The sequence below is a fragment of the Colletotrichum acutatum genome (assembly GCF_030867785.1).
Source record: "Colletotrichum acutatum strain CBS 112980 chromosome Unknown BDZ83scaffold_128, whole genome shotgun sequence".
Classification (NCBI taxonomy): domain Eukaryota; kingdom Fungi; phylum Ascomycota; class Sordariomycetes; order Glomerellales; family Glomerellaceae; genus Colletotrichum; species Colletotrichum acutatum.
Window position 1 is genome coordinate 1 of NW_026849122.1, and position 112,390 is coordinate 112,390.

General features: G+C 51.8%; 38 protein-coding genes and 1 non-coding gene across 39 annotated transcripts; 17 read left to right on the plus strand and 22 right to left on the minus strand.

The window, feature by feature from the left end:
* Positions 1-52: 52 nt before the first annotated feature.
* On the plus strand, positions 53-895 carry BDZ83DRAFT_588583 (uncharacterized protein; the record flags this gene model as incomplete). Its single annotated transcript, XM_060506149.1, has 1 exon — positions 53-895. A coding segment is annotated over one exon (843 nt), but the record flags the coding sequence as incomplete, so codon positions are not given.
* A 405-nt stretch (positions 896-1,300) lies between these two features.
* On the minus strand, positions 1,301-2,945 carry BDZ83DRAFT_588576 (major facilitator superfamily transporter; the record flags this gene model as incomplete). The annotated part of the gene is made up of 3 exons (XM_060506148.1): positions 1,301-1,585; positions 1,643-2,350; positions 2,406-2,945. The coding sequence occupies 3 exons, from the start codon at positions 2,943-2,945 to the stop codon at positions 1,301-1,303; spliced, it is 1,533 nt and encodes a 510-aa protein (XP_060360054.1).
* Positions 2,946-4,130: 1,185 nt separating this feature from the next.
* BDZ83DRAFT_588528 (extracellular dihydrogeodin oxidase/laccase) lies at positions 4,131-6,108 on the minus strand (the record flags this gene model as incomplete). Its single annotated transcript, XM_060506144.1, has 4 exons — positions 4,131-4,304; positions 4,373-5,275; positions 5,340-5,635; positions 5,703-6,108. The coding sequence occupies 4 exons, from the start codon at positions 6,106-6,108 to the stop codon at positions 4,131-4,133; spliced, it is 1,779 nt and encodes a 592-aa protein (XP_060360055.1).
* A 1,182-nt stretch (positions 6,109-7,290) lies between these two features.
* On the plus strand, positions 7,291-7,880 carry BDZ83DRAFT_543749 (uncharacterized protein; the record flags this gene model as incomplete). Its single annotated transcript, XM_060503427.1, has 2 exons — positions 7,291-7,420; positions 7,492-7,880. Coding segments are annotated over 2 exons (519 nt in total), but the record flags the coding sequence as incomplete, so codon positions are not given.
* A 452-nt stretch (positions 7,881-8,332) lies between these two features.
* Positions 8,333-12,287, minus strand: BDZ83DRAFT_636306 (calcium-translocating P-type ATPase). The gene is made up of 5 exons (XM_060509248.1): positions 11,206-12,287; positions 10,725-11,155; positions 9,531-10,673; positions 9,220-9,435; positions 8,333-9,165 (listed from the first exon to the last, which is right to left on the minus strand). The coding sequence occupies exons 1-5, from the start codon at positions 12,269-12,271 to the stop codon at positions 8,575-8,577; spliced, it is 3,447 nt and encodes a 1,148-aa protein (XP_060360057.1). The 5' UTR covers positions 12,272-12,287; the 3' UTR covers positions 8,333-8,574.
* A 4,099-nt stretch (positions 12,288-16,386) lies between these two features.
* BDZ83DRAFT_734417 (heterokaryon incompatibility protein-domain-containing protein) lies at positions 16,387-19,928 on the plus strand. The gene is made up of 4 exons (XM_060512943.1): positions 16,387-16,535; positions 16,589-16,728; positions 16,796-17,309; positions 17,995-19,928. Exons 1-4 carry the CDS (start codon positions 16,484-16,486, stop codon positions 19,893-19,895), a joined length of 2,607 nt encoding a protein of 868 aa, XP_060360058.1. The 5' UTR covers positions 16,387-16,483; the 3' UTR covers positions 19,896-19,928.
* BDZ83DRAFT_636314 (uncharacterized protein) lies at positions 19,929-21,403 on the minus strand. The gene has a single exon (XM_060509249.1). The coding sequence runs from the start codon at positions 21,264-21,266 to the stop codon at positions 20,016-20,018; it is 1,251 nt and encodes a 416-aa protein (XP_060360059.1). The 5' UTR covers positions 21,267-21,403; the 3' UTR covers positions 19,929-20,015.
* A 198-nt stretch (positions 21,404-21,601) lies between these two features.
* BDZ83DRAFT_t268 lies at positions 21,602-21,683 on the minus strand. Its single transcript has one exon. It is a non-coding gene; the product is annotated as a tRNA-OTHER (tRNA).
* A 365-nt stretch (positions 21,684-22,048) lies between these two features.
* BDZ83DRAFT_588590 (amino acid permease) lies at positions 22,049-23,864 on the minus strand (the record flags this gene model as incomplete). The annotated part of the gene is made up of 3 exons (XM_060506150.1): positions 22,049-22,691; positions 22,748-23,598; positions 23,673-23,864. The coding sequence occupies 3 exons, from the start codon at positions 23,862-23,864 to the stop codon at positions 22,049-22,051; spliced, it is 1,686 nt and encodes a 561-aa protein (XP_060360060.1).
* A 3,255-nt stretch (positions 23,865-27,119) lies between these two features.
* BDZ83DRAFT_756463 (uncharacterized protein) lies at positions 27,120-29,434 on the minus strand (the record flags this gene model as incomplete). Its single annotated transcript, XM_060514751.1, has 3 exons — positions 27,120-29,025; positions 29,147-29,290; positions 29,352-29,434. 3 exons carry the CDS (start codon positions 29,432-29,434, stop codon positions 27,120-27,122), a joined length of 2,133 nt encoding a protein of 710 aa, XP_060360061.1.
* Positions 29,435-34,219: 4,785 nt separating this feature from the next.
* BDZ83DRAFT_62496 (uncharacterized protein) lies at positions 34,220-34,677 on the plus strand. Its single transcript, XM_060508475.1, has one exon. It carries the CDS (start codon positions 34,260-34,262, stop codon positions 34,542-34,544), a length of 285 nt encoding a protein of 94 aa, XP_060360062.1. The 5' UTR covers positions 34,220-34,259; the 3' UTR covers positions 34,545-34,677.
* A 15-nt stretch (positions 34,678-34,692) lies between these two features.
* On the plus strand, positions 34,693-36,440 carry BDZ83DRAFT_723171 (major facilitator superfamily transporter; the record flags this gene model as incomplete). Its single annotated transcript, XM_060512529.1, has 3 exons — positions 34,693-34,950; positions 35,034-35,258; positions 35,322-36,440. 3 exons carry the CDS (start codon positions 34,693-34,695, stop codon positions 36,438-36,440), a joined length of 1,602 nt encoding a protein of 533 aa, XP_060360063.1.
* A 232-nt stretch (positions 36,441-36,672) lies between these two features.
* On the minus strand, positions 36,673-38,720 carry BDZ83DRAFT_756465 (artemis protein; the record flags this gene model as incomplete). Its single annotated transcript, XM_060514752.1, has 2 exons — positions 36,673-38,564; positions 38,675-38,720. 2 exons carry the CDS (start codon positions 38,718-38,720, stop codon positions 36,673-36,675), a joined length of 1,938 nt encoding a protein of 645 aa, XP_060360064.1.
* A 579-nt stretch (positions 38,721-39,299) lies between these two features.
* BDZ83DRAFT_744277 (major facilitator superfamily transporter) lies at positions 39,300-40,916 on the plus strand (the record flags this gene model as incomplete). The annotated part of the gene is made up of 2 exons (XM_060513155.1): positions 39,300-39,499; positions 39,556-40,916. Exons 1-2 carry the CDS (start codon positions 39,376-39,378, stop codon positions 40,914-40,916), a joined length of 1,485 nt encoding a protein of 494 aa, XP_060360065.1. The 5' UTR covers positions 39,300-39,375.
* Positions 40,917-42,596: 1,680 nt separating this feature from the next.
* Positions 42,597-44,614, plus strand: BDZ83DRAFT_756467 (uncharacterized protein; the record flags this gene model as incomplete). Its single annotated transcript, XM_060514753.1, has 5 exons — positions 42,597-42,899; positions 42,960-43,262; positions 43,323-43,956; positions 44,020-44,381; positions 44,579-44,614. 5 exons carry the CDS (start codon positions 42,597-42,599, stop codon positions 44,612-44,614), a joined length of 1,638 nt encoding a protein of 545 aa, XP_060360066.1.
* Positions 44,615-46,459: 1,845 nt separating this feature from the next.
* On the plus strand, positions 46,460-46,988 carry BDZ83DRAFT_756468 (uncharacterized protein; the record flags this gene model as incomplete). Its single annotated transcript, XM_060514754.1, has 2 exons — positions 46,460-46,675; positions 46,875-46,988. 2 exons carry the CDS (start codon positions 46,460-46,462, stop codon positions 46,986-46,988), a joined length of 330 nt encoding a protein of 109 aa, XP_060360067.1.
* Positions 46,989-47,978: 990 nt separating this feature from the next.
* On the minus strand, positions 47,979-49,574 carry BDZ83DRAFT_723174 (cryptococcal mannosyltransferase 1-domain-containing protein; the record flags this gene model as incomplete). The annotated part of the gene is made up of 1 exon (XM_060512530.1): positions 47,979-49,574. One exon carries the CDS (start codon positions 49,572-49,574, stop codon positions 47,979-47,981), a length of 1,596 nt encoding a protein of 531 aa, XP_060360068.1.
* Positions 49,575-51,423: 1,849 nt separating this feature from the next.
* On the plus strand, positions 51,424-51,924 carry BDZ83DRAFT_636347 (uncharacterized protein). The gene has a single exon (XM_060509250.1). It carries the CDS (start codon positions 51,499-51,501, stop codon positions 51,724-51,726), a length of 228 nt encoding a protein of 75 aa, XP_060360069.1. The 5' UTR covers positions 51,424-51,498; the 3' UTR covers positions 51,727-51,924.
* A 175-nt stretch (positions 51,925-52,099) lies between these two features.
* On the minus strand, positions 52,100-52,590 carry BDZ83DRAFT_636348 (uncharacterized protein). The gene has a single exon (XM_060509251.1). It carries the CDS (start codon positions 52,542-52,544, stop codon positions 52,326-52,328), a length of 219 nt encoding a protein of 72 aa, XP_060360070.1. The 5' UTR covers positions 52,545-52,590; the 3' UTR covers positions 52,100-52,325.
* Positions 52,591-56,400: 3,810 nt separating this feature from the next.
* BDZ83DRAFT_588592 (uncharacterized protein) lies at positions 56,401-57,131 on the minus strand (the record flags this gene model as incomplete). Its single annotated transcript, XM_060506151.1, has 3 exons — positions 56,401-56,616; positions 56,689-56,841; positions 56,901-57,131. 3 exons carry the CDS (start codon positions 57,129-57,131, stop codon positions 56,401-56,403), a joined length of 600 nt encoding a protein of 199 aa, XP_060360071.1.
* A 1,314-nt stretch (positions 57,132-58,445) lies between these two features.
* BDZ83DRAFT_62946 (uncharacterized protein) lies at positions 58,446-59,530 on the plus strand. Its single transcript, XM_060508757.1, has 3 exons — positions 58,446-59,150; positions 59,223-59,270; positions 59,336-59,530. Exons 1-3 carry the CDS (start codon positions 58,635-58,637, stop codon positions 59,384-59,386), a joined length of 615 nt encoding a protein of 204 aa, XP_060360072.1. The 5' UTR covers positions 58,446-58,634; the 3' UTR covers positions 59,387-59,530.
* Positions 59,531-59,660: 130 nt separating this feature from the next.
* Positions 59,661-61,596, minus strand: BDZ83DRAFT_588594 (protein kinase; the record flags this gene model as incomplete). Its single annotated transcript, XM_060506152.1, has 3 exons — positions 59,661-60,214; positions 60,273-60,672; positions 60,754-61,596. The coding sequence occupies 3 exons, from the start codon at positions 61,594-61,596 to the stop codon at positions 59,661-59,663; spliced, it is 1,797 nt and encodes a 598-aa protein (XP_060360073.1).
* Positions 61,597-63,880: 2,284 nt separating this feature from the next.
* Positions 63,881-65,916, minus strand: BDZ83DRAFT_636416 (uncharacterized protein). The gene has a single exon (XM_060509252.1). The coding sequence runs from the start codon at positions 65,679-65,681 to the stop codon at positions 64,221-64,223; it is 1,461 nt and encodes a 486-aa protein (XP_060360074.1). The 5' UTR covers positions 65,682-65,916; the 3' UTR covers positions 63,881-64,220.
* A 3,270-nt stretch (positions 65,917-69,186) lies between these two features.
* Positions 69,187-71,216, plus strand: BDZ83DRAFT_636419 (L-ascorbate oxidase). The gene is made up of 3 exons (XM_060509253.1): positions 69,187-70,563; positions 70,623-70,898; positions 70,954-71,216. Exons 1-3 carry the CDS (start codon positions 69,217-69,219, stop codon positions 71,143-71,145), a joined length of 1,815 nt encoding a protein of 604 aa, XP_060360075.1. The 5' UTR covers positions 69,187-69,216; the 3' UTR covers positions 71,146-71,216.
* A 144-nt stretch (positions 71,217-71,360) lies between these two features.
* On the plus strand, positions 71,361-73,337 carry BDZ83DRAFT_636421 (cytochrome P-450). Its single transcript, XM_060509254.1, has 4 exons — positions 71,361-71,572; positions 71,628-72,737; positions 72,806-72,981; positions 73,032-73,337. Exons 1-4 carry the CDS (start codon positions 71,498-71,500, stop codon positions 73,186-73,188), a joined length of 1,518 nt encoding a protein of 505 aa, XP_060360076.1. The 5' UTR covers positions 71,361-71,497; the 3' UTR covers positions 73,189-73,337.
* A 58-nt stretch (positions 73,338-73,395) lies between these two features.
* On the minus strand, positions 73,396-75,132 carry BDZ83DRAFT_756475 (major facilitator superfamily domain-containing protein; the record flags this gene model as incomplete). Its single annotated transcript, XM_060514755.1, has 4 exons — positions 73,396-74,382; positions 74,446-74,629; positions 74,689-74,772; positions 74,843-75,132. 4 exons carry the CDS (start codon positions 75,130-75,132, stop codon positions 73,396-73,398), a joined length of 1,545 nt encoding a protein of 514 aa, XP_060360077.1.
* Positions 75,133-76,365: 1,233 nt separating this feature from the next.
* Positions 76,366-78,058, minus strand: BDZ83DRAFT_756476 (ASST-domain-containing protein; the record flags this gene model as incomplete). Its single annotated transcript, XM_060514756.1, has 3 exons — positions 76,366-77,312; positions 77,371-77,436; positions 77,500-78,058. 3 exons carry the CDS (start codon positions 78,056-78,058, stop codon positions 76,366-76,368), a joined length of 1,572 nt encoding a protein of 523 aa, XP_060360078.1.
* Positions 78,059-78,852: 794 nt separating this feature from the next.
* On the minus strand, positions 78,853-79,172 carry BDZ83DRAFT_756477 (uncharacterized protein; the record flags this gene model as incomplete). Its single annotated transcript, XM_060514757.1, has 2 exons — positions 78,853-78,960; positions 79,026-79,172. 2 exons carry the CDS (start codon positions 79,170-79,172, stop codon positions 78,853-78,855), a joined length of 255 nt encoding a protein of 84 aa, XP_060360079.1.
* A 903-nt stretch (positions 79,173-80,075) lies between these two features.
* BDZ83DRAFT_756478 (GPI mannosyltransferase) lies at positions 80,076-85,999 on the minus strand (the record flags this gene model as incomplete). Its single annotated transcript, XM_060514758.1, has 2 exons — positions 80,076-85,440; positions 85,533-85,999. The coding sequence occupies 2 exons, from the start codon at positions 85,997-85,999 to the stop codon at positions 80,076-80,078; spliced, it is 5,832 nt and encodes a 1,943-aa protein (XP_060360080.1).
* A 3,637-nt stretch (positions 86,000-89,636) lies between these two features.
* BDZ83DRAFT_723184 (C4-dicarboxylate transporter/malic acid transporter) lies at positions 89,637-91,070 on the plus strand (the record flags this gene model as incomplete). Its single annotated transcript, XM_060512531.1, has 3 exons — positions 89,637-89,661; positions 89,719-89,896; positions 89,981-91,070. 3 exons carry the CDS (start codon positions 89,637-89,639, stop codon positions 91,068-91,070), a joined length of 1,293 nt encoding a protein of 430 aa, XP_060360081.1.
* A 545-nt stretch (positions 91,071-91,615) lies between these two features.
* Positions 91,616-92,239, plus strand: BDZ83DRAFT_796203 (uncharacterized protein; the record flags this gene model as incomplete). Its single annotated transcript, XM_060515860.1, has 1 exon — positions 91,616-92,239. The coding sequence occupies one exon, from the start codon at positions 91,616-91,618 to the stop codon at positions 92,237-92,239; it is 624 nt and encodes a 207-aa protein (XP_060360082.1).
* Positions 92,240-93,630: 1,391 nt separating this feature from the next.
* Positions 93,631-95,197, minus strand: BDZ83DRAFT_588564 (mannosyltransferase; the record flags this gene model as incomplete). Its single annotated transcript, XM_060506147.1, has 2 exons — positions 93,631-94,054; positions 94,308-95,197. 2 exons carry the CDS (start codon positions 95,195-95,197, stop codon positions 93,631-93,633), a joined length of 1,314 nt encoding a protein of 437 aa, XP_060360083.1.
* Positions 95,198-99,342: 4,145 nt separating this feature from the next.
* BDZ83DRAFT_63452 (uncharacterized protein) lies at positions 99,343-100,224 on the minus strand. Its single transcript, XM_060509108.1, has one exon. The coding sequence runs from the start codon at positions 100,078-100,080 to the stop codon at positions 99,604-99,606; it is 477 nt and encodes a 158-aa protein (XP_060360084.1). The 5' UTR covers positions 100,081-100,224; the 3' UTR covers positions 99,343-99,603.
* An 858-nt stretch (positions 100,225-101,082) lies between these two features.
* BDZ83DRAFT_63459 (uncharacterized protein) lies at positions 101,083-101,495 on the minus strand. The gene has a single exon (XM_060509110.1). It carries the CDS (start codon positions 101,394-101,396, stop codon positions 101,157-101,159), a length of 240 nt encoding a protein of 79 aa, XP_060360085.1. The 5' UTR covers positions 101,397-101,495; the 3' UTR covers positions 101,083-101,156.
* Positions 101,496-102,407: 912 nt separating this feature from the next.
* BDZ83DRAFT_63484 (uncharacterized protein) lies at positions 102,408-103,371 on the plus strand. The gene is made up of 2 exons (XM_060509130.1): positions 102,408-102,462; positions 102,808-103,371. The coding sequence occupies exons 1-2, from the start codon at positions 102,445-102,447 to the stop codon at positions 103,120-103,122; spliced, it is 333 nt and encodes a 110-aa protein (XP_060360086.1). The 5' UTR covers positions 102,408-102,444; the 3' UTR covers positions 103,123-103,371.
* A 1,257-nt stretch (positions 103,372-104,628) lies between these two features.
* On the plus strand, positions 104,629-106,299 carry BDZ83DRAFT_588531 (uncharacterized protein; the record flags this gene model as incomplete). Its single annotated transcript, XM_060506145.1, has 1 exon — positions 104,629-106,299. One exon carries the CDS (start codon positions 104,629-104,631, stop codon positions 106,297-106,299), a length of 1,671 nt encoding a protein of 556 aa, XP_060360087.1.
* A 1,069-nt stretch (positions 106,300-107,368) lies between these two features.
* On the plus strand, positions 107,369-107,880 carry BDZ83DRAFT_63496 (uncharacterized protein). Its single transcript, XM_060509136.1, has one exon. The coding sequence runs from the start codon at positions 107,463-107,465 to the stop codon at positions 107,841-107,843; it is 381 nt and encodes a 126-aa protein (XP_060360088.1). The 5' UTR covers positions 107,369-107,462; the 3' UTR covers positions 107,844-107,880.
* Positions 107,881-107,949: 69 nt separating this feature from the next.
* BDZ83DRAFT_588520 (DHH family protein) lies at positions 107,950-109,360 on the minus strand (the record flags this gene model as incomplete). Its single annotated transcript, XM_060506143.1, has 2 exons — positions 107,950-109,093; positions 109,185-109,360. The coding sequence occupies 2 exons, from the start codon at positions 109,358-109,360 to the stop codon at positions 107,950-107,952; spliced, it is 1,320 nt and encodes a 439-aa protein (XP_060360089.1).
* A 991-nt stretch (positions 109,361-110,351) lies between these two features.
* BDZ83DRAFT_588533 (concanavalin A-like lectin/glucanase domain-containing protein) lies at positions 110,352-110,902 on the minus strand (the record flags this gene model as incomplete). The annotated part of the gene is made up of 2 exons (XM_060506146.1): positions 110,352-110,784; positions 110,841-110,902. 2 exons carry the CDS (start codon positions 110,900-110,902, stop codon positions 110,352-110,354), a joined length of 495 nt encoding a protein of 164 aa, XP_060360090.1.
* Between the last annotated feature and the right edge of the window lie 1,488 nt (positions 110,903-112,390).

The window sequence follows — 112,390 nt, forward strand, 5'->3', positions numbered from 1 at the left end:
TCTTTACCAGCGACTTCCCATTGGCGACAGAATCTGCTAACATAAGGGGTAGATATGGGGCGGAAACTTGATATTTGGCGGCGACAAAACAGACGAGATACTCGCGGCGATTCGAAACTTTACTGAGAATTATCAAGACCCAAAGGCAGCCATCATTGCAACTTCGGAGTTAACTGTATTGAACAGCGTCAATATCTGGATCTTCTTTCTGTTCTACGACGGACCACAGCCCCCATCTGGAGTATTTGACGAATTCTTGAACATCAAATCTTCGCTTAACACTTGTAAGACGAGGTCCTACACCGACTTGCTCAAAGCGAACAACGCCTTCGTCTTGAAAGGTAGTGTTTACACTATCGCTACGGAAACGACACCTCTTCCACCAGCTGCAGTAGGCGCAAAAGTGATGCGATCTTACTACGACCATTGGTACAAAACGTCAGCTGTAAAGTCAGGAATAGCCGGGATTATTGCCTCGATGGCTTTTCAACCCATACCAAAGTCACTAGCCCGGATCAGCCGAGAGAAAGGAGGCGATCTGCTGGATCTCGACGACGAGTTCGACAGAATCATCTTCGAGTTTGATTACTCCTATTTGTTCCGACTAGATGACGCTGCGGTTGATGATACAATGGTCAAATTATATACTGGTATGAAATCTCTTGTTGATGGATTTGTCCAAGATGGCACTCTTCCAGACGCATACAGGCCCCTGTTTATGAACGATGGATACTTTCGGCAGGACTACTGGGGAAGGTTGAAGTCAGAGAAGAGAGAGTTGGCGGGAAGAGTGCGGGCTTCGGTTGATCCGGAGGCCTTGTTCCAGAACAGAACCGGAGGGTTCAAACTCTTAGTCCAAACCATCCAGATTCCAAGTATGCAGACCGGAGTTTAGCCCGCGTACTTGAGTGACTAGCAAAGCTAGTCACTCAAATTGCGTATTGTTAAGCTGAACTTATGTACTCAAACCTATTTTTTGACAAGTGAATCATTGACACCTCATCGGGCGGGCTTCTCTTACGTCTTGACGTCTACTAGAATGGCAACATAAAGTATAGATAGACCAAGTGACCCTTCAAGAAGACGTTGGGTAGGCTAGGAAGTTACGTAAGAGCTCGTCGTCTTACGCCGAAATTTTTCTCTTGTGTGAAGCTCTTGCCTAAAGCAAATGTACATGTGGAAAACTGCTTGATGACCGAAGGTTTTGTTGCAAACTCTGCATGTTAATTTCCAAATGCAGTCATGGCCCCAGAGCCTCGTGCCATCGACTCAACCAGCCATTGTCAGGATAACGATAGCCTTAAAGGGTGTATCTAAACTCCTTGTTCATACGATCAGTTATATCGCTAAATTCGACATCCTTCAAGTGGCTGAGCTCTCCTGCCCGAACAAGGCCATCCCGTCGCTTGTTTTCCCAGAGATAATAATTCCTTAACATCAACGTGAACACCATCGCCAACCCACAGGTTACGATGATTGCTGTTTTGGCTGGGAGGTATCCGGGCGCAGACTCTGCCGTGAATGTCAAGGGCCCGATGATGTTCCCAACACAGAAACAGATGAGCAAAGTAGCGTTCATGGTGACCTAGGTTTACACGCATTAGGTCTGGACTAGAAAGGCTGTCGAAAGCGTCCCACGTACCTTCTTGGTGTGACCAGCATAGTTGGCGCCAACCAGAGAATACAACAAAGGCAAAGTTGCCCCAATGCAATTCGTCATATAGTTTCCAATCAGTTTGCCAGCTTTATTGTCCTCTGGGAGGAAAGCCATCAGCGCAGCTCCGATAACACCGGGTATCAGAAGGCAAATGATGTTGATAGCTCTTTGATTGAATCTCCCTGCCACGTTGGTAGCCGCCAGAATCGAGACGATACTGACTGCACCTGAAGGGATAGATAGAAGTGCAGTCTCCTGGGATGTGTACCCAAAGCCCTTGATGATGGTGGCCTGAAACGAGGAGACAGCTCCATTGGGCACATTTGAAGCGATGGTGATGAGCGCCAAAAGATAGGTCTGTGGGTCTGTGAAACACTCGATTGCTTGCTCGCGCTTGAATCGCTTGTTTTCGACGCCAGTTTGGTTGCTTCTTAATCGCTCGATAGCCCAGATCTTTTCCTCACGGGAGAGGAAGCGTGCGCTCATCGGATTATCCGGAAGAACTAGAATTACCGTGAGACCGATGGCAATGGTGATCAAGCCGCAGATGAGAAACATGATTTGCCATGAGGTAAAGCCGGAGCTGTGGTAGTGTTGAAAACCGAAAGAAATGAGGGAGCCGACGATGGTGCCGCCACCAGTGCCAAGATACCAGATACCCATCCTAGGAGGCTGTTCTTGACGTTTGTACCACTGTGGACAAAACATTAGGAAGATTCAAGGACGTGAAAATGAGACGAAGACTAACCATTGTCGTAATGACGATAAGTGAGGGAGCAACAGCACTCTCAAAAACGCCTAGAAGGACTCTCGTCACAACTAGCCCGGCCCAGTTGTGGCAGGCTGATGTGGTTGCTAACACCGTACCCCACATGCAAACCATGATCCCAATGTATTTTGCCGTTGGGAATCTCTGCATGCCCCAAGCGTGAGGGAACTCGAATGCTAGATAGCTCACGTAGAATATCATGGCCAATTGGGAGTACTGGTCGCCAGTGATATTGGTATCGCTCTGCAGTCCCATGACGTTCGCGTAGTTGATCAAGGTCTTGTCAAGATACTGAAGAATGTAACACGCAAACATGAGAGGAACGATTCGCCAGTCAATCTTGCGCTTCAAGAGACGCTCATCCTCCGCTGTCATGGGTGTGATGTCCCCACCGTCTCGAAGAAATTCCAGCGCAGCATCAGCGTTCTTGATGTCCTTGACCTCTCCGACTAATACTTCGGATTGACCACCACCAAAGCTTGGGGCCTTTTCGACATCGATCTTTCCGTCGGAGCTCATGGTGATGGCGTGAGGAGACTCGACTGAAACTTCAGGCCGTAATCATAGGTGGGACGAGTGACTCTGCCATCGTTATATGGGACTGCATGTCGGAGCCCCTCTACTGATATCACGGCTGTCTATGACGCACCTATATTTGATGGGTGTAAGGATCGCGTGGAGATATTAAGCATGTTGGAGAACATCCCCATTCTCTCCATCGATAAGTATGTGGCGATCGTCAGACCGTTGCTATTCAGGCGAATCAAATGCTGCGTTGCGCCGAGAACCATGCCATTGCAGGAAGGTGACTGGGGTCTTGGTTGGGCCCGGTAGTCGTTATCTCTCAGTCCGGAAAAGAAGAACCCGAAGATATTATCTTATTCCCGATCGCGGTGCGGCACAACACGTCTGGATGCCGATACAGCTATCCCACCATTATCTTGTTCGGCTGATAGCTCAGCACTGCAGTTGAGGGGTTGCGGAGAATGGTCGCTGTCGGCACTGAAAACCTAAAGCAGGAAGTGTTGTAGGAGCTTGCCGATGGCGGAACAACACAGTTGCTTGTGTGATGTGTCAAGCTTACTCGAGTCAATACTAGGAAAAGGCGACCAAGTCATGTTATCAGATAAGTCTTGGCGCCGAGTTGTTCTGCATGATGGTGATATCTTGAGATATGTTATCAGGCTGCAGGTGTAAGCATCAGAAGAGGCGGCATCCCACTTCTTGCTGATAAATGCTCAGTTGGCTTCACTCGAAAGTGAGTTAGTAAGGTATTGTATTGGACACTTCCCCACGTTGGTCCATGACACTACATGTACTTTATATACATCCGTCACACGTGGATCTGCTGATGATATAGATGCCGGGCATGCCCACTTGGTAATTGTTGGAGTAATCGCTCGCAAATTAGCAATGAATCCCAGCAATTATACTGGTAGTGATGTCTGCCGTGCATGGGTGTACTCGTACGTAATGCAGGCATCGAATCTCAACCGAAGTATTGAGTGGGATTTGCTACATGAGAGTGTACTGAAATCCTCAAGCAGACCATAACAACCGATAGAGTTCAAGCCTAGTAGATAGGTGCTTAAGTGATAAGTTTCTATTACATCATGGAATATTATCTGCTCTCTCTGCCCGTTGTATTTCGGACCTCTTTGAGCCTTGAGCACGCCTAGTCATTCAATATTACTTGCCTTAAGCCTAGACACCGGAATCATATTGATTCAAGTCAGACTGGACCACGTAGTTCATCCAGTTTGTGCAGGTCTGGTTCAGCACATCCGTGTCATAGTTGATCTCCGACTCTCGCTCAACGATTTGCACGGCAAAACCCTCCGAGGTGTGCCACGCAATGTGGCAGTGCATCAGCCAAGCCTAAATCACACGGCAGTCAGTGATCTGAAGATCTGGAAGCAACTTAATGTGATCGAAGAGGTACTTACACCAGGGTTGTTCGTCTTGAATGCGATGACCAAATATCCGCTGCCTGGCATCATTGCTACGTCTCTTCTGGGAGCGTTTACCAAGGTAAGACGATCAGTCTGAGTGCTGTCAAAGTTACCGTAACCAGAGTCCAGAACCCAGAAGTCGTGGCCATGAAGATGCATGGGATGGTCCTGAGCAAAAGGCGAGTGAATGACCATGTACACCCACTTGTCAGCATCAGGCAGGTGGATGACGTTTTGCTTGGTGAGCCAAGTCGAGTTCTTTTGCGAAATTTGCATAGCGGTGGGGTACTCCCATTGGGTATGCATGGAAGTCTTGTTCATCGTCCAGAGAAGGGCGTTGTCTGTAACTTCGACGGCAACCTTCTCATCTGCGCTGATGTAAGTGTCAGACGCATTGATGGCGAGGTAAGGCACAAGGTTGGAAGATGCCTCATCCAAGCATGAGTCAGTGTAACTGTAGGCCGATGTCGTGGGATCCAAGGTGGAAGAGCTGGAGTAACGAATGATGCCCTTGACATCGTCAACAGCATCAGACTCGGAGCAGGACTCTTGTGCAATGGATCGCAGCCAGAAGTCGCCGTCGGTCAAGTCCTTAGCCTCCACAATGATGTCGTAGCGCTGGCCCATACCGATGCTTAACTGGGTGGCGTTGTACGGGACGATGGGAACAAAATCTGTTGCGACAATCTCCATGGTGTGATTGTCGATCATGAAACGGAAGTGGTTATCTGCGGCGGCGTTGACGAGGCGAATGCGGTACCTAGTTCCAGGTTCGAAAATTGTTTCGAATCTAGAGCCCATGGTGTCATTGAAAGTGTTCGTACCGTTGATCAGACCGTTGACTGCTGTCGGGGGACCTCCCGTAGCAGCTTTGGTAACGAGTTCATCTGCCGTTTGCTGGGTAGAAAAGTCAATCAAAATTTCTTGAATCCTTGCCAAACAATCCAAGCATTCAACTCACGTGGTACCAGTCGTTGAGAAAGAGATGACCCAAGTCGACGTCGTAGTTTGCCGAAGCCGGTCCGTTGATAGTGATGCCACCAAAGACTCCATCCCAGGCTTGAACGTAGAAGTGAGAGTGATACCAACCGGTGCCGTACTCAACAGCTCGCCACTTGTAGGTGTAGGTGTCATTGGGGGCAATGGGGCACTGAGTGATACTAGGGACACCATCCATTTGATCGGTCCAGTTTTGTCTGATGCCATGGAAGTGAAGACCGGTACCGTTCGTCTGAAGCGAGTTGGTCAGGTGGACAACTGTCAAAAGTCATCGTAAGTTCCTCTAGTCAATAACAGGCTTGCGTCTCTGTAAGTAAGTACGTACCAACCGTGTCACCCCAGTCAGCAATAATGGTTGGGCCGGGGAATGATCCGTTGATGAGCTGCACTGGCATCTCATAGCCATCTGGAGCGGCGGTGCCATTCTCGACATTGAACCAATACTCTCTCACTACGCCTGTATCCGGGACTTCATCGTAGTAGTTTGTGGATAGGTCGAAGCCTTCAGTCCAGCAAGCTCTGTTCGAAGGACTGTTGACGCAGGCGGCACCGGAGCTAGGCAAACCAGACGAGCCAGATGGACTGGGCGAGCTTGGACTGGCAACAGCCTCGGCGACTTGTGAGGCGTTTGCAGCATCACCGGCGGTCTGCTGTCTGTTTGATGTACAAGCTGCTGTGGCACCAGTAATGACAGCTACTGCCCAAGTGGCGAGAAGTTTCCCGCAAACCATCGTGATAACAAATGAGAAAGAACGAAAGACTTTGAGTTCACAGCCGGAACAGTGAGAAATGAGTGTTGAAGTTAATAATTAGAGAAAAGAGTTGTTAGGAAAACACAACGAGATCTGCCCCGTCTGCTAGTCTCATATGTATGCTTTTGGGCTGAGTTGGTTGTTGATAAGTTGGGGCCAACCCTAAATATCTGATGTCTCCATCCCTCTCTTCGCAAGTCTTTGAACAGTTGATTCTCTCCCCCTTTCGTGATGCGGGATGTGGGCTTTGGTGAGCAGCAACAAAAGACGGATTTTGCCGTCGGTTCTGGCGTCATGCGGAGCAAGATGACTGTCGTCTTGTGGGTGCAAACAGAGTTTCTGCCTCGCAGAGACTAAGTTGTCCCACATAGTACGGTGATTCCGCACCAGGATAACCTCCTCAGCCCAGCAGGCCGCGATAGATTACACGTCGACTACACGTCAAACCTGCCGGTGAGGTGAGAAGAAAGCCTACATCAGTGGGGCTGTGAGGACGGGTTGGATGGGACTGTCTATTTCCAGAGTGGCCGTGGGCATTATGGTTGATTCACCGTTTAATGAGATGCGGGTGATGATGGATCTAGCCATTCACATTAAGCCGTGCAATAAGGCTGACCAGCACCCGCAACGTTGGAAGAATGACAGCCGCAACAGAACTTCAGATGGAGGATCCCGGCACGGCCCCATTTCTCCAGGGGTAAAAACATCAGAGCCTTCCTAGTCAGGAACAAACCCACAACTCTGACAACTCTGACTTGTTTATTTTGCTGTCTGTGCTTCCCGAGGGTGGGCTTCGATTGCGTTTACGAGCTCGGAACTGCCCCTCTTTGCCAAAAGAACCAACGACGATCACCGGGCAAGCGGCATCTCAAAATCGGCAATGTGGGGGGCAATGCTTAGCATCTCCTTGTGGGTTGGGCTTAAGTGATAAACTCCGCGGTCTTTAAGGATTAAATCAACTTAGAAAGCCTCTGTTGTGTGAAGCGACATCTATGTGCTCCGCGTCCTTCGTTTCTGGTATTCTGACTTAACCCGGCCGCATTCCTATCCTTCCAGCCTCCGATCTCACCAAAAGTCCCTACACTCAGTTCAGTCGTTACTGATTTTCTTATCAAAATGCATTTGTCCAAGGCTGGAGTTCTCGCACTTCTGCAGGCCAGTCTCGCCTGTGCCTCAGCCATCTCTCCCTCACGGAACGTCAATGTCAAGCGAAAGGCCGAGACAAACGCAACACTCTACGCTTATGGAACAAACTCATCTTCATGGCCTATTGCTTATGGATTGGATGACGGTATGAATTTCAGTCATCTGTGTAGATCAAGTTTTGGGGTAACAGAGAGCATTGCTAACTTCATCACACAGGATATCTGTACATCACTCAGACCCCTGACGACGCCAACGCCAACCTTGTCCCGATCACTTGGGATCTTCCATCCATCACGGGAGAGAATTGGAAGGTCAATGGCACGTTCGTCAACGGAACATCTGCTGGCTCTTTAACTATCACTGACAGTGATGATAATGCAATGGGTCTTACTCAAACACCTCAGGCAGTCACTGTTAACCAGACTACCTATGGATGGGCACTATTTGCGACGCAGCTGGTGTACAACAACAACTCCCAGCTGGAAGCGCAGTTCTGGGCGAAGCCTTCTGAATGGGAAGACACCTATCTTCTGTTCTGGAACTCAGACGACCTCGTTTCCACCGGAAGTTTCCCTGTTGTCGTTAAAGGGGTCGAAAATTCTTAGAATACACATCGTCTGCTGTTCGTTGTCTCAGGCTATCCACATTCGCTACAATGCGTCTTTCCTCAAGATGGCACGTTTAGGAACTTCCGGCGCAAGTTTAGGATGGACTTAATGAGCAGTGTTGTAAGAAACTGTAAATATCTTGAATGCTTTTGGGGAAAGGAGCCAGAACATTAATTTTCGTCCAGAAATCCATTGTCACAGAGTAGAGCTGAGTCCAGGAGCAGAGCCAGTAAGCAATTTATACATTGTTCAACGAGGATGCTGAAACCTTTGAGAGTTCTACTTAGCAATTGAGGACCATTTCATACGGAACTCTTCTTGGCAGCGAGTTGCTGTCATTGTCTAGACCTTTCTGCTATGGGTTACTCGAGGTCATGGCCCATAAACTCGATCCATTTGACATCGTGCACTCTTGAAAATAATACTTGAAGCTTTTACTATTTCTTTTTCTCCTTTCATAATTCCTGATATGTATGGTAGCGACAGTCTTTTCAGTCGTTCTACGTTCCCAAGCTTCAATGCGAAGCGAGTCTCCCATCGAGGATCAGACTCCATGGAAGGCACCATTAAAGATGCCACGAGAATGCCGCCCAAGCATGTCATGAAGATAAATACACGCCGCCTCGATAATAGCGGCCTTCCCACAACTTACTCTACCATGCCATGCCACTTTCCGCTTATAGGGCTTCCATCAAAGTTGCTGCCCCTTTTCCTCAGGTGGGGCGACAACAATTGTAGCGGGTACTTCCTCATCTGCTGCGGTAGTCTCTTTTCGCTTTCGCTTGAACAATCGGCCAATGGGAGCAAACATTCTCCCGAGAAACCTATACACAAGTACAAAAGGCTTCCCGACAAAAATAGCCACTCTTTCGAACCAGACATCGGGGAAGATACGGACTAGCACACCCCATGGCAGAGACATGAGGGCGATCACGACGGAGATTGCCCACTGGGTTCCGTTGAGACCACCCTCCTTAATCTCGAACACGCGACCGCCAATGAACACGATTCCAACTTGAAGACCGACCATCAGGAGGTTGATGAAGATGAAGAATTGGTTGCGGTGGACACCCTCGAGCACGTTGAACTTGTTATCGAGGCGTCGGTTGTTGAATTCATTGAAGATCTGCATCCAAACAAAGGTGTTGAAAATGACTGTATCGAGCTGCAGCATTTGATCCTCGCTGTTTCTGTCATAGTTGAGAATCTCAGGGCCGGCAAAGTAAAGAGTGAGTGTGATGATGAGTTGGAAAATGGCTTGTCCAATAATCATCTTCCACATCTAAAGTCGGCTGTCAGCTGTGTTTGCAAGAATCAGCAACACAGAAAGACTTACGTTGATCGTGATAAGTGGTGCATCCTTTCTTTGAGGAGGTCTGTCAAGAATCTTGTCGGTCGGAGGATCCGTTGCCAACGCAAGCGCAGCAAATGTGTCCATAATGAGGTTGACCCAAAGCAGTTGAACAGCTTTCAGCACCGGCTCCATATGAGGATCATACATAGCCGTGATAAACGCCAAGAGGACAGCAGTGATGTTGACGGTGATTTGGAACTACATCGTGAAGAGTCAGCAATCTGATAATGCAGATGTGAGTGATTGGGGGCGACAGCCAGGTGACTAGTCACCTCAAGTGAGTAGGAACTTACTTGGAGGAACTTTTGAACGGCATCGTTGACTGCGCGACCCCACTTGAGTGCAGTCACGATCGATGCGAAATTATCATCCATGAGAACAATTGCGGAAGCCTCCTTGGCCACTTCGGTGCCCGAGATGCCCATTGAAAAGCCAACATCTGCGGCCTTGAGGGCGGGGGCATCATTCGTACCATCACCTGTGACAGCGACCGTCTCTCCAAGCGCCTTTAATCTCGTGACGAGAATCCGCTTGTCTTCAGGAGACGAACGAGCCAATACCTGTAATTTGGGAAGAATGTTGTTCATGTCCTCATCGGAAAGTTTCCTGAAAGCTGGCCCTTCCATAATCACTCCCTGAGTGCCGGTGAAGATGCCGCACTCTGTGGCGATAGCTTGAGCGGTAACGATGTTATCGCCAGTGACCATACGGACTGTGACGCCAGCATGCTGCGCAAGCCTGACCGCCTCGGGAACACCTTCTCGAACGGGATCTTGGATTCCAACAATGCCGAGGAATACCAGGTCAGAAGGCGTCAGTAAAGACTCGAGCTTGACGTGCCCATCTTCTGAAGGCATGTTTGCCGGCGGCCACTGGGAGAAGTCCTTGTACACGATGCCAATGGTTCGAAGGGATCGTCGAGCGTATTCGTTGATGGTTGATTCGAGGGATTGTCGCTCGGTGACCGTCATGGGCTCTTCAGTCAAAGTCTCTAGATGAGTTTTGGATGAACAGTACCCAAGCATGATCTCAGAGGCACCCTTGACCAGCACACGATATCCCTTCGAGGTGTCGCGAAGTTTGATGACCGCGGCCATACACTTCCTTCCGGAATCAAAGGGAAGCATCTGCACGACTTGCTCATTCGAGCGGGCCTCAGCAAGCGACTGGAGACCAAGGTGATCCTTCGCCAACTGCAAGAGGGCTGTCTCGGTCTTAGATCCAATGAAGGTTGCCTGACCATCCTCTTGGCCCTCAAAGGCTGTGGAGTTCACAGCGACCGACTGAACGATAAGTTCCTTGGTTCTGGTAGGCAGGCCAGTGGCCCATGAAGTGACGTGTGGTGTCCCCGACGTCTTCTCGTCGTCGGACTGGGACAATGCAGTGAAGCTAGTGGTGGTGAAGGTGCCGGCCACGACCGTCATCTTGTTTGTTGTCTGTACCCTGTCAGCTGCTGCTCGGCTCATGTCAGGAAGAACGAATCATACCAGAGTGCCTGTCTTATCCGAGCAGATTGTTGTTGCGTTACCCATGGTCTCGCAAGATCGAAGTACGCGAACGAGGTTATTTTCTTTGAGCAGCTTCGTTGTCGCGAAGGCGAGGGCGAGGGTGACGGCCAGCGGCAAGCCTTCAGGTACTGCCACAGCAATGATAGCAATGGCAACGACAAGCAAGTCCATGAAGGTCGATGCCTTGTCGGCAGGCAGTCGGTCATCACCAGGAAGACTGGCAACGAATCTGAAAAGCAGGATGAAGAACATCAGAGCCGATGCACCTCCACCGAGCTTGGCGATGGCGATGGCAAGGCGTTCAAGCTTCTTTTGTAGAGGCGTAGCTTCGATATCGTACCGTACAGACATCATGATCTTGCCGAAGCTGCTGTGGACACCAACAGAGGTGCAAACGTAGGTTCCCATGCCTGCAATCTATCAGCTTATTAGTCTGAGGGATGGGGGATGAAGAATGTACCTTCAAGAACTTTGGATCCTGAGATGATGAAGGGGTCCAGGTCGTCATGGTTGTTGTGTTTCGAGTCCAGAAGCTTCATGACTTGGTCGCCAGCAGTCTTCTTGAGAACATCGGATTCACCAGTAGCGGAAGATTCGTCGCACTTGACTTCATGTCCTTCAATTAGGATTCCATCGGCAGGCACCATATCGCCAGGCTCCAGATGGAGCACCTCGCCTACAAGGATCTCGTTGACATTGATCATGACTGATTTCCCGGAACGAATGACCTTGACTTGACGGTCGTCCTTCTTGGTGTTCAGCCTGACAAATGCCTTCTCCTTCTGCCAATCGTTGTGGGATCCGACGAGGACAACTATGATGACCGCAGCGCAGATGGCGACGCCTTCGACCCAGTCGACAGAAGCCGGCGCTCCTGCAGGCCTTTCAACGCCGAGTGTCTCGTATAGTCCGAGGGCCAGAGAGATGACTCCGGCAACCGTCAAGAGAATAAGTACCGTTTCGTTGAACGCAATCCACATCAGCTTCCAGATCGACTTGGGCTTCTTTGGCGGCAGTACGTTGCGACCGTAAACACGGGTACGATCCACGAACGGTGCTCCGGAAGACGTTACATGCTTCTCTGTCGTTGGTGAAACCGGTTTGCTATCGTTGTGGTTGTCGACTGCTTCATTAAAGCTGATTCTTGATCTGACGCTTGCTTCGTCGACGCTGAGACCACTGCGTACGTCGGTTTGAACGCCACGTGCAATACCTCGGAGCCCGCCGAGCGCCCTGAACGCTGAAAGGGACTTGGGGTTCAGCAATTTGTTGAGTTGGCCAGGGGAAAATGCGAATGGGTTGTTGTCCACGTGAAAGTCGCGTTCCGTGCCTGGGTCAGGCCTCAAAGACGATTCAACATCTTCAAGGTCGAGGCTCGCACCAGCAGTACTGGGGGCAGCGGTGGTCCCGGACGGCGTGAGAAAGGGATTAGAACCGTCCGGGGCAATAGTGTCGGCATCGCTTGTGGCCCGCGAACGGGAGTCCGCATGTGGGGGGTTGGGGCTGAGAAACTTGTCAGCCATCATGAAGGGATGTCATGTACGGCCCGGTAGAAAAAGAGAAAGTGCTGTCGAGCTCGAAAGCAAGACGTGCCGAATAAGCGGCGCCCAGAGAATATGAATACTCTTCCAAGGGCAGCTTTCGCCGGGCTACCTCTTTCAAGCTTGCTCATCCAACCTCACCTTCATCATAGCTCTCCACTTTCCGAACAGAGCGGCAAAAGCAAAAGAACTCAAACCCCGGCCGGACCAGCACTGCCACACTCCAAGAGACATATTACTGAGGAACCGATATTCCTGATCCCATCTGATAAGCCCGAATTAGGTAGATTGGGGCCGGGAAATCGTCCTGACAAGCTTAAACAAGCAGGCATAGCACCGTGTGTGTGGAGAGATGACCCGCCGGAATGCGGCCCAGGTAAGCCTCAGAAACCAACGAACAGCACATGATGCAGGCTTGGCAGTTTAAGAGAGCATTCACAGGAGCTCTGGTTGATCATCAAGAGTAGCTAGAGGTGTGAAGCTTGCAGAAAACGGGAAGGAGGAGGCGAGAAAGGCAAAGACTAGCTTGTGGATTGGCAGAAATCTTAGTAGAGACAGGGTGAACGAGGGATTTTCAAGCAAAGAATAAGCGAGATGATGGTAGGATCAGACGAGTTTGCGAGAAGAGGGGAAGGTTTAGCCGTACATGACAGACAAGAGTCTAGATGGCACGGGTTTTGCTTCTGTTCCTCGCACGGGAGACAGGCCAAGAGTCAGGCAAAAAGAGGGGTTTCAAATCCTATTTGGTAACGGACAAACAAGTAAGTTCTCCCATTTATGTCGTCGGCGGCATGTCAGGAGCTTCGATGGAAGGTCAGGCGGAGCACGTGTGCGGTTGATACGACCTCGCCAAATCTTTCCCTGTCAACACCTCTCGTCACCTCTAGCGACATCCTGTTGGCAATCACCTGGGGCGGGGGCAACCCCACCCGATTAACAAGTGTTTCCAGCTTCCTTTTAGTTGCTCATCGGCGTTCGGGCGGAGTAAGCTCCAGTTCATCATCCTCAGGACCGTTTCCCGCGCGCGCTTTGACTCAGGGGCGGGATTATGTTGCAAAGCTGTTGAATCGTGTGGCACTTTATCTCTTGGCTAAAAGAGCTGTCGTTTCCAATGGAAAATCTTCCTTTTGTCAATAATTTATGACGCCATGTTATGGCCATTGTCAAGACAGAGTCATCGCATTGAAGGACGTTCTCTAACATGCACAGCCCAGCCAAGAGTCTCGAAGAGCCTCACAAAGTATGAGGTTGGCACGGAAATCTGATCTTCACGGAGTACGAGACCGGTCATGTCGAGCCGAAAGCCCCTCACCCGCTGATCACACCTAGTACTGCATCGCAACAGAAAGCCAAGAGTTTGCTGACTCCTTAGCCTCGCCATCTCGTTTTCGAATTTGAATCCAGTTCTCAGCATGCAAATATCGCCATTGAATTGATGCGACTCTGAGCTCGGAAGTCACTGTAGCCGATGCGAGCTGTCCAAGAAGTCCGATCGGCAATAATTACTGGCGCAAACCGGCAAGCGCTTACGCTGGTCACTGGCGGGAGGTCGCAATCGAGCATGCGGGGAAATTTCAGTCTACAGTTGACTCGCGTGCTCGCGTTCGCTTCGACATGCACATCAACTCTCACCGCCAATTCGCTCGGTGGTAGTCTACCGTAGACAACGTCAAAACCAACTGCAAAGTTGCCAATCCAGACTGCTGTACAGCGCGGAATCTTTGTCACTTCAATTGCAGCTCTCTGTCTCCACCTAGTATCATACGCTATTGCCCATCGCATGTAGAGATGACTTTAGAATCTCTTGAATGCAGGTGACCTTACCATCCATTTTGAAGTGTGCTTCCTCGGCCTTGAGCACAACTATCGATGGCAAGCATTCTCATTTTGAGCCTTAGCGTCATTCAGATATTAACAACACGAACTCGGAAGGCAGTCGAAGGTATGGTATTGGCAGCAGTATCAAAGACTGCTTTTTGTTGGAGACTTAGCTCTGCTCTCCAAGGGCTCAGAACCAGTTCAATCACCAATACAAGTCAATCAACGAGGTATAACAGTGACCAACAACTTCTGGGGCTCTGATATTCTTTCGTTATCTCGCCCATCGCTCGGTATAGTGAAAGGACAGGCAGGGCTGTTAGACGTGGCCTCGACAGCAGCTTTAGTTGGATTGCCTTTGTTTCAGGCGACTGCTGTCTGTATTCATGTTAGCATCTGATTGAACTGTTCACCTCGGCTGGACTCAGCAACGCACGACGAACAAGTTAAGACAGGGGTGATCACTAGAGAAACTTCTGATTGAACAATTTCCGAGAAACCCTCCTAAGCTCTCAGAGACACCTACCATTACAGTTGGTGATATAACTGTTCTTGGATTAAGTTGCAGTAAGGCTCTGAGAACAGACAACTGCAAGTGCCAACATGCTTCTACTCCAAGGAACGAATTCGGATTGAATGAATAGGGAATTATGAGCGTGAACACTTGTATTGATTATCTGGAAGTATCGAGCGATACGACTTGGAACACGTCACACGAGATAAGTGTTGGGCACTCATGTGGCCGTGGAGATGGAACTTTGAATTTAAGTAAGTCCATGTCAGCTGAACAACTCAAAAGTGAAGGATTGGCATCAATTCTTTGGTATAAGAAACTATGATTGAAAAGCTATCGGTCGGCTATTGGATTGAATATCAATATCTCACCTGCCTGACCTTAGACAACCTAAGTGTTGTACCTACAGCAGTCATCTTAGCTTAAGGTACCTACTTAATTACCTTACCTAATGCATATGTAGATGCGTTTTTTTTTTTGTGTTAGCGGGAGCAGCTGGTAACAGTAGCTTGAGCGTGTGGAGTTTTGCGTTCTGAAACTCAGAGAGAGTACGTTTGTCTCAAAGTGTGAATACTTTCCGCAAGACTGGATACCTCAACCGAGCTTCCCAACCCTCAAAAAGCGCCTTCCCTTGTCAGGCACTAATTTTGACTAAAATATTGCTGATAATGCCCCAAGTCGATTCAAATGTCTCATTCCGCGTAATCGGCAGCCCGCCAGCCCTTTCTTGAGAACGAGTTCCAACGCACAGTTAAGGGCTGACTCGACTAGACAAATTAGTTACTTATCTTTCTGTATAGGGCATAACGGATTAGGCACTGACGATATGAAACCTGCTCTTGTCTTATAGTTCCCTGATTAGACACTCATCGAGATTATGGAGAGACAGGTTAGTGGACTGGCTACAAGCTTCGAAGTTGGGACAAAACATTTCTTGGGCTATTGAAACAAGCGGGGAGTAGGGTAGCATTGATTTGACAGTATTTAGCTCGGTAAACAATGAATTAAGCACATTCCGCTTCCGTCAGAAATCGTGGTCAAGTCTCATTATTGTGGTGCTTGGTCTTCTTAAGGCATATCTCCTTCTCGAACCTCCTCAGTCTATTTAGTCTGGTTAGGCCACATGCACCTCGGTACTCCTTGAGGACTTTACTTTGTTCAAAAATACGATTTCGAAAGCTGGAGAGTGAAGAAAATAATGAGGTGATTAGGCTTTAGATGATACTTCACTTCGTTCTACCCACCAACGCTTCGTCGCAGGGGTCTAGCGCTCCTTCGCTGAAGAATGCGATTCGACCACTCGCACTCTATGTGTAACTCCACAGTTCAACCCCCGCGACCCGGGCCAGGCAACGGGCGACTAGGGTTTGAATCCGACAGCTCGGCCCAAGTTCTGCTGTAGGTAGTATTGTCCGGTAGACACTCAAGACACGGGGTCTAGACCATCAGGCTCTAACCAAATATTATGGCCATCTGCTCAGTCTTAAAGAAGCGACAGATGCTCCGTATGGCTCTTTGATCCTGACTCCTCTTTCTGGCCTCTCTTTCAAGTCCCGTCTCATCGAGATCAAAATCTCCCGCTGACGACAAGTTACTGGCTGGAATTTCATTCGATCGGGTCTTTCCCAGCCATGAACCCTCCCAGCAAACATGTCGCCCTCGTTTTCGGGACTAGTGGGATCTCCGGATGGGCCGTCACAAACAATCTGTTCAATTATCCCACACCGTCAACATTTTCTCGCGTTATTGGTCTGACAAACCGGCCGATGGACCTATCAGGAAGCCAGCTTCCTAAGAACGACCCTCGTTTGGAGATCTACTCTGGCATAAACTTGCGTAAGGATATTGAAACGGTCAAGGAGCAAATGAGAACCAAGATCCCCAACCTGCAGGACATTACGCATGTGTACTACTGTGGCAAGTACTGCAACCGTTCACGAGACATGGTATGAGGACTGAAATTGAGAAAGCCTACTCGAATGCGACAGCATATTCAGTTGACGTCATGGAGATTCGCAATATCAACGTCATCATGACCCAAACCGCTGTCAAGGCGGTTGATGAGGTCTGCACGAATCTCAAATTTCTGAGTCTTCAGACCGGCACAAATGTTAGTTATACGCCATCTGCTACTCTGCCGCATTCGTCGTGTGCCACTACTTATGATGCTCAAACAGAGCTATGGAGTGGCTGTCTTCCAACATCAGGACGAAATCGAGATACATCCGCCTCTGAAAGAGTCTCAACCGCGAATTCCATCTCCATACGGAGACGAGATCTTTTACTATGGGCAAGTAGATGCTATCAAAGAATTGCAGAAGGGCAAGAGTTGGAGATGGTGTGAAGTCCGTCCCGATGCAATCGTCGGCTTTGTTCCTGGCACGACCTCAATCATGACGTTTCTCGAGCCAACCGCTCTTTTCCTCGCGCTCTGGCGTTATGTTCATGGGCCCGGAGCCGAAATCAAGTTCATCGGTACAGCTACGAACTACACGCATACCAACACAGACTCATCGCAAGATACTATCGCAAAGTCTCATATTTATCTCTCGACTGTGAAGCCAGAAGAGTCAAACGGGGAAGCTTTCAATACTGCTGATAATGCGACTCCAGTGTCCTGGGTGGAGCGATGGCCCGTAATGGTCGATTATTTTGGGCTGCAGGGGACGCCTCCGGTTGAGGGAGCACAGAGTGAGCATCTATACCGCCGCCATTCCTCTTACTATATCTTGACATATTCTCCAGCAACGTTTCCTGTCGAAAAGTGGTGGAAAGAACACCAAGATGACTACAAGAGGATGTGTGTCGAGTATGGCTTGAAGCACCGCGATATACCAGCTGCGTCTTGGATCTTCACGATGGGGGTCGGCTTTTCTCTCTTACAGAGGAATCGGGCAATGTGCCTGGACAAGATCCGGTCTATAGGGTTCAAGGAGGAGTTAGGCATGACTGAAGGCTATCTCATTGCCTTTGATCGCATGGTTGCTGCTAACATTCTTCCCCCGCGGAAGTTGATATAGACTCTGTAGGTCTAAGACTGCCACCAACTGAAGACGTTCGCTTTCGATGGTACAGAACTAGATAATTGCTGGTGATTTAGCGGCCACGATAGCACAGTGCAACGCGGGATTCCCCAATGAAGCGCTTGGCGCACAAGTTGCACCAGGAGAGCTGAATGTAACCCTGCGTTGTGCACACACAGAGCTGCATAAACCCCAACCTCCTCTGTCATTCACTAAGAATAGAGCCCAAGTCATTCTATGTGCAGCGGGGTTTCCTAGTAAATCCCTCATGACTCAACTCCTCCTGGTCTAATTGCCACCTCCATAGAAGCATGTTGTCGCCTAGGAGCTCTCGACCATGCCTTTATGTCAAGATTGCTGTCAGGTTGATCTTGCCGATTTAGTTGATGAGGAAGACGAAGTTCAAGACGTTGTTCTTCATTCTTCAATAGTCGATCTCGAGAGAAATGTCTCCGCCTGCGATCTGTGTCGACTTTTTCATACATCTATCACTGAAAAGCTCCAGATCGAGGGAGTCAGTGTTGATCAAGAGGCTTGGAATGACCCGGACTCGCCGGTTATCTTGCGGGGCATTCAGTACACAGATGGAAACTACGAGTCTCATGGACTCTTTTGGCTTAAAGTCCGCTGCGATCGCCTGAGTCCAAGGGCGTACTGCTATTTTAGCTTCTATCCCAAAGACGAGAAGGCCCAGCTAGGTACCTCCATCCTAGGCAGACCCATCAAACCTCCCGCTAAGCAACTCAGTCTTGTGAAAGACTGGGTGCGCGAGTGTGACGACCAGCACCAGAGCTGCCATTCAGCCCCTACTTCTCTTCCCACACGAGTTGTAGATGTTGGTATCGCAGGAGTGAGAGAGCCTCAGCTTGTTGTTACAAGCGGAGAAGTAGGCCGATACATGACTTTGAGTCACTGTTGGGGTTTGCATCCTGTTATTCGTACCACCAGCGACACAATCGATGACCACATCAAGTCGTTGCCACTGTCCAGGTTACCTCCAACATTCAGAGACGCAGTCCTCATAACGAGGTCACTTGGCGTTCAGTATCTATGGATCGACTCCCTCTGCATTGTACAGGACTCCAAAGAGGACTGGGAACTCGAGAGCGTGAAAATGGGCACTATCTACGCCTCGTCATCTCTAACAATCGCCGCCTCAGCGTCCGCAGACTCGACAGGAGGTTGCTTCTTACCGCGTTCGACTTCAAATCACGTTCAAGTCAAGAGTACTCAGAAGAACAACAGCGAATTGGTGTCTATTCCCGTATTCTTGCGACCTAGACCGCGTGACTTCAGCCACCTGCCACAAAGCATCCTACATTCACGTGCGTGGGTCACGCAAGAGCGCCTGCTATCTGCGCGAATTGTCCACTACGACACGGATCAACTTCTGTGGGAATGCCGTGAATCTCGTTTGGCAGAAGATGGGGTTCCGACGGATGCATTCAATGTACAAAATTTAGTATGGGATGAACGCCTTCACCTCTCATACCCTTTTGCGCAAGGACGCCTATCCACATCAGAGTTCGTGTGGGACTGGTACGATATGGTGTCGGCGTATAGCAAAAGAGGCATCACCAAGTCTTACGATCGGCTGCCAGCGCTTTCCGGTCTTGCCAAAGTGATGGAGGAATGCACCGGGCAGCGATATCTCGCCGGGTTGTGGCGGAACCACCTGCATTTTGGGTTGCTTTGGAGGAGAGGCGAGAATTGGCTTGAAGCTCCGCCTAATGGCTTCCGCGCCCCAAGTTGGAGTTGGGCGTCTTTGGAAGGCGCTGTGATGATGCCCGAGATTGGAACCATTCTGCCCTCGGGAAATGAGATGGAGGCGGCGGTGAGAATTATTCAAGCAGAGACAACGCCACTCGGACTGGACCCGAGAGGTATGCTGAGATCGGGATATCTGCAACTGGAAGGAAAGCTCAGACGAGCTGATCTAAGAGAAGATCCAGAAGCCCCGGGTTATCAGAGGTTTTCGACCTCTCGGAAAGATTTAGCAATTGACTTTCTCAAGGAGGAGGGGATTATGGTCGGATTAGCAATGTTCGACAAGGAGTACTGCGGGACAAAGATTCCTCTCTACTACTTACAGGTATCAAGGAGAGTCAAAGAGCCAAGCCGTTGGTACGGGCTCCTGCTGGAGGCGACAAGCCAGCCGCAAGAGTTCCGTCGTGTTGGCTTTTGTCGCACGGAAGAATATCCACTTCGAGACTGGTTCGCCCATGTCGATGAAGAGATGATCACGATAGTCTGAGTATTTGTTTCAATCTCTATTATGCTTGGCCAGTCTTCAGACAGGACTGATTCCAAGATATTGCCTTACGTTTCTTGGACACTTGGCTTTGACGTGAATAACTTATGTCTTCAGTCAAAATCAGGTACCGTGGGTCCCGCTGGTCACAGCATAAATCATTGTGCCAAACTCGTCTAAGTCCTCCAGCCATGTATTCACCCTTGTACGTCTGTGAGTAACTTCAGTCTCGCTGAAATCTCCAGGCACAGGCCACAATTCGTCGATAGTTAGCCAACTATCTGGCCATTCTGCTTGCTGGAAGTCATATCTACCCCACCATTCGCGCCTCGTTCGAGCCTCCCACAAGGCCTTCGAGGCCGGCGCTAATAACCCGCGTAACTCGGTGGCAAGGTGAGTTGGGAGACCGTCATGTGTCAACAGGGCGCTATCAAAAAGACACATCGTGAACAGAGTTCTTCGTTTAGCTTCGCCGGCAATCCAGCACTCCCACCTGTGACGAGTCTCATCTCCTTCGGGAACGCATGCGAGTCCTTTCTTCGCCGCCGCACATGCGAGATCCTGGGTACTCATCATGGCCTCCCGTAGAAATGGGTAGTAAGCTTTCCCAAATTTGAAAAAGATAACCATGGCGTAAATAAGATGTGCTTGAAACGCTGCGAGAAGTGTCATTCCATCATGGGATGTGTGTTGGCTGTAAAGCTTCGCCATCTCAACCTTGAGTTCGTTGGCTACGGCCTCAGCGCCTGCCATCTCGGGCTCGTTGTAGCTTCGAATGATGGAAAGGCAATTTGACAAGGGTTGGCTTGATGGCAGAGTTATCTGGGACCAATGTACAAAAGGAGGAATCTTGCGGCCGCGGATGGAAGAATCTACGTAGGATTCCAGAATCCTTTGAATGAAAGCCGACATACTCGGCGAGTAATTCTTTGCCAATTGTCCCGATATTGGGACGAAGTTATTCAGCCATCGATTGGCAATGTCATCAGCGTTGACTGTGCAGACAAGGTTCATGTCCGAAAAGTCGAACACATCAGGCTTGAGGACGTCTGGTCGATCGGTCTCTGGGGCCAACAATTCGCTCGTCTCGACTGACGGAATCATCCGAAACGGCGAGAACACCGCGTTTGTTTCCACAGTCGCGGATATCGTGGTTGCTACGCGGTCCGTATCGACCTCGGCTTCAGCCTCTGTATGCAGACCGGCAGCACCCGGCGCGGATGAAGGGATCGTCCGAGCCTGTGGATAGAGACATGGGAGGCCCCGCTGGTGGCACCGGGAACATGTCACAGCTTTCCGGTCACATTTGGCTTTGGCGGTCGCGCATGGCTGGCATGCCTTTTGTCGTGTGGTCGAATACCTGGTGGGCCGCATTGCTAGGTGAGCACAGCTAAAGTAAATGATCGCGAGTGTCTGGAGACTACGAGCATCTTAGACCCGGTGGGATAAGCCGGTGTCGCAACGAGAGCCGCGCCTAGTGAGATGAGGTTGCACCTAGAACACGAAACTGCATGGACACATTGGAGAGTTGGAGACGAACGAACTTCCCCGCAAGTCCAAGCGAGGCGGGGAAGATGAACTTTACGTAATAGAGAGACTACGGTGTCAGTTTATGTACTAAATATTATGGGCCTTGGAATAGGCGCTGTAATGACACCGTAGATCGAAAACTGAGTAAGTACGGAGTAGAATAAGCAAAAATAGTGTTCGGCTCTGGGTATGATTTGAACACACGACCTGCAGGGCCGCGGTGAACGGCACCTGCCGCTCTCCCTGCTGAGCTACCAGAACGTCATGTTGGCAATGATGACCGTCAAACAACGAGCGAGCGACTTCATGTACTCAAATGGAAGGATGCAGCATGGTTTCAGGGATTGCGTTGGTTGCATTGGCTGTAATGGGGGCACAAGCTGGCCGGGATTGAGGTACTTGAATATGACTCAACAACTATGAGCAAGCACTGGCTCTCTGATGTAGCCTGGATCTCTGAGTTCAAGTTGCCAGGTTCAAGTGGATGAGCCTCATTAGACGTTGTGAAGTTGGAGAAAACTACTCAATAAAGGGCAGATGTTGAGGGATAGTGAATTGTCGCACATTTAACAGGATGTTATTGTCATTGAAACATCAAATAATTATCGTTATGCTACTAGCAACTTTTACCACATCTTTTCCCAGGTTCTCCTGACGAAAGACATCTCAGCCAGTCTCGCTCTCTCCACCTCCTCGATGCCACCCTCCTCCCAATGACGGCACTCGGCATCAACCTCGGCCTTTCCGCTGATGAGATCTGCCTCCTTGGGATGAACGAAGCGGGTCCTCTTCAGAACCTTCCAGATGAGAAAGGTGACGACACCAAAGATGAGACCAAAGTAGGAGGTGATGAAGCCTCTCACGCTGAAGGGGTAGAAGTTGTCGAAGCCGACAAAGATGAGAGCCAGGATACCCAAAAGCAGGGCCAGACCAGGGAAGTAAGGGGTCCAAGGAGACAGGTAGGGGAGCGTCTCGGGAGGGAAGTTCTGGGCCATGCGAGCGCGGTAGAAGCCCATGTAGGTGATGAGCATGAAGGTGTAGGTCATGATCAGGGCGGTGGTGGTCAAGTCGACGAACCAGAAGAAGACATCGACGGCGCCGTTTGACGAGACGAGGAAGGTGATGCAGGAGATGACGGTAACGACAAGGACGGAGTAGATGGGAACACCGGCCTTGGTGCACTTGAGGAGGAACTTGGGGGCCTGTCCGTCGCGGGCGAGACCATAGAGAGTGCGGGAAGTCGAATAGAGGTAAGCGTTACCGCAGGACCTTAGAAACTGTTAGCATGATTCAAGGGTGAAGCTCGACGCAGCAAAGGTACTTACCATCCAGAGAGGAGAATGAAGGCGTTAATGATATCGGGGAGAGCCTTGATGTGGAGGTTCTTAATGCCAACAACCCAAGGGGAAGCACCAGCACCGGGCTCGCCGCTCTCAATGGCGCCGAGCAAGCCAGGATCGCGGGAGCTGCAGATGATGCCGACGCACAGAACACCGACAACGTAGAAACCGACAAGGCGGTAGAAGATGAGCTTGGCGACGCGGGGGATGGTGCGGCGGGGGTTCTGGATCTCACCAGCGGCAAGGGCGATCATGTCGGGGCCGGCAATGGTGAAGGCGGCGTAGATGACAACCTTCCAGAATCCCAAGAACCTTCCTGTCGACCCGTCGGTGAAGTAGGCGTGGATGTAGTTGCCGTCGCCCCAGTTGCGGAATCCGTAGGCGTCGTTCATAGGGTTGCCGCCAGACATGGTGATGAGGGTGATGAGGCACAGACCGATCAGCAAGATGACCTTTGTCGAAGCCATGATGAACTCGGATTCTCCGTAGTATTTGACTGCAACCAAGTTTACTGCCACACAAGAAACCATGGCCACGGCAATCCAGGCAGCTGGGTTAATATCCGCGTTCCAGTATTGAATGACCGTTGCGACAGCGCTGTATTCCGTACACACCAACATGAGACCGGCGAAGAAGTAAGTCCATCCCATGGCGAAACCGAGAGCAGGGTCAACAAAGCGAGAGGCGAGTTCGAAGATGGTACCGCGAATGGGCAGGTAGGCGCACATTTCGGCGACAGACAGGTTTAGCGGCCAGATGAAGAGGAGACCCCAGAAAGTGTAACCGAGAACGAGGGATAGAGGGCCGGCCTTGGACAAAACACCACCAATACCGACCTATCAAACTATGTTAGAGTCTTTAGATAGTTGCGTTGCAAATCGCAACACCGTAAGGCTGTGAGAAGACCTACCCAGAGACCGGTACCAATGGAACCTCCGATAGCCATGAGCTGGACATGGCGAGGGCTGAGACCGCGCTGGGTCTCGCCATATTGTTGAGCAACCGCAGCATTGGTGCCAGACATGACAGTCCCGAGCTTGTTGCTGTTGGTGCTGTCGGCGCGGCTGAGACCGACAGTCTTTTCTTCCGTTCCGGAAGCCATGTTGGGCGGGTGACGGTGAGATCTGTTGTTTTCTTGATGATCCGACGTTCGACTGTCTAAAAACACAAGTCGTCCAAGTAGAGGTAATGGCTGGCTGAGGTCGGGTAGTACCACTCTCAGAGACGGCGAGCAGATCGAATGGGATGCGACTCAAACACAGCTCGACAACCTGGACGAGCGAGGAGGGCAATTACTCTATATAGACGAGTTCGTTGTGTGCCCCTGGCCCGACGCTACCTTGCGTCCGGCGGCCCCCCTTCCCCTCCATGGTTAGCTTGCCAACCTTCATCTGACGTCTCCCGGTTCCTGGGAGAGAAACAAGCCAATACGGAGCGTTACGGAGGTATTACCACTGAGTATGTGTGTAAGTATGCGACTTACTCGGGTCGTGATAGACAAGACCAACGGACGGGCCCAGGTGCCCCATCTAATAGGGAGCCCCGCAGAGATAAGCAAAGCGCGCCGGGGGATGGTTGGCAGCTGGCTGGGGCGATCAGAAGTGTGGGCGCGGGGGGAGGAGACTCGAGGAGAACCAGGAGGAGGAGGAATCCCTGCTTGGGGAGTAAGGAGGCAACGTCAGAGCGGACGATACCGACGATAACGGAGAGAAAGTCATCTCGCTGAGGAGCATCGTAACGCGTTTCCATGATCCATTCCCGATGAAGATGCCCCCCATTCCCACGTTTCGATTAGCCATCCAAGGGTTCCACTGGCGTAAACATCCGAATTCCGCGCCTGGTCGAAGCATTGCAGCAACGGGTCAACGGCAGGCCATGAGATGAGAATCACCTCAAGCATTGGGGTAAGATGAAATGTGAATCTGCTGCCGATGATAGCCACTGATCCGAAAGAGGAGTCTTGGTGGAACAGATGGTACTGGGTAGAACAAGGGGCCCAGAAAATCCCCGGCAGTCGTCGATTGGGCCGGCCCACGCATCAAGCATTTGCTGAGACTTTTCGCGCCTTTCGCTCCCTTCAGTTCTTCCCAGTTGGCGTCGAGCTGACGTGCTTCAGGTCCTGAGCTTGTCTTCAAGTCTCTCCAGAATCTAAGGCTTCAAGCCGCAAGCCGCAAGCCTTTGGCTTGTAGCTACTGAGCACGACCATATCCTAATATCTTGGCAATGGGTCGAGCGACATCCGACGTCGGATTCGGCCATGGAAACCAGGAAGAAGCCCCCCCATAATCCGATAGACGTCGAGTTGATGGTTGGCTGAAGCACCCAAAAGACCGAAAAGACCCTTGGAGAAGCGCGGGTGAGAGGCGAAAACTTGGGGCTTAGCTCCAATTACTGCCGACAAACGACCGCGTTCTGACAAGACTGATGGCTCTGCACTGCTTGTGTTTGCCGGCGGCCACGCCGAAAAGGTGTGTAGCTTCCTCGAGGAACGCGGCAGCAGAAGCCCTGAAGGCCTGCTTAGCTCCGGGTTGGCATGTCCATGTTCCGTACCTTTCCCATCAAACAAGGAGCATGGCGGGATGATTTGCGGTGCCATTGCAGGAGAAGATGCACAGAAAGCGGGTAGAACCCCGACAAAGAACCCAGCCCCGGGTCCAAGTCGCCCGACATGAACGCAGGTTCGCAGGCTCGCAAGCTACGCAGCGCGGTCTACCATCAACCCAATCACGGGCTGGCGGGAACGTTCGGGGCCTGACTCGCCGGCCTGCAGAGTGCAGACTGCAGGATTCGGAATGCCGTACCTAGTTTGTCTATAGGGCGCGCGCCTGTCTAGGTTTGGCTGGCCTCGGTCCTTGTTAATTGTCTTGGCCCTCTCAGGTCTCAACTCTACGCCGTACGGTCTGGGTATTCGTACCGGTGCTCCATCGCCAAAACGCAGCTTTCGAGACGAGACAGAGAGACCTGATAGTAATCATATGACAGTGGAGTGGCGTCAGGCACTAACGGGTCCCCGTCTGGTCGTCCGGGGAAATTCACTATCACCGCGCGAACCCTCCTTTTGAAAGTGTTTTATTACGTACATTTGGTCATATTAAATGGGTCGATGCGCCCCAAGATAGGATCCAGACCGAGAGGGGCGCCGACGCTTGACCGATCAAACTGGAACCAATTCGGCTTAAAGGAAGATAATGACAGACCGGTATGCCGTTTGCAAAATATATAATCGAGACCGGGAGGAATAAAACACGGGGAAGTGGCGCGCACGCGTGGGGTTTCTGAGATGCGGCGATGTGATGCCCTCCACTGTGTCAAGTGCATGCAGTGTGCTCACCGAAACGGGTACAAGTCTTCACCATTACAATATCAACATGAACAGTAGGTCATGGAGGAGCTTCGTTATATGCTTCTTCACTCTTCAAGGGCGCGCGTTTGACAACCCAACTGCCAGGGGATCTGATCGGATCGTTCAAAAACGCATTCCCGGCTGTAAGGTCAAGACAGCGGCCGGCGCAGAGCCAGGCCCGGTCCCAAACTCTCGGGGCGGCGCCATCTGAAAGTGAGACTAGTCATGAGAGCCTAAGAAAAGGACAAAGTGGTGGTGTGAGCCGGGAACACGTCCCGGTCCTCTCCAGCCTAAGAACCGGCTACGTCCCGGCCACCACTCTGCAACGCCCGCCCCGTTGATCAATATTCGCCATAATTATTCACGTCTCACACTCACAGTCTGCAAACCGAGACCGCAGATAGTATTGCATACAAAATCAAATGTGGTAAGATGAAAGAGCAAAAAAAAAAAGTATTGGGCCTTGATGGCGGATCCCGCCAAGGCCATGAAGATGCATGAAATCTCGCAAAGTTTCGTCTACCAATCGTTCCAGTCCTCAATCGCGGTCCGTACAGTCAGTCGTACTGGATATTGCCAGGTCTTCCTTCATTTCTCGATCTTAAACTCGTTCGTCATCTACGCGCGTAATATGTGCTTTCTAGCGTCACGTTGAAGGGGCGGCCTTTCCATTCTTTCTGTCTCAGTCTCACACACACACACAAACTCTCTCTCTCTCTCTCTCTCTCTCTCTCTCTCTCTCTCTCACTGAGAGAGTCTTCAGCTCCAGCATCCAGTCCTCCGTCGACAAGTCGCCCGATTGCAGGGTATCACGGTAAGAAAAACAGCAATCTAGACTTCCGCCGCGGTGACCGTGACTGTGATGGTCTCCTCACTCATTCCCTTGGAGGTCACAGTCTCAACGACGGTCTCCGGTTCCTCGTCATCCTTATTCTTTTCCTCCGCAATTTCTCTACCCGACGAGTCTACCTGTCGCCGGTCACCGCGCCGCCATTGCCCCTTCAACCAACGCCGTCAGCTCTTGCCACCGCTTTTACTGCCGTTAACCACCGTCTTTGGCGGTCCCGCCGTCGCGCGAGGAGTACGATCACCGCTGCTTCGGGTGCCATTTGTAGGGATATAGAAATCGTAGCGACTCGGGAAGAGAATGATGTTGGCCAGTCGCAGGAGTTCCGTCTCCGCTTCCGTCTTTGTTTTGTTCCTGATGCCCTCCTCGTCATCAATATCCATGGCATCTGCGTGCTTGGGCGGGATGACACCCGCTGGTTCGACATCATAGGGCGCCAATCCCATTGCGCGGAGGCCATCGACTCCGCCGTACTCCTCGACCTCCTTGGCACCGGGACGGTCCTGGTGTGAGGCTTCGCTTCCCAGTCCACCCAGCGTGTCAAAGTCCGGTCCCGGTTGGCCGGTCTGGAATGCCTTTCTCTGGCGAGCGAGGAACAGGGCATTTGTCTGTGTCAAGGGGCAGACGGGAGTGTACGTGAGCAGGGAAAGCTCGTTCGACTCGTTTTGCAACGACGGAGGGACGCCTAGTCTGGTGCCGCCCGTGATGATCGAGTAGGCCTGATCGCAATGCCAAATAACGTAGTCGCCGGCCTGTAGGCTAGGCATAGAAACCAAACTCCTGCGCAGATGCAAATGCGGGTGCCAGCGTTCCGTAAGACGCTGAGCATGACCCGGAACAGCTCCATGAATGATGGTGTTGGGCTCCAGATCAAGAGTCCAGTTGGACGCATCAAGATACGCAGCCCACTGATCCGCCTTGCCGCCATCTGGCTGCTCTGGCGGCCCACGCTTCGGCGAGAAGAAAGGCCGCAGAAGAAAGTACGCGGCCACCAGCTTGGGCGACGGCAACACGCGGACCATGCCCTGCTCGACCTCGGTGAGCGCGAGGATGCCCTGGAACATGCGAAAGATGCTGCAGGCACCCGCGCCGTTGTACAGATCCGTCGTGGCACCAACTCGGCCGGCCGGGTCCCAGGGATCGTAGGACTCCCAGTCGCCGCGGAAGACGGCCTCGTAGGTGCCGCCGCGGCCGTAGCCGTCCGGTTCCCAGCGTTCCAGGCTGCCGCTGTCGATTTGTGCAATGACGGTCGACGAAGCGGTGGTGCTGAGAGAGTCCGCAGCCGAGTTGCCGGTGGGCTGACCGACGGCGCCGAGCTTGTCATTGTGAATGCGAAGACGATCTGCGTAGCTTACGGGTGCGCGGGTGATGTGCACGTCGTCTGTCGATTCCCAAAAGGACATTGCAAACTTTTGCGCGCGCAGCATGTTGGGATGCGCGCGGGCACGTACTTGAACGGGCGTCCAGAAGAGATCAATACAAGTAGGATCGTGAAGCGCGGGGGGCTTGTATTCGCGGTTCTTGTCGAGATACTCGTGAGTTTCGTGCACCCATTTCTGGGCATCGTTGGGCGGCACGACGCCGCGTATGACGGCTACACCATACCGGCGTAGCCTGTGGGCAAAGGCCTCGACGCGGACAGGGTCATTGATGTCGGTAAAGTTGATGGACGGGATCAGCTCTGATCCACGGGTGGAAATATCTGCAATCTCGGTCCTCAAAGCGTCAATGAGACGGTGCCACGAAGCCTCAACGGCAGCCTCGTGGCCGGCAATGAGCCGTTTTTTGACACCGGCGAAGCGCGACGGTAACGGGATGGGTTCGGCCCCGTAAAAGGAGACGACGGGGGGCTCCATACTTTTGGGGAAGACCTTGCGGCTTGCAGCGGCTGCAGCAGCGGCGGCGCCGGCCACTGCGGCAGTGGGAGTCGAGGTGGACGAGCGCGTCGTCGCGGCGGAGGTTGCAGCTGTGATGGCCGCAGACGAAGGGGGCGAGGTGAGGAGAGTAGAGGTAGGGGAGGCGGAGGTGGCCCGGGACACGGCGGTGGAAGACGGCGGGGTCGTCTTAATAATTCTGGAAGAAGTCCTGCGTCTTCTTCCTCCTCCTCCTTGCCCTCCTCCTGATGGTTGTCCAGGTCCTCCTACTCCTAATATCCCTCCTCCTAATAACGGGATCCCTTCCCCGATGCTCCCACCGCTTCCGCTTCCGCTGCTGCTGCTTGACCCTGTACGTGTACCTGACCCAAGCCCCCTGCGAGTGGTAGTCGACTTCTTCCCCAACCGTGATTTGGGGGACTTGACAGACGAGGAGGGTGCAGCGGGAGCTGGTGTTGTGCTTCCTGAGCTCGTGTTACTACTGGTTGTCTCGGTCAGGATCGCTGTGTTGCCGGCATCTCCAACTCCCCCAACTGCTGCTCCTCCATCTCCTCCATCTCCATCTTCTCTTCCTCCTCTTCCTCCTCCTCCTTTTCCCCCCTCCTCATTTGCGGGGGGCGCTTCAGTGGGGCCAGCGGCCCAGCGGGCCAAGATCATCCGAGCTGCCGTCGCCCAGAGATCGAAAGGGGGGTAGTGTGGTGGGGGAGACTCAAGTAACTCTTATTACTCGAGACTCTCGATTCGAGAGCGGCGTGAGCAGTGTGTCTGGATGCACACACTCACACTGATACACGCCTATGCGCGAGTCCTGCAGCCGACTCCCGGGTCAAGCAAGGTATGTATTGATACCAAAGGTTTGCCAACTGCTCAGTACAAGTTCAGTCCTGCTCAACAGAAATCTTTCGCCAGCCAACAGATGCGATCTCCGATAGATGATCAATGTTGCGTATGGGCCGGTCTAGTTCCTGGGTAGAGCAGAAGAAAGGGACACGTCAAGTGCTCAAGTGGCTGTCAGACTGATGCGTTGTGTTGTTGAGATTCATGGAAAAGTGAGATCGAATATCGTATTCGGCTGGCCGAGGTAAGATTGAAACTGTCAGTTGACCCGATCGCTACCTCCAGAGCAAGGCCCTTCAAAGGACCGAACGAAACGCAATGCGTAAACCCGGTTCCCAATAGTCTTCTTTTTATATATTCCGAAATGTCTCGTGATGGCGCAAAACACACCACAATGTCGCAGGCTCTCAACGGCTGTTATTCCCAAGTGGTGGAAAACGGAGACAACTCCTGTCCTGCAGACGTATTGATCCAAAAACCCGGACAGACAGCGGGCGGCGGCGCAGGAACAGAGTAGGTTCTGGGCCTAGTGTCACTCGGGGGTTTTCTTGACAGCAGTTCCGAATCGAGTGAAGAATGACACCTCGTGACCGTCCCAAAGGGGGTTGGAAATAGTGGCGGACCAAGACGGCCGAAATGGTAAGAACCGGTAATTGACCTCTTGGTGTGCACCGTGGCCAAAAGAGGACAAAACAAAATATTGGCAAGAATTTTGGCGTGGCAGAAATTCAAAGACTTCACAGAGAAAGCCTTTCCAAATCAAAAGTAACTCGCACAACGTGTGTACTCTTGGGGCATCACGAAGACTTTATCATCAAGGGATTCAAGGCCACGGCCCGCACCACGACGCGGAATGTGTCCACAATTGCCATCTCAACCCTAGCGTCAGCATGGCCATAGGAACAACAGGATACAGAGCCGAGTAGCTGGTCCGGCCGTTCTGGGCTTGGCCTGGAGGGGGTAACCATCCATCTGCGACAAGATAGATTGCTTCAAAATCCTCACTTTGCATCAAGAACGCCTTCTTCCGGTTGAAAAGAGGATAGGACGGGAGGGGGCGCCACGGAGCTTACGGGCAGATCGAGCGCTCGTGGCCCCATCACGAACTCCGTCTGCGCTGCCCGCCGGGCCGCGAACCCGCGCAGCAGCGCCACGGCTAATATGCGGCATGCCCCTCTGAACGTGGGTTGGTCAGAGCCTGGAACGGCCTCCTCTCCAGAGTTCCCAGAGTCTCTCAGAGACTGAGAGTCTCCCCCGGCCAGAGAGGCCGCTTCTTCCTTGAGCGACATCCTTGTCATGGCCTACTGTTCTGTCCAATCAACCCCCGGTCTCATGAATGCGTGCCATGGACGGAATCGTACAAGCCTCCTGTACGACGGATACAGACAGTGGTAGGTCCCGTGAAGCCGCCCGCCCCCATGTTTGTGGGAAACCCTGGGCGAAGAGCCGTTGGGATTGGGGACTCGTTGGTCACTATGAACATGGGATTTCAGCGGAGGCAGACCAGTCGGCTTTGCCTCATTCTCCCTGGAGGCATTTCTTAGTATCATACGGACATCCCACTGGCTCAATCCCGGAATCTCTATCTCCCTCTCTTCGTCTCCATCGGTCTAATGTATCCGTATTGAAAATCAGTGTTCGGAACCAGAACACTGTCTGCGGCCTGCCACTCAGACCATGACCTTCGGGGCACATTGCGCCGCAGCTAAAAGGGTGACAAGACGTACAGAACTCAAACTGAGTCGCGCTCGACATGCGACTTCATGCCAAAGAAGAACCATCACGCTGCGGAATTGAGGACATGTGATGATGGACAGAAATTGAAAAAGTCACATGTTCAGAAGCCCTTAAGGTTTCTCCTGACGACTTCGCATTGATAATGGCCATGTACTATCGCCATGTTGTGCGCGTTTTCGGATGCGAATGTGACTGGCAGCTTTTACGTACTTCTGAGACGCGGACCCGAAGAGCTTCGTGAGGGCCGAAAGAATGGATGGCAAAGGGACAAGTCCGTTCCTAATGAACACTTACTCGCCTGTAAGTTTGCAACGTTGCTGCAGTTCGTTGGGCCGAACTGCTGACTGGCCAGACTGGGCGAAACCAGACGAAGGAGGTGACGACGCTAGAGAAGTAAATTGTCCATCTGGATTCTGAACTCGTTTGAGACGGATATCAGAAGGACGGACGGCGTGAACCCTCACTCCTCGAAGGTGAGCTAGGCATCAGAGCGTGGCAGCAGCGAAAGCGACGTGAACGCCCGCGACCGATGGCGATATAAGCCTCCAATGGCGTCTTTACTTGACACAGAGGGGCGGCCCAGACTGGACGGTCGGTAACTTGGTCGTGGGAGAATCGAACAATCGAGATTTGCCTTTTGGCTCCTGGTTTCATTGGCAGTGTTTCGTGCGCATCAACACACACCACCTGTTCGTTGCAGACAGTCCATCGGGATCAATCTCTACCACTCCAAGAAAGCAGTTCAACCAGTCAGTCCAAGGTATGTTGGGCCGTAGTCTATGGATGCGGACAACCTGGAAGCATCCCACGAAAAGACTCCGGTGGCCCAGCAGTGCAGCACCGATAACACCAAGCTGGCCGTTGGCCCCCAAATGTCGGGCAAACACAGAGGCTCCGTCTACCCCGATTCCCCGAGACCCCCCCCCCCCTCCGCGTCAACCATTATGATTGCGGGGGTATTACGAAGTATCCGTAGTGTGCTAACTAATAAGCAAGGCTTGCCAGGGCTTCTTCCAGCCGCCGACATTACAGGAAGGGTCTCCCGTTTGCCGTCTCACGTGGATTGGACTGCGGGACGGACTGACTGGGGCCAGAGCTTCACGCGCACTTCCCAATGACCCAAATATCCGTGAATTACTACGGATACTGCCTGCTTGGTCATCAGTAACCGAAGATTCTGCCCCGATCCACCGACCCGAATCGAGGCATACGACGAGCCCTTGATGCTTGAGTGACCTCGAATAGATGATCCCGAGGGGAGAAAAGTCCGCACACACGGCACACGCCGCCGTTGGATGGCACATTGCCCGCATTCTGCACGTCTTACAGACTGTCAGACAGGAGAGAATCCGGCAATACGACGAACCATGGACTACGACGAACGAAATGTCCTGAAACCCGATGGCCTTCCGATGCTCTCGGCCGCCGGGGGCTACCTTAGTTGGTTTAACGTTGCTTACCACGACTGCAACTGTCTGGCCAACCAGTCGCGTGCTCTCACGACTTGGGCTTCTCCTGTGAGCGAGTATGACTTGGAAAGTCGGAATAAGAATTCACTTAAGGATTCGAACGGGCGAGCGGTGCATATGAGACGTTGGTTCTCGGACTGGGTCCTATCATCAACCAGTTTGGATAAGGGGTCGCGAGAGGGTGTACTGGGTGTTATGTGTGTGTTTTTGTGTGTGCATGGAGTCTTCCAATGCAGCACTCCGTCTGATTTCTGCCATTGCAAGCAAACTCGTTCTTCCACATGCTTCTCTCGCAGCATCCTTCCTCTCACAAAGTCACAGGCTCACATCAACCACCAAACGTCTTTCTTTTTCTGCAGAACTGCAAGCAACCCACAACAGCTATTAAATCGGCGGCTCGGCCGAAACTCATATTGCTCCAAACGCCGCCCATTGGGACCGTTGCACGGATGGTGCCGACAGGTAGATCCCGAGCCCAGAGTTGAGCGGAAGGCTAATAAGCACCCAATCTCACAATCTCGTCTGGCGGCCAGCCCCTCCCGAGATTTGACTTGGAAGGTCCTCATCTCCATCACGATCAGACTTTCTGCCCAGCAAATAGCGTAGCACGCAGAACGACCCCTCCGCTGTCCAGTGCCCAACCCAAGCCCGCCAAACCTGTCAATAAACTTCCGCTTGAAACGGTTTTGGGCGAGTCGTCCGTGATAGCCCAGGGGTACCCGTCGACAAGGACTTGCCTATTGCCTTCTAAGCGACTAAGCCTCCTGAGCCTCTCCATAGACTGCCAAGATTGACGATTTAAACTTTAGGCACGAACCTTGATGCCATCAGTCAGACGGAGTTTGCAATTTGTTTGCTGCTCACACACGCACGCTCTGCTTCACCGCTTAGCTTCGTCTTCGTCTGTTCTTTCTTTTTTTTTTTTTTGGTGCAGTCAGGTAATGAATCCGTACCATAGTAGCCCTCCAACGTGTTTGCGATGAAGCGATGAAGGGAAACAAACAGGCTTGAACCCCGCCGACCCCGCGACTGGGAACGGGCCCAATCCATCAGTCCCAGACTCCCCCAGCCGTCCTTCTCTACACCATCTTCCGCCATTGTTGATACACCACTTGCGCCCGCCAGGGAAAAAATTGTGCGCCATCACGTCGTACCTTGCCTACATGTACTCACGGATACACCACTTTATCCACCCCTTGCTACCTCATGAGCAGCAAGCCTCGAGAGTCCAGGGGCCATGGCGCCGGGTTTCAGATGGCGGTTAGCACGCTCAAGAGAGCAGAAGAGGGAGAAGAATCAGCCTTACTCTACAAAGGGTACACAATCTACCTCGAGGTTTGCTGGTCTTGGCCCGTTGTAGCTTGTAATTAACTCGAATAAACTTTTTGTGATGCCTTCCCAAATCGTCAAAAGATTGTCGCAGTCGACGACCGAACATGCCGTACGCTTTTTCCTCCCAACTTTTTGGCTTCGGCACGCCTCTGCCAGTCCCTCGACTCTATCAAACCCAGGGCCCAACGTGGTCTTTTTTCTCCACGCACCACATGTCAACAGAAACTCTCGAGATTTCCATGTTCTTCATATTAAGGGACCTAGTCTCCCGTTCCCGTCAACCTTAGTTTGTCGTTGTCTCCATCGGGTTGTTCTGGCAGCACACCGGCCGTCGTTAATTTGACATTTTGGTCCAATTTCGCAATAATCGTGTCCGCTCACTATTACACGAGTATCTCTCTCTCTATCTCTCTTTCTCTCTCTCTGTCTTTGTCTCTCCTCATTCTCTCTCTGTTGTTTCCGCTACCTGTTTCCCCTCTTTCAAAGTCAAGATGAGCCGCGCCAGCAGTCGATCGTCAGACCGGCCGGCCTCGGCCGACCTCTCTGGCAGCATCTACCTCATCACCTCCGATGGCAAGACACTCAAGCTACCCATGCCGAGTAACTCGCCCTACGACCCGTTGAACTGGAGTTTGCCGAAGCGACTAGTCGCCATGGGAGTACTTATACTATACTCGATTGTTTCCATGCTGGAGACGCAAGCTGCCAGTTTAATGTATAAATCTCTCGCTGTCGAGTTCAACGGACAGGTATGATCTTCTACTACCATCAAGGGGTGATGCCTCAAACCCAGTCGGTCAGGTGCTAACAGAAAATCCAGCAAGCCGACAAGTTTCCACTCAATATTCTCGTTTCAACACCGAGCACAATATTTCTCGGTCTCGGGGCATTTCTCTGGATACCCCTGTCGGTAGCCATTGGGAGACGGCCAGTCTTTTTGCTAGCTTCTTGTTTTATGACAATCGCTACGGCCCTGGCTGCGAATGCCTCGGGTTTCTACCAGCTTCTCGGGGCTTTAAGTTTGCAGGGGTTCTCGGCCGGGTTGAGCCTGAGTGCGGTATGTGACGGCCCTTCTTCCTCCGTCCTCTTTCCCGGTGCTGGACTGACTTGTGTTCCGTAGTCCATCTTGATTGTCATTGACTTGACATTCATTGACGAGCGCCCGAATGCTCTAGGCATGTTCTGGAGTATCGGGTGCGGTGGTGGCCTCGTGTCCCTCCGCATCGTCCCGGCACTCGCGGCCCCGGGATGGAGAAGCTTCTATACCGCTTGGCTCGTCCCTTGTCTCGCCGTCTTCGTTTGCGCCTTCTTCTTCCTGCCCGAAACGTATTTCGTCCGCCCAGCCGTTGCCTTTGACGGCCACATCCTCGTCCAGGGTGGTTCGGAAAAGGTCAAGATGTACGACGACTGGGAAGAGCTGCCAGGCGGAAAAACCAGCGAGGTAATCCAGTCCGAGGCTGCACCCGAGACGGTCTGGCAAGGCATGGTAAGGCGATGGGGAGTACGCAAGAGCGGTGCAGGGTTCCGGGAGATGTGGACGTGCTATGTGCAGACGATGCTCTGCGCGTGCAATCCCCTCGTTTTCTGGGTCGCGATCCTCAACGCCCTTAACTTTGGCGCAATGATCTTCATTGGCGAAACGTACGCGGTGGTCATGTCCCAGCCGCCGTATAACCTTCCCGAGCGTGTCATCTCCATGGTCAACCCTGTCTCGGCGATCGGTTCCCTTCTTGCCTGGCCCGTGTCGACCATCCTTACTTCGCGTGTTGCCCGCCGTTTGACACTCCGCAACGGCGGAATCCGAGATGCGGAACATTATCTCATTGCCTTTCTTCCGGCCGTTCTGGCTGGTGCGGGCAGTATTTTCTTGTATGGCTTCACCGTGCACTACAAATGGAGCTTCATCTGGATCTTCGTCTCCTACCTCATCAACGCCTTCAGCGCGGCTGCGTACGGCATTGCCTCAACACTCTGGGTCACGGAAGCTTTCCCTCGCTGGGCGGCGCCAGCCATGGTCATCGTCGGCGGAGCGGGGTACATGTTGAGCTTTGCGACGAGCTACGCGGTTACACCATGGCTCAGGTCACAGGGCTACCTGGGTGCCAACTTCGAATTGGGTGCCATTCTCCTCGTCGTGGGCGGCGTTGCTGTGCCCCTCGCTTTCTGGGGAAAGAGTTTGCGGCAGTACATTGATGGCCGGTGGGGTGTTTCGGAGGCTGGAGCGTTGCGCCCACAATAGGAAAACGCGGCAAACAGAATGGAACGGAGTTTGCGTACACCCATGTATGGCCCAGTCAGTATCATGGGAAGTTATATTACAGCGGCGTTGAGATACTATTTCCTTGGTTCGCGTAGCTCGTAAATGAGCAAGGCCCGATCATCAATGATAATCATAGTCACTAAGACTGAGCATAGACCCAACCCTTGCATTGTGATGTCCTGCTATATAGCTCTTGAGACGTTGGCCAAGCTCAAGCCAGTCCAAGATCCTTATCTGGAGTAGTATGGTGATCAATAGTCGAGAGGAGACCTATTGGCGTCCACTCCCCGCCGAGAAGGTTTTGCTCCATTGCAAAATACGCATCTGCCCGAATGCGAGAAACACCGGCAGATGCTATAAACGAAATTGGCTCAGTGGGCTGGCTCGGAGTATCTGGAGTGTGCTGAGAGTTTCCACCCCGGTAGGAGAAGTCATATTGCTTCCGTGTGGGGAGCCGTGTCTCAACGGACTCGGGGTTGCTATCGAGCCCCAGCACAGGTGTCTCCTCTATTTCAACGGCGCAAGGATCGGATGCGATACTTTCGTGACTATGCGATGAGTGTAACGCCGTGGTGTGAGCCTCAGTTGCCGGCAACTGACTATTGCCAAGACCTTGTTGGGATAGCGGTTGCTGGAGGATTCTCAGACTCTCGGCGAGTTTCTCCATCTCCATGTCGTGGGCGAAGGTATCGCCAGAGCAGAATTCACCAAACAGGTATCGTATACTCGTGGTGTTTCTGAGCCAGTCGACAGGATTCACTGTGCAAGGCCACACATCCTTGGGGCGAAAGATTCGAATCAGGCCACAAAGCTCTTGATAAGACGAATGCCGGGAGTAGGGGAACGTGATCACTCTCGGCAGTTCCCCGCTTGGTCCGTCTATTGTTGGGTGCGTGTTTTGTGTGGACTGCTCCTCGAGGTGTTTCTTCCGACCAACTGCCTGAAAGGCGTCCATGATGGCCGTTTCATTCTTCTCTCCAAAAGATGCAATATCGAGATCCAAGGGAAGATTTCGCCCAGTTTTAGAACCCGTGTCGAGGAAGTCGGAAAGACGGACCTTTGCCTCTGGGGAAATATCCGCAGTTTCAATGAGCTTCGAGACCGCCGCAACGTCTTCCGTTGACAGAGGGTCGAGCTCGGCGTCACGTTGTAGATCATCTCCACCGCCGCCAACACCAACTTCAGCAATATCAGCACCACTCCTGAGATGCGCGACAACCGGCTGAATTGACACCACTTTTGAGCTTTTGACCGTGTTGCAGAAGTTTCCCCTCTCGCAGCTGTGAAGTCGAACATTCTCATCCCGGGTGAGGCACCCGGGGTGGGGTGTATTCCCACACACGTAGCCTGCCAGAGCAGGAGCTTCTGGACATAGGTGAATGGAAGAGCTGAAGCGATCGTTCGATGTCTTGCCGGTGAGCGACGAGAAGATGCGCATCTTGTAGTCGTCGACATGAATTCGGGACTTGAGAGCTTTGGCCAGAGCTATCCAGACTTGTTCGTATCCATAGGTCCATGCTTGGATGTGGAAGATGGTGTTGTCTGGGTACTGGGCTACTTTGCGTAGTAACTCCGCAATGCCTTCGGCCTTGGTCTGGAAGGGTATGTCCTTGGTGAAGGAGGTGTCAAGGTAGATCTTATCGAGCGTCTTCATGCCAGAGGTGTACTCAATAACGGCGGGATTCCTGGCAAGCGTATTCACGAACCATGGCTCGCTCCGGATGTCACCCGTGTAGAGTATGGCGCGATATGAATCCTCAATGAGGAACATAACAGCACCAGGGCAATGGTTTGCGTCGAATAGCGTGACCTGAATGTGACTGCCCGGCGCCAGCTCCAACGTGGTGGGGGTCTCCAGGGGTAACGGCTTGAGCAGATTCTTCAGATGCTTGTATGTCTGCGCGCGTGCCTCGAGGATGCCTTTGGCGTAATTGATACGACAAGGGTAACGCTCGAGACGGAGGAGCATCTCCCGAGTGGCTGCGGAGCAGTAGACGAAAGGAGACCGCAGGGAGTCAAGCCCAGCCAAGTGGTCACTGTGTATATGGCTCAGGAAGCATGCAAGAGGCGGACGACGGTCTGCATGTTTCCGAAAGAAGTCAACTGTGGAATTGTCAGAGATATACTGCAATGAAGATATGGCTGGTTGTTCGAGGTGAATTCTGTGAGGCAACAGGCGAATAGCTGTGTGCATGATTGGGCAGGAGACTTACTTCGTATGTCAGGGAACTCCGCGACGAGTCCGTTGAATGTTGACATGTTGCCGGTCCTTCATTATTCAAGCTGTGGAAACAACACGAACTGTAATCATGCGATGATATTGAGAAGTGAGGTTGAAGTCGCGTCAAGAGAAGAAGGTGAATGTACCCCAAGGGGGGAGAGCACACAATTCGGGAAGGAAGCTCCGATCCACTCCTGGACACTGCCAGCTGCTCACAGCCGAAGGAAGTGGAGCTTGTTGGATCGAGAGGTCCAATCGGAAGTAGTGGGTCGTCCCTCCGGCTCCGAACTCACAGATCCGGAGGGAGATCTCTGTACCGGTACCTTGGAGTCTCGGTCTCTTACTCGTTCGTAGGAATTGCTCAGACTAAAGGGCAGAATAGTCTGAAGCCACTCCAGTTGAAGTCATCATATCAATAGAAGGAACAAAATCATGCAGCCATAATTAGTGTGCGGGACTCAGTCTGGGTGCTCTTCGATGCAAGAAATGCATTTGGATGATGGGGCAAAGTCTCAACTCCGAAAGAGTGGGGCTCAACTCCGGAGGCCGTTCGTCATGGTCAAGTCTACAAGGCATCGACATCCATTGCAGCCGTATTTAGACCAGCTACCCGTTCCCTCAGTCTCAAGACCTTCATGATATCTTGTACTTATTCTGAAACTGCAGTTCTCTTTGGAAAGAGAAAAGTCAAAGATGGCCCCTCAAAGTGCAGAAGAACCCCTCAATGTCAATGACACGCAACCTCGCGAACCATTCACCATCTTCGATATATGCCAGAAAAGAATCATCATGTTTCTAGTCTCAGTTGCAGCCACTTGCAAGTCTAGCGACTTATTGGAGAATCCTTAGCTCCACTGCTAACCTGGACCGCAGTCTCAGGCTTCGCCTCAAACATCTACTTCCCAGCCCTACCCACCATCGCCGACGACCTCAACGTCTCAGTAGAGCTTGTCAACCTCACAGTAACCGCCTACCTCATATTCCAAGGTCTGGCACCCAGTGTATGGGGCCCAATCTCCGACGTCAAGGGCCGACGGGTCGCCTACTGCTGCACCTTTGTCGTATTCCTCGGCGCGTGCATCGGTCTAGCAGAAACCAGAAACTACGCAACTTTAATCGTCCTCAGATGTTTACAGAGCACTGGAAGCGCGAGCACCATTGCTATAGGCTCTGGAGTCATTAGCGATATAACGACGCGGCAAGAGAGGGGCGGGTACATGGGCGTCTTCCTGGCTGGCTTGCTGGTCCCAGTTGCCGTAGGGCCTGTCATCGGAGGTGCTTTGGCTGGATCTTTGGGATGGAGGAGCATCTTTTGGTTCCTTGCGATCTACTGCGCTGTATTTCTCGCATTGCTGTTACTTCTACTACCGGAAACTCTGAGGTCTGTCGTCGACAACGGTACTAGAACACCAAAGGGTTGTCTGGGAAAGTACCCCTTGATCATCTACCGACGAACCTCCCAGGTAGCATGGCGTGCTGGCACATCTGCTCCAAGAAAAGCATCTGCCAAGCATGTTGACATCACGGGACCCCTTCGGATCCTCTTCAACAAATGCGCCGCCCCTATTGTCTTGTTTCTCGCCGTCTACTACGCGGTATGGCAGATGAGCATCACAGCCATGTCAAGTCTTTTCAAATCACGCTACGGTCTATCAGAAACCCACATTGGCCTGACGTTCATCGCAAACGGTGTGGGCTCCATCATTGGCACGCTGGTCACGGGCAAGCTTCTTGACCTTAACTATCAGCGTGTCAAGGCAACGTATGAGGCGAGCAGCGACCAAGAAAGCAGCACCCTTACGAGCTCGGACATCAACGTGGGATTTCCAATCGAAAAAGCACGTCTTCGTCTCATACCAATCTTCGCGCTTCTCCAATGCGTCTCCATTGCAATCTTTGGCTGGACCATCAACTTCCCCCGCCAGGTACACATCGCAGTCCCCATCATCTCGACCTTCATCACGGGCTGGACCGCCGTTTCGACACAGTCTCTGGTCATGACGTACCTCATCGACGTCTTCCCCGACCGCAGCGCCGCAGCTAGCGCTAGCGTCAACCTCGCCAGGTGTCTTTTCGCCGCTAGCGGCACGAGCTTTGTGATGCCTATGGTGAGTGGGATCGGTGTGGGGTGGGCTTTCACCGTGTGTGTTGTGGCTCAGCTGGCTGCACTTCTTGGTGCTGGGGTGCAGTGGAAGTTTGCCGCGCGGTGGAGGGGGGAGATGAGCAAGACCTGATCAAGATCTTGAAGAAGACACGGCAATTATGTAGGGCCTGAGACAGTCAATGGTACGGGCTAAGGCTGACTAAAGCACCCCTGAGTTAGAATAGACGGAAGCGAATAATATTCAGCCCCGATCTTGATATAGCTTTTTGAAGACACTGTTTCGATCAGCTGTCTCACTCGGAAATGAAGAGTATGGAGGCTCACTGGAGGGACAACAGCATGTGTCGAGAAGTCTCACCAAGTCAAAGGACGCAGAAATCAGAATGAGTCGTAGGAGACGCTCCAGCACGAAGTCAACCGCCGGGTAGCAGGATGTCTTGGTGTTCTTAGCGAGAAGAAACGAATATCTTAGAGGCCTCTCCCAATTCGAAGGAGGGTTGAAAGAAAAAGGATAAGGAGAGACCAAAAGAGCACAGTATAAGATGGTAACCAGCATCATATTGATTGGTTTATTGTACTCACCGTTGATGCGTAGAAGACCTGGAGGATATGTCTTCAACTTGCTGCAAATTTTCTCAACTCTGGGCATTGCCATGATATATTATAACGACTCCTATTACTCGCGACTTTCCATATAGGAAAATTCGTTCAGAAGACGTTGAAACAGCAGCGTGGGAATGAGCAGACGTCGGCATAGATGACAATGTCGCCGCCGTCCAGCCTCTCCGCAACAGTATCGCGTCAGCGGCGTGGTCTCGAATGCACATCAACTGTCCTTCACTCTAAGACGTCTCTCATTATAAGCTTGACCTGTGGGATCCTGGAAATATGTAGGTTTCTTCAAGCTGCGATGTTGTGCGCGCAGGAGTGCAAAACTGCTGCATACCGTATTTTAAATGCAATTACAAATTTGTTGAATTATTTGTATAATCGTCTGGCATGGAAAACTTTGCAGCATGTTTGAAATCAACTCAATTTGGCCTTGAAGCACTGTGAAACACAGCTGGGCACCTCTCTGATAGATTGAAATCTTCGCCTTCGCCCATGGAGATATCAAAAGGTCGTGGACTCCATCAAGAAATTCAATCGCAACTCCACAAAGGTCGTGTCACAAGCCACGAGTGAGTGAAGTAGAAACAAGATTATAGTCGCAAAAAGCACGACAACCGGCTGCTAAGTGTATGACACGACTGACTCAAGATGGATGAGGAAGAAACAACCGGCATTAGTATTCAATAAATAGCCCATGACAGGTCGCTGAAGGGTTAGAACCTCCGAACCGCCGTGGGGCCGCGGAATCTGCGAAGATTGGAAAGCCACCCTCCGCTGTTTTCAGGTCCCTCATGACCAGGGTTCAAATCATGAGTCAAGTAGGCCGCGATGCTCATGGCGTCAAGGTTGTGTATCTTGCGTGGCTGCCGAGAGAGTTTCTGAGTTGTCGAACACGTCAGTCACAGTTGCCTTCCCTTCACGGCCTCAAGGGCCTGGTAGCTTTCAAATCGGGAGAAAATGTCGCCGACTTATGAAGCCATATTCGCCGAACCCAGCGAAACGCACATGAGATGCGTAAGCCACCCAGAGTTACAAATGAAATAGCCCGCATCCAAGGACCTCAGGGTCGCCAAGCAACCCGGACCTGGCCTACCAAGGTTGTGCCAGAGTCATAAGGGTACGTGCCTCCCCAGCATATGAGCCCAAGAGGATGCTCGCATTCCAAGATTCACATACCAAGCTCAGTATCTCTCTCACAATGATGCCGATTTCGGTTAACGTCACCGTCCAAAAGCCGCTCCCCGGGTTCAAGTCTGACACGACAAACACCAAGGCGGTCCAGCGGCGGTCCACACAGCAGCCGACAAATCGGCTCAGGTTCGACTTGAACTGCCGCTATTACGCGACTCGAGATGATGTTCCCCAGTGTTTAACATCCCTGTGGAGGTATCTGCTTCTCCCTAAGCACCAAAAGCAACTGGCAGGATGGGAGTTGCTGGGGAGAAAGCTGAGACGTGGGCAAAATATCGAAGACAAGACGCCGAAGATCGTGTTTTTGGAAGTGAGTCAACTGCTTCTCAGACACGTACGCCCATTTTCAGACATCACTGACATGAAATAGATGAGATTTGCTCATATTTGGCTGACCTACGACCAAATGGGCGTTGCAAGACGTGCGTTTCTGGATACTATGGAAGCCCTAAGAGACATCATGTCAGGGTTAGCGAGGGCGAATGCCGACGAGCGAGGTACCCTCGATTGGGGAAAAGTCTTTTCGTTTGCCTGTCATCCTCGCATTGCCGGTGAATGTAGGAGGCCGTGGGGCATTGAGCCGGCAGGTTACTACTGCCACCCTCTCGAACAGGGCGGGCCAAGTGGTAGTGCGCAGAAGGCAACCCAAGAGCTTCTCCTCAAGTACATGGAGGTATGTCTTAAAACCGACTGAGTCTTGACTATGTGTGGAATACTGAAAGAGCATGCTCAGGTGACAGACCCTGTTTGTGGAATGACCTTGGCGACGACCTCGAGTTCCGTCGCCCTTCGAGAGGCTCGTAGGCGAGTGGACCGGAGCGACGACAACACACAACCTCTCTGGAATGCCATTTTGTTTTCTTCGGTTCTCAGGTCCGACCCTCTTCAGCTCGATGTTGACTTGGCCGTCTTCACAACGAAGAAGGTCGTCAAGTGGTACGACGAGCTTCTTTCCTTGTGTAAGGTTGCTGTGCAATCTCAAGGCATCGAGAGTCGAGTGGACAAGGCGGTCACCCTTGCCAAACAACTACAAGTAGTGTCCGAACGGGAGACCGCCGCATCAGGAAGAGTATCGGTCACATCCGAGTCCGCGTCCGAGAAGACTCTCTGTGGCGAGAAAGATTGGGGTCTAGGCAAGGTGACTGTTATTGAAATCGAGGATGTCAAAGATTCGGCGAGGTACGAGAACGGAGAGGAGTTGGCTCAGCCCAAAAAGGCAAGATGGTGGAGAAGAGTGCTGGCGTCTTTCGTCACGAAAGTCCAGGTCTCGAATCGCCAACGGCAACAGGATGAGGCAAGCAAGCTTGTTCGCCGTTCGTTGGAGATCAGCCGCATAAGAACCGAGCTGAGCAAAAGTGTTGTTGAGTGTAAGCATCGTCCCAAATTCCACTTGAAAAGTCGAGGTAACTGACACCTATTGCAATCTACAGTTAGCGCCGAAGTCGAGCAACTCCGGCTTGCAGCCAGAGGGTTTATTTTGCAGCTGAAATTACAGACCAAATGGCGTCAGGTCCAGGCAGTGGCACAAAGACCCGGGGTGACCATGGCCGAGGTTAGCAAAGTGACGACTGTCAATATTGACCACTTGTCGTGTGAGCGACGGCGGACGCAGGCGATCCTCGAGAAAGTGAGCAAATTGAATCGGGCAGACGATGCCATGATGCAGGGAGCAAGAGAGATTTTGGGGCGTAGCAAGAGACTCAACAAGGAGCTCAAGAGCTTGCACAAGGACCTGAAGAAACACGCTTATCAATATGAACCCAGAGCAAGCTTGGGTCGGCGAGGGACACTTGTATGTTGCGGGTGAAAGCCAGAACGAGGGCTGCAGTTCGTGGAAAGGATTTGTGTACAGAGGTGAACCATCAAATTGAACTCCTCTTCCAAATTTTGGTTTGACTATTGATATCCAAGCGAGTATGTCACGTCTGCAAGTGCTGAGCATCGATTCATGAATGTGGCTTTCTGACTTCTGAATTGCTTCGGAAATAGTCGCTCGCGTGGGGACATGTCAATGTGGGCTTCTGAAGAAGCGCGTATGCGGGGCTCAACGTTCTGACAGCAGCAGGGCCAGCACGGACAGACCCTTGATGCAGACAGCGCCGCGGGGGAGGTATTGGGGCGCGCCGTTGAATGATCATCGCTGTGGCCACGATACCCTGCATCCCAGGGCGTTTTCTCTGTCTGCCATTCTGTGTACGAGGCGGCGTGCGTAGGCCATGAGGACAGGAAATGGCGAAGATACCGGCTTGGCCATTTGGCATCGCCACACCTTCCCATTTCGTTGAATGCCCTTGGTCATTTTTGTTTCCTTCATCCGATACCTCAACATCAGGGAGTGTCCTCCTGAGATGGAGAGCAAGCCATGTGAAGTGGGAATAGCGAGGCGAATGGGTACGAGAGCGGGCGTGGCGTTTGCTGTGGTCGGGGGACACGCTTGCGCTGCACGGTTCAGGCGGGCGTTGCCGCTGAAGAAGGATGAAGAGTCGATATTGAACAGAGTGACTGTGAACGGTGGTCGAGACCGTAGGCACGGTGGAGGGGAAGCTCGGCGAAGACATCCGTCATCCATCATTGGAAAAGAACAAGATGGGCCGTAAGCCATCTGATCCGTAGCCATGAATGAGCCCGGGGACGAGAAACCAGAGCGCTAGACTCCAGAGACCGGGGAGTTGGGCGCCAGACGTCGCGTGCCTGGGGTGGTTTCGGTCGGTCTAGAACTGGCGCGTTCTTCGCTTGTGTCCATCATGTGCTTGGTCTATCGGGACCGCCTAACGAGATTGCCGTGGCCGACATTTGTTCGAATCTTGATTGCGATGGCCACTGTGACGACTCGAGAACATGACTTTATCATGGGAAATGTAGGCAAAGAAGGTAAAAAGGCGTATCAGCGTACGCCAAACCCCACGCCGAGTCGACGGAGGCTGGAAGTGGGAGATAAGAAGGCAGGAAGGACTTTGACCGTGTTGGAAAGAAGGAGAAGAATCAGACGCAGCTGCCCATTCAGGCAATGGGAATCCCAACGCATCCAGATCTTGTGTCTTGTGCCTTACTTCCCTCACTCACTGGCTGTCCCCCTCTTTCCTGCCTCTAAGGTTCCTGCCTCTGTCTCCCGTCTGCCTCTCTCCTTCCCTCCATCTTGCCGTCGCAGGTGAACAAGGTGCTCCTTCCATTCCATCCCCCCGCAAATTCATCAGAAAAGAAGGCACGGCTTTACTCCATTCATTTGAAAGATAATTTAGTTAGCCGAACGAAAACAAACAACATGAAAATCAATTCCCTCCACATCGCCCACGATAATGTAATTTCCTAAACATGTGTTCCGACACCGCTCCTCCCGTGCAAAGGTGTGTGTGTGTGTGTGTGAAGACGTGTGTGTGTGCCCCTTGTGACCGTCCACCACCAGCACCACCGACCGCCAGCACTCAATCAGCCATATCCGCAGTCCTCCCCCCTCCCCTCCCCTCGCGCCGCAACACGAAACCACGTCACCTCCCATCTTCTCTTCTTCCACAACAACACCTCGCCGTTCCACCACTCTTCGTCGCAAACTTTCCATTTCCCATCTTCCTTTGGATTAACTCGATTCTGCAGCTTCAGAAAGCTCCGACGCGTCACTTTTCAATCATCTTCATCCACCCGTAAGTCTTCCAAAAACGACCAACTTGGGCCCGTTTTTCCCGCCCATCGCGCCGTCGCCACACGCCTTCAGGTTTCCCCTCCTTCTACCCATTCTTCATGTCTCTTTCTCACGAGCGCATTCACAACCACAACCTATTCTTTTCGTCGCATTGCATCTATCACGATCGCGTCAATCTCGTCGTTGTAAACCAATAACTAACATTTCATCGCGACACCAGACCAACCGTCAAAATGGCACGTGAAGGAACCCGCTCCCAGACCGGCAACTCCAAGCCGCGCCTCTTCCCAGTCGTCGACACCGCTCCTGTTCGCAAGCAGAACACCGCGACCACCACGACCGCGAAGAAGCCCAAGACCACTTCTACCGCTGCCAAGGCCGCGAAGCCTGTCGGCGTCACCAAGAAGAAGGCCACCACCGCCAAGAAGGGCCCTTCTGTCGCTACCAAGGTATGTTCATGATGCATTATACCTTACAGGTGCTGGAGGCGCGCAGCTCTCTCTCTTGTGTTCGTGTTCAGAAAATCCGGCCGACCAAGTCGCGCGTCCCACCAATACTTCTGCCCCAAGCCCATGATATAGACCCTCTTAATAACTCTTCTTGCCATTACTCAACAACTGAGCTTCATCACTAACACACCTTCCGCAGGCCAAGTCGGTAGCCAAGAAGGCAGAAACCAAGGTCGCCGCCGCCACCAAGGCAGGCAAGAAGGAGACCAAGCCCAAGACCACAAAGGCCAAGGCAACCCCCGCCGCCGCCTAAGTGTGTCTTGGCTACTTCTTCTTCGACGCATGCCTCGCGCATGAATGAGTCTCCCTCTCTCTCTTCAATCTTCAGTACGGGGCTTGCCAGTGTCATTTCTCCTCCAAAATACCACCTTGATTGTTGTTGAGCGAGCGGACTTTTTGGGCTTGCTATTTGTGACTTTGGGTTCTTGGGCGGGCGTCTTGTCTATCGGATTGCTGTCTGTCTATACGCGCCGCGTCCGCATGTTGTTTGGCGAGGCTAGCTTCTCGGTATTCCTCTCTTTAGTGTAACGTTTGGGTTTTGTTCGGACTGTGGGTTGGGAATGCAAATAGGTAGGTTACTTACTTGTTGGGCTTAGGTCTGGGTCCGGGTCTGGGTCTGGGCTCGTCTGGTTTGCTTGACGTTTTACTGTCTTGCAGCAAGGACCGAACAGGGGTCCAATTCAACAGTCAATCAGGGATAAAATCGATTCTCGTTTGTATCATCTTCTGTCCCATGTCTACGCTTGAAAAGCGTCTGTCATGTTCGAGCACGTTACTTACCTACCTCACAAGGTAGGACAAGAAAGGCATCTAGCATACTCACACACTCATCCAACATGAACTAGACTAACGCGGTAGGTCTTTCTTGCCAAGGATGATCGACGGCCAATGATCAAGGGGTAGTAGCAGCGGCAACTGAGAGGAATCGTTGATAGAAGTGCATTCAAAAGTATAAACGAAAGTGGTATCAAGGTGCACAAAGTGTGCCAGTACGTCTATGACACTTTTCCAAAAACCCCATTGCCCCTTTTCGCCCCCCCCCCCCTTCTTTTTGGGTGGCATACAGCCTTGGAACCCAACAACCTTCTCCGTATCGAACCATCGTCGTTATGCCCAATAGGTTGACCCATCCAATGCCGTCGAACAAAAGTAATGCTGATGCTCCATAGTTCAACCAACCACAAGCGCCGTGTTTCCCATTACACCAACCAGTACAAGCTCCGTCAAAAATCGAGAATCAGAATTAGATGGGGAAGTCCAACTGCTGCTCCGCCCATGGGATGTTGTAGTGGTTCTCCCAGTTGCGTCCGTTGCGCGGGCCCTCCTTGATGAGCTGCATCTCCCGGACCCCGCAAAACATGCCGTTGCGCCCCGTCCGCTCAACCATCTTCCACCCTTCCCGGCGTTGGTAAATTTCTTCCATGAAGCGTTGCCCTTCAACAACTCCTCTGTGAGGGTTCGGGGTCGGGAACCGTGAAAAGTAGGTGATGATCTCCTGCGGCAGGGCCATAAGCCGTTCCCAATGGCGGATGACACGTTCGAGGCGTTGTGTCCTCTTGCGATATGCCACGCGCACGTATGGGTTCACAAAGACGCCCATGTCTGGCTCTCCGGCCTTATCCGCAACACTCGTAACATCGGCAAGGAACAGACAGCATTCGCAGGCGTCAAAGTAGACCTCGGGCTCGTAGCGGAATCGGACTGGTGTCGTCGTGTTGTGAGGGTGATCTGGGTTAATGACGTGGTGCGCAACAGCTTGCCAGTCTTTGGTTGGCAGCTTCTTGTCCAAGTTCTGGATGTACTTGGCTTGCATGGCCACCATTCCACCCCAGCAGCTCTTGACGGGGACCGCATCTGTCTGCGAGAGCATGGCCTTGCGCGAGATTGCCTGGCCCTTGTTGGTGAAGTACGGAAAGATTGGGATGCCGTTGGAGTAACCTTCTGCATCGCGCTGCGCATAAAGGTCATACTCGAGGAAGGGGTTCCAGTCATAGTCCAAGGAACATGCCGAAAGATAGTGAGCTTTGCCGTCTTCGCCCGCATTCGTGTTGAACAGTAGATGAGCAGCGTCTACCGGCGCAAAGAGCGCGTCGTTAAGGAACAAGATCTTGTCATACTTGACAATCCCTGCATCCGTGTCGTACTGGTCCAACGGGTAGAGCGCGCGGTTGCGCATCTCGGACAGATACGCCAAGCGTTTCAACCTCTGTGTTCCATCAGGCATGGTGACATGCGGGAAGACGTTGTAGTCGACCTGTCCCTCGCTGACGATCTTGTGCTTGCATGGCACATTTTTCTTAAACTCCTCCAAAGCAGCAGTACCCAAGTCACCGCTGTCATTTTCGTAGATGCTAAGGAATGTGTTGTCCTCGCCAATCATGTGGATTAGGTCCAGTACATTCTTGGCCCATTCTCCCCCTGCAATCTTTCCCTCTGGATCAAACAAACTGACGGCAATGAATACCTTTTCGTTTTGCATGTTGGCGCAACCAGAAAGGCTGTCGGACACTAGACATCTTTTTCTCAAATCCTTGTAGTGCTTCGGATGGCGCGTGTACGACGGGAAGAATATCGGCGTTGTAACAATGATGAAGAGTATGAACATGAACGTATATCGGAGTAAGAGTCGCGGAAGGGATCGAGGTTGGCGGCGGAACTTTCTCAACAATGACTTTGGCCGTCCTTTGAGCCATGCAAGCAGTGTTCCTCGTTGCCTCCGGCGCGAAATCGAGGTCGAGCCGGGCAGCAATGGTTCCTTGTGTTCGTCGTCGAGGTCAAAATCCTCTACGGATGATGAAGATCGCTCTTCAGCGAAGGCAAATTCCCCTGATTTCGGCATTGCGGTACTTTTGTTCGTGCCAATGAAACGAGGCTCGGTTTAAGGGGTCGTGGTCGTATTCGTCGTCTTCGTCGTCTTCTTTATACAAATATGTGTCTATGAAGGTCCTGGAGGGTATCACCATGTAAGTCTACGCCAAAGTCGTGTGCCAAGACAAAGCTCACGATGATATTAATGGTTTAAAAAGGATTCCCGTTGGTCGTAACTGAAAGTAGATGTTACAACAGCTACACAGAAGCCAGGTGTCAAGTCCGGCCGTTGTCGAGTTTTGTTTGGAACATGCGCGGTCAGAGATTCCAAGATCGGACGACGATTGCAGGGCTTGGACTGAAGACGAGCTGACGTTGTCTGAGCAGGGGAACAGGTCCAACGGGTCTCCTTGGCAGAGGTGGGAGGGGGGAACTCGGTAGCAAGGCGAGGAAACGGAGGATTAAACTAAAGTAATAAGGTAGGCCAGGAGAAGAAAGAAGATGGGGGGGATAAGCATTACAAGAATGGTAGCGGCTACTTGACGAAGCACAGGAAGGGAAAGGCGTGGAGGCGTGGAGGCGTGTAGGTCTGGAACGACGGCGAGGAGGAACCAGGACGAAAAAGGCTTCGAGGAATGGGCTTAGAGTTTGGGATCGAGTTTGGGGGCAGACCAAACATCAGTCCGGCCCTGCCCCAACAGCAGCCACAATTCCATAGCGGACGACCCACGGTCCATGATCCACGACGGCCCACGGCCCACGGCGATGACGGCCACCGCTAGAGGTTGGCCGGGGGCACGACGCTTCCGAATTGGGAGCAGCATTGTGCAATTGAGGATGGTCCATGGTGTGGCTCATGGAGCCAGTGACAGGACCTGGTGGCCCATGGATGGATGGACCATGGGAGGGAGGGAGAGAGAGAGACGGGCAGGGACCTGAGATGCACAGTCTGGCCCATAATCTATCTGCTCCGTAGTCGTACAGAAGATTTGTGTGGAGTGCACTCTGTACGGATACAGTATCTATATTTGTACAGTCGTTGTGTAGAGGCGTCGAGGCGTAAAGTGCGGGTAGGGACTTCGTAGAGAGCGTACCTATCCTAGGCGTGAACATGGGGAGAGATGGCGAGGTATGCGCAGCCGCAGATGCTAGGGCAGAGGCGCAACATGGCGACAGCTTGACTCGGGGGCGGCAAGGGTTGGACGTGACCACACTTCACCGTTCCTGGTCAAAGGGTCGGTGCCATCGGCGGTACATAGACAAAGGGGGCGCGCCGCGCGCAATGGCTGCGTGGTTGCCAACTTGCTTGCTTGGTGCCCTGGTGAGTGGGTGCAGGGGAAGCAAGCGCAGGACGCATGTCGCAGGGCAGCGTGGGGACGCAAACCCTCTCGACGACCTCGAAACTATGTTTCTGTTCCGGCAATGCGACGCCATCCTGGTCTGAACCTCATACACTACCTACACAAGTGGTGGTGGTGGACTGCTGGTGGGGCCCACGGAGAGAGCAGCTTTGCAGCTTTGGTTTGCTTCATCCATTGTTTTCATGTAGAGGCATCGAGCCGAAGACGTGCGCCATTGGCCAGGAGGAGGCGGTGGTGGTGGTGAACCGTTGGGGTATGGCGAATTTGCCCTCGATCATTCACATTCAGGCATAGTAGGTAGGAGATGGCTTTCGGCCGACATTCGCAGGAAGACGGGAGGTGATGCCGCCGGGAGACTGACTCAATGGATGAAGATGGTCAAGTTGGGTGAGTGAGACATTGATCTCGGTTTCCAAGTGTTGCAGCTTTTAGGTTGAGGTTGGGGAATATCAAAATGAAAAAAAAAAAAAAAAAAAAAAAAAAAAAAAACGCCATATGAAAGAGGAAGAAGTTCCGCATCCAGTGTCGGAGGCCAGGGTAAGAACGTGCTCGATAGACGTCGAACAAGAAGGTCCGGCTGGGCAAGCGGCAGACATGGGTAGCTCCGGCACCTGCCAGCTGTGCCTCTCCTTGCTGACCTACCTTTACCTTGGGAAGGACCTTGGCATGCAGCTACCTTCCGGGATTGTGCTTGAGGTGAGCAATGGAAACAACCTAACCATGACATCAAGACATAATCAGATTGCAAGTACGGAGTACCTTATAGTGCAAACATCGCCTCGATTGTTTGATAAATATGTCGTTTGCGCTGCCAAACATTGAACGAGTCCATGGTGATCAGATTATTATGTACGTGGTCTCGGTGGTGCCAGTTGCTAATTGGAGAAAGACAAGGAGGCAAGGGGTAAGGAGTACCTTAGTGTAGCGGGCCCCGTCTCTCAAGCATCAAAGATCGCAAGCACCAAAGTGCAGGGCTGCTAACCAAGGAGTCAGTGAATGCCAAGGTCTAAATGGAAGGAGGTTTTGGAGCTCCCAGCCGTGACAGTCACTGTGACACTAGACTTGATGAGGATTAACGCGATGCTCCCCTGCTAATGATCAGAATCACCACTACCGGATGCACGGCCCATTTCTCATCTCGTTTCGGCCGGCCTTTTTTTTTTTCTTTTTCTTATTCACTTCTTTCCCAAATTCCCATCAGGCGGCAAGCAAGTGTGGCAGCTCGCAAGCGGACACAACAATAACAAGTCAGGCGTGCATGCGTGCCAGGTTCCTTCTGATTTTCCCCCTTCTTCCTTTCACGCTGGGTGCTTACCTAAGTCTAAAGGCACGAATACCTCTTTCCTTTCCCCGACTCCCCGAGGCAGGTCTTCGAGGTTAGGTTCTCATCCTTCCCGTTGATTCCTTCCGCGGCCCCTCTCTCAATGGAGCACCTCAACTCTTGGCAAGAGGTACCTGCCATTCCGCACGAGCTTCCATTGTTGACAACCTTCAAGTTGATGCATCACGGAATGCATGGAATGATGCAAATTGCAAATCGCACTCGGGAACAGTTGCTCTACTGTATGCGTCACCACACCTTCCCTCATCATCCCACACACACACACACACACACACACACACACACACACACAAGGCATCGTTCCACTGTTGACGGCACGCCGCACCACCCACCTTCCGTCCTGTTGTGATGCGCTGCCAAACTCCACGTTGCATCCCTGCCGTTGTACCGACCGGATCCGCACCACTGGGAATTTCCCCTATTGCTGACTTGCTGTCTATCATTTCTGCTGCGCGCCTAGAAATTTTTGCAACGGCCAAGTTGGTCAAGAAAAAAGGGTCAAATCTTAAGATTAAGTAAAGTTCGCTGCAATCTCTGCAGACTACCGAGTATCTTACGCCGTACGGCCCATGTCGCACTGCTCATCGGCCATGGAGGCACCAGGCAAGCAACAATCACCGGCCATTCAGTCCTTGGGTTCACCAATCATTACATCTGCCTCGGTACTTCCGTCCATGCAGCTTGCAGGCGTTGGTTGGCGACTTGGCGCACGCCATCAGCCACAATTCGTCGAGTCCCCTTACGCAATCCACTCGATAAGGTGCTTTAGTCAGCGGCCATCTCTCACTCAATCTCCGTTGCTCACTCACTTCCATGTCACTCACTCACTCACGCACTCACTCACTGTTCAGACGTTTATGAGCACAATGAACGAGGAGGATAACATTGAGTAGTAAAGTAGCAATGCCCACTCTCGATTCTGTACGGACACATCAAGTGCGGCTTCTCTGAGGTATGGAAATGCGTCTTTGGACCATCACGATCCTCACTGGTCGCAATTTTCCCCTTCGCAGGCCATCGTTCAATTCTCTCACGCGCCAGCTCCACCCTCATTTCGGCTCCGCGGCATCGTCAACAGGCCTGTGAGAGAGCGGGGCCGCGATTCGCGGCCTCCGATCGGCGTCTGTCAGCACCACGCTCAATTCCTCCCACATGGCCACGCCTCTTTACACCTCTTCATCTGGCTTAGTGCAGATAGATGCAAGACGTCCAAGAACCACGCTATCGTTTCCTCAACCCAACAGTTGAACTTTAGCTTCAGCTGGTCATGACACTGCATGAATGGCAGCCTAGAAATACGACTTGCTGAGGTAATAATAAGCATTCCTACTGAGCGTAGAGGTCTACGGACCGTTCCTCTTCTCTTTATGGCTCAAGATGCGGGATGTATGAGCTTCTGAAGATTGAAGTATCCGTACGGAGTACGCAATGCTCAGACGTCAATTAATTTTACTCCTTAGAACACTACGAATATGGGTACAAATAGGGTTTCTGGTTGCCTTGTTTGCACTGTTCCTGGATTTACCACTGCAACCCTTGCATTTCTTCCTCTATGATCCGAAGAGGATTGAAATCCCTGTAGACCGGATAGCCATTTTGAACCTTACCTTCCTATTGGTGATCCTTGCTCCATCGACACAACTCACGACGTGATTGCCTGCACTGTTTACCATGAACCAAATGGACTAGGTAAAGTCTCTAGTTTCATCATTATCAAGAGAAATGGATGACAAGCTCCTATATGACTGGTCAAGAGCCTCTACCTTGGCGCATGAAGTGTCACTTGTCAAGCCGGAGCCTCCTTCCGAAGCAGGCGTGTATAGAATGAGAGCCCAAGTTTCTTCATGCATAAACACGTATGAGAGAGTCCCTGTTTGGTCGCCTAGTTGCACTCAACTAATGGAGCCTCTATCCTGGAGGAGGGCGTCTCTGAAGGGACGCATGCCGGCACCTCCGCCATAGGCCGGTATCACACGAGTGATACCGCAATGCAAGCCGATGACTTGTAAATCAGATGTCTTCACTCATCGTCTTCACCTAAGGCTCTCAGGCGAGCCTAGCCAGCAAAATGGAACTGCCTCACCAAGACGGACACCATCGCATGTCGTCAGTGAAAGTGTACTCTTCTACTAATTCGTTCTTACTCAACTTATCCAGAATCTCTCCGTTGAACAATAATGAATTCACGAAATTTGAGACTCCTGCTAATACTGTGAAGCTTGAGTAGATACACCGCGTTGATACTCTGAATTGCATAACTGAACCCCCAGTGTGTATGTCGGCTCGCTACCTACTCCCACGCCCGTAAAGCCTTATACCCTCGAGCACATTGCCAAGACATGATGTCGAATTGCCGAGTCGCAACCATCGCGAAATTGATCTCGCTCGTGTTGACCTCGTATCTGACTGAGAACCCTTCTCCAATACCAGGACTCCATACTTCCAATATCTTCAAACAAGGCATACATGTAGCTGCACGACTTGCTGCAGCAAGTAGACAATCTGCCTCTAAAGAACTAACAGCCAGTCGCCCAAGCTGGCAGCTGAGGACTAGGCGCTCAAGCTTGCAAGAAGGTGATGCCTCGCTGAATGAGATCAAAAGATTGAAGTTGGAAAAGAGATCTCTCGCATCGATGACATGTGTAATCGCCGGTTCCTTAAGATGAAAGCTGGTGGAAACTGCAATCTGGAGCACACCTACTGTCCCATTTGCTTCCTCAGAGTCACCTTGGCTTTGTGCTTCGGATATCAATTTGGACCGAGACTGCAACATGGATAACTTCCGCAGAGAAGGAACTCGATCTGCAACCATGAAAGTGGCTTTGGCTCCGATTGCTTGTTGAAATATCTGCTTCTTTGCAAGCTGTTGTTCAAAGTCGAGTCGCTGAAGACACGGAAAGCTGTCGCAGAGATGAAGGAGTAAGAAAGACGAACAGCTCCAAGAGATTGTTGTGCTGATGGAAATTGCGGTGATACTAGGGACTACCTCAACAGGCCCTTGCCTGGTGATGACACTGTTGATGCTGGAGATTTCGAGGAATGGATCTGGAACGGCGGGTGATCGACGGTGGACACAACGACGGCGACCACACCTAGATACTCCCCTCCGATCGCCTGCGTTCAGCACTGTGATATCGCTTAGTTCAAGCGAGATACCATTTTTGGGTATTTCTTCGGTCCAAAGAGCAAGAATCGAGAGGAGTTTTTCCAAATTCTCAAAAAGTATCCTCTCTCTCCACTCTCGATAATTATATTTTGGCCTCCAGCCTCCCAAAGACATCGATGGCAAAGATGTTGTTCCATGCTCAATTGAAGAGAAATAGTCTTGATTAGAGATTTATGATGGCTTTGAATAGCCTCGCGAAGCCCTTGAAAGTTTGACGTTGAAGTCCAGGGCCGGATGGTCAACTTCTGCCAGAACAACGTTTCGAAAAGGCTCTGCCATTCTTTTGAGACACTTGCGTAGATGGCGACAGGGAGCCTTTTAGAAGTCAATACATCGACTAAAGCTTGCAGAATTGTGAGTCAGAGCTCTAGTGAAAGACTTGTCCAGCGAGGATTTCTTGTGCTTTCTGCTTGGATGGCGATGTGCTGCAAGGGTTTGGGAGATGGAAGCTGCATCATGAAAGCAGAAGAAGTCGGGAATCGAATGGCAAGTGATTCGGTCTGAGCTTTTTGTTTGGTGGTAACAAGATGCAAGCCAGAGTTCGTTCCGTTATTTTTGCCCTCACTGATTCCCTCAAGATAAAGGGGCCATTGCGCACCCGAAACCCAGTCATAGAAAACTTATTGAAGGTTCTCTTATTTCCCTTTTACTGCTTTGCTGGACTCTCCATAAAAGTGGCGTTTGGATGAAAATTACGAGAGCCAGAGATTTTACGTGCGGTAATCGTCAAACCCAAAGCCCCGAGAGTGCTAGGTGAATAACCCTTGGTATATACACCTGCTGTGGAACAAAGTGGCCCACAGTATCACCGACTTCTACTAGCCTTGGACCTCAGTGATAGATCACCGTATTTGCATCTACATTATTGAGCGCCTGTAATATTCCGGTTGAAAACTTCTACAGTGGTGGCCGCCTCTGCAGATGAAGTCGGGATTTACCCTACGCAAGTCCCTCGCCTCAACCCAGCCAGACTGAGTGACTGACCTCCTTAAACATACTCGAATGTGTCATGTCTTTGTGGCGAGTTGAAGTAGTTGTCCGACTTATCCGCCATGGCCTTCTCTCGCCGCGTCCCCAAGAACCAAGCAGCAATGGTGAGTAATGTGAGACCAACAGCAAGGACTGCGAATAGCCATATGTGCTTCGATACTATGGACTGACCTTCAACTGCCTCCCAGTTGAACATATCCATAGAAAATATGGCCTATGAATGTGTCTCGTTAGTACAGAGAAACTTGTGGAAAGAGGTTCCAGAAAATTGGAATAAATGACTTACTGCGACACTGGATAGAGGGAGGTATATCATGGTAAGAAGCGCGATCGTCCTCATCTGAGCGCTTTCAACCTTTGTTTGCACTGCAACGGCAGCATTTGCTTTTGACATTTTGGTGTTGGTCTTTGAGTCTTGTCTTGCAATATGGTTCCAAACCTGCCGGTGTTACTACCTTCGGCTCTCGGAGTAAAGTCGTGTGTCGGAAATCCACTTACCGTTTGCATTGCTAATGATGTGTTGCAAATCATCATCTGGCACTCATCAATCTTATCTTCATATTCTATCATGATGTCGTCCACCCTCCTCTTCATCTTCGTTCCCACTTTCGCTACCTCTATTGCTCTTGGTTCACTTTTGTAGATGTACTCAACTCCGCCGAGAGACTCGAATTCTGTCGTTATGATGTCAATCTCGTTCGAGAACTTTGCCAGTTGCCGTTTTGCCATACGAATTTGGTCCATCAAACCCTGGCTTTGAACACAGAGGGATAAATGCTGCTGTGCTTTTGCGCCGTCCGTATCTGCGTCTGGGCTCCAGGGGTGTGTTTCGAGCTTCTCTGATCGAAGTGTAAATTCGTCCAACAGATCTTCTACTGTCTCAACCAATCTTGCCCTCTCAAGCTCTTCAAATATCCCTGGCATCAAGAGTGGGTGAAAGGCTTGTTTGCCAGCTCTTCGTACTTTTGACTCAATGCTTCTCATCTGGTCATCGTTACAACCATACACCACAGCGAATGTGGTCCCAGTACTCGGTATGTAAGTGGCAGACATTGCTAGATCGTCTGGCAGACCTGAAGACATGCGCGCAGAAAAGGCTATAATACGTGTCAGCCTCTTCAGGTAGACAGTACCGAAAGAGAAACAAACACATCTTGAGATGACCTGACGTCGTATCATCTTCACGGGCAGAAGAGAAGCACGGGACCAGTCTTGCTATCGTTCGTTTCACATTTCGAGATACGTGGAACTCTCTAGTGATTCTTTTCCAGGTGTTCTCTGTAAACGGGAGGTATTGCACTCTACCGGGCGCTTCCGAGACCGGAGGAGCTCTGCTACACAGACTAATCGGAATCAGTATGATGTTCCATAGTAGCATTGCCTGCGTGCAACGTAGGAAAAAAACGTTTGGATGCCCAGTAGTTTCAGAACTTTTGACTCACATTACACATACTCCTGGCTTCAAGTCCTTCCAGTTAGGAGAGCTACCTTGTGACTGTTGGCACTTGTAATTAGCATTGCTGCGCGACTAGTAGGAAATGCTCTGAACTTACAGAGCTGAACCATCGCTCCCAGTCTTCTTTGGTATAAAGGGCTTGGCTGGTAGGCTATGAAGTGTCAGCCACTCTGAGAGCTTCAAGTAACAGATCGTCACAAACCTTCTGGCCTTCCAAGGATCTCAGCACCACAGCCTTCCGCTCGGTGTACCCAAAGAAACCAAGATCTGATGCCGACCAGCTCACTGTCTCAATTGACAAATCCATCTTTTTAACCTTGCTTGTCGGCGACTATTGCTCCAAGAAGGCTTTAATCGTCCAAGGCCCTCAACATCACGAGTGCTGAGATGCGTGGCACATCAGAGGTAGGAGGCTTCTGGATGGTGTCGAGCGTTGGACTGTTCGACAACATCGATAGCATACCCTATGTATCTCGACTTCTTTGAGAGATATATGTATCAGTATGCGAGAGTCAACTCTGAAAATCTTTTTATTTCCGTCATGTTGTTCTTAGTTTCTACACTTCCAAACCTCTCTCGAAATCCTCCTCTCGAGCCTGCCTCGCAGAACGCCTTTGGCCGCTTTAGTAGGCCTCCATGGTCCCTGCTCACACTATGCTGGCCGGGGCCAAGACCAGTTAGTTCCATGTCGGCTTACTTGCATGGCAGCAGCCAAAACATCTTTGGTTTAGTATACGTAGGCAGATTCGAGGTGGAGCGATAGGCGGTGTTCATGTATGTGTTGTCGGGCCGCCATTGGGATTCTTCTCATGCATCATGCAAGACAGGGCGGGTGGGACTCGGAATCGGGATTGGTCACCTGCACGCACGATACAACCCTCTCGAAACAAAGAGCCTCACAAGTAAAGCCAGCGCAGGTGCTGCCCCCGCCGGTTTTGCCTTTTCAGATCCTCAACCACTTCTTCTCCCGCCTCAACTTGGACACCGAAAACCACAAGCCTCTCGCCCAAATCGCTGTGAAGCACACCTCTTCGGCACTTGACGAAGAATATATCTTACAACCTCGAGAGCCCGGGATGTCTTTCTTCCGCAAGAGCTCGAGTCGCGGTGATAAACCAGAAGCGAAAGCAGAGCCTGAAAAGACTAGTGCAACAGCATTACAAACGGCACCAAAACCAGGGCCTGGATCAGAATTCCCTTTCGAGGAGAGAATGAGAGCGAGATATCATGATTCTGCGAAGTTGAAAACATCGCTGGATTCAATCTATGGCCAAGGGAATTATAAAGTCAAGGTACACTGATGTTACTACAAAATACTCTCAGTTATGACCAGTACATGATTTACTGACGATCGCTTCAATTAGGAAAGAGCCAATAGATTCATCCTCATGCTACCTAAGCCACTGAAAAAGGTCTGACATATCCTCTTGTACATTGGCAAGTCGGACTGAATGGACTAACGTATTCGGTTTGGAAGGACGAGCTAGCAGCGATCGAGCAGCGCATTAGGGTTCACTATCATGATTGAATTAATAATTGGCTTTCAGGCTCGAGATGTGAAAATTCTGACCTTTCGAACTGGAATATTGTATCGAGGTCGGACATTTGTGACACGCGAGACGCCCCGCCGTTTCTTCGTGGAATCATGTAATTCATGATGTCTTTAAGATCGTGGTCTTAAAGTGGGCTGAACATAGCTCTTGCTTCTCACTTTGTGCTTGAGCATCAAAAAGTGTGATCCATTAACCTTCCCGGGCCTCGGAAAGGTTGCCTGGGCTTCTCAGTCATCCTTTTCGCGGATCCTAACTTTTAGGCTTAAGATAGTAATCGGGGTCGACGGTGCAAGTACTCAAAAGATCCTTCATCTTTTTGCTCAACAAGCTTGATGGGATTCTTGTCGTGGACTCGGGATCTAGCATGCGGTCTCGAATGACATCCAGCAAGTCCGATAGGTACCAAGAACAATCGCGGTGGTTCTTGAGTTTCGTGATCCATTTGGTAACCGATGATTTGAGATAAGCCTTCTTATCTTTGATTGAGAAAAAGACATCAGAGTCGAAACCATGTTTATCTTGTTCCAATCTAAAATCAGGAAAGGTCTTCTCCACGTCTTCAAGTCCGAGCAAAAACCAGGTGACGTATTCGAGGAAAACACACCCTAGGCTGAAAATATCGGACCTTGGTGACACGAGACCGAATTCCAGATCGAATTCGGGGCAGCGGTACGTTGCTGTTCTTTCCAGGCTGTTGGGATCTTGCTTTGAGCGTGAGACTTGGGTGTGCAGTCGCCCCAGGCCGAAATCCGCTAACGCCAGAAGACCAGGAAAGCTATCCGATTTGAACCACAGAAAGTTTCCTTGAGAGTGTCTTTCAGTAAGTTGTGTATCGATATGGGATAAGAATAGTTAATTTACCTGGCTTAATGTCTCCATGACGTCCATACAACTGCTTGTTAGAGTCTCGGTCCTCTAGATATCGTACAGTTGGTTCGCGGTCGTTGTGAACATAGCGAAGAGCTTCGCAAACTTCATAGAATTGAGTCGCCATCCACTTGCAATGCCGTTTGTCTCTCACTAGAGCTTCGTTGCTCTGCCAGAACTTGTTCAAAGTCCCATCAGCCCAGTCAAACAAGAGATAGAACGTTGATTCTCTTGTCGCCGCATTCTTCACCTCGAACGTGGCTAGGAGCTGAATGATATGTTTCTTTTGATAGTTCTGGGCAGTGGAAACAAGTGAAGATAACTCGAGATTGAAGCTGTCACGACTATGAGATGTGAGCTTCTTCAGCGCAAAGTAGCCTTGTGGGTGCCGAATCTAAGGTAGGTGGGTGAAACTGTCAGTTGATGTTTTCCGTGGCTGAACACTTCTCAAGATATGCTCTAATTTGTAACTTACCCCATGCACTCCGAAGTCGGAATGGCCTTGGTGAATCTTCACTTTGTACACCTCGCTGAAGCCTCCGTATGAGTTTCCACCAGAATCCGATTTCCTGTCTTCTTCCTCAACCTTGGCCATGACTTCCATGGGAAAGACGTCTCCCGTATCTAGAAGGTAATGCTGATGTGTTCCATGCTCCCATTTGATAAAGGGAGAGCACATGGAGTAGGTCCATTGAGAAAACCTATTACGATCTTCTGGTCGACGATAGCTATTGAGTAGGCGATGTTCCTTGTGCTTCCTGCACTGAAGCGCTCGACGTCTGTCGTTAGGTACCTTTTTAAGGGGCAGGCAGCTGTCCCTCAGCTCATCAGTCCACATATGTATTGACATATCCTCGGCTCTGTCGATTCCAATTAAGATTGCAAGTAGCTTGACACAGGGCGACTTCGAGCCATCTACGCTACCATACCGAATTTCCCTGGCAAGCTGATCTTTGTCCTGTACGCCTTTGAAGCACTTGAGTACATGAACAGCAGATAGGACTCGGCTGTGCGTCATAATCTGTTCAAACGTGCGCCGTGGTATGAAGTCCTTGTCCGGTTCAAGAAGGTCAGGCACCATGGCAGCTGCTTCGTCGAGTTCTTCGGCAATGATTCTGATGACATCGTGTTCGAAACGAAACTCTTCTGGTCGCATGGAAGCCCCAATGGTTCTTCGGCTTGGTGGATTCCTTTGCTCGCTCTTCAGTCGAAAGGACTCGCCTCTGTCATGGATATGTGTGACTTTCTGCGGATTATCCAATACGAGCTTTCCTTGTTGGAATAGCAGTTTGAAAACCTCCTGAGGTTTGGCTGCCATGATGCATGTGATACGTAGTCTGACCTATGCATTGTTAGAGAGCTCAGCTCTTAGCCAAAACCAACAGGGCGGCGAACTTGCCAATGATGTCCAACTTGTGCCTTTGTTAGATGATGACTTACTGGCGAGTCCCCAGAGCTGGTGCTTTCAACATATGACCACGACCTATCGATCAATGTGATGCGAAAAGACGTCTCGCCAGCGTAGAAGAGTTCCACGAGGCGACGCTACGTGAAGAAGTGCGAAATCCACATGCACGCAAGACGGAGGAATGGGGCCGGAATGGAGCAGATCTTAAAGCCAATCGTACACAGAGAACGGGCTATGAGAGTTGAAGTACCTTTCTCAGAGTTAACGTCCCCAGTTGATGGAGTGGTGCCTCGGACCATGATTTGCTGGCCTTGCCATCTTCTTGCCAGTCTCTGTCACCCATCCCTGGCCTTATTAGGAAAGCCTCGTTGATGGACCTTGCATCTAAGGTAGAATTCGGTCAGCGACACGGCCGGAGAGCACCTAGCGATGGCATCTTGATAAGGCAGAAGCAGTAAGGCAACGGAGCGCGCACCAGGATCTCAACAAGCCGCAGCAAGATGAGGGCAGTATCATGATTGGTCTGGGTATTGTGTCTTGCACTTAACCGCAGTTCGCATTCCACACGTGCCATCAGACAGCCTGCTTATTTCATCCAACAGAGCCCGACGAAGTGTATGCCTGAGGAGGCCTCGGCCCACCACCCATCTTCATCCTTCACGCCGAGCAACGGCCCCCACAGGCTGCCTCAAACTCGCCTTTAAGTTAGCGATACGGTAGGAAGAGATGAGCTTTCCAAATTGTCAAAAGAGCAGTGACTCTTATGGTTACAGATCCTGAATGGACGGAGTACCTAGGTCTTTGGAAGTGTCTTGAAGAGTTTGGAGGGACCAGACGAACTAGGCTTGGGGATTAACGTTGATGATGTTGACGATTCAATGGAGATGAAAGTGGCCATCAACTCACTCAGTCGGACTCTCAAAGGCTGTTCATGTTATCCGACTCTTGCTATGAGAATAGTCGAGAAGTCTGAACTTTCGATGCTCCGGATAAGGATGTGCTGCGCAAGGTGCTCAATTGAGGAATAATGCCCCGTCGCGGGAACATATGGGATTCGATGCCTTGCATCAGCGATAATGAGCCCATTTGATGAAGTCCAAAATGGCTACGAAGCTCGGACAAACCACGTTGCACTTCAAGAGCGCACCCATGACACTGAGGGGTCATAAACCTTGCTTTTATTGCCTGCAGTGTAACCAATATGCGCTGGCAACGCGCTAGTACTGCGGCTCAGTCGGTCAAAGCCTCAAGGCAAGGGGGCTGGGTCGCCTGTGGTCCGCCTCGACCCTTACCTCCCACCCAATCAACAGGCTAAGGTTGCCTCCGTCGATGGCCGGGAATCTGATGGGACAACATGACCGGTGAGACAGACCCGTGTGACAATGATGTGGCGGTCAGGGGCTAGACGACCATATCCTCATAAGTTGAGTAGATCCTCGATCTGAAGCTTATGGAATCGACTCTTGACCTAACAATTAGGAGACTGATCACTATTCATTGGTAGCAATGTGCCGACTCTCGCCACTCTAATCACCCGGTCGATTTTTTTCGCGGGCCATTTCCAGGTTGAAATAGGAGTTTCACGTACGACAATCGTAGCGCAAGGCGTCTGGCTGCCTTCTTTTTCCATCGCGCCCTTTCAGTTCCACGAATAATTACCTTCTCGATTTCGTACCTCAAATTTGAGTAAGCGTCATGGCCTGGCAGCAAAGACATACACCTTCCGGCAAGGTTCAATGGCAGAGTAATCAGGATGGCACCCAGAATGCCATCATTTCTGCATCTCAAGTCAGCTCCAGCCAACTCAAGGAATACTTGGACACAAATTATCCGGGACAGTACTCAGTCCAGGTAAACTCCTATTCGCCGCTCTTTCAAGTTGCCAGCCGTGAAGAAACTAACCATGGCCCAGCTGAAACGGGATAAGTTCAGAATCACGCTCGGGTCACGCGTCCGTTAGCTGCACCGTGAGTCTTGCATGAAGAATAGCAACAGCAACTGCAACAGCGACTGATCTTGAGATAATAGTAAAGCTTCGCGCCAGTCTTGTGACCGACCCTTGCCAAAATGGTCGTGGATTTAGAGCAATTATACCATAGTGCTACATTCTCAGAAGAAGTGACAAAGCTTGCGCGTGTAGTGCGCAGGATACCTCAGAAGACATTGGCTCGGTAAAAATATCAGCTAGCAATAGCCCAAAAACAATCATAAGAGATTTTAAAAAAAAAAAAAAAAAAGACAAGCTGGCGTGAACGCAAAGGCCAGAGAAGATTGAATTTCGAAAAGGTTCAGTGACGCAACTAGGCAAACGGCACGTTAAGTCTAGTAGACAGTGTTGAGATATAGCGTACCAGAAACTGAAAACGATACGGCTGATGATCAAGTTGACATGATATGAGGCATAATAATTGCTGTTATATGAAGGAGAACGAGCTTGCGCATAGTATAATAGATGGTATCGAGTGGAGGGGGATCTATGTTCTGCTTGTAAAGCTCAGAAAGTCATGTAATACAGTTGTTGACTCCTTCGGGCCTCACAATGTGATTGCCCGAATCTTTCTTTCTACCGCTGCTAATGCATCCATGCCATCATTCTCATGTTTCAGCTTCATTGCTGCCTTTTTGAACTTGGTATCTTGGAAGATTCGGTCAACCCCAAGTCTGATTTGATCTGTCGATGGCCGTTGTGTCGAAAGACTGACGCCAAGGCCAGCGTAGACTGCCCGCATAGTAACTTCAATCTTCTCCTCGCTTTCTCCTGCTAGGACAATGGGAACGCCATTTCTCACAGCATGTGTCAAAGCACCATATCCCCCGTTGGAGACGAATACATCTGTGTACTCAAGCATAATATCGTAAGGCATGTAGTCCACGACTCTAGCGTTCGAGGGAACAGCAAAGTCTTGCGGGAGGTGAGCGCCACGGCCCCCCAAGGTTGCAACAACGAGGATATCTTTAGTTTTCGAGAAGGCTTCGATTGTTGGAAGAACGAGTTCTGAGTAATCCATGTTGACAGTTCCTTGGGAGACGAAGACCACATGCCGGTATTGGTTGTCTTTCTGAGCTCTCTCGACCTCTGGCCACCATGGAGGATGCTGGAAGCTTGGAGCAGCGGACTTTCGAGGCAAGACACCTGCGAATTCCACAGATGGTGGCAAGTCCGAAATGTTGTATTCAAGGCTGGGAGAGCAAAGTTGCAATGTAAAGTCATGCGCCGTGTAGCACGAACGGAAAATGTTTGTCTCTAGGATGGTCGTACACCCAGTGTCCTTCATGGCCTGCTGCCACGCATCGATCATAGGTTTCATTGGGCCTCGCTCGACCAACTGTTGGAGAACCGCATTCCGCTGACGGCCCGAGTCAGTGGCGTCAGCGGGTAGGCCAAGTGAGACTGGTCCCGTGTCTTGACTTTCCATCATGAAAGCTGCAACACCAATGCCGATAGACTCGGGCGCCGCGTTGAAGCCTTGAGGAAGAGGACGACCATGTCTGAAGGGAAAGAGTGACCAGTTGAAAACGTCCTCGACAACAATGATCTGACGGTCTGGATTCCGTGCTTGTAGCTGGGAAAGAACCTCTTCCATCTTTAGCGTTCGCGAAGGAAGTGTCTCCAAGAAAACAGCTTTGATCTGCGCAGCGAACCGCTCGGGACCAATTGGCAAAGCAACTGCTTTCCGGAGGGCTTGAAAGGTTTTGTTGGTCATGGGGTTGTCGGTGTGAATCCATTCGGCGCCCGCCTCTTTGACTTTGTTTCGGAAGTTCTCAGTTGTAACAAACACAACTTCGTAATCCTTCTTAACGAGGTATGTTGCAATGACAAGGAGGGGATTGGTATGACCTTCTCCGGGAAAGGCCACCATGAGAACGAGAGGACTGCTTTTTGAACCACGTTCAGTGACTTTTGCTTTGTTTACCGTCATCGTGTAAAATGTAATTGAGCACTTGTATACGAAAAAGTTCTGCAACAAGAAGCAGATGGCTCTTGGGCATCCCATAAATACTTTTGTATAAGTGAATGGTCATTCGCGATGTCACTATTTGCTTATGAAGCATGAATGGAAACCATGCATCGTGTAGTAGCAAATATGGACCATTCGCGACGCGTGGGGACGGACTGAAAAGGGATTGATGAATATGGTTTGTTGTCGAAAGCACGTACGGATACATCTGCTGATCAGGCTCCGCGATCGACCGAAGACACGGTGCGATTGCTCATGGTTGAAGGCGTGTTCCCCCGACTTAGACCCTCGTCCTGAAGTGCCAAAACAGCTGCTACGCGGAATGGCGGGAAACCTTGGCATCTTGATATCACGGTTGCGCAACTAAAGTCTAAGCATCCAATCACAAGCTTCAGAGTGCTTATGACTGATGCGATATCCAGTCGAGCCGCTGCGTGTAGTATTTTCCAATTTGCACACGAAGTATCATTCGGGTACCAAAGCTTGCGTACCGGCGGAAAACCCCAAGGCGATAGTGCTTACAGAGATCAGTAGTCCGTCTTGGATATGAAGACTAAGATCTTGGCATTGAGGATCTTTCCGCTCGGAATACCTTTGAGCTTCTTACTTTACCTAGGTGACTCGGTGTTACGAACGGCGCCGGGAGTAACCCTACGTGATACGCCATCTAGACCTTTAATACCTGTCTCTGTCTTGAAAGGGCGTTCCGATGTACCGGTGTCTTATTGCTTTTGTTCATGCCGCATTGACAAAAGTTCTCGCTAGTGACGCGGTTGCTCCCGCATCTCAAAAGACGCGCCTTACCTGATGCTCTTTAGCCTTGACAGGCACACTCGTTCAGAACACTGTCACTTGATAACTGAAGCAGTCAATGTGATGTTCCCTAGAACGCCAATATAGCGGGTCTCTACATTTTTGCGTAATATTCCTCCCGAACGGCGAGGTGGCGAGGCGCTAACGTCGTGTTCTCGGACTCATTGCACTAAACGCGAGCCGCGAGCGCCCTGACAGCACTATTCTTATTACTTCATTACTAAGCGGGTGCCAAACTGTCCAGGTGTTGCCTGAACAGACTTGAGATTTTGATATCGAGGAATGTTCATTGCCTTGAAAGACACAGACGGAACTAGAATAAGTGTTCCGGTCGGTGTTCATTGTACAAGCCTCATCACTGAGAACGCTCAAGTCCTGTCATTGTTTCATAGTGGACTTGCAAACACACTCTTGGCGTTCCAGACCAAGAGATAGCGGACGTTATACCAGCCCACACGTACAGATGCAATGCCCACTGCTCAGTCTACTTGAGCAGGCTGATCTATGTCTGAAAGCGTAGCAATATGAACGAGATGCCGACATTATCCTAATATGTCATCATTGGTTCTTATAATTATGTTGGTATCCCTATCACAGGGTAATTGGTTCGAACCATGGGTTGACGAAGAGGTCAATTGATCTATATGAGCTTCTGCGTAAGGTGTAAAAGGGAGGTTCCAACCGTAGGTTGGACAGGACGCGATTACCGTAAGTATGGGCGGTAATTGGCCCCTGCGCGGGCCCTTGCCTAGAGGTCGAATTGAACTTCCAATCCGACAAACTATGTCTTCATGTAAAGCTTCCTTTCGGCCAAAGTCAGTTGTGTTATAATAGAACAGATGCCTAGGAGACTATGTGATTGAAGCCACGTGGTCGTCTCTACAAGAATGATCACAGACCCTTTTTGTCTACAGTCGACGTTTTGGCATTGTTGAGGCTTCCCACGTTTGAGGTATACAACTGGCTTGGCCTCGAACCACACCGTGCGTGCTTTCCAAGTGACGGTTGACTATCCGTAAAGTGGCCAGATTTCTGAGCCACGTTATTATCTGTAAAGTACTCGCGGGACTGGTTTAATGCACACTTATTGTTGTACAATTTGAGGTCCAAGTGCGTCGTCATTCGCGTTCTGCTTCAAGGTGCTTACCGATGTGTACAGTCCCGTTGACAAGCATGCTAGGTTGGCTGGATCCCCCAATCGCTAACAAGGCGATCTTGACTCGGCAGAAAACTAACATATATTACATAAAAGTGTGGATTAAAATGACATTTTTTGCCTTGAACCGTGGGATTTCTAATAGCCGGTTGCTATTTGGTATCACTTCTCCACCGAGAAGGCTCAGGTTTCCCTTTGTTTAGATATGCAGTGCCCACGGCTTGTCCAAGAGTCCGGGACTAAGGAAGCGTTGGTGAAATTGAGGCATTCCTGTCGTCAAGAATGCTCTCATGCTGTATTCCCACTTCTTCCTCGAAGACGGTCAAGCGGTGCCCTGAATTCAAAGCTTGAGTGCCAACATGGAAGGAAGACTGATGACTTTACATGTACGCAGTCATTATGTGAGCTTCTGATTATCTTCCAGCCAACTGAGTGTGGGAGCGGCCACTCTACAGTTTTTCATCTAATCTTCCTCGTCACTTCTGCTCTCTCGGCAGGCAATTCGAAGAACATGGCAAGGTGTTCATCCTCTCGTTGAGGAGAAGTTCTAATCTGTTATTCGGCTCGCCGAAGTTGTCCCTAATGGAATGCAATTCCTTGATATTCTCGATAAGTTTTGTCGTATTACACAAGATTGGTTCCAGTGACTTGTCATGACGTTGGGGTCTCCGCATTCACCCGAGTCAGATGAAAGTGCGGTCAATTGCATACTCCCGTAAATATCTAGTATTATCCACCTCAATCGAGAGCCAGACACGCTAAGTGCCTTCCAGTGTCGGCGAACGCGATGTGTTCAAGATGATCATCGAATTTTGTCGAATTATGACAGAAATTAGCAGACGGTCATGACTCTTGATATGTGATTCTTGGTACTCTTCATTTAAACCCAATCTGGGGTCGGCCTACGCCGTAGTCGAATCAAACCTTATAGGAGTTTGTTGAATTTCTCTGGCGTGCAGTTGCAGGTGAGCTCGCCTGCTAGGGCGGAAGCTAATCTAATAAGCGCCCGCAGATCTCAAGAGACCCTTGACTTCAAGTCCGAGAACTCCGGACACGAGGCGGCCGAATGCAGAGCATAGCTTCGAGACGGACTTTCGGGAACAACCATCAAACAAAGAAACAGGCTTAATTGGAATTTCAAATAAGTACAAGGATTAACCAAAGTCTATTCCAAAGCCAATAACGCTACTCAAGCCCACTCTCTTCGCATTCGCAGCACTTGGGAGTTCCGATTGGAAACAATCACATTTTAGGTTTGCATCGCGGGGCTAAACCGGCACAGGGCCGCTTGAGCTGCAGTGCCGGCAACGTGTGCATGTACTACGTACCGCCGGCGAGGAACGCAGCCAACGCTTCGGCGGGTGAACGCAACGGTAACTTTAATAGTGAAATGAACGCAGAGGGGCTACGAATGCGTACGGTGATGCTGGAATGGGTAGCGCAGAAGGCTAACTCAATGATGGCATTCCCTCATCCTGGCTCTGAGACAGGGCGCCGAGTGAGGGGTTCATGAGCATACATCTAAAATGAGGTCCCTTGCCAGATTCTGGTCGACCTATTCCGCTCCCACACCCTCATCTTTCCTCTGTGCGTTCATTGACCATGATGCAGTCGTTCGTTTCGGTACTTTGTTTCTTTGCCTTGCTTACGCAGGTCTCTGCTTGGGGCCCGCGCAAGTCGGATCACGGGCCCCCAGGCCACTATGGAGGTCGACAAAAGCATGGTGCCAGCTTTACGCCGGACTTTGTGCTGAAGATGACTTACGAAAACGTCTCAATTGGCTGTCAGACAAGAATGTCGGCCCTGATCAATGGCACATTGTTCGGGCCGACGCTCAGACTCAAGCCTGGGCGAAGAAGTTGGATCAGAGTCTACAATGATATGCCAGACCATAATGCCACCATCCACTGGCACGGTTTGAGCATGCGCATGGCACCTTTCTCTGATGGTAGCCCATCGGCCACCCAGTGGCCTATTCCACCTGACCATTTCTTCGATTACGAGGTCTATCCTCTACGATCCGAATCCGGCACCTACTTCTATCATTCCCATGTTGGCTTCCAGGCTATGACAGCTTCTGGCCCGCTGATCATTGAGGACAAGGCCGAACCCCCCTATGCATATGACGAGGAGAGGATTGTCTTCCTCACCGACTATTTTAACAAAACGGATACTGTTATCGAGAAGGGGCTGGTGGCGACGCCTTTCACCTGGTCTGGCGAAACGAATGCGGTCCTCATCAACGGCGTCGGAGTCTCTGTTGGGGAGACAGCCGGAAATGGTAGCTGCAAGTTGCCAGTCATCGATGTGGAGCCTGGAAAAACTTACCGCATGCGCTTCATTGGTGCCACGGCGTTGTCTATGGTGCAAGTAGGCATCGTGGATCATGACAACTTCACCATCATCGAAGCTGATGGTCATTATACCAAGCCTCATACTGAGAAATTTATGCAGTTAACTTCGGGCCAGCGTTTTGATGTCATCTTCAAGACTAAGACCGAGGCAGAGTTGAACGGGAAAACCGACTACCTGATTCAATTGGAAACCAAAGACCGTCCGAAGGTGTACCAGGGCTATGGCGTACTACGATACTCCAAGGCACAACCGCAGATTACAACGGCGCCAGTAATTCCTCCTCTGACTCTTTCTAACAAGACGTATGAATGGGCAGAGTATGCTTTGGAACCGTTGGTACCAAACAATTTTCCACAGGCAAGCGAAGTGACTCGACGAATCCACATCGATAATCGTCAACTCGCGACCCAAACTACCCTTTGGCAGCTCAACGGTCTGCAATGGAACGAGACTTCGACACCTTATGCGGGAGATCAGCCCTACCTGATCAACATCTACGAGAACGGGCCGTCTGCTATTCCGAACTACACTGCAGCCATGAACAACAACGGCTGGGACCCGACTACGTTGACATGGCCGGCAAAGATGGGCGAGGTGAGTGCTTGATGCCGTTTTGTTTCACGTAACAAAACACTGAGTTGACATGATTCAAGGTTCTCGAGATTATTTGGCACAATACTGGATCACTGGTCAATGGAAATGGTGGTCTCGACTTCCACCCCTTCCATGCCCATGGCGGGCATTACTGGGACATTGGTAGTGGAAATGGAACTTACAATAGCACCGAGAACGAAGAGCGGCTGAAGAACTACAATCCAGTCAAACGAGACACAACAAACCTTTATCGATATGGCGAGAAGACAAAGTCCGGCGATGTTTCCGGGTGGAGAGGTTGGCGTCTGCGTGTGGAAGACGCCGGTGTATGGATGGTGAGTCAGGTTCATTTTCACAAGGCCTGTTAAACATGAGCTGACCAAAGTCTAGATTCACTGCCATATTTTGCAACACATGGTTATGGGCATGCAGAGTGTTTGGGTCATGGGAGATTACCAAGACATTACCGGCATTCCTGCTGTTGATGCGGCTGGATATTTGCAGTACGGAGGAAACGTTAATGGCAACGCCACTTTCGCACCATCGGTCGTGCACTTCTTTGAGGAAGATGAGGAGAAATGATACCCATAGACTGAGATAATTGTAAGATTTAATGCAACTTGGAATTGCTGTAATCGTTCCCATGAACCCGGTACAGCCAATGGATACTGACCCGCTGCAGGGATGGTTATGGCTTATGCAATGAATCAAAAACCAGGAGCCGCCCACGTTCTGCAAGGCAGCCTCACTGTTTGTTCATCCGAAAGTGTTTCCTGACTCATGATGTACCATGACAACTTTTTGGTGGTGAAAATAAAAGGCATTCCTGTGCCACGAGCCTTGGCAGTGCCAAGAGACTATTGCATTCAGTGTTAGTTAACATTGGTTCTCAACCGAAAGGAAAATCTCTCTCCTTCTACGAGAGACAGGCTTCATGCAGTTGATCCACGGTTTCAATGCGCTCTGCGCATCCCATATTGGGCTGGTGCTACTTCTTATCAGCTTTTCTGTTAGTTGATCAGGATTTCTACTGCTGTGTTCTTGCATTTGTTAACAATGCGTAGTTTTCTGCTTTCGTTGCATCTCGAACCATCTATAATGTTTACTTCCATCCTCTGAGCCGCTACCCTGGGCCTCGACTTTGGGCCGCTTCTCGACTGCCGTGGAACATTGTCAACCTTCAAGGCAACCTCGCTTGGACAATCCGCGAGCTCCACGAAAAGTATGGCTCAATTGTCAGGATTGCACCTGATGAGCTGTCTTACACGAGTTCTACAGCCTGGACAAAGATATATGGTCAGAGATCACCAGAGTTTGCCAAATGTTTTGACGGACGGGGAATCGCTGGGCCTAGTGTGACTAACCCAGCGGTTCGTAATGGCGGCATTGTGACGGCCGAGCAAGAACCTCACTCCCGACTTCGTAAAGCAGTCTTGCCAGCCTTTAGCGACCGTGCACTAAGAGAACAGGAGGATATCCTCCAGCTTTATGCAGGGAAGTTGATGAAACAACTGCGATTCTCGAGCGAAACCGGAGCTCCTCAGGACATGGTCAAATGGTTTAGCCTTGCTGCCTTTGACATCATTAGCGACCTGGCATTTGGCCAGGCGGCTGGGTGTCTAGACGATGCATCCCAACCGTGGTTGCAAGTCATTGGTGCTCGAGCGCAGGGAATTGTCCGATACCAGTTCGCTATCTACTATGGATTTGAGGCCTGGCTAGAATGGCTCGCCCCAAAGGCCCAGAAGCTTGCTCTGAAGAGACATGGCGAGTTGACTGCCGGCAAAGTCAAACGCCGACTTCAACAATCCGATAACAAAAGAGATTTTATGAGTTACATCTTGGAAAACCCACAAGCTGACCTCAGCAATGCCGATTTGGTCAGGATGGCGTCAGCTTTCATTGTCGCAGGCAGCGGCACGACAGCTACTGCACTTTCTGGCATCACGTTTTACTTGTGTAGCAACCCGAAGACGTACACGACACTCTCGGAAGAGATCAGAACCGCATTTCAGACCGATGATGAGATCTCAATGGCATTGACGGGGGAGTTGAAATATCTTAAGGCAGTCATCGAAGAAGGTTTAAGGATATATCCCCCCAGCCCAAGCGCTCTGCCGAGATTTGTGCCTGGAATCGGTGAGGATATTGATGGCAGATGGGTGCCTGGAGGCGTGAGTTTGATCCGCGACGAATTGTCACTGATGGTGATACGAGCAAGACACTAATATTCTTATCGTAGACGGCAGTTGGCGTTCATCAGCTTTCCGCTGGTCACTCGGAACAGAATTGGACTAATCCAAGGCAATTCATTCCAGAGAGATGGCTGGACAAGAGCGACGTGTGTATATTTGCCAACGACGATAAGTCTGCTAGTCAGCCGTTTTCTTATGGCCCTAGGAACTGTATAGGCAAGAGGTAAGACAGCAGTATCTTTATCCCATGTGCTTTCTAACCATGTCCCCTAGCATGGCCTATGCAGAGCTACGCATAATATTGGCCAAGTTGATTTGGAATTTTGACCTCGAATTGATGGAGGAGTCAAAGAAATGGACCTTGAGACAAAAGACATTCCTCGTCTGGCAGAAAGTGCCTTTACTGGTTAGGTGCAAGGACAAACACTAGCACATGGTTACTGACCGTGACTTGAGAACTTTGCAGAAATAGAGAGAATAAGGGAGCGAACTGTTGCATCAGCCACTCATTTGTCGTGTGTGCTATTATCAGCATTGGACCTGTGAATGTTTCGGTACTTGAGATGAAATATTATCCAGAGCTATCTCTCAGCGGAGCTCTCGTGATATCTGCAAGCGTGATAATTACGCCCTCTTCTTACATAACGTAAGGATTATACACGCTTCCGTTGCGAACGGCCTCCCGGTACAATCTCTGGTTCGCTTTGTAAAGGTAGAACTTCAGGCCCATGGCACTCGTACACGCAATCAGGCCCATAACCATCATCATAATGAAGGCCAGCCGATAGCGCGGCTCATCCGAGTCAACGAAGAAGTAGGGAGCGATCAGATTACCAATCTGACCAAGAACATTGACTAATGCGACAGAGATGGCTCGCTTCTCTGGCGTCCTACCCATAGTGTTGGATGTCCATGTTGAAATGAGGGGGTTTGCAAAGTACATGCCCCCAACGTACACAAAAGAAGCAGCGTATCGTGCTGTCTTGCTCTCAGTAGCCAGGCAGATGATGTAGCCGATGCAACCAAACGCTATGGGGCCTGCGAAATGGTACCCGCGCTCCTTCTGCCGATCAGAGTGCCATGCGTTCACGAGAGAACCAAGAGCCGCAAAGATATAAGGTGGAGCAGTCAGAACAAGAGTGATGGTGTTGTTGTAGCCAAATCCCCGTACGATGGATGGGAAGAAGTTTGAGAAGCCATATGCAGCTGAGATTCCGATGTTCATGCCGACAAGCAGCCACATCTTGTAGTCGAAAATGCTCATCTTCAGGCCAGCCCAAACGCCAGCTTTAGCTTCCGAAGTTGACACACGATCGGCCAGGATGCGAGCAGCAGCCACTTTGCGCATGTCCTCCGTCATAGACCAGCGGGCGCTACCAGTATTGGAATCAGGGTAGTCTGGGAGAATGAAGAGAGCAATCATGGCAAGGCCTGCACCGGTTGACGCCAAAACGATGAACAGCCATTGCCAACCTGCCAAGCCATATTTATCTTCCAAGGTCCCAAAAACGGCTGCTGCAATGAGACCAGCGGTACAGAAAGCGAGTGTCTGGCCGGTGTACAATAGTGCGCAGCGCAATGCCATTTCCTTGCGGGTGTACCAGCAAGACATGACGTAGATAGCCTGGAGAGTTGTTAGAAGAACGCTTGAGGGACAGAGGTGGACGGATTTCGAATGATAACGTACACCTGGGAACAGAGGTGCTTCGACCACGCCGAGAAAGAATCTGACGGCGATGAGGCCCTGGTAATTCTTGACACCACAGGTTGCTGCCGAGACACTAGACCAGACCAAAGCCATACAGCAGAGATATAGACTGGGTCGCACTTTCCCAATGATCATATTAGACGGAATTTGACCAAGGACGTATCTTTTCTCGTGTTAGAGGCTAATATGAACGAAAGCAGAAGTAAGGATTCATTCGCTCACCCGACACTGAGAATTGATACTGCAGTCCCGTACTGGTAGCCTTCAAGACTAAGATCTTCATCCAGGCTACTGAGGCGAGCTTGTCTGAAGCGGTCACGTTCAGTCAGCAAAGTTACAGTCCAGCATTTCCGATCTCAACTAGGCAGTGACTTACGCAATAGACGCTCGGTCTAAATAGTTGAATAGATAGAGTACCCATAAACATGGCATGAGGGTCATGTCAAGACGTTTGACGACTTGCTTTTCGAGATCACGCCAGTTGGCGATACCAAGAGCCTCAATCTGCTCTTCGGGGGTAGGTAGAAGGTCCCCTTTACCGTTGGCTTCGTTAGCCTCCATTAGAGAGGGGTTGTTGGTAACATGGTCCGTAGCGGCGTTGTCGTCCCCAGTGGGATTAGACGTGGCGATGCCTGACTGGACTGTGGGCTTCTGTTCATTGACCATGATTGATGAGGAACAGATGTATGGCGTAGGCAGTATTGAGGGGAAGTGAGAGCGCGACAGTTAGTGGAAGGCACAGGATATGCCTCGTTTTATACGTTATAGTCCCTTGCTGTTCGAATCTTACTCGTTGAGCTGCCGTAATCTGAATATTAGGACCTGCTACCGATGTCCAAATTGTGCTTTACTTCCCCATGCTTCTCCGCCTTTCACAATGGAACTTCCCCAGGCCCCGCCTCCATTCTCCAGTCAAGCTAATTTCTGGCGGGTCTCCCCCGGGTCCAGAGAAGTCACAAGTGAAAGTTCAGGGATAGGACTGGATTTGCCCCCAGCCCCGCCTCAACGAAATTCGCAGATGGCCGCGTGTGACAATCCAAATCTGTGTCCCGGAGACCCACAGCAATGACTACTGTGGACGAGAGATAGGACGGGGGATCTTGCAAGACAGCAGCTTGTCGTGGTGGAGTCTCCGCGGTGAAGTTGGAATAGGCTTGGCCACTCGGCATGCATTTCACACGAAGCCCATTAGATCGGTATAAAGGTCCCTAGTAATATGGCGTCTGAGCCGGCCTCCCGCTGAGCTTTCTTGACCCCGAGATACTTCGGGAAGATTCGGACAACGTGACAAGGTCTGGCGCTAAATGAAGACGAGAAACTGGCAAGTGATGGGCCTATTGTGGGGTGCATAGACATGTTTTCACGATACTGACTTGAAAAGAGGACTGGGTTGGTTTGGCAAGCCAAGAAGTCCAAGAAACCAAGACCTCTTGGTAGTCGGGAGTTGACCGAACCGCCTGATTTCAACGAGAATCCGGCTGAAAGCTCGACTTGGCTGCTGTACGATGACTACGCCCAGTAGAGCCGCAATTCAAACCCCCATGGATAAAATCCTCATCTCCACCCATACACATGAGAGATGATTTGACCAAGAGTATCCCAATCGACTCGGATCGCACTTGAATACCCGACAGGACACGTTGTATCCGCCAATGCCTTGGCCAGAGGAGATGCCATTAGTAGTCAAGATGCATGCTGGATCCTTTTGTCTCTGATTGCTGATAGGTAATTGTCTTTCGCTTGCTATCCCGCAGAGAAGGAATTGCAATCTGGGAGGAACTTTTCTTGGCAACAGATCTGCCGGTAAACACTAAGTGTGGCCATATGTGCCGTTTTCGATTGCACTAAGTCTCCACCAAGTGTGCTCAAACTCGCCCTGAAAGACCTTGGGAGAGAAGCTCAAAGCTCCTCTGACCACTGAACCGACAAAGAAGGGACTTCTTTCCCTGAGATTGCTGTTGCCCGAGTCTGCCCGAGGACTCTGCCTCTGGCACTGACAGCTTGAGCAAAGACCAACGAGTCTTGTTCATCAACCGCCCCCGAAAATTGAAAGTGTGTTTCGAAACCGTCCCTTTTGGTTTCTCCTAGGAGATGGAAATTCTCCTTCGCTGCACTCCTAGAGGAGAATCGCCATGATGCTGCTTCAGTATCTCCATTCCACGAAACGTATACGTTGATGACAGAGCCTTTGCCTCTCAAGGCAACTATAGCCGGCTCCTCTGTGGGAGTGCCTGTCCAATTGAAACGGAATCCACGATAACTTTGGACCAAGTGGCCCTCGGGAGCTGAGTCGAGGTAGGCGTGGAACAAGACGTCACCATCATTGCTGTACTCGGTCACCCCGCCCGCCTGGCCCCAGTTGATGAAAGCGTTGCCATTAGGAAGCACTTGAAAGTTTCCTTGGGTATGGGCCGATAGTCCATCTGGAGCGTCGTATGTTTTCAGAGCCTTGGCTGTGCCATCGGTATGATTGAGTTGGTAGATACGGCCGCGTGAGAACGGATATGTCTTGACTGATGCAGAGTGCGCGCCGTTATCAAACAGCGGAATCACCTCGATAATCCCATCAGCCGAACGACTGCGGAACCGTGCGTGATGCTGGTAGCCAAAGACATCTTCTTTCGGAAGGGTGAAGGAAGAACCTCCGTGGAACCCGCCAAGTTGCCAGATGATCTCGCCGTTTGTGCCATTAATCTTGAAAACGGCCGCCGTGTTACGTGCTGATACAAGGTAGTTGCCCTCATCATCTTTGTCAACACTGTTGACGTGGAAGTAGTTCCACCCATCAGCCTCGGTTTTGCCGCCTCCTGGGAGACCTTCGTCAAAGTCGAGCGGGAATGCACTGTCTATCAGGCGTTAAATTGGAACCTTTACAAAAGGCATGTTGTCGGTCCGATGACTTACACTTCGGGTCTACGTGGTCAAGACTTTCCCATTCGAAGACAACCTCGCCCGTCTCGATAGCAATCTCTATCGTCCCAATCAGCCTTTGAACACCTTCTCTACCGAGTTTAAAACACGTGAGCAACATACCTTGGAATCCCCCAGAAATTATCCAGTTCTGTTCTTGACTGCCTCCCCAAGGCTTGAGAGACACGGGTCTAGGGATAGGTGTCTCTATCAAAGCCGTCTTACCATCGACCAAGCGGAACTCATGGGCCGAAACCAACTTGTGCGACCCAACTCGCACCACCCTGGCAACTTCGTAATCGGAGCCTAAAAGAGTATGATATCCAAACATGCGGCCATGATGCCCGTCAAGGAGGCCTTGGAAACTGCGTAGATGCTGTTTCCCGTTCCAAGTATCGGGACGAAAGTTGGCAACCCAGCCGGCGTAGTAGCCAATACTAGACCATACGAGTTCCCCATCGTCACGGAAGATGTAGGCCCCAGGTTGATTCGGTCCGCTGTTGTCATCCTCAAAGCCGGCATAGGGGGCGACGAAAATGAATCCCTCTTCTACCGAGTTTCCAGCTGGGATGGTGATGTTAAGCCTTGGAGGAGCGAGGTCAGGTCGGGAGCGAAATTGCCAGTCAGCTGCTATTGATGACAAAAGACCACTCACGGCCATCAATGTGGCAAATGCCTTCATACTGGGCCGAGGAATCTTTAGCAGGCTGCAGTGGGCGGCGGTGAGTTAGTTTTCAGCTTCAATGTCATGAAGCAACGCATCAGCATTGAGTATCTCGTGCCTTCGTACACTTAGAGGTTTCCGACAAGGCAAGCACCTTCTATTTGATCCCAAATTGCGCCAGAACCTCTCCACGTCAAACGCAAAGGATAGTTCAGATGGCGCAATGCATTCGACGTGCCATTGTTGTGTATCGTCTCCGTCTTATCCCCGCGGGCTGCAGTTTAGACTCGTCCGATGTGAATCCCCAGCAAACCCAGTGAAGAGCTACGAAGAGGCATGAAGAACGATGCAAAGATGTCTACATGTGTAAGCGATTGTGCTTTCACGGAATTCGAGTGCGTGTGATCCTGAGCTAGCGGTCTCTATCTCGACGTAGCCCCTCCTCAATGCGTTGACAACAGGCTTCGGCACTGCCTAGTTGTCAATAGCATGTTGATCTAGGTGACGGTTTTAGCACCGAACTTCGAACCTACGAAGGCCGGAATCGCTTTCTGACAACTCAATGAAGCTCTGCGGTTGTGCGCTTGGTGCTGAGTCTTCTTGGCTGAATTTTCAGTTGAATTCCCAGACTGTAGTGAAGGCTGCCAGTACACAGGTGTATAGCAGCTCATTCTTTGACACTGAGACAATGCACCACGACTTCTCAAGTCCGAAAACTCGAATAAAGACATTTATTGACAATCAACTCGCTGTAATGACGCTAGGCAATGCTGGGTGACTCAAAATGACCAAATGATTCTGCTTGACACCACCTAGGCCTCGCAAGCCTCCCCGGTAGACTGAACCGTACCCAGCTTATCATCACACGCAATATCGAACCTCGACTTGACGAGAGCATTGGACTGGTCAAAGCAACAGATCTGTCTCCTCGTCAGTACGTCATTATTCCTTGGAGAATTTCATGGTATCTTCAGGGTCAACTTACTCCTTTGCCAAGAGGAGCGCCTCCGGCCGTGGAACAGACTCCATTGTCCTCAATCACCTTGTTGCCTACGTCTCGGCAAAGGGAGGTCGTCTTGGCGCTCAGACCCATGGTCACAAAGAGAACGAGTGTTGCGATGGTGGTCTTCATCTTGGCGGTTTCGTTTGGTGGGACGAATATGGGTGTATGATATTCTTGCTAGCCGTATAAATAGATGGTATGAGTTGTATGAGCTGTGATGAGTTGATAATTAAGACGAACAAAGCTAGAATGCGACAACGTGGCTCATCCAGTTTATATACACCTCTCCATGCCACAAGAAAGCCAAGGCAACGCAGGGCGACTAGCTGAATAGCTGAAGTCAAGCTCAGGCCCAAGTGCCCTCGAGTCAGTCACGCACGAGGACGGTGAACCGCCCCGTCGGGACGTCTCAGATGTTAGGGCCTGAGACTTCGAAACGGCGACAGCGAGCATCCTGTCCCTGCTGCCGCGCGCCATTCTCCATATCGCAACGCTGGAAAATGACCTAGGTTCTGCACTTTGGACCCTTGGAACAAGGCGTGTCAGAGTGTTCCAGAACGCCGCGTCGCTTGGGCTGAGTTCGTCGCATTAAACGTGCTCGAAATAAAGTTTAGTCTCCCGACACATGTCGTGACTCGAGGCATTCGTACCTGGTGTCCAGCTGGTCGGGGCCTTGCGACACAACTGCAAAAGCCCTCACTAAAGAGACTTATTGAATAAGTACCGAAGCCAAACAGTTCGACATGGTCAGTATGTACGATCAAAGGATGGATGTGAATTACAAAGTCTACAAGCACACTGTTTATCCTGGGCCCGTCTATCAGGGCCATGCAATCCCGCTTCCCTGGTTGGATATCTTTCCGTCACCATGCCTTTTATGATTGCCCATGTCCTAAACTGAATCAACCCACGCATGCACGTTGCATACCTGAGCCATGTCGCGCCGACTATGCGAAATAGCTCTTCCAAAGTACACCTTCCAAATCCTCAAGTTGTTCTGATGTGAAGTACTGTTGAAATGTGAGCCGACGTTCAACGCGAGGTAAGGGGCAAAGTAATGGACTGTACCTTTTGATCCACACTCCAGCTATCTTGTCTTGTCTTCTTGAAGTCGGACAGGATTGATTTGGTAGCCTTACCAACCACGCCAGGATCACTGGCAGCACGAGTAGCAAGGATTTGAAGCACCTCCGGCATCCAGGACGGGGGCGGTGTAGCGTAGGGGAAGGCCTCGATGAGGGCACCGAGACCTAGTACAGCGGCGTGACGACGCACAATCTGCTTGTTGTTATCCACGGGGGTCTCGGTTCCCGGGAGCTTCCTCTTGGGCATCGGGTTGAGCCGAAGTTCGTTCTCGAAGCGTTTCTTGAGGAGATCAATGGTGGGATCGCGAATTTGCTTTGGCGAGCACCGAATCATGCCGGCCAAGGTGGCCGAGGCACAAGACCGGACTTCGAGTTGAGGGTCAGCGAGCATATCGCTGACGGCGTTGAACAGGATGTCCCGTTGCTTCTTCTCGATGAGGAATAGGCGACGGAAGTAAATCACTTGCATGTTTACCATGGATCGCAGCCGCTGGTGCCAGCTCGTGGCAGACTTGCCGATGCGGACCAGTGCATCAATGAAAGCCCCATCTTCACCAATTCTGAAAGGAATGTTCGGTAGATGACGGTAAACGTGGTAGGCGAGTCTCATAAGCTCGGGATCCTCCTTGACGTCCATCATGTGTAGAAGCTGTTCCATGAAAGGTTCGGGGAAGAATGGCATCAACTGGGTGCATTCCTGTGACGACAACGTACTGTCAAGCCATGTCAAGACAGTCTTTGAACCACTGGTGTAGGACGAAGGTGTCTGTTGACCGGGAGTACGCTCATGTCGCCACTTCTCGAGACGATCGAAGATCTCGAGCACAGTCTCAGAAAACTCCTTGGTTGCCTCGTATGGGCGAAGACCGAGAGATGAAGCCGACTTGTTGGCTTCCAGCAACTTGTCGACATTCTCGAAGGATTCGTGATAGCGGGTTCGGTAGATGGTGGCAATGACACGGCCCATGGCTTCTCTCACTGTCTTGTAGGGGTGATCAATGTGCGCGAGGAAGTCTGCGAGGATCGGTTTCTCGTGACGGAAGTGCCAGCCTGAGTCCGTGATGATGAATTCTAGTACCTGGACTTTGCTTGACTCCTTGAAGGCAGCATTGGAAGACATATCCAACCGGAAAGAACTCAGTGCGTCAACAAGCTCGTGCGACCTACGCGGATCTTTCGGGTCGACCGTAAGATGCAAACATGAGACCCAGTACTGCAAGTTCTCGGGTGTAAGGTCCTCGTTAAGGACCTTCAGCATCAGAGGCGCGGCAAACCCCCATACTTTATCGCGAAACTCGGGCGGATCGTCGCTCGATCCGCAGAGAAGCGCCGCAATGATCTCTGCCGTAGCACGGTGCTGGTGCTTGTCGCTGCCATCGCCATAGACTTCAGTGGTAAGTTCTTTGACGTCGTCTAGCTTGATCGCTGTGCCCCCATAATGCATGAGATCAAACACGTGCATCAGCATGTACACATTACCCATGCGGAATCTATCAGCGTTCGCGTCGCGAGGTTCCTGCTTGAGATACTCGAAACAGGCCTTCAGCCACTCCTTCGTGATCAGTTGGCCGATCTGCTTTCGGACGGCTGTCTCGGTATCGTCGTAGTCAGTGAAAGGCATAGGTCTCGCGCGGGATGCGAGGAACTTCTTGCCCCAAACCAGCCATCCAGGATGATCAGAGTCGACCATGTACTCTGCGGTCTCGGGGCTGCCGGCGAAAGCGTCCAGGTACTTCTGCGTGAAAGCTGCATCGCCTTTGGGGACCTCAATCGTGATCTTGTTCCGGTCCTTTTCCTTCTCAAGCAGGTAATTGCGGTAGGTGTGGTCATAGGCTGCACGCATCTCTACAGCTTCGAAAACGCTGGTAAATGCAGCCATGTAGCTGGACCGCAAGCCAGGATGAGTGTCGTTGATTCCCTCCGTCACCAAAGCAATGAACTCAGGGGGCGCGACCGTATCGAAGCGCAAGCACATGTTGCTGGCAAAGATTGCGCATCGAGACGCAATCTTCCAGTGAGCTTCTCTGGCCATTTCGGTCAACTCCAAGCCTAGCGCAAGCTTCTTCTTTTCGACACGCTCTCGACGTTGAACAATGAAGTTGTGGCGGCTATCGATAGCTTTGGAGCAGTCGTCTGAAGGTCGAATCTTCTCGACAAAGTCTTTATTGACGATGATCATACGCTCAAAGGGCTTGCCAAAGTCCAGCAGAGGGAAGAGCGCCGTCGCGTTGAGCTGCTGGATGCTGGGCTTGTCGATATTGCCGGCACGAAGGTATAGCTTGAGCGCGTCCGGAGCAAATCTCCAGTCCTTGACCATCGTCCTCAATAAGCTAGTGAAGAACAGAGTATACATGGCGCCCTTGATGCGATCGTGATCAACATCGTCCAGAGCCACCCGGAGTCTGTCCAGAAGAATTGGGATCACGAGAGGCCGGCCGCCAATCAGGGCCTTGAGAGATGAGTCGAGGGCGCTTTGTGCGACACGTCTGACATCGGCGTAAGGCGAAACAGATGACTGGGCAAGATTAAGCAAGAGTTGTTTATCTAGGTCGCTCTTCTGTCGCGCCGATGCGTTGTGCTTGACACGTAGAAGTTGGTACGCATCCGCTCGCTTGATCAGCAACGGTCTTGGGTAAACCTTGCGAAGGCCACTGATCTTAAATGCAGAGATGTCGGACTTGTAGAGGCGAAGGTGTCTTTCGAGTGGATGGGCTGACCGTTCGATGCCGACGTCGGTAATCCAGGTTCGATAGGCCGCATATAGCGTCGTGAAGCAAGAGACATCGTCTTCTTGGTTTTGGTTGAGGAATTCGTGACTTCGGCATAGCAGCTGTCCGACGTCTTCTCTTAGCTCATGCAGCTTGTGGTAGGCAGGATCTTCGACAGTGAGGAGATATCCAGCATCATAGCGGTATTGAGGTCGCGTTTCCTCGTCCTCGGCCGCCTCGGCAAGAGGATCATCGTCGTTCATTTCCGTGTCGCCTTCGCCGTCGACACTGGATTGACCATTCGGGCTCTCGCCGGAAGCGCGGTGCGCATCGAACAATGTTGCCACTCCCGAAATGACCAGCCTAATCTGCTGGAACAATCGGGAGACCTCATCGGACCACTCCTTGTTCTTTCCCGTTCGGCTAACTGGGGGCTTTTCGCTCATTAAGAGATCCAGCTTCTTTGTAGCTGCTTTGGTCTGAGAATCGAACAGCTCCAGGGCAAACTGTACTTCTCCAGCCGAAGGGCGATGCCACTTGATCGTGAGGTCGGCCGGAGAGGTTGTCTTTCCCCAGTCGGTGACGTCGAGTCCGCGCTTAATGATGTCGGGCTCATACAAAGCGGTGTCGATGGGATAGGTGTGGGTCAAGTTCAGTAGCAGATGGTGAATGTAGTTGGAAATGTGAATGGTGGGTAGACCACGGCACTTCTCTTGCATGTATTTGGCGATGTCATGGAGCTCGGTCTGGTATTTCAAAACCTCATTACCAACATGTACAACAGCCATACCCAGCATGCTTACGTGCCAAACGAGAGCGCGATCTCTTGGCAAGTAGTCAGTACCGCTGCTTCGGTCTGATGCAGCATGATTGAAGTCAATTTCATTTCGAATATTGACAATGAGCATGGGAATGAAGACCTTGAGAGTCTTTTCCGGATTCACCTTGCAGAGGGCGTTGAGAATCCAGGCCATTGCGTCTCTGGCCTGGTGGACGACATGGGTCGAAACGAAGGAGGCGAGCTTCTCGAGGGCCGTGTCGAATAGCTCAGGGGACAGCGATGCGAAGAGAGGTGAGAGAGCTGCCGGCAACGCGTTGATAACATTGTCTTCCGGCGTGCCTCCCCGTATATGGGACGCATCGGGCAGGTTCTCCAACAGCGTAAAGACTTTGCCCAAAAGGGCGATGACGAACTCGCCGAGTCCCGCTGTTGATGATCTAAGGACGTTTGCTTCATCCTCATCGGTAAGTTCAGTTTCGTAGTCCAGTTTGATATCCTGGCCCTCACGCTCCATGCGCTCCATCTCACCCTGTACCCATTGCATGGCCAGGCTGGTGTCGTGGACATAATCGCCGTCCTTGACGAGAGGCACCATGGGAATGCTATACGCGACACTCTGGAAGAAGTTCAATGTATACTGGGTCTTGCCCAGGTCGTTGGCATCAATACCAGGAAGGGCAAGAGCCAGAAGAGCGGTGATGTGGCAGCGGAAGCCTTTGGTCTTTGACATAACGTTGGCAATCATTTGCAGGCCGTTCAGACTTGACGTTGTCCGGTGTACTTCAACGAGACCCTGCAAACTTGGGTAAAATCGCTGCAAAGCTCCAGGTAGGATGAGATTGGGCTCGAGGTATGCCAATCCTTGAAGCGACGCGTAATAGTAATGCGCAACTCTGTTACTCTTGGAGAACAGTCCCATATATGTGACCTCCTTGAGCGCAGACACGAATCGTTGCTTCAAGGCGGGAGTGATCTTGCGATCTTCAGGCGTATCCAGTTCGCCGCTCTTTTCGCGGTTCCAACGAGACACAAAGATATCTGTTAGGTATACTGTAAACTGTCCCAAAAAGGTGGTCCATGATCCCACGTTGGAGGGGTGGTAGAAGGTGTCGATGGCTTCTAGAAGGCCCTCGAGACTCGCCAGAATGGAGCTTTCTTGCTCCAAGCACTTGGGCGACAAAGAGTAGACAATCCACCGGGCAATCATGTAAGCCGTGGGGTATTTCTTCTTGTCCTTCTCGAGATACAGGCCCAAGCCTGACGAGTAGTCGAGAGTCGAGTATGGTGAGTTGGACTGGCCGACCGGAATCTCTGTCAAGCGGAGAATAGCCGTGAAAATCCAATCAGACTGTTCCCTGGTAAAGATACCGTGGGCATCGAATGATGTATTGGAGGCCTGCAAAAAGTCCCTTGCCATGCGAGAGTAGAGGTCAATGAAGAAGACATCGAAGCTCTTGGATCTCGAGATCAAAGACCACAGGTGGAATAGTGTAGGCATGAACTCTTGCGGCTGGGAGCACGGCACGTTTTCGGGGGCAGCATCGGTGGGAAGTAGCGCGTTGATAGTTCCGACGACGATGTAGGCGTTGGAGACATCCGAGGTGCTAAAGTAGGGCAGGAACTCGTCGAGCATCTCTTTGCGGTCCTTGGGATCGAAGTATGTCTGAGCATGGAGGCATAGCTTCCACAGCTGCTTTTGGGAGCGGCGCCGGTTTGTCTGGTGTGAAGCCACCTCTGAGGGGAGCACCAGGGCCTTGATCTCGCGCCATAACGGGCGCCAATCGAGTAGGAGGTCATCGACGGGTTTGAGGTAGTGGTACTTTCTGCAGGAGAGGAGTAATGGTCAGTGGCTAGTCTGGTTCGAGGAAGAAGAGACAAGGTTGATTGGGAGGAAGCGTATGGAGTAGCAGCGCACCTCGTCAAGATGACAACCATGCGCAGGAAGCGGTCGGCAGTACTTGGCTCAAGGCCTGGAGCGAGACACAGGTGATAGTAGAGCTTGGCCAAGGTTGAGCGAAGCTCTCGCGTCATCTCGAACTTGAGATTCAGCCACCCTGTGAGCTCTCTTGTCCAGTGCAAGGCACCAGGGCTAAAGTCTTCAGCCTTGATGGCGATGTATAGATGCTTGAGAATACCGGCCAGAGCAGCATCGCGCTGTGATTCCTCTTCGACGGGAAAGGGCAGGTGATTGAAGTAGCTGAATGTGCGGGGGCGGTATCGCTTCTTGTCGTCCTCATCATTCTTTGTGTAGGGCGGACCAGGGGAGTTTGATCTTGAGATTGTATCGACGGAGGCGAAGTGGCTGGACAGGTAGTGTGCGGTAGAGGCTGCAGACAAGGCTGCAGCATGGTTGGAGGGCTGCGGCCCCGGTGTCTCGTCCATGGCGGTGATGGCGTCGTGTCGAGGACACTGGACGTTGGGAAGATGGGGAGGAGGTGTTTTGCGACTCTAATGAGCGACCGAGAGGAGGGGTAGCAACGATGGGGATGGTCGCGCAGGTGCAGCAGGAGTCAAGCTCTCCCGCTCCCACACCACGGGCAAGCGAGATGCAATGCAGCTGGGGGCGTCCGCGGACGGGAGGTCGGATGGTGTCGTCGCTCGCGGGGCGTGCGTTGATCCGGGGGGATACAGCACGAGATTGGAGGCGAGGCGACGGTTGAGGGTGGACGGATGGGCGGATCAGCGGGTGGATTGGTGGTACGAAGAGGACGTCAGGAAGAAGTCGTGGAGGGAGGGGGATTGTCGCGGGCAACCAGGCCAGATGTTGATGGACGCTGGGTAGGGTTGTTGTGTATCAATGGTGGTCAATTGCGTCGGTTTGCCGGAAGTTGAACCAATGATGAATAATGGACGATGATGCTGTCTGGGTCTTGTGTCTTGTGTCTCCGCAGAACCCCCGTTTGGCTATCCCAGTACAGTCTTTGGCGCGTGGGGATATGAGCACCGCAAAGTATACCTGGACAAGGGGAAACTTGAATAGAAGAAGAAGAAGAAGGAGAAGAAGAAGCACGACAAGAACAACCAGAAAAGGGTGTTGGATGGCAATGCAATCTTTTATTTCCCCATTTCCAAGCAGCCTGGAGAGGGAGAGGAGGAGGAGGAAGAGGAAGAAGGAAGAAGGAGAGGGCAAATAAGGAAGAAAAAAAAAGAGAGAGACAGATGCAGACGGGATGCAGGTGCAGTGCAGCTGTGGTCGGAGCGGGAGAGGCAACAGAGGCGGGCACGTACTTCACCGGGGAACGGGTGACGGGTGACGGTATGCGGTCGGCGGCCTTGCAGCAAGCGCAGTCACGCAGAGCGGTGTTCGTACTGGACGTAGTCACGCAGTGAAAGATTCGGAAGGAAGTGATGATGCAGCGGAGCAGCAGCCTGGGCCTCACCTTTACTGGGGAGAGCCGGCGAGGAGAAGCCTGGGAGGTGAGCTCTCAAGTATCTCTAGTGCCAAAGCTGGTGTGAGGATACATCTGATGTCAGAAGACCTTTCATTCTCCAGGACCTTACCTATTACGCACCCTTGGCAGCCTTGCCTTGCCTTGCCTCGTTGTTCCTGAAGCCTTTGGAGGTTCCTACCACGGTACCATACCTAGTAGGCAGTATGTACGCGAGTGCCTTAGGTAAGCTTGAGGTCCCCACTTTGATGCACCTCCCACCTCCCCTCTTGGGCCCCCTTCCACTTTGGCTTCCTCTCTCGGTGACAGCTGCATCCCAGCGCTTGCCGCGATTTACTTAGCTACTTACCTTACCTAAGGTAGGTTCACTAGGTAGGTACCTTGCGTGACTGCGAAGAGCGGGAAAAAGGACCCCGAATGGCCCCTCTTTCAGCCTCCAAGTCTCGACATGTATCTTGTCTCTTGACTAAAGCCTACAACTGCTTCTCGAAACCTGCCGCGAGCCTTGAATGAGAAGATGGACCATGGGGGCAATATCAACACCACTTAATTACAACCAAGGAAGACAAACTTCTCGCACCAACACAACCACGACGCCTCAATTGCATCTCATCAAACTACGTATGCAGACTGTGCCGCAGCATGTCCAGCCAAGACTCACTGGTAGACACGATGTTGCCTCGCTGCACTAGCGCTACGCCAGAGGAGAGAACAGACGCATAAACAACCTGATTGCTCACATGTCACAGCATCATAACTACGGACCACCTCGCCTACTTCAAGACCTTATTACGGCTCCTCGATATCTGATCTGGTCGCTTCTTTTCTTCGAACTCAAGTATCCATACTACACTCCGTCGTATCTCATCATGCTCATCGACTTCTCCGACACAGTCAACGCCACCAACGCCAACCCGTCGCCTTCCATCTTTCTCACGTTACGGATACGGCTGCGGCCCTGCAAAAAAGCACAAACCACGCGTTCCAGCATTCTGCCATCGTGTCGGCAACCTGCATTGCTACCCTGGTCTACGTGACTATCCTCGTCGAAATTCACCTGCACCAATCGGTAGGCAAGCATCAAGCAGCCTGTCATGGTCACAATTATACCGAGTATTGGCACCGCTTCGCGGCCAACAGCCTCGACCTGAGGAGCAGCCAAGCACCATTCACCAACTTCTCGAATGCCCATCCGCTCATTAGTCATGCTCGACCAGACGATATCTGCCCACAGGCGGCCACGGCGGGGAACCGGCCGAGTGCTCCCGGCCCGACCTAGGCCTGTCTGTCTGCAGGCCATTCGCGCCACATCTATCCGTACTCGCTGCCCTCCTGGCTCTTGCTACCACTGCTGTGAGCATCATAGACATTGGCCAGGTCAATGCGCTTCTTGTCTCTTTCAGCTCGCCGAAGGCGGCACTCGGAAGACGCAATCATCCACTCCATCTCTACGTGCTCACTCTCAATACGCTTGAGCTACCAGAAGCAGCCGTGTTTCACTCTCACAGTGATTGATTCCAATTTTGCGTCTGAACTCTGTCACATGGATTGGCGGCTGCGATGTGTCTCGTCTGCCTGCGTCCTGCAAACCATCAATTCAGGGCCTGGACACATCCATTCCTTAGCCCTATCCACGCGACAATTTCCGTGGGACAAGATTTCCAGCATGCGCGTCAAGATCTTGCTGCCGCTCCCTCAGCCTTCAGGGTCTAGGAGCTGAGCAGGCACAATGTGTCCGGTCGATTATCGTCCCTTGTTGATCAAGTCACGAGAAATGCCGAATTCTCCAGATTTTAAGCATTCGATGACCACTATGCCCCTGCATGACAATTTCGCCTCTGCCAACACTCAAGGTTAAGGCTGTTCATGCGAGGAACGTCCCAACTCACGTGGTCTTCAAAGACGGACAACCTAGTACCTACTATACTTACTTCACATCTATGGACGGCCATTCGTGATGGGAGACTGAGAAAAAGGCAATGTCTCTACTGGTACCAAAGATGAGATGAGACCATCCCCTCTTAGTCTCCTCATTTCAGAGCTGAGATATACACACGACGATATCGGTCTATTCCCTAAGAAATCGTTGGAATGCACCCTTGCCCCCGTCCGTCCAAGACCCCCAAGACCCGATGGCACGGCGCCACGCCGGCAGTACCTTCCTAGCTCGCCGCCTCCGTATCGAACCGTTGCCCGGCCTCAATTCGGCCCTGCCGATCAAGAATTTTCCAGACCGCTGTTCATCCTCTCTTGCCTTACGTATGGTTCGTTATTCCCGCCGAGCAGTGACCAGCCGGTTTGAATCCCAGGAACAAAAGCCCAAAAATACTCAAATCATACGACCGCCCCCTTTTCTCATCACTCCAGTACCGACACGTTGGCGTGACCCGTAGGCTGGAACCACAGCAAAGGTTGGCTGACTCATCTGCTGCAGACTCTAAATTTAATGTAGAGCCATCCCCATCGGTTGCTAAAGTACAGTGACGTCGATCAACCGAGCGCCAGGAACCTCGAACAAGGAATCGCGTCCAAAAGTTGCATCAAAGAAACAATCAGTCGATTCTCACAATTCATCAATCTCATCAAGAGAAACTCACAAGACTCATTTGACTCATGTCAAGTCCATCATAATGGCTGCCGCCGACGAACCCTCAAGTCAGTCCGATTCTTTCACTCTCATACTCTGTCTTATGTACTCACACAATATCGCAGATGTCGTCTCCAAGGCCTCGACCCGGACCAGGGACGAGGGCCAAATCTCAGACGAGCCGCCTCAGAATGCCCTCATGGCCACCCTCTCCCGCACAAAGAGCAGAACCAACACCCTTCTGGAAAAGGTCTCTCTGCGCGAACGCATCCATCATTTCACTTTTGCATGGTACACCCTAACGTATGTCTTATGCCGCGTCCCGAGCCGAAGGCTTCCCACGCTGGCTTACCGGCCTAAAACCCTTCACTGACACCTCCCACACAGCATGTCAACAGGCGGCATCGCCCTCCTCCTCGCTGAGACTCCGCACCGCTTCCCCGGTCTCGACACGATAGGCCTTGTTGTCTTCCTCCTCGACATCGTTCTCATCTTCCTCATCACGTTGGCCCTTTGCCTCCGCTTTACCTTCTTCCGAAAGACGCCAGCAAAAGCTATCACGCACCCTTCAGAATCGCTCTTCATCCCGACCTTCTTCCTATCCATCGCTGCCGCCCTTTCCAATATTCAACACTACGCTGTTCCGAAATGTGGTCCATGGCTCATCGTCACCTTGAGAGTGTGCTTCTGGATCTACCTCGTGGTCACCTTCTTCGCCTCCGTCGGCATGTACCACCTCCTCTTCACCGGCCGCAGAAGACTGTCACTAGATAGCATGACTCCGGCCTGGATTCTGCCCATCTTTCCCGTCATGCTGTCAGGTACGCTAGCTGGCTTCATGGCCTCCTCGCAGCCGCCAAATCAAGCCGCTGCTATGCTGGGCGCAGGTCTCGCGGCTCAGGGGCTGGGCTTCCTCGTCTCGGCTTTCATGTACGCGACGTATTTGTCCAGGCTCATGACCATTGGTCTCCCGGTCCAACGCCCCGGTATGTTTATCGCAGTCGGACCGCCGAGTTTCACCGCTGCAGCCTTGGTAGCCATGGGCGCCAACGTGCCCCGGCTCATCGCCTCCGAGGGATCCATCATCTCCGATTCCCTCCGCGAAGCGGCTTACCTGTACGGCATGGAGAATCCAGGCACCGTCGCTTTCGCCGTAAGGGCCGTGGCTCTCTTTACCGCCGTCTTCCTGTGGGGCCTGTCGTTCTGGTTCTTCTCTTCCGCCTGTCTCTCTACAATGTTCGGCATGCCTGATCACTCCTTCCACCTCAGTTGGTGGAGTTTCGTATTCCCCAACGTCGGCTTCACCATTGCCACCATCCGCATAGGCGAGGCTTTCGGCAACGAGGGCTTGTTGTGGTTAGCCACGGTGTTCACCCTTGCGCTGGTCGCCGTTTGGCTGTTCGTTGGCTTTTGCTGTGCCCGTGCCGTCATCAGGAGAAAGCTCGTTTGGCCAGGCCGGGACGAGGACAGCGACTAAGCGATGTGTTTCACAAAGTGTCCGTTGTCTGTGGACACTACTTTCAGGTTCACATTTAATCCTAATGAAGACGGTGTGGCAACTTTAGAGCCTACTCGTCTTGCTAATGACCTACTCATACCTACTTTAGACCCTATACCCTCAGCCTTCATCATCAGGCCTTCCTGTATCTTTAGATAGTAGCTTTAAGACCAATGATAAAAGTACATGTACATTCAGCTGTTTGTTGTTGGTGTTCCATATGCTCATGGCCTTCTAAAGTCGGACAATGAACCTTGTGTCAATACAGACAGTGAAATCAGTAGCCCAGCTCGAAGACGATGACTTCTGAAATATCGCGCACGCACGTATACGTAGGTGAATATATACACCGATGAGATAAGGTAGTGAGGCATTTTAAGCCCTAATGAATACACGCCTCTTTTGAACACCTCTTGACAAATCTTTTCGCCTTCTGAAATTGAGGCAGGCTCCTTCCATCACCAACCCAAGAAAACATACATACCTTCTCCTCATTCAATACGGCATCCTCACACAGAGGAACAATGGCCACCCCAGGCTCTCTCTACCCTTACCCAACCACACCAACCTCTGACTTTGCGTACGTGATTACCAACTGCGCCAAAGCCAAGGTCAAGTGGGAAGTTGAGAAATGCTTCATCTGGCACGGCGCTTTGCAATTCCCAGGACCGCTCCCTGATCACTTCGGCGCCTCCGTCGTATGCTACTCTCGTCAGAATCCCGACGGCTTCAAGTACGAGGTCATCAACTCCGTAGTCAACGATCCCAAACAGCGTATCGCCTTCGCTATTCGCCTGGTCGTTGGCAATCATCAGCAGGTTCTTCCCATGACCGGTAACGAGCTTTGCATCTTCCTTCAGATGACAGGCTTCTTCAATCCTGTTTATCGATACCAAGCGGTGGTAAACTATTTGGCGCGTACCGAAGGTTACGTTGCTGACCGTTCCAAGTACATTTTCTGCAACAACGCAGCGGTCAGTGAGGATGACGAGGATATCCGAATTATCAAATTCGTCGTCGGCCAGGCTGATCCCCTTATCGATTCCACGTCCTTTTCCCTGCCCCTTTGGCTGGAAGCCCACCAATTCGATGACGTCCTCCGCCGAGACCGTGATATCGAGCGCAAGAAAGCTCGCTTGGGAAAATAATTTACCTTCAAGACGGAGAGGGTTTCTCGCACCTCAGCGTACCTCATACTGCTTAAGAAAAAGGCTCTTCAGTAGAGGGGTTGTCATTGGACCTAACCAGATCTCATGAGAACAGCTTTTCTGTTAGCATATGCACTGCTCGCCTCGTTCATATTGTTCACACATATGTAGTAACCATTTTTCTGTTAGAGGATGCATCTAAAATCACAGATGACCGTCATCGATCCGAGTCTCAGCTAGGAGATGAGCACTGGAGAGAGTCGAGGGCTGGAGATATGGCAACGCACGCTCATGGATGGGGGCTTATAAGTTCCTGTTCTTTCTCAGTTTCAAGAGCGAATGAACCCATGCTGATTATGCCTAGTAATCATGAAAACGCCATCGGGATATAATAATTATCGTGTTTTTATCGTTCTTCTGCCCAGAATGAACATCTAGGTCAGGAATAAAATGAACTACGCACAAGAGGCTTTGTTCCCTACTTGTTATTTTGTGATTGTGATAAGTTGTTGCTCAACAAGTCGAATGAAGAACGAACAGCTACAAATTACAATGCCGAAACTCCTTTCTTGAAGAGTGTGTGAGGTTCCACGATATTCGCCATGCCGTCGGAGGTACGCTGCATTTCAACACCAAGGCATCCAGCCCAAATATCAAGCCTGTGGAATCCAATCTGTGTAGATCATCACAACTAATGTTGTGCTGTATTCTCAACTAAGACTTGCTTAGATCATTTGATCGATGGACCATCGACTCGGAACTTTCCAAAAAGTAGACTGAGAATTATGTGTTCACAACTGATGATTTCAGAGCATTTCAATAGGCTACGATTGAAGCATAGTCAGGAGGTCACCCCTACTGGAGTCTGCAGTCCTTCTCTCGTACTTACTTTGATGCTAGAAAGAGGCACAAAAACAGATTAAGCCATCGCAAGGTGCCCCGTGACTTGGGTCAGTTGGATGATGGAGTAGTCATCGGTAGTCGTCCCATATCAGCCTTTCATCACGATCATAGACCCTGAGCTTCCCTGGAACACAAACGTTGTGGGTATATAGATGGCATGAACATGATAGAGACGTCAACCGACCTTGGGAAGCATGACATCACTCTTCATGCTTGAGTCACATTGCTTCGACTACACCTCATGCACAAGGCTTTAGGTTTGCTTGGCTTACCTGCCAGCAAAAGCCAGGGTCCAGATAAGGGTCCATGAGCTTTCTAGGCTATCCGAAGTAGCCGACATTCTTGGTCATCATCCCATATCCAGTGAATGGCGTTGGAATCAGAAGGTCCCCCCGTCATGGGACTCGATGTCAGAAGAAAAGTTTATTCAACATGATGAACAGGTTGAACCGAGATCCATGCGCCGCAGCGGCAGAACCCGGGGTATCTCACGCAGGCGGTAGAAACGACGCAAACAATACACCCTGAATCATGGCGTACATTACCGAAAACATGACAACTTTGCCGCCAATGTCCCGTCTCTTGCCGTTGGCGCCGTCGTCCAGCAGACAGCCGGCAACCCACCAGTACCACACCGCATACCCGGAGGCGATCCTAGTGATGATCTGGACATGGTACGTCGTGATCGCCAAGGCGGCAAGCAGGAGTTGGGCAGCGGCCATGGAGCCCACCAAAACCGACGTCGTGCCACTCTGCCCTTGCTGCTGCTTCTCCGCCGTCGGACTCCGCGCCAACCCCGAAGGCCTGTTGATGACCTCCCACCCGGACACCATGAGCAGTCCCAGCACCGGCGCGGCAAGAATGAACAGAGGAACGTTCGATAGCGTCCAATAACGGAACAAGCCAACGCCCCTGCGTGGTCCAAGATTAGCAAGCGAGAACAGAATCTAAAGGAACCAAGTGACATTCACGATCCCACAAAACCCAGATCCCACCTCAAATCTCCGCAAGTACCGACTCAAGCACTTGAAGGGGCCCGAGGGAGAGAAGCAGGGAGGAAGGGGGGTGACCCAACGATAAACAGACCCATGGCTAGTGTAGGGCTGGAGAGGAATTTTCATCTCTCAAAGAGAGAAAATGACGGTGAAGCGCGAGGAGTACATACCAGTAATGTTCCTGTACAAAAGAATAGATGCTGGGCACGGTCCGCTGACACCATGCGCGCGCCTCGGATGCGCCGGAACAGTATCGCAGCCAAGCAAGCGCTTGTGGTACAACGGACCCCGTTGCCACGAGGAGCCCGCCTGTGACAGAACCAAACAGAGCCGCAATGTTGTTCAAGCTCGTAGGGCTGGCCAGCAGCGGGGGTAGGATCATTAGACACTCGACGGCGAAGGGGAGGCCGTTTAGGAGGCCGTTTGACCGAGAGGCCGTCGCGAGACCAAAGATGGCGCCGGCCAGGACCTGAGCTGTGACCCATGAAATCGACCCCTTGGTGGAGGTTGATGCCGATGCGAGGACGTAGTAGCCGGCGAAAGAGAAGAAGGCGCAAAGACTCTCTGCGTAGGGTGCCGAGAGGAATAGGCCAGCCGGAGACAAGATGTGCAGCAAGGTGGACAGAAATGCCAATCGAGGTCGAGAAAAGAGCTTGATGGTCAACTCGTACAGCATGAGAGCGGCGAATAGATGGGCTACATGAGCGACCACGATGCTGAAGGCAGCTTCTAGTGCGCCGGTCCCATCGCCCTCGAAGCCAAACAGGCGCGCGACCCGGATCAGGCCCGAGACGACGAGAGGCAGACCAGCGTTAAAAGCCCACTCCTGCTCGAACACGTAGCCACGTCTGGCGGACTGAGTGAAGTAGAGAGCGTCCCAGCGCGTCAGGCGGGTGACGAGAGAGATGTCGGACTCATTACGCTGGAGCATCAACGTCGTCGAAGTATCGTAAGATGGCGCCACAGCGCTGCCGAGGGCGATGGCCAGTAGGAGGGCCTTCCAGGCAATGAAAGCGGTGATCAAAGTCTGACGGGGTTGAGAGTCATGGCGGGAGAACATGATTGTGATGACGTCGGGCAAAGTCGAGATGAGGTCGAGGAGCGGGAGATGCCGCGATTCCGGGCGCGAGTGAAGGTCCGCGAAGTGCCAAGGCGGCGGGATTTGTAACAACCACAAGCTGACAACGGATAAAAGGAGTGGCAAGAGCTCCACTACAGGGAAACTCTGAGAGGAAAGACAAAGTTTGACTGCAGTGGTGGTAGTGGTAGTTGTGGATGAACCCTTGGCTGGCGTTGCCTTTACCTTGACGCTGCCGTTTGTCACGTTGGACGAGAGGACTTGAGGCGAGGTTGAATGGAGTGAGAGCTTTAGCCGCGCCGGGACGGACGGAAGCAACTGTGGCCAATTGCAATCGCCGAGTGACCTCGGTGAGCAGCCGGTCATCGGTGACTCGGTGTGCGACGAGAACGCACAGACCATTGAACCCCCCTTTGGGTTCGAATTGCTTTTTCCTTTCTTCTCTCTGTTCAGCATTGATGCTTTGGCTAATTACACCACTGACTAGGTAGGAGCGAACCTAGGGCCGGATACCTTAGGTAGGCAATCCTGTATCTTCCATTCGAAAGACTTTACGGAGAACCTAAGAAGACATCCCGCCGAGGCGGAGTTCGGGGTCAGTACAATGCGAGCGGGTCTCGATCCGATCTAAATGTTGACGATGTGGGCGAGACGAAAATTTCTTCCTCCATTTTTTCAGCCCTTTCTGTTTTTTTCTTTTCTTCTCGAAGCGTTCCAAGCACCCGTCTCCATGGGACGAGCCGCCGTTGATTGCGGATGCCAGTGTCCACCTGGCTATCAAGGCTTGAAGATGGACCGGGAGTCAAAACTCCAAGACCATGTCGCCCGTACCTGGTTACCAGGATTGCAATTAGCGGAACCCAGTGCCCCCCCCCCTTCGATTCCAGCCTCCTTTACCACCTGTGCTCCTCTCCGCAGCAGTGGAGAGCCGGTGTGTAGTCCAGGGCTCCAGGGCATTGAACAGCGGAGAGCCCGCTTAGAAAGCTCCTTGAAGGGAGCAGACCGCTCAGCCCACGCCGCAGTGAGCACAAGTTTGGTGGACTTTGGCCGCATCAGGATCAGTGTGCGATGAAGGTGTGGCGAAGTCTCGGACCAGGTTCCACTGAACAGGGCTCGTCCAGGGCTCGTCCAGGGCCACCCGTGGGCAATGGGGGAAGTTGGAACCTCTTACAGGAGAGCTTCATCCCCTGAATTTGCCGCCCCGTGTTTCTCCTCCCCCGAGTTTCCATCGAGTGCATTCCAGCTTGACAAGAGTAAAATGAAGAGCACCTCGTCCGTACGGAGTAGTAGACGCTCATTGCTCAAAAGCCTACACAGCCCAGTCCAGGTATGGCAGCGGGATGCGTGCCAAGACCGACCTTGCATGTGCCGGGCCATTGGTTCAAGGGAGGATGAGGCTGGCTAGATACTGGCCTGTCTCCTTGATCTGATGTCTACTTATCTAATCTATCAGTTATCTGTTGTTGCTGCATCTGCTTACCGCCATATGCGGACTGAAGGTGGTCTCAGTACGCCCAAGACGGAGTACTAGGTAGGCATGAACATGCAGCCATCGATCCATCGTGCAGACCGAAGTGACTGGACGAGGGTCCAACAGGAAAAAGACCCGGCCATGGATGCAGACGAGCAGCCACCAGCATTGTTTTCAATGACTTAGGTTGGGTTGGAAAAGGCTCAAATTTGTCCAATGAGCCAAGTCCCGGTAGATCCGCTGCACTCCAGCCGGCACGGTATGCAGACGGGTGGAGGTGGGCGGGCTGGCGGCTGGTCCAGATTCCTTTTTTGTCACTCGACGTTAGGTTTACCAAGATTCAACCGACCCAGCCCACGCTTTCACAAGTTGAGTGGTCGTTTAGATGGGTGGCGGCTTGAAGCATGTGCAAATGCAAGTTAGGCATTACCTCACCTTTAGTTGCTTACGCAGGGAAAGGAAAAGGAAAGGGAAGGGAAGGGGACAAGATGCATGTGACTAAGACCATCATTCACATCTACATACCCTGAAATGTATCAGGCGCATCTGCATAAGGTGCGTATCTGTAACTGCTTCGGTGTTACGGAGGAATAGGGCTATGAGGATGTGCCTGACAGATTGGAGGTTGACATCCAAAGGTGACATGGTGACATGGTGACATGTTTGTTGTGGGAAAGAACCAAAATTGGGAAAGAAGGTGGGAAGGTGACATTCCGTCCAGCAAGGCAGGTCGGCCCCGGCTCATTGGCAGATCGGCATCGGAGCGGAAAGCACCACTGCGCCGTTCCTCCGCCCTCGCTTTCCTTAACCCTTTCCCGTCGTGCCGTCCTCGCTTCCTTTCTCACTTAGGCTCGCAGTCTCGCACGGCTTCTTCGAGGAAGTACAGGCAGGTCGGGTCATTCCAAAAGTTGGATTTCACTATGAGATACCAAGGTACTTTGGGTAGAGCAGATTACGTGAACGTTCCATCCAGTTTGCGAGCCGAAGCTGAAAGTCATGTGCGCCTTGCATTTACATAAGCCCACCACAACAGGCAATTCGCAGCCGGAACCGGCCGTGAGCACCCGGAGCTGGGACTTGGCCTGTGGCGGCCAAAGGGAAGGTTGAGAGGCTGAGAAGTTGTTGTTTGCTTTGTTTCACATGGCTTCCCCTGCGCCCTTCAAGCACAGAACTCACTACGGATACCTACGACAAAACACAGCAGGATGACGAACCCCTCCAATCTTGTTCTCAGATCCAGCACGTTCAGGTGTCTTCGTCTGACCTCTGGGAGAATAGTGCTCAACTCTAATACGGGCGGCCCTGAACGTTGCTGCTGACACCACCAACAGACACAGCCAGTCTCCGACTTTTCCTCTAAGCTTCGCACCCAGGAGGACCCTTCGCCCTTGAGAAACTGTCACCAGACTGTCAACCCGCGTCCGTTCGGCATCGCTGGCAGCCACCGGATTGGCTGTTGCGTCTGGACCCCTGACCTTCATTTCCTTGTTGACTGCATTCGTGCCCGTTCAGATAGCAAGCCTTGCCTAGGTACTTCATAGTAAGGTACGGTAATGATATTCTCATAGGGCGGGCACTTAGAAGAAGCTACAGGGCACTGCAAGCCACACAGTCCTCTCTACAGCAACATCGACTGCGTAAGGACGCATGCTGCTCAGTCCAAGGTGGTCAGGTATCACAGCTTGGGGTTTGCACTGTGGCAGCCAAGGAGCTCCGAATACCTTATCTGGGACCTTGGCTTCGTGACACCAATCCCTCTGCAATAGGGCGCTGATGTTGTCAAGTGACCCCAGGTTCTCGTACCGGGGAATGGAGATCATGGCGGTACGTTGTGCCTGGTGCTGACCTTACCTTACAGCCGCACTCGCTTGCGGAAGCCAACGATGACATGGAGCATCATCCGCAATCTCGAGTGAGGTAATAGCGAAGGATCCAATCGCTGGGCTGGCCGCTGAGCACCGGCTTCAGTGATCGTCATGCCCATCACCGCCCGACCCATTGATGCCTGGGCCGATTTGCAACTCTGCCGGCGACAATCTCGCAACCGTCACACAGCTTTATGATGTCGATGCGGGGAACTCACACTGCTCCTTCCAAACATACAGGACGTCCTTTGGGCACTCGAAGGAGACAATGCCCGAATAGGTACGGTAGCTATGTATCCTGGGATTTTGGATCTCACCGCTATTCCATATCTTGAATTGTCTTGGAATGGACTGTTGCTACTCGACGATCGATATAGAGGCGTTGGTGTTGCATCGCGCCATCTCGTTCGACGACTGAACGAATCAATCAACACTGAAGCACCGCCGCCAATCTTGCAGACCCAAATCCGAGACTGCCATGCGCCTTTACCATCTCGCAGGATGCAGCAATACCGGTATCTACCTACCTAGTCGAGCCAAGCTGTCCCTCTTGTTTGTCTATGATCTATCTAGGCACGAACTAGGCATCTGAACCTGTCCCGGCTATTTTCCTTGGTGCAACATTGGCAAGACAATTCGCCGCATCAGTTCCTCCTATCTAGTCAACTTATTCAGTGCAGTCGAAAGACGAGATTCAAGAACCAGAGCGCTAGAGCGTCAGAGGTGATCTTGACCACCTAAACCAGCTTTGCCGTCCGGGGACACCAACAGCCATCTCGCCCAACACGTCATGGCCCAAGTGCAGGTACAGCGTGGCTAGACAATTGTCATTTAGACGGCCCCAACCAGCCGAGCTCGATGGGTCCAAAAGACACAATAAGTGCACTTATTAGGCGTTGCGGATAGTTCTTGTTTCTGGGCTACAACACCGAGAAACTTTGGTTACGATGGCGCGAAACAAGCGCTGGAAACGAAACAAACAGACTTCCACATGCCATCCACTCGACATGATTGCTTCTGAGCAACAACAGTCGGCCTGCAACGTGTCACGGCTAGAGCAGCCTCGGCGTGCGTTCAGAGTTCGTCAGGTGCAGTAGGTGCAGAAGGTGCGGACGCCTATCGTGGATTCGTGGGACGGTCTGATCTAGGGCTTCCATCGGCTCGAGACGTCTCACGCCGTGACTGCGACCGCGCAGAAAGGCTAACCCTTCATCAGTGACGGCGCCCGTCTTCCGCAATCCGTCCCTACTTCTGGGTGGTCTTGTCGACCCCGGCCCAAAACAACGACTGCTAAGCTTGGATAACACAGGCCGAGCATTTGTTACGGTTGATATTTGTGAGATGCTCCAATGGGTGTGCTTCAACCGCCACAATGAAACCCCGATCCCTGTGGCAGTTGCGCAGTGATGAACCAGCACAAGAAGAAGGAGAATAAGAAGGATTTTACCCATCTTCCCTCCTGGACGCACAGACAGCTGCACATACGGCTTGCGCATCTTGGGATGCCCAGTCCTGTGGCATGTGGGCATCCCCTTTCGGGGGAGGGAAGATGAACCCTCGTACCCTGCCAGGTGAGCTTGCAAGGGAGACCCGAGTTAGCCGTCTATCCAATCCAAGCACGAATCCACCACACCTCACCCACGCGAGACTGCAGCTGGCGTGTGTCTGTTCTTAACTGGCCTAGCGCCCGATCGCAGCGGCAGACTGAGCTCCAGTGAAACAGATGGTCTGTCTTGGAGGGAACATCTGACTGACAGCAGCAATGTGCCCTGGAAGCCGGCGCCTTTGAGGTCTCTCAAAGTGGCCTGACATATGGAGCATCTACCGTCTTCTTATTCAACGGGATTGAGAGGAGTCCGGCTCTCTTACTGTGAGATGGACGGATGATGGATGAACGGAGTTGGATTCGGGGGTGTTTCTTCGCCGCCCTTCTTACCGACGCCTTGCGAATCGAAGGCACATTGACGATTTCCGATGTGTTGGTTCGCCTGGCTTCCCCAGTCAGGAGGTACACCAGCAAGCCCACAGTTCATTTGGCTGGACTCGGGATAACCCTTCCCGCGGCGGGAGGGGGGAAGGAGACGCGGAATTGGTACTGGAGCCAGCTGAATATAGCTGCACTACCATGGTGGTCCCCGGTTGGCTTGACGAGAAACTAGACGACGCGGTTGTAAACACCCTTCCGGGCACCTTCCCCTCGGCAGCCGTGTTTTACAGGCAAAGTTATGTGATGAGACCGATAGTTCTTGCGGCAAGCCTCAGACGAGGGGAAACTCGAAAGGCTGAAGATTTCGCGCAACCACCCATCTCTGGAGGTCCAGCCCTCACCGGCGACACCAATCAAACACTACGCAAACACAAACACAGTTTGCTGTCTGTCATCCTCTGTGCAACACAGATGCAAGAGGATTGTTCTCTGGGTATAGCATTTCAGCAAAGAAGCAAGGCAGGTTTCTAGACAGACGCACAGAAGGACCTGATACTCAGAGGGAGGCTTGTGGCCATTGGCACTGATCTGGAGCTGGCCCCGCCTTCCCCACGAAGAAGCGGTGCAAAGAGCAGACTGCAAATAGGTTGAGGCTGCGAGGTCAGGACTCTCTCCCGTTCAGAGGCGGTCGGAGAGAGAACCCCGTCCCGTCCGATCTAGGGTCTCGCAGTTCGCCGACGAGCCGATGCAAAGACGATGTGGAGGCGGCATTCGGTGCCTTGTCAGTGTCGTGGGGCTTCGATTCTTCCTTGTCAGTTTGTGTGAATCCGTACTAAGGTAGTTTTGGCAAGCCAGGCTGAAGTTGCAGCATAAAATAGCACAACACATTCCGCAAAAGACTGGGCCAGGCGACGCCATATCAAAACGGCCGGGCTAGATGTCAACTCGTCATGGCAGACGACAACCACCATGCCAGGCTGGGCCGATGAATAAGCTGACTACTAACGCAAAGCAACATCTACCTACCTAGTTACGCGTCGACGACGACGACAGAGGCAGCTAAACAGGGTGCTTTAGTACGATGCAGAGGAGAGGAACCAGAGGGAGGAGGGGTCTTTCAGGTTCGCACTACGGCACGGGTTTGGCTATATGGCCGCCGTCGCCACGTTGGCGGGCGCTCCATTCTTAGCGGTCGTTCGATGGACGGGGGCTTGTATTGTGAGATGGAGATGGAGATGGAGATGGAGATGGATGAGCTGCGAGAAAGAGAGGCCGAAGAAACGGACAATGTCCACGAGTTCATTCGATGCTTCTTGGCTTGCTTAGCTTGATTGGGGCTTTCCATGGCCAGCAGAATTTTCAAGTTCCCACAGGATTTCAGCACACGAAGGGGCATGAGGCAACGGTTTGTGTCTGTCTCCGTACGGGGTAGGTAGTTTGAAAAAGTGTTTGCCGGAGTCAGCGAGGTTTTACGAATTACCAACATTCCTGGTCTTCCACGATGCTTCCCCTGAATTTCCGCTTTGAGGGGCTTTGCGGAAGTACTTTGTTGCAAGTACACTTCATGACTTCCAAGCGGGACCACAAGTGCCGCTGTTCCCCCAAGAGTCAGATGAGACTTCTGAAGCATTGGCAGCGCATATGTCAGACTTACCTCACTGACTGTGCCGGGTCAAAGTACCTATGGAGGTAGGCTATAGCTTCCAATTTGCACTTGGTTGCACAAGTTCATAACAGAGACAGACAGCCGGAATTCGCCTCCCACTTCAGTGCCCCGTCACGCCCAGGCCCAGGGCAGGTGGCCCAGTACCTAGGTAGCTGTATCCATAGGTATCCGTACCGAGCAATAGCACCACCGCTCCTGCCCATAATTTGATTCGGGTCCTTAAGGTTCCTTCCCCCCGCTTGCGCTCTTTCTGGGCAGCCCAGGTTCATTTGGACATCGTCACTTCCTCCTGAGAATTGAATGCAAACCGAAGAAAAGGTACGTATTCGGTACATATCTCCGCTGCGGTCCTCTCACCCAAATATACGTACCCCTTTCCGTACTTTGCAACTACCATTCTCTTTCCCATTCCACTCCAAGTCCCCTCTTCAACTTTGTCTTCTTCTTCTGCTCCCGTCGGACCTTCCTTTCTCTTCCTCTTTCTCTTTCGCACATTTTCCATCTCCGTTCACCTCTCGGCGCCCCCTTGCCCCCCCGTCCCTCCCGTCCTCCTTCTCTTCACCGACGGCAGGCCGGCTCGCCCTGTTATTGCCCCAGAGGCAACACACATCCTTTCTCTCCTATCCTGTCCTCTTCTCTAACGTCGACCCTCGCACCTGGTAGTGTGTACGTACTACAATTGTATTGCGAACGGATACTTTACGTAGTCCGCCGAACCAAGAACCAAACCAAAACAAACGGCGACCATTCCACCTGCAAGTCCAGGTCCCCGCTGCGTCTGCGATCGCGTTTTCTCAAAGAAAGACGGGGACTCCCCTCTCTTCTGCTTCGACCTTTCTCCCGTCTCTTCCCCTCGGCCGCCACAAAAGACGGCACTCGCACGCCCACACCCACTCACTCACAGTAAACACCCACCACCCCATCAGCACTTACCCTCCTGAGGTACTCCCCCCCCACAGCGCTTCCGACACTCGGTAGAGACCTGAGAGAGAAAGCCAAAATTAAAAGAGCCCTGATATCATCCTTTCCGGCTCCGTCCCTCCATCTCCCCACCTCGCAAATCGGCTCCAATACAACACTTCACACCCTCGCCTCGCCTCGCCTTTGTCAAGTACCTACTCACCTACTTACCCCCAGTAAAGGCACTTCGCATTCCGGCACAAACGAACGGGGTTCACACACACCTTACCGTCTTTTCCAACCTGCTCTTCGGATACCTGAGCTTGCCTCCCCGAGCTACCCTTCGACCCTTGCCTCGGGCTACCCTGCTCTTGCATCCGTCTTTCCATCAACTTACATCTATACATCTAGACCCTGGTGGCCGTCTACTCCTCCTTGCTCTTTCTCCAACCACTCTCCTGCATCCGAGATCCTCTCGCCAAACTCCTTCCGCATATCTCGCCAGCCTTTCCCGTCTCCTTCTTGTTTAACTAGGTATATTCAACGTATCTTCTCCACGATTTTCACGAGAGACAAATGACATTGCGCTGCGGCCTTGCTTCTCAACGACCCGAACTTATACTTGCATCAACTTCGGAAAGTCAGGCATCACGCGGTAAACGAATCCCGATTTGTTCAGCTCAGTTCCTCCAGCGTAACCGGTTATCGATTTCCCCTCTCTTCTGCAAGGCACGACTTGCGGATTTCCATCACCGCTGCTCCTTCTCGAGACACGCACCCTGGGTCAACCAACAATTATTCTCGCCTTCACACGATCCCATTGGACACCGAACGCTACTTTTCAAGTATCTGGTAAGCCTCTTGCATTGCTCTTTGCCCTCGTCACCTCAGCTCAGCCCATCCCGCACCCACGGACACACAAAGCCAACTGGGTCCTCGGGCCACTGACCACGAACGAGTCAAGCCACTCAAGCCATTCAAAAGCCTCCTGTTCTGCACCCCCGTCGAATACAGCATAGCTCCCTGAGCCTCATCAGAGAAGGTGTTTCTGGGCTGACGCTAGATGATGTACTTGTAGGCTCCTCACTCCCTCCCACAGCCTGCTCTCCAGCATCGACGTCCCCTATTTCTCTCTATTCTTTGTTCTGTTGTCTGCCTCGTCCAACGCCTCTGCCGCAATCATCCATACTTGTCGCCGTGTCGACCAGACTTGCCAGTCACTGTAGCGATCGATTCCCACGTCGAGTACACTTCGAGGCCAGTGTAACGCACCTTGCGGTATTAAACCACTTTGAACGGAATCACCAGGACCCGAGCTGCACTGCACCGCTACCAGCATCAGCATCAGCATCCTTGGCCAGCTGCAAGTGGAGAGCTTGCCCGATTCATACCCCTCGCATAAGTCGATCCAACCATCGCCTAGTCGGCTGATTTAACCACACCGGCTTTCCTACCTGCATTTCCAATTGGGAAATATTGAAACGCAATTGTCCTTTGACATCGTACGCTGGCTGGAGTGGGTTATCGCCCTGGTCGCGTCCATGATTTCATCAACACCGTGTCACTAAATTCCAGACTACCACCATGTTTCTCCATTCTGGCGCAAGCCTGCATGGGCACGAATACTCCAACAAGACCACTGCCAACGGCAACCAGCCTGCGCGCAGGCATATTCTCCTACGCTCATCACTGGGCGCATCACCGCTTCAGCGATCATCATTCTCGACCGATGAAACCGAGACGCCGACACAACGTGTCAACCGACGCCTTTCATTACAAGAGCCCGCTTCTGCTACCCGCCCCGTACGCAGAACCCGACCGGTATCTGACTTCGTCCAAAGAAAGGACCTCGTCGTACGCTTCGAGGAAGAACCTACCGTTGTAGGCGAGGAAACACATGGTCTCGATGGCGTGAGCGAAGATGAAGGCAGTCTTGTATCAGAGATCAGCGATACAAGCACTGTAAAAAGATCCAAAAGGTCAAGGCGAGCCGCAAGGCAATGCACCAACTACATGCTGGCCTACCCTCCTCCAAAGCTTCGTACGAAACAGAGACGCTTCGTATCCATCCGGCCGCGACTTCTCCTGCAACTGCAACAACTATCCAGCGACAAGCGGCCCATGCCCGCCATCGATGTTGTCCCCTCAAGCATGATCGCTGGGACAGTGATCCTTCCCCGCCTCGCACGACGTTTTCCCAAGATGTTCAGGGTCAAGGGACAGCTGGGCATGAATGGACTCATCTTGGCCAAGAGTGAAGACTACGACAACAACGCCGACGACTCTGACTCGGACGACAAAGATCTCGATAAGCGCGACTTGGTGGCCGTCATCTCGCCGATCTCGTCGCGAAAAGAGGGCGAGCGGAGGGATTCTGGCGAACAGACGGAGATTGTTTTGGCGGACGGTTCAGTTTGGACGGCAACTCAAACAAGCAATGGATCGTACGATTTCGTCCACATTGATGAAGCTGGGCGGACGACGATTGCGAGATGGGCCAGACGTAATGCCCGACCTCTGTCCACGGCCACATGCACCGCGGTATCGACCCCCGCTCCCTCAGAGTATAAATTCACTTTCAGCATCCTCGATCCACACCTTCGTCGACACCCCGTCATGGCAACCTTGACGCCGGCTAACCTCGAAATCTTGGATAACTACACCACCGTTTCACAGTCCTCTGGGCGATATCCCCCTACACGACCATTCAGCATGGATTTGAGCGGCGACAAGGAAATCCCATCGCTGCCGACTGCATCCCACGGCGCGACACAACGAGAGACTCACCCTGTGGATGAGGCGACTCGAATCCTCATTACCGTAACCTCCGTATGGGTATCCCTCCGCCATGGCCAAGGCTGGGCATCGTCGGCAGCGTCTCCTCTCCCGGGCACCTCCCGACCCGCACAGTCTCGTACTGTTAGCGGCAGCAGCTGCCAGAGTCGGGCATCAACCTTCCCCGTGTCCACGACGGAAATGAATCGGATTTCCTCCCCACCATTAGTACAGCAACAAATAGTGGCTCAGCCTGCATTGGTTGCGCCCAAGAGGACATTCTCGTCAGGAGCCGCCTTCATGCAGCGCCGTCAAACAAAGCTCGGGGGCGAGTCGGTGACCACTGACAATGCGGCCGAGTCTGATGATTTGGGCGGCCTCGAAAAAGTGCCCGAGCCCGCGCCTATGAAGAGGAGTTTCTCCAAAAGAATTCGGGATTGGGGCCATCGCTTCACTTCGAGGAAGACAACAACTGCATAAAGACAGGAAGGAAAAAGCAAGAAACACAGGAACATATTAGGAACAGTGGCAAAGACGCAAATAGGACCCAGAGCTGGTTGACATTCAGCATATACTTTGTAACTGTATTATTATCATTAAGCATAGGTATACCCGGGGATCGGAATCTGACAACACTCGTCGTGCTGAGCGCACGGCGACTAAGAGTTGCGTACATTTGCCTACTCCCTATTCATGGTGATGAACATTGCGCATGTGAGCCGTTGTAAACGAATTGAATCAGTCGTCTACAGACCTCAAGCGAGTAGTTCGTCTAGGTAGGTCGTGATAGATCCGACGGACGACAGCTATATGAATTTCTCCATCTGCAACTTTGATGCAGACCCGAATGCTCAGGCACAGCCAAGCGTGTGTGTGTGAGGCTGAGTGGGATATCGCCGTAGTTGGAAACGGAAACAGCGAAAGTTCTCCGGATGCAGCGATCCGGAAACTGTGGGCCCCGCACCCCGTGAACCCAGCACGCAGAACGCTGGGAACGTGGAATGATCCTTGCGGGCGATCCCGATGCACGATGCGCAGCGAGCGTCGCTCATGATCGGCAATAGGGATCCACCCCGGCGGTGGTCCGTGTGGGGCCTCTTCAAAATCGGAAGGCGAGCTGAGTCCGGTTTCTCAAGTCTTGCCTGAATGGTGTTGATGGATTGCGACAACCTTGTCACTACCGAACCTGACCAAGCCTCATTCAATGTCTTTTGCGACTGGGAGATGACTAGAGATTGAATGTGAAGTGCATTCAACTCTTTACCCACATTCAGGGTTTGCGAAACTTGACTTGATTTTGGGCGAACGATGAATGCTCGAAACAATGTACAACGCAATAGGAACTGCTTGCGCAAGCAGGTATATGACTCAGAAATCGATACTTACAGCTCAAATAATGATGATAGTGATTCAGAACAAGATGTCTTGCTGTTCTCAACAGCGGAATGACTTGCGTGATGGTCAACGGCCATGATTCAGCGGCACACATCAACAGCCCAGGTATGCAACTTAATATAAAGCCAATGAAAGCCACTGCTATTATGAAAATGTGGCATTGAGGCCATATTAAAATATGGATTTCAATTAGACTCGAAGCCAGACAAGAAAACTTACTTATCCTTGAACCAGAGACTAAGACAGCCATGGGCGAGTGGAAGCTCGGCTGTATTACATTAATCCTTCCGGGGCGGAAGGACCGAGATCAACCAGTAGGAAGCGCGGATGGATTTCCATACAGACCAACCCTGGCCCCCATTCATCATCATCGGTCCAGACAAGGCATGCCGAATCAGTTTGCGATGTATTTGGCCCCCGGACAAACAGTACCCACGACCTTGTATCCTGCGTCGTTTGGAGAGACATGGGCTTTTTTCGGGCCAACAGGACCGCCACTCGGGCATATAATTGAAATACACGCAATTTCGGCCTCAGGAAACCTTGGGAAGCCTTTGGAGACTATGTTTTGTGATCCGAAAAGGGGTTTTACGCTAGGATACTCCAGAAGGCGACAGCACGGGGTGTAGTTAGTCCAGAGTTTCGAGAAACAAAATCACAAGACAAAAATCTGCCTTGCGAAACCTGAGAAATTCAGTGGGTGGAATCTAGACGTTTTTCAGTCTTGTGTCATGTCTAACTCTTTCCAAAATAGTTCAACAACGTATTCGCCTGCCCTGGCTTCTGCCCCTTTTTGGGGGATTCTCGTTCAACTTTCTTGCCAATCCCCAAGACAGCAATCAATTCCTCGAACTCGGCTTTTGGAACAATGCCGCCGCTAGCTTCCTTATGACCCCTCGCAAATGAGTCGCCTAGCCGCTCCCTCAAAGTCGTGTCCTCGGCACGAGCAGCGACATCCTGCAAAACCTCAATGATATTAACTGGCGGCTCCTTGGCTCGAGCACAGCGCGGGACACGACATGAAAAGTTGACCATATCAGGCAGATATCCTTCGTTGGCAATCAACACAACCTCGAGCTTGGAGGATGATAGATGACCCGCCCAGCGTGTGGCGATGACGGGGTGGACTTGGGCCTCTGAGCTGATGCGGAAGACGGCGATGCGGCCGTCGGCGGAAAACTTGGGAGGAGTGTGAGTGCATCGTTCGACCTCGGCGTTAACCTCTGCTCTGGCGGCCAGCAGGGAGTTGTTGCTCAGCAGCTCCTTTGGAGAATTTGATGCACGGAGGGCTTTCCAAGCCGAAGGAACGTCGTACGAGGCTGTTCGTCTGGGGGCATTGATGAGTGATACGGCGTCGTTGAGAGCCTTTTTGGTGTACGTTTTGAACGTGGACTTCATGTCGGGAAACGGAGGCTCCCACTTCAAGGTATTCCCCAAGTCTCCATGGGTACCCATGACGCAAAGCCAGTCGCAAGCTTCTGGCACGCTCTCGTGGAGACTTCGGCAGATGAGGTACGTGAGTAGAGAGCTTGTTGCCACCGGAGGGGAGTCGCAAGCTGTGACATGCAACGCGTCCTTTGGGTGGTCGTTTGTCAGTGCGTGATGATGATCAATGACTATACCCCGATGGGGGCCGTCGATGAGAGGTGGTGAAGAACGAGAGCCTTGGTCTAGTATGAAGATGTAGGTGGGCTTGAGAGAAGTCATCTCTGCCCGGCACGCTTCATCGTGGATGTTATGGCCTTTTGGGGGCAAGTACGCAGTGATGAGAGATGGATCTAGGCCAAGAAGAACAAGAGTACGTTCCAAGATGGCCCCAGATGTGAGGCCGTCGGCGTCCTTGTCCGGGACAATTAATGTGGGCTTTCCGGCAGAAACACTAGTAGAGTGTCAGTATGAGAGTGAGAGAAATCACCACTCGAAACATATTCGAGCCTAGTAGTTCTGGTCTATGGATTTCTCAACCATACCATTCGCGGATGAAGGATCTCGCCGCCTCTAGCTTGTCCTCTGGCGCAGGCCACACGATTTGGCCATCAAGACCCCTTACCGAGGGCGTCAAATGATATTCGGGTACCGCCGGCCGTGGCTTCTTGACATTTTTGCTTCCACTGGAAAGATTTGCAGCTATCGCAGTGCGTTTCATACTGAAGATATCGCTGGACACAAAGTGGTTGCTGACTGGCCTCATGCGATTTACATAGAGATAAAATATGGCTTTTGACCGTGGGCTACATTTCCTCAAGTGCATGGCTGTGATAAGGTAGTGGTGTTGAGGCAGGGATGGGTCGTCAGAAGAAAGCTGCTGTCACTAGTCACCTCAATCCGTCGTCAGAGTGCACGCTCGAGCATGTCGTCATAGAACAGCCGCAGTGCCTGGATCGACGCTTCTCACCACAGTGTATATCCTATGCTAGTGGACAGACTTCACACCGTCCTGCAACGGTCAGAGTCACACGTTATTGCGGCAACGGTCCGTACATGTAAGGAAGACGACAGATACAACGGCTCAAATAAGCCGGTGCTTAAGTGAGCATATGTCAAATGTAAAAGAAGTGCCCGGTAATAGCAGAATGTGTGTAGAGGTTGGGTAAGATCGACACGTCATTGCATATGACTTTACATGACGACGCGAGCAGAGCATACATACTAAGGCCACGATGGAGGAAAGTATGATACATTTCGCAGCATTACTTTATGATCTATGTATCCTTCCTACCAGCATCTGTAATCGGAAAAGTCAGTTTTCTCCGTGAACAGGAGCCTCTACAAGCTGTGGCTCATTGTCTAGAGATACGCCGGCTTCAAGACCACTATGACTGCTCATGATGAATGGACAAGAACGAATGAACGAAGCAAGTCACATGTCGGTATTTGGTATCTAGGACAGAACACGCATTTGATTGGCAACATAAACCCCCCCGGAGTTGCTCATTCGCTAAATAAGATAGCCATCGAACAAATGTTGGGGCCGAGGGCAGAGCTCAAGAAGGACAAGGCTGTAATCTTGCAATAGTCACGTTCAGCACTGAAATAATATCTATTGTGGTATCCTTAAATCTAAAGTAAAATAAAGCCAACAACGATGCAGAATCCTGAAGAGAATCGTAAAGCAGTCTACCCTTGAACAGTAGTAATCAAGTGTGATAAACAGCAACGTATTCAACCTCGTACGTCCCGCCTGACAAAGTGGTACTGATAGGTGTCTTCTTCCCGTAAATGGCATCCGGGAAGGATCCACCAATAGCCATGTTCAATAAAATGAAGTGAGGCTTCTGTACAGTCCCCTTCCAGGTGGCGGCCGGCATTTGTGACTGAAGAACCTGGTGAAACTGGACGCCATCGACATACCAGCGAAGAGCTTCTACAGACTTGGATCTGTCGACCTCTACGGTGAAGGTATGAAAGTTACCAGCACAAGACTTTCCAGGGCAAGAACGAAACCCGCTGAGGCCAGATGGCTCATTGCAAGCGCCGCCAGGCTGGGTGCCGCAGTGCAAGACGGCATAAGCGCGGTCAAGATTGTTGATATTTTCCATGATATCGATCTCACCAACTGCCGGCCAGTTCCTAGACAAGATGGGTTAGACTAAAAGTCTAGGGCAGGCCGGGGTTAAAAAGCCTACCAGTAGTTGCCGCGATACTCAGCGCCCAGGCAACTTCCCTCTCGCCTAATTTTTCTTGGCATCTGCTGTTAGTGAATGAGTGAGCCTACCACCAAATTACTAACAGCCGAAAACTCTTCACCTCCCCTTGCCGGAGCCCGCATCCGCGATGGCCTCACAGCCGCCGTCGGGCACCGGACTGATGTCGGCCGACCAAGCCGACCCCGAACCAGGCTCCGGGACACCTCCGGAGCCGAACCCCACCTCAAGAGCTAAGCGACGCCGCGACGCCGAGGCACAGCCGACCCGGCCCAGCCTAACGGGAAGCCAGCTTGATGCCACCACCGACGCCCCTACCTCGGCCGAGGGGCCCGCAGCCTCTACCGCATCTGCTCCGAGCGGATCTGCCACAGGGTCCGTCTTGACAGCCCTTGCAGAAGAAGCTAGACAGTACGAGGCACGGAAAGACGTCTTTCTGACCATTGCACGGTCCGTCGACAGCGTTGTCGCCAGCTTTGACGGTTCTAGAAAGCAGATCGCGAAAGAAGCCACTGCCTATGTCATTCAAACCCTCAAGAGACTGATCAATCACGAGACAAGCCCAATAGCGGCCCGGAGTTGGGCGGCTGTCGTCGCACCGATGGCGGGCAACACCACTGCGGCGACCCGGAGCGGCCAGAGCTGCCAGAGCTCTGCCCGCCCGAAGGCCACACTCCCCGCCGAGGATCAGCCGCAGGCGCAGCCGAAGGAGGACCTCCGCATCTTTGCCCGCGTCCCGGAAGAAAGCTTAGCGGCCGCTCGGAAGATCGCACCGTTCGCCGTACGACAGATCGTCTGTAAGGCCGTTGGCCTGGGGCTAGCGGACCTTCCCCACGTCTACCATATCAGCACAGGTTACTCTCTGAAGCCGCGAAACAAGCAAATACAGGAAAGACTACTTACAAGTAAGGCAAAGCTGGCGGAATGCCTCGGCGCCCACCAAGTCGAGACGCCTATCAAGTGGCACACATACGTTGTGCCGCGATGCCCAACAAAACTACACAGCATTGGCGGGGACGTCCTGGACCCAGCCACACTCGTTGAAGATGAGGTCTTCGCACAGACAGGACAGAAGCCTGTCCTTGCTCGACCGTCCCGCCTTGGGCCCAACCCAGTCACGAACGAAATATCTTGGCTCATATCATTCACATCAGAGGTCACGCCCTTCAGGCTCTTCAACCAAAGCGGCAGATCTCTGCCCATCAAAAAACGAAGGACGCTCATCCGACATGACCCCGGCTGCCAGGGCTACCACGCCAACCGGTTCTGCGGACGACGACCGACTTGCAGCAACTGCGGAAGACCTTCCGACTCACACGAAACGGGACCTTGCATGGCCAGGCCCCAGTGTCCCAACTGCTGCGGCCCCTTCCAAGCCGGCCACACAGACTGCCCAGCGAGGCCCTCGGTCGTAAACGGCGTCGTCTCCCTTCCCGGTCGAAAGGAGCGGGCTCGGATCCGGAAGGCCGGCCAGAAAGCATCGGACACTCTGTACAAGGCTACTCGATCCGACAGTAGCCAGGAGGCGGCAG

What these genes read in the sequence shown, in the direction of transcription:
- BDZ83DRAFT_636419 (XM_060509253.1), top strand. Translation starts at nt 69,217, where the DNA reads ATGATGCAGTCGTTCGTTTCGGTACTTTGTTTCTTTGCCTTGCTTACG. An exon ending in GGCCGGCAAAGATGGGCGAG is followed by an intron (nt 70,564 to 70,622) that starts GTGAGTGCTTGA and finishes ACATGATTCAAG; the next exon opens with GTTCTCGAGATTATTTGGCA. An exon ending in AAGACGCCGGTGTATGGATG is followed by an intron (nt 70,899 to 70,953) that starts GTGAGTCAGGTT and finishes ACCAAAGTCTAG; the next exon opens with ATTCACTGCCATATTTTGCA.
- BDZ83DRAFT_636421 (XM_060509254.1), top strand. Translation starts at nt 71,498, where the DNA reads ATGCAGTTGATCCACGGTTTCAATGCGCTCTGCGCATCCCATATTGGG. An exon ending in GCAGATGGGTGCCTGGAGGC is followed by an intron (nt 72,738 to 72,805) that starts GTGAGTTTGATC and finishes TTCTTATCGTAG; the next exon opens with ACGGCAGTTGGCGTTCATCA. An exon ending in AGGAACTGTATAGGCAAGAG is followed by an intron (nt 72,982 to 73,031) that starts GTAAGACAGCAG and finishes CATGTCCCCTAG; the next exon opens with CATGGCCTATGCAGAGCTAC.
- BDZ83DRAFT_636416 (XM_060509252.1), bottom strand. Translation starts at nt 65,681, where the DNA reads ATGGGATGCCCAAGAGCCATCTGCTTCTTGTTGCAGAACTTTTTCGTA.
- BDZ83DRAFT_63452 (XM_060509108.1), bottom strand. Translation starts at nt 100,080, where the DNA reads ATGCCCACATGCCACAGGACTGGGCATCCCAAGATGCGCAAGCCGTAT.
- BDZ83DRAFT_734417 (XM_060512943.1), top strand. Translation starts at nt 16,484, where the DNA reads ATGAGAACCAAGATCCCCAACCTGCAGGACATTACGCATGTGTACTAC. An exon ending in TACGCATGTGTACTACTGTG is followed by an intron (nt 16,536 to 16,588) that starts GCAAGTACTGCA and finishes AAATTGAGAAAG; the next exon opens with CCTACTCGAATGCGACAGCA. An exon ending in TCCGGTTGAGGGAGCACAGA is followed by an intron (nt 17,310 to 17,994) that starts GTGAGCATCTAT and finishes CTTTATGTCAAG; the next exon opens with ATTGCTGTCAGGTTGATCTT.
- BDZ83DRAFT_62946 (XM_060508757.1), top strand. Translation starts at nt 58,635, where the DNA reads ATGTGTTGTCGGGCCGCCATTGGGATTCTTCTCATGCATCATGCAAGA. An exon ending in AAGGGAATTATAAAGTCAAG is followed by an intron (nt 59,151 to 59,222) that starts GTACACTGATGT and finishes CGCTTCAATTAG; the next exon opens with GAAAGAGCCAATAGATTCAT. An exon ending in TACCTAAGCCACTGAAAAAG is followed by an intron (nt 59,271 to 59,335) that starts GTCTGACATATC and finishes TCGGTTTGGAAG; the next exon opens with GACGAGCTAGCAGCGATCGA.
- BDZ83DRAFT_636306 (XM_060509248.1), bottom strand. Translation starts at nt 12,271, where the DNA reads ATGATGGCTGACAAGTTTCTCAGCCCCAACCCCCCACATGCGGACTCC. An exon ending in AGGATCCAAAGTTCTTGAAG is followed by an intron (nt 11,156 to 11,205) that starts GTACATTCTTCA and finishes GATAGATTGCAG; the next exon opens with GCATGGGAACCTACGTTTGC. An exon ending in CCGTTCAAAAGTTCCTCCAA is followed by an intron (nt 9,436 to 9,530) that starts GTAAGTTCCTAC and finishes TTCACGATGTAG; the next exon opens with TTCCAAATCACCGTCAACAT.
- BDZ83DRAFT_636347 (XM_060509250.1), top strand. Translation starts at nt 51,499, where the DNA reads ATGGGTAGCTCCGGCACCTGCCAGCTGTGCCTCTCCTTGCTGACCTAC.
- BDZ83DRAFT_62496 (XM_060508475.1), top strand. Translation starts at nt 34,260, where the DNA reads ATGCCTTCCCAAATCGTCAAAAGATTGTCGCAGTCGACGACCGAACAT.
- BDZ83DRAFT_63496 (XM_060509136.1), top strand. Translation starts at nt 107,463, where the DNA reads ATGGGCGAGTGGAAGCTCGGCTGTATTACATTAATCCTTCCGGGGCGG.
- BDZ83DRAFT_63459 (XM_060509110.1), bottom strand. Translation starts at nt 101,396, where the DNA reads ATGGCGTCGCCTGGCCCAGTCTTTTGCGGAATGTGTTGTGCTATTTTA.
- BDZ83DRAFT_636348 (XM_060509251.1), bottom strand. Translation starts at nt 52,544, where the DNA reads ATGCCTTGTGTGTGTGTGTGTGTGTGTGTGTGTGTGTGTGTGTGTGGG.
- BDZ83DRAFT_636314 (XM_060509249.1), bottom strand. Translation starts at nt 21,266, where the DNA reads ATGCGGCCCACCAGGTATTCGACCACACGACAAAAGGCATGCCAGCCA.